Source organism: Phaethon aethereus, assembly GCF_964289735.1.
Source record: "Phaethon aethereus genome assembly, chromosome: 11".
Lineage (NCBI taxonomy): Eukaryota > Metazoa > Chordata > Aves > Phaethontiformes > Phaethontidae > Phaethon > Phaethon aethereus.
In genome coordinates this window covers 4968373-5105655 of record NC_138587.1, presented here as the reverse complement: position 1 = coordinate 5105655, position 137283 = coordinate 4968373, and the positions used below count along the sequence as shown (strand labels likewise).

General features: G+C 44.3%; 2 protein-coding genes across 2 annotated transcripts; one reads left to right on the top strand and one right to left on the bottom strand.

Moving 5' to 3' along the window:
* Positions 1–55688: 55688 nt before the first annotated feature.
* On the bottom strand, positions 55689–107137 carry SHQ1 (SHQ1, H/ACA ribonucleoprotein assembly factor; the record flags this gene model as incomplete). Its single annotated transcript, XM_082004395.1, has 11 exons — positions 55689–56337; positions 78286–78406; positions 86086–86209; positions 88820–88873; positions 90537–90691; positions 100591–100718; positions 102447–102559; positions 104179–104330; positions 105104–105226; positions 106101–106165; positions 106995–107137. The coding sequence occupies 11 exons, from the start codon at positions 107135–107137 to the stop codon at positions 55689–55691; spliced, it is 1827 nt and encodes a 608-aa protein (XP_081860521.1).
* An 8566-nt stretch (positions 107138–115703) lies between these two features.
* On the top strand, positions 115704–135942 carry GXYLT2 (glucoside xylosyltransferase 2; the record flags this gene model as incomplete). The annotated part of the gene is made up of 7 exons (XM_082004431.1): positions 115704–115912; positions 123404–123593; positions 123796–123927; positions 130244–130495; positions 131516–131639; positions 134847–135019; positions 135760–135942. The coding sequence occupies 7 exons, from the start codon at positions 115704–115706 to the stop codon at positions 135940–135942; spliced, it is 1263 nt and encodes a 420-aa protein (XP_081860557.1).
* Between the last annotated feature and the right edge of the window lie 1341 nt (positions 135943–137283).

Below are 137283 nucleotides of genomic sequence, written 5' to 3'. Positions count from 1 at the left end.
TTCAAAATCACGTGTTAAAAGCTTGGCAACCCAAGTATAGTGTGACTTCATTCAATCACATACATGCAACAGGAGGTGGTCATTCCCAGTTTGTTAAACACCCTTCAAGCCACAGCTGGGTGTCTCTGCCTTCCCAGACAGTTCCTGGAGGAGCGGCATGGCTGCTCATGGGCTCATGTGTTGATCCAGCCAGAGTTTTTGGGATGCTGCATCCTGTGGGCAGTACTTCCCTGTTGACCGCTCCAGACACCAATGCACCAAGGCAGGAACCTTTGGCAGATATCAGGGCTGAAAATACAGTCAACGACAACTGCCTTGGTGGGGTATTTCTTTCACACCGTGGTGTTAGCGGAGTGAGTTATCTTGCTGGCCTCAAAATTAACCTAGGTGGCATTGGCAGTGCACCCCACTGAGCATTTGGGGATTTGTAATGGAGTTTGGGCTCTAGTGTGCTCACAAGGCAGCCTTGGGCAAGTCATTTAGCACTTCTTCTCATTTACTCCAGCAGTCTGGAATTGAAAAGTGAATCTATGGCACATTTTCAAACCAAATTCATTCCGGCTAAATGTTTTGGACTCCAAAGTGCTGTTCAGTTGGTGGTAAATCCACCTGAAGAAATTCCCATCCTTGCCTCCAGAAGATGCTGCTTTCTCAGTGGTACCAGCTGTGTGTAACTGCTAGCTTGAGAGCATTCTCAAGCGCAAGAGAACCCTGTTAACCCACTTCTTTCCACCTCTCCCCTTTCCCCACCCATGAGTATTTCTGACAACAAAAACCTTGTAAAGAGACAGTGGTTGCAGATGCTTCCAGGGCATGACAAGAGACATGGCACTGGGGCAGGCACGCTCCCAGCGGCTGGGAGAGCAGGGCATGACGGTTGGACTCGACGATCTTAAGGGTCTTTTCCAACCTAAATGATTCTATGAACCTCTCAGGCCAACCTGGCTGCCATAGCCTCTGCTGGGAGCTCATGGGTGACTGGCTTCGCCCAGCGAAGCTTTGGCTGCGCATGCTTCGTGTAAGGTACAGAGATGTTGGGATGAGACAAGACGGAGCATGGTTACCCCTCGGCACTGGCTCAGCATCCCCATCCCCCCTGCCCAAACCACCCCTCACTGCAGCAGCGCCGCAGCTGCTCCTGCTCCTTTGCTCCAGCCTCAAATCAGGCGACGGTCCAAACCGACCGTCCGTACCCTCCATGGAGCAGCTGGCCAGGGATGCCCAGAGGCACACCCCCAAGCTAAGCACCCTGCTAATAGGCTCTTCAGCGCGGTGAGACCTCCAAAACCTAGGGTGCCAAAAGCGCAGGGATAATTCCCTGCACCTGGACTGTCGGTATAAATGGATTTAAAAATAAACTGGGACGCTACACGCGCAGCCAAAGTCAGTATTTGTGCATAGGGTTCAATGCCAAATATAAATATTAACTTGAGCTCCTCGGCCCCATTGGTCACTGTGGTAAAGACGCATTTTTGTAATTTTGCATCAGATGTGCATAACTTCTCAGAAGTGACTGCTATCCTGAACAGCCTGGAGTCTAACCACTGGTAAATTACTTTTCTGTGGATTTAATAAGGAATTTGTTACCCAGGAGTTGGAATCAGGCTCAGGACAAAGGTGTCTCTATTAGTTTAGCCAGAGGTAGAAGGATCAGAAGTGATGCTGCTGCTGCTCTCTGGGGCAGGGAAATTGCGTATCACCACACGATTAGCACCTTTTAGTAGAAGTGGGTGGAAAGGGAAATTAGCAATTGAGGGTAGAAATGGCGAACCAGCTACTCTAGGGCATCATAACAACCAGCATTCATTTCACTGTGTGCTGCTGAAGGGGATTACATGTGTTTGGCCTCCCCAGGTTTACAGGATGAGAAGACGTCAAGGGGTAGAAGAAAAAGGGGCTGTGTGAAAGTCAGCAACCTTTACACAAAGTAGCGTGTTTGTCATACCATGAGAGCATCCTTGGCAAGAGAAGCAGGAGCCTATGCTCAGAAGCCTGGAAGTCTTCACCACAAAACGAAATACCAAACCAGAAAGACTGCGTTGGCCAAGGACGCTGATGGCCAACTAGCCGCACCCTCTTTTGCTTTCAAAGCACAGCAACAATTGCCATCGACTTCAGGTGCTGATGCCAGCAAGAAGTCAGGAGGAAACTACTCTTGGAAGTCTCACTTAGCACTTGACAGCATCTTTAAAAATGTGGCCCAGGCTGAGTTTGTAAACTTTTGGGGAAAAGCATTGTGCTAGGGAATTGTATAAACACAGAACTCGCTGATGGATGGCCCTGGTGCACCACAGAGGTTTGTGTGTGCTCCAGCAGAACATACTGAATTAACAAGTGTCTCGGATTAACACAGGGACACTAAGAGACTTCACTGGTAATTGTGGGAGAGAAACAACTGATAAGGAAGAGTTACCACACAGTGTGCTGTTTTCCAGACTTCAGTGAAGACTCGGATGCATGTTCAGATGGGATATTTTTAGCTAAACTGGGAGCACAGGCATAGCAATGTAGACAAGGGATGAAGCAAGGTCATTGGTAGAGCTTCTCAAAAAACTGCCTTGGGATGAACATTACTGGTATTTTCCTTAGTGATCCCATGAGGAAGAGGGGGGATTGTGCTAATAAGCTGAGGATGAGAAGCCAAATGTCACACTGGAAGAAGAGAATAACTTTGAGAGAGTGCAAAATGGAAATGGGATGAAATACAGTGTTCCCAACTTAGGCATAGATGTACCCTCTGTATATCTAACGAAGAGAGACAAGGAAACATCTAACGGCACTGCACAGCACACCAGCAAGATCTTGTTGGAATTACCATTCTCCAGTTGAAGAAAAGAACGCATTCAAACTGGGGCAAGCATGGCAAAGAGATTCTAGGATGGTCAGAGGAATGGAAAGCCTATTTTATCAGAGAAGTCTCTACAAACTCAACTTGCTCAACCTAGGGAAACAAAAGCTGGGAGGGGATATGACCCCTCTAAAAGATACACTGGGGAAGGAGGCAGCGCATTGCAGCATTAAAAGAGCTAGCAGACAAGAAGGAAGAGCACAACCGATCTATGCTGGACATGTAGGCTGGACACGAAACATCTGTTTCTAACCTTCAGAGGAGCAAGGAACAGAAACAGCCTTGCAATGGGAGGAGCAAAGGCAGTCAATGTAAAGAGGGACCTTGATCGCTCACGGAAGGAACCGTGCAGCGGAGCAGCTCACGCAGTCCCTCCTGCCCCAGTGGTCCCGCTGAGGTCAGACCCTACTGCTGTCCATCAGCATCCTGTCTCCCCCATCCTCACCCACCCACACCAAATAAGCTTGTCTGACTCGTTTCCAGCCAGCAGATCTCAGAAGATGCTCTCTCAAGGGAGGGGGAGAGGTACAGGGAGAAGAAAACTCTCCATCCAGCTTTTGTGCCTGGAAATGGATTTCTCAAACACCCAGGGATTTCCAATTTGCTTCTACATTTGGTATGTGTGTTTTTCCTCACAGAAAACTTAAAACTTCCTCAATTCAGCAAATTAAGGGTATTTTTAAAGTTTTCTTTTTTTAAAATATATTCTATTTATAAATAGTCTTTCATGGGTTCTTTGGAAAATAGTTTTAGAACTGAATTAGCAAGTGATCAAATGCCGACTATCAGGAACTTCAAAAATCAAGCCAAAAACTTTCTATCAGAAACAGTCTGCCGGAGAACAACATAGTAGAAAAAGGATCTGAAAGATGAGGAGCAATATGCAAGCAACAGCCAGTGCCAAGAATCTCCAGGGTCTGCAAACCCATAAAATGCCAGACAGACAGGAGTAGAAAACAGCCTGGAAAGGTAGAGAGGCATAAAAAAACTCTACGTGCAACAACGTTAAATATAAAACTCTGGTGAGTAGAAAAAAAAAAACTACAAAAACTAGAAGCTCTAGCTAAGCATCCTGCACACTGTATTCTACAGATAGCAAAGGCTGTGCAGTTTAAATCTGTAATCCCTTCCCAAGCAAAGAGGCTTTTGCAATAGCGCAATCTGGATGTCACCAGCATATGAATAGGCATCTTGGGACTGCTCTGGAGAGCAGAGGTCAAAGTTTAGTGATGTATGTAGTTGTCTTCCTAATGGGTCTTATTGATTATTATCCATAGAAACAAGCAACGTCTCCAGATCTGCCTCCTCCTTTGTGCTAAATGCTGGCAACCAAGAAAAAGCACCTTGATCTTCTAGCTCCACGCAGTTTGTACAACATTGAAGCCTGCAAGAGGAAATACACAAAGTTGCTGAATAGACTAATGAAACAGGGCAAGTGGAAAACGGTAAAGAGATCTGTGTAACATCTGCATAGCAGTGTCAGAAATGTTGTTTAATAAAATGCCAAAAAAAAATTTAGGATAAAATGTTGGGGGGAAAGACAAAAGGACACCAACAAGTCAACATTGCAACTCCATCACCTAAGTAAATTATGTGTTGTGGAAGGGGCTGAAAAGCCCAGGACGGATAGAGCTAAATTCACACTTGTCCAACCATAGGTATCCCAGCAAGGTATCTTAAATATTGCAGTGAAATCGTCATATCTGTGATACAAAATGGCAGTAATAAGTTGGTATCTTCACGGCACAGGCACAATTCTGTTGTGGAAACTTCAACAGCAGAGCAAAAATAGCAAAAGCACCAGAAGGACTGGACCAAATGTACCAATGCTATTTTTTCCTATTCCAGCGAGCACTGCTGTGGCAGCCAGCCGGCACGGTCGTGTGAGCAGAGCCATTTCAGGTAGGGCACTGGGAACCCGCTTGGGGGGAGACTAAGCTGGTAAATAAGCAAGGGTAAAGGTGATTATCAGACCTCTTCAAACATCCCAAGTTTGCAAGGTAGAGCCAGAGAAAGCAGGCTCACTCTCAAGACTTTGGTACTTCTACTTCCGGCTGCTGCTGTTAGAAACTGGAAGTGTAAAAAAAGCCCAGAACAACCCTGTCTACAATATTGCAGCATCTCAGAAGAAATCCCATTGGGATTGGTTCAGGGTTAGGAACCATCTCAGGTGGCAGGGAGGTCCTGGATCTCTCTGGAGACGTTTGCCCACCTCTATATGGAGACACAAGGCCATTGAGGCTGGCCCTACCGATGTGCTGCCTGAGATCTGACTGTCTGCTCTGTCCATCCTCATCCTCACCCATCTCACAGCCTGCAGGCTGAAAAGGGGCAGAGGAGACTGGCAGTGCCACTGGGCTCCCCTGGGCAGCCAGGGACCCAGCACTGGCTGGCGATAGCCATTTCCCACCCGTGCCAGACACCCGTCCTGGGCTATTCCTCACACACCCACCCCAGCACACAGAAAGATGGGACGTGGAAGAGCCTCCCCACAAGAGCTCTGTGCACACACCCCTGCCGCCTCGTAGCAAGTCCTCCATGCGGGACAGAGATGAAGCAAGGCTTTCTGCCCATCAGAGGGCCACATAGGTGACTCCTGCTCCTGACTATGTGGGACTTCCAGCTTGCTAGCACAGGTTATATAAACCTAGTTATCTACCTGCACGTCCTCACATTGAAAAAGATGGGTCAACACACCTGAAAAAGAAGAAAAGCCTGTGAGTATAAAGCAAAGTATAGACTGTCATCAGTGTTGAGGCCACAGCACAAACCAGATGAGCAGTAACTGGGTTTACTCCGGTGGAACTGTAACAACACGATCCCAGCCCCTGCCAGGGATGTCGTTATTCAACACACAGCTAAGAAGTCATAGAACAACAACAAGCCTGCCACACACTCGGTTTTCTTATAGGTACAACAAATCTGGCTTGCCCTGGGGCAAGCACCAGCTCCAGGCAGTCGGCGATGCTGCGCCCTGTGCAGCTGGCATTAGGACCACCAGCATCTGGCGGGAGTGCAGCTATGCAGGACTCACCAAAACAACAATAACAACAAAAAAAGCTCTTTTCTTCTAGAGTACAGCTGAATTCCCTTCCTCCCATTCCCTTAACAGATGTCAGAAAAAAGCATGAATAGCTGCTGCTCTGTGCTTGACTCGCAGCTTTCACACTTGCTGCAGAGCTGGCCTAGTGCTTCTGAACCCAGTTCTGGAAGGTGTTGTTTTTTGAAAAGAAAAATAGAAAGAAAAAAAAAACCCTTAAGCATTTAATAGCAAATTCCTGCAAAAGAAAACTCGCTTCAAGCCAAAAAACATTTGCCAAGTTTCAACTAAATGTGAATTTTCATGATGCTGTAATAAACACCTCAATATGGGGGTTTCAAAATGAGAATGCTGAGATGACTTTACTCCAAGCAGTTCAAAAATATATATGTAATATATAACTTTTTCTTTTTTTAAAGAAAAATCAAACTACCTCAAGGAGACATTTATGGTCCTTCAGTTATATATATTTAAAAAAAAAAAAGAACCAAAACACGCAAAGAAAGCAAAATGAAAGGCCATGGATTCATCTGTTGCACATCATCCCAGTCGTGCAGGAGGATGTATGTGGGACCAGGACTCTCTCCCCAGAACCAGATCACAGGTCTGGATGCTATTGCAGCAGGTTAACCCGGGAGCACTACGGGAAGGAAGTGTTTCCAGGAGAGAGAAGCAGTCTACTGCAGAGATGCTCTTGCAGAACCTACCCAGCCGGTTTATCTCGTCCAGACTCCAGCGCCGATTTCTGAGTGCAGCGTCTCTTCCCCGCGCACCACGCCAAGTGGCGCGAGCCATCAAACGTCCCTTGGACTGGAAGAGTCTGAATTCTTGACTGTTCAGATGTTGAATGGCTTTCCTTGTGCTTAGGCTGGTGCGTAAGGTGGGATCCTGAGAATGCAGAGCTCCGGGCGCGAAGCGTGAGCACATCCATCTTTCCTCAGGGCCAAGTCTGGATGCCTGCTTTGCAGACAGCTGCTGATTTGTTTTGGAATGTACAAAAATGCCCTTAAATCCAATTTAGGTATTAAAGGAAAAAAAGCCTGAGTGCCGTATGGTAGCCTTGCGGCCCCAAAGGCCTCTACAGCTCCTGAGGGGACAGCGGCGCTGCCATCACCGGTCCAAAACCAGTGTCGTGGTGCTGCCAGCTGCAGCGGCCCGGAGAGAGAGCGGGGGGACCGTGCTGCCGGGGGACCGACGGCCTTAGGCCGGTTTTATCTCCGGCCAGCTCCATCACCCCGTCACACACAGGACGGATTGGGAAAGCTGCAGCAAGAGAACAACCTGCATTTCTGCAGGGGAAGAGACCGTGTTTGGGACCACAGCCATGAGTTAGCGAAATTTGTCCACATAAGGCGGGGGGGAAAAAAAGCTACTTACGTTGTTTCCCCAGCCTTGGAGCAATATGTTTCCCTAGGATCAATTCGAGCATAACAGGTTGCTGTGTTCAGAGCTAAAATTAATCTTACACCAGGAGAATGAAGAAAATAACAAAGAGCTTGCTGCATTCATTGCTAAAAAATTAATCTTGTACTGAGAGCTTCCTTTTCAGCTTTCCAACTGGCCACCTTGCTTTCATTCAAGGAAAGCCTGAGTAAAAATGTAAAACCATTTCCAGGTGGTTTTAGTTAAAGCAAACAAAGAGTCACGAATTGTGTCAGTGCCTGGTTTCAGGTATGGCAGAAGGTGGAGGGTTAGCCAGAAAGAGAGAACCGCTGCTACTGAGATACAACCACTGGCCTAATTAGGTGGAATAGCTATTAGCAATTCCACCTAATTAGATAATTAGATTAATTATCTAATTAACTGAGATTGTTGTTAGACAAAGGCAGGTAGAGCCTCAGAGGTGATAAGGAAGATATCAGGGCAAGGTTACTCTGTGATCTATATTGATTTCTTTAACAGTTCAAGAAGTCCCCTGGTTCCCACATTTATTTACCCGAGTCTCACTCCTCCAGGGTTGTTTTAAAGTGATTAAAGCAGGGAAGGGCTGGGGGGGCCTTTATTTAAAGAATGCGGGAGAGTGGGGGTGGAAGAACATTTCACTGCAAGTTCCCCCCATGCTATTGAAAAGTCAGGACTCGGTGGAGGGGAGCAACTGGACTGGGCAGGGCGATGCCTTGCAGACAAGGACCACCTGTGTTCCCCCAATTCTCATGCTTGGATTTTGTTGTGCACCCTCCCCGCAGACCTTTTTGGCTACCCAGCTTGTTTATCTTTGGGGAGAGAGACAACACCAAAGATAACGATGCACCAGCACTGAACAGGAGCTGTGGTCCTGGCAGATTTTTCTCCATCGCTCGTTCTTTGCTTGCAGTGCTGGTGGGAACCACAAGCCAATTAAGGAGGCCTCGTTGCGGTAGACGTGGCGTAAAAGTAGCATTAGAGCATCCTGCCCCAGAGACCCGGCAGTCCTAAATACCCGAGGGCTAGGGCAAGGAAGGCTTGCAAGTTTAATAAGCCAAGTCCTCCTCGCTCAGGCGTGAAGCTAATATTATGCCAGGCAGGTCCGGGTGGAGGAGGCGCAGTCGGAGTCTCTGGCTTCCACGATTTCAACTGCCTGCTTTGAATTTCACCACGATGGAGTCAGGCCCACAGTGGAGCCCAGATTTCGGGAGGCACAGGAGGGCGTGCAACTAGATCGACCCTGCCTTTCCCATCCTACATCTATTGTTAGATGCATCAAAGAATTTGACCCACTTTGGGAGTTTCCGGTGGTTTTTCACATTCCATTTGTCCTTTCTGACTAACGTTTCGTGCTTGTGTGTCAGCCCTGGCTCTGTTCCTGTGGTGGATGTTCAGATTGCTGGAAAAAGATCCAGCTGCTGTATCCCACTGCGTTTAGAGCTTCTAAGTTCTGAGCGGATCCAAGATGCTGCCCACACTGCGTTTTGAGTTGTCCTCTCCAGGTGCCAGCTCCACCTAGCACCCTCCCTTCTCGCCAAGCTTCCCTCCTCCAGCCAGCTGGTTGAATTTGGACCTTACAGGCGTTGCACACTCGCTCACAGCAAGTATACAAACTTTGCAGGCTACAACGTAGTATTTGCAGAGGCCCATAACAAGTGCAATCACAGCTGGGCTCTCCTCTGAGTTTTGGAGCTCGGCTGGTCTCTGCTCATGCCGCAGAGCACAACAGCATTTAGAGATCTGGTGAGCAGAACATCCTCAGCGCAAGGCCAACTCTCTTGCTCACCTCCCTGTAGGAATCTTCACAAGTCAGCCACATGGCAGAAGAAAATGGTTTACGCACCTTGTCAAGGACTCAAAGGTGACTTATGGTTTATCTTCTCTAGCTTTGGTTGGTCCCACAGCTAAACCAGCCCCTTCCCACTACACATGCCTCACCATGGCTTCCCCTAACTTCTCCTGTGCGCCTCTGAGGTTTCTCTTCCATACACCCTCGTAACACTCGACCTCTTCATTCAGCCTTAATACCTGTATATAATAATATCTCCAGTCTCTCTCCCGAGAGGTACAGAAATAAACCTGTCTTTCCTAGTTGCAGAGACTACGTTAACAGATCCATTACTGGTCAAACCAGAATCATTACAATTATTAGCAGTCATTGCCCCTGCTCCAGTGATCGTGCCTGGGCATCCTTTTCAGCAAGATGCTCCTCCCAGGCCTTAGAGCTGCGGAATGTAAATGTCACACCGGTACCTTGGGTACCGTGTGGGGCTGGCCAGGCTGTGCCCCACCAGGCACACAGCATCGGGCTCCCGCTCTCCTGCCTGCACCCCCATGCCCCAGAGCCACGGACGCCATCTCAGGCAGGAGAACTTGCTCTTTCCTGACAAAACGTTTATGTCTCCATGGGACCTAAAGGGTTGCAAGCGCAGACCAGCCACATCGCAGCGAGCAGCCGTCCATCTGTTAAGAGTATTGGAGCAAGTGACTTTCAAAGCCAACAGACACATTTTCGCAGAGTTTTTTCCACTGTGGAGAATATCACAAAAACTTCTATTTTGTTGTGTCATAATACTGGTAACTAAGAGAGATTTTTATCATTTTCAGCAAACTCTGAATCCCGTCCCAGGCCTTGGGGAGGGAGCTCTCTTCGGCCAGCCACAGGACACGCTGCCCTGGGAGGAGAAGACCGGTCCCCAGCAGCCCCGGAGAGTCGCCTCATCTCTGGAAAACTTCCCCCAGCCGTTTTGTCCGCCTTGGAAATCTGTCACCAGTGTGCCGAGGCTGTCCCCCATTAGCTAGCAGGAGGGAGGGAGACCACAGGCTGAGAGGAATGAATTTAAATCATGCCCAGCAGCAGACTTTTAATCCCTATCGCAAAATCTGGCTGTTCTGCTACTGTTTTCATCTGGTTCAACAAGTTCGCAGGAATCGGACTGCAAGAAATCAAGCGACAAAGCTGGAGGCTGATCATCCACAGGATCTAGTGGTGTTAATGTGCTGATCACATTTGGTGCTGAAGGGCCCGCGTGGGCAGTTATTTAATTTTCAGGGCTTGGAAATCAAGCAGCGCTTCTCACTTCAGCCCCAGAGACCAAACCCCAGCAGACACTAAATCAGGGAATGGTGCATAGGCAACGCATTGATACTCCTCAGCATAAATATCAATTTTCACACTGCGGTCGGGTCCTATGAGTGTGGGGAATTGGTGTGGCAACGGGATTTTAACGAAGTCTGGTTGCAATTAATCCCTTTCAAGGCAGTTCCTATAAACGACTCGATTCCTTGCGATCACTCAGTAATTAGGAGGCTAAACCCAACTGTAAGGGACTGCAATGAACAGTTGCATGAAACTATCCAAGCCTGGAAAATAAAGTCACTTGCTGGGAATTATTAAAACAGCACGAAAAACATGGAACTTACCTGAAATGGCAGGTATATTGGAACGGGTAAGAAATCTCATATTGCAATTAATGCCGTACAGGACAGCACAGCGGGACGGAGCCTACCTGTGAAAGAGCATTGCAATACCGGCGCAAAACCCACCGCTGAGGCTGGCCGCTGCGGAGCGGCTCGTGCTAGGCTGCTCCCGGCCACGCCGCCCTTCGGCCGGGGACACCCGCCCCGGCGGGGCGAGGTAGGAAGCAGCAGCAGCCCCGACAGGGCGAGATAAAGCAGAAGTCTACAAACAAACTGGAGCCGATCACTCGAGTTCCTGCTCTTACATCATCCATCCTCTTGCTTTCACCCCTGCGGCGGGAACGATTCCCTGCCCAGGCGGCAGCGCGGCCGCTGCCAGGCTTCGCCGGGGAAGCAAACGCCTTCCTCCAGCCAATCTCCATCGCTCTTTATCTGCCCACAGCTGCTCACAATCTGGCCCCGCAGATAAGGCAGGCAGCGCTCCCCATCCTTCCCGTCCCTCCAGCCGCCGAGCTCTGGCAGCTCCGTGTTTTCTGGAGCTGGGGACAGCAGCGCCGCGGCGGACGAGCGCGTGGCCGCGTCCCAGGGCTTTGGCCGGGAGGTCCTGTGGTGTGGCAGCCGGCCGCGGGCCCGGAGGGCACGGCACACACCGTCTCTGACCCCGCAGCCCTCCCCACGCCCCGGGAGGGTGGCAAGGGCAAGGGCTGGGCTGGGTCCCTCTGCTCCCTTCCGGATCCATCCCTCCTCTCCATCCTTTCTGCGCCGCCTCCACGGCTGTAGCAGTAACTCAGTACCTGCCTTTCTTCCAGCTTAGCAGTACAGCTCCGTCAAGTGCATCCACTGTAAAAGGGCCAAATTCATCCCAGGTGTCCGCACAGAGGCTTAACCGGAGGGACACTTGGGATGGATTTAGCCCATTACACAGCATGTTAATCATATTACTGCAGAAACCTGACGCAGTTCCCAAAGCACAAGCCGACGAATCCTCCCGGAGCCTGGCGGGCCTCGCAGCCTCGTTTCAGCGTGCCAGAGGTTCTTTTATTCATTAATCATATTTGCTTAATAACCTTGTATCTCTCCAGCGGAGGGAACTGCCAGGCTCACATAAGGTAATTGTGGGATGGCCCTTCTGGAGAGCTGGAAGTACCGGCATTGTCAGCCGGTGCGTGCGGCGCAGCTCCGGAGTCATTTGCTTCCCTGGCCTCAGCCGCAAGGGCGCGGGGAGGGACGCGAAGCCCTGCGGATGTCGGTACCCTTCTGACAGTGCTTCTCCCTCAATCTGGCAGCAAAATCTATGACAGTGAATTTATGATGTTCTGGGTCCCTTGATTGACAAGCCCGTGCGCAGCAGCGGCATGTTTAGTGCAGGTAATTACCGATGATGTCAAGGAAAAAATTGCAGAGAAGATCCTGTACGCAGCCTGTTTATTGTACCTGTTCCTCTCACTGGAAGTTTTGATAGGTGTAATCCATCAAATACGCTTCATGCAACTTTGCAGTGGTTGACGAAAGGCCAATGTTACAGCTTTAGAAATCAATGGGAGCAGCACCGTTGGGAGCAGAAGATCCCGTTGGCGTTTCCCATCTCCTGTATCAGCACATGGTGTGCCAGAGGAAGGTGCTGATTCCAGAGCCTGCTTCTCTCTGACGTGCTCTCGCTCCGTGTGGCATCTACGGTCGCTGTCCCAGGAGCATTTTTCGCTCTTGTACTCTACTAAAGCCTCTGAGATTGGGGCTCGTGTTGTTACAGCATGGGGTCTCACTTTGTAGCTGAGGTTCAGGAACTTCCCTTTGATTAGGCTCTTTGAGAATCAAGCTTTTTAAATATCCTGTGATTATATCACTGAAAATCTCTAACTGGCACACTTTCCAACTCTCTGCTGTTTGTGTGACGTTTATCAATCAGCCTGGGATTCTGGATCCCCCAGTACCACCGTTTCGGTACAACATCGCCCGCATGTTAGCCCCAGAGCCATTGCACCCCGCTGCAATCCCCAGCATGTTTTTTCCCCGCTGTTGACCGGGGAAGGGATTCCCAATTGGCAAATACTGTGGCCAGAGCATGGCGGAAGCGCCGCATTTGATTGCTCGTCCCCACTCAGTGCTGTCCACCCAACCCATGACTTGGTTGCACCCCTGCAGATGTTTCTCGGAGGGCTGGGGGGCTTGGAAGGGGCTGGGCAGCACCCATGGGGATGCGGGGAGCATCCGGCAGCCGCTGTTTGCTCTCTCTTCCTCCTCCTGGGCAAGGGGTGGTTTCACATCAGCAGCCTCACAGGCAGGTTAAACTGCAGCCTGGGCCGGTTTTAAATCAACCCCAGATGGGCCATCTCCTTCTTCCAGGGGCTGGTAAATCTGCTTCAGTCCCGCTGGCCTCGGAGGCGCTGGGTGAAGCCCCTCACACTGGCAAGACGCAGCTTCTACCTGGCGTTCTGTGCGCTGCAAGCCCTGCAAAGTGCTTGTTAACCCCCACAAGATGGATGGTGAACTGCATTCGTTGCCAGTTTATAGCCAGAAAAACGAGAGAGGGCAGGTACCCAGGGACACCCGGGGAGTGCAGGTGAGGGGTGTTGCAAAACGCTCCTCGGTTCCTCCACCTTGTCTCATCCCACCGGAGCAGCACATCCTGCTCCGATGCAAAGCAGAAATGACACAGATGGAGTACAACGGGAATGTGGATGCTCTTCCCATCAACGGCACACGGAGACCAGGGAAGGCATATGTGTCTAGAGCTGTGTCACTCTTCTTTCTGCAATGCACTACCAGAGTCCTCGTTCTGGAAGTAGAAAATCAGGGACCTGATGGCACATACGTGTAGTGGGGAAGAACTTAGGAAATTCAATTGAAATGCTTTTAAAAAGCAAAGGGAAAACAGACACCCTCCCAAGACAAGGAGACTAAAAAGTGCCTCAGCTATTTGGAACAGCTATAAATACAGCCAGGCTGGTTCCGGCAGAGTCATGATATTGTTTAATACCACTGCTGGAAGGCTAATTGCATAGTTTAAAAGCAAACTTAATAAGTAGTAACTATGAAAATGTTAGTTCTGAAGTTACAGGATTATAAGAAAGCAAACTAGTCTATGCTGTGTGTTAATGCCTGAATCAACGTATTAGAGCAATAATCTGCACTTGGTCTAGCTGTATAAACCTGCTCAATATTTCAGCAGCGAGATATTTTTGCCTTGGTTCTCACAGAGAAAAATACACTCATTTATTTCCCTGAAATAGCATATTATGATGGATGCAACTGCCAAGCTATAGCTAATGGATGTAACATGATGGAAAACATCATTATTTAGGTGTGGGAAATTGTTCTTTAGGAATCCAGTCTCTGTAGGAAACGTGCACTCCTTGAACCTCAATGCCACAATGCGTTTCAGATGTGGATTTTAAGTGACTGTTTCTAATTAGCATGTCACAGAGCCCTGTCAAAATACCTTTCGGTGAATGGCAATAATGTGTGTGCACAGGATTTTAAATCGGATCTAGAGAGCGGCTGTGGAACTTGACGCCTGGCCGAGCAGCGAGAAGACGAACACAGGGACCAGACCCAGCACTCGTGGGTGCTGCCGGTCCTGTGCCACTCGTGCCTCCGCACCCTCTTACAGCGAAGGCGCCTGGGCGGACGATGCAGCCGGCAGCGCAGATCAGGCCGGTATCGCTACATCTGCGAGAGGCTTCTCTCAAGGGCCGCGCATCTCCCGTCTACCGCAGCGCGGGTACCCCAGGGCCACGCTGAGAGGGCGAGGTGCCTGGCACCGCTCAGAGATGTTCCCTGCGCTCAGGGAAACCGTAAGCTCCCCGGTGACACGCGGCACGGGAGGAGGGCTTTTTCTGCTATTTCCTGCAGGAAAATGAGAAGGAGTGATCAAGGCATGTGAGCGCTGGGTACAGCGACGTGCCCAAGCAGCCCAGCTGCTACAGAGAAAATTCATTCTTGGTTTGGGATTTCTCTTGCTACCCAGACTAACGGAATCAGCCCGGTGTAACGCCTGTGGAGAGCTGCTCTCTGCCCGCGGGGGCTCAGGGACCAGCCTGCGCTGGGCTTCCCTTGGCCGTTCACGCGCAGTCCAGCACTGACTCGCCGTCATGCCCCATCACAGCGCCCAGCCCGAGCGCAGCAGCCCCGCTCCAAACGCACTTACTTACAGCTTACACAGCAGTTCCTCACAGTGGAGGAAACCTCTCTCTGCTCCCCCAGCAAGGGCACCAGTATAAATGTTTGCAGCTGGCTCCCATCAGCCGCACAGAGGCCTGTGCTTCAGGTGTTTGATAAACGTTCCTCGCTTTCTCTGAATGCTTCTGCTGTGTATCAAGAGGCGTTAAACCTGCCTCTCCAGCCTTAACAGGGGCACTCCCGACAGTTTCGGCTGTGCTAGAATAACACGCTTTGCTACTTGGGCGCTCGTTTATGCTCCTGGAGGTGTTCAACTGCCATTGAATCCCGTCTGCTCAAGGGGTGGCTTTCTGAGCACTTCATGGGTGCCTTAGCCAGTTTTGAGAGGTGCAAAGGCTGGGTGCTTCGGGGTGCTGCTAAATCATCCCTGCGCCCAAACCAGAGGGAAACTCCAGTGGTAGTTATGTGGGCTGAGCCCTCCTGGTCCCTCGGGCTCGGCTGGCATCAGAGTGACCACCAGACCTGGCTCTTACCAATGCTGCTAGCGTTGAAAGGGCACTGGCATCATTATCTCTCATTAGCTGATTGGGAAATTAGTGATAATCAACTTTTGTACAAGACCTCCAAATCTGGCAGCCGTGTGACTGTCACTGTCGTGTATCGAGTCCTCTCTTGCTTCTCCACATTGCCCCGAAAAGCCTGGTCCATGCATAGCCTCAATGACCACAGTGTGAAAGGCATAAAGCAACATATAATTATTATTTTAGAATCCCAATTTGTAGATCACTATCGCTATTTCTAGCACCCACTATATGTTTCTGAGACTTTAAGCACAGTCCTAACTGTCAGAGGAAAATAAACCATGCTGGATCTGACAGCCTGAGAGAGGGGAGGCTGCTGCAGCTCCATGCCCTCGGAAGGCACGTGCACAGTATACTGTACATATGTATTTATATACACACACACGTACATGGCTGGCCACACAGATTACAGGCACTCAGGCCACCCACACAAATGGAGCCAGCACAAATGGCCTCATCCTGCTCCCCTCTCTGGTTGGACAGGTTGGAAGTCCACTAGTGAGAATACGTGTGTACAGGGTGGGTCATGGACCCCTCCTCCTGCCAGCAGCAAACCCACGCCAGCCGTGCCAGGGAAGCCGTCACGCGGGAGCCGGCCAAATGCGAAGGCTCAGCCAGCTCACAAGCCACCGCACGTGGCCCCTCGAGTTATCCTCGCCAGAGCTGGTACCTGTTGCAGAGCCAGGCTGGAAGGGGAATTGCATTAAGCTGTTTAATGACGAGAGCGGAGCTGCCGGGAGGAGGCGAGCCACGCCGCAGCCGCCGCCCGCCGAGCAGGGAAAGCCGCCCCAGAGGCAGCGCTCCCAGCCCGGCAGCCGGGAGCCACGGCCACCTCCCATGGGCGCAGCACCCACGCAGAGCCAGGCCCTGCAACGGGCCCTCGGGGAGGGGTGTCCTGGGGCCAAACGAACGGGGACACCCTCACCGAGCGGTCGCAGCACACGGGTCGGGGCATTGCTCCTGCCATGCTTTTTGCCGGCCAGCGTGCGTGGGGAGGGCTTGCCTGCCCCGGCTGCTGAGCGGCTGCTGGGGGGGGGTGTTTGGCTTATTTTTTTTCCCCTCTCTCTCTCTTAGCTGGGAGCTTATTGTGCATTTCCAACAGCAACCGGGCGACCCAGGTGATAATTCAGCTGCCACTTGGCCTGGCACCAGCACAACTTGGACACGTTTCAGACACCTGGCATCACACGAGGAGCGAGGGAGACAAAGGGGATCGATACCCTCTGCCCCAAAGGCAAACAAACTGCATCGATTAACTCCAGCGGTCGTGAAGACTTGCAGAAATTATCTGGGTTTCAGCCGGTCTCATGGAGACAAACTTCTCCGCGTGTTTCTCTCCTTAGGGAGGTGGTTCAGCATCCCCCTGTGCCTCCTTCCCCAAGGAGGGCCACGGCGTGAGCCCCGTTTGCTCCACCTCTCAGATGTCCGAGGCCAAACCCTCCAGGAGCACACACGGGGGCAAGAGGACGCAGAAACCAACTGCTCCCCCCGGGGTCACTCCTCGGAGGAGACAAACTTTAAGTAGGAAACACATTACTTTGCTGCAACCTAAATATGAACAACGCAGTTACAAGGTTTGGAGACGGGTGTGCAGAGAAGCGAGCCGTGCCTGGAGCTGCCAACGCTTCGTTTCGGCTCCACAGCATCCTCTGCTTGAAGCGGCTGAGCGGCCGCTGGGATGCACGCGCAGCTCCCGCGGACGCGGGCCGGGTCCGCAGGCTGGGTCCTGCTTTCATGGAAATGGGTCTTGTTCCAGGGGGTCTTTACAGGCATGTTCTCCTCCTGGGGTTCAGCTCAGGCTCAGACTCCCCCCTGCTCCCTCCCCTTCCCCACAGCCCCTCCCAGCGCTTCCCGCAAGTCATGGCTCCACGCTTGATGGAAGTCAGGATTTAACCCTTTTCTCTAAACTGGTCACTCTGAACTGAATTCCCCTCTCAATTTTGGAGGTGCTGACATTCCCCTGGCATGGCTCGGTGGGACCCCCCGGCCAGGCAATGAGCAAAACTCCCCAAACCCTGCCTCAGCGCTTACCTGCAAAGAGGTCACAGCCCCCTGCGAGGGGGACAAACCCCGTCCTCGCCAGAACCGATGTACGCGCTGAGCCCGCGTGCGACACCGCCACGTAAAACGACGAGCAACCCTGACACAGAAACACCGTGCGGGTAAGGCGCCGCTCTCGCTGGGGCACCCCAAAATGGTGCTGGGCAGGAGGGTTTGGGGAAGAGGGCGGCTGCTAACCGTGGCTCCGAAGGGCCCGATGCGGGACAGCAGTGCTGCTGGCAGCCCGCTGCTGCTCTTGGGAGGTCCCAGGGGCTTTCCCGCAGAGCCGATGTGCTCCCGCTGCCTTTCCCTCTGCTCTCACTTCACCCTTACACTGTTCTTCTGGCTGCCCAGCTTGATGCTCAGCCAGCGAGGACATAAGCCACTGATAAAAGGAGAGAGGCTTTTATTTATTATTCAGCCATCTCCAGGGTTTCGGTGCCACAATGCATTATCCTACTTCCCATATACATTATTTATTTTCTGGTTCAACACAGGTAAAGCTAAAGTGAATGTGAAAGATGTTTGAAGCCCATACACAAAAGACTAATCCAGCGCAGCTTCCCCAAGCTGAAATCCCTGCCCTGCTCAAAACCCAGCCTAAAGATGAAATCCTGCTCCTGCTGAAGCCAAAGAGAGGTTTTAATAATGGATTTTGAGGGCTCAAAGCCTTAACAGATGTCTGAAGGAGGAGTGGCCCTGGATGCAGATGTCCCCTCCCCAGCAGCCCAAAGCAGGTCTGCCCAACCAGCCATCCGTTTCGGGGCAGGGCTGTCCCCACCGCCTCCAACACAAAAGATCATGAGCTCTCAAGCAGCAGTGACACCAGCGTCACGAAACAAAAACGTCTTGGGATCCTGCTACTTTTTTTTTTTTGGCATCGAGCGTTCGAAGGGAAGCAAATTCAGGAACCGGAGATGTTCCCGAGCCTTTGGGTCACGGCCTTACCACCATCTGCAAAGGAAGCAATCAAATTTCACCTCAACCCCGGTGAATCCCAGGCCGGTGCCAGTGCCCGTCCCCGCAGGCTGCCCGCTGCGGCAGGAAGGCGGCATGTGTCGAGCGGCCACCACGCTCCCAGCTCCGTGGCACGGGCACCAGCTCTGGTCCTTAGTGCCAAGTTCCCGTGGACACCATTTCTTTAGAGAATTCTTTGGACAAGCTGTGTTTCTGGGAAGGAGGGAGAGGAATTTGATCCTCCACACCTCGATCCCAAGAGGGGAGTGAAAAAAGATGAGCTGAGATTATTCAGGCATTTACGTTTTGATGAAAGCCGGCACATGCCGGGTGTTACCTTGCAGAGGAAATGCTCCTGTTTTGTCAACCCTGCTGCAAAGGATTGGCGAAGTCGGACAGGGTGGGTTTGCAGCCCTCAGCCTTCAGAAGAGTGCTGTGCCATCCCTAGGCGTTCAGGCGGGGATCCTGAAGGGGAGCTCCTCAGCGCAGGGACACGCTGGCTTCCTTCCTCACCTTCGCCCACCCCTCCCCACCTGCTGTCCCTGCTGGCACCCTGATGGGTAATTAGCAGAGCAAGTGCTATTAACGTGCTTAATAAAGTGTTTGAAGAACACTTAGCTAGCATTCCCAGGGGGTAAATGAGTCCCTTACCTGGGCCTGGGGGCTTGTCCCATGGGGTGGGGGCTTCCCAGGTGATGTCCTGTCAGGCTGGGCTCCAGGGACCCCACCTCCCCATGTCACCTCCATGCCTCACCCTGTCCCCCGCCTCCATGTTCCAGGACTGGCTTTTGACTTCAGACCAGCTTTTTAACCCAGGCTTCAGCTTCGTCCAGAGGCAGCAGGATCTGGGGAGATGGCCCACAGCTGCTTGCACTGGGCATGAGCATCACAGGACCCCCCAGTCCCATCCCGTCCCCAGCTCGGCAGAGAGATGCCCCTCAGACGGGCAGGACACTGCCAGTGCCTGGCGTCAGGCAGGGGTCAGCCACCCACTCCCAAAACCCGTGCCCCCCTCGATGCTTCTGTGGCTGCTCAGCCAGGGCTTGCTGAAGAAGCATGGTGGAGGATGGAGATTTGCTGGGCACCTCCATCCCCCACCCCTCCTTGCTCTGCAAGACCAGGGTCAGGAGGGGACACCTCCCTGTCCCTGCCACCCTGTCCCTGCCGCCCGCTTTGCCTGCCACAAAGCACGACCATGCCAAGACCGGTGGCCAAAAGGGAGGGGGCCGAAACCCTCCTCAGATAGGCAAGATCTCCCAGCCATGAGTGTTGATACAATGATTACCGTGTTTGTTATGTTAAATACCATTATTTAAACAAGCAGTGCCCTTAAGCACGGTGTTTGGGAGCCCATGTCAATATTAGCTTGTGAGCAGCAGCGAGCAGATAAGCTGGAGCGGGTGAGGACATCCTCTCCCATGTGCTGCGCAAGTAACGCCTGCGCCTTAACTTTCAAACCTTCTTTGATCACTTCCCACAATTGTCTTGTCATCAGAAAAGGAATGTGGCTCTTTATAAATAACATTTGCTTTGATGTAATATCTCTACATTTTCTGTTAATAAAATGGCCTTGATTCAGCCCAGTCCCAAGCAAAGCCCATAAATATTGTTTTTCCCTTCTTGAGAGCATGCGTAAGTCCCTCCGACAGCAAAGGAAGGTGCGCACATGCTGCGACGCTTTGCCGAACGTGGGGAGGTTCATCACACGCTGCAATTTAACCATGCACTTAAGTAATTTGCTGAACTGGAGCATTAAATGGAAATCAGTGATTTCTTTTAACTGCCTATAAATACCATAACTTCTTCTCATAGCTGGAGCTATTTTTTAATGACTGGTGCTTAGCTACATTGAAGTTTAAAACCCTGTGGAAAAAAAAAACCCTACTTCAGCACATGGCTAACACAAAAGCAACATTTCTTGTCCATATGGAGAACATATTGGCTGAACTCAGCTACGAAGCGACCTTTATCTTCGCTCGTGAGATGAGACCAATTAAGTCGGTGGTGGCAATGCTGCCGGTGAGTTATCGCTCTCCTTCCTCGGGCAGATAAAGGTCAGGTGCGAGGCGATGCTCACTGCGCAGCAGCTCGCTCTGCTACCTGTTGCCCTGAGATGACTGCCCACGGGCTGCTGCTCCTTGCATGTTGCAGAGGCTAATTTCCAGCTAATTGGAAGATTTTGGACCCCCCCACCTCAAGTGGGATGCTGGGGAGATGGTCTTCAGATACATGCATATATACATACATTTTTATATATACATATACAAACACATCCATCCTGGCACTGTGCCTGGCAGAGCTCCAGACTGAGCAGCCTGAACCAAACCCCTTCTGTTGTTCTCCCCCCACCGCCAGCCCCATCCCACTGTGGGGCACGGCCGGGGACTGCAGGGCACACGGTGGCCTTCGAGCCGTATATCACCGCAGCCGGGTATCACGGTCGGGGCGCAGGGCAGCTGCCTCCCCCGGGGGATGAATTACAGTGCAATAAACCACGCTGGTCTCAGCAGGAGGGCTTTATGCCCACCATCAATCAGGGCATAGAAACAGCTCCATTCCCAGCAGGACTGGCAGGAAGTGAGGCAGAAATGGGTGCACGGGGATCCTAGGGATTTATGGGGGGGTCCCAGCCAGGGCGGGAGAGCTGGGCACCTCAGCACCCCCCAGCCCCGGTGTGCCCGCAGTGTAAAGCATTGCGGCGCAGGGGATGCGGTACCATCTCCCTTCTTACCCGTCCAGCCTCGCCCGGCGCCTGCGGAGGGACCAGGCGCAGGTGATGGCTGTGGCCGCGGTGTCCTGGCTGCTGGGCTGCCGCCGGTCTTAATTAAGCCGCTTGCATTTAATCTGATGAAGTGCCAACAAGCCCAACAGCTCCAAGGCTGGGGGCTCCTGGCGCTCGTACCCATGTTCCCAACACTGCCTGGCTCAAAAATCACGGAGTAAAAGCCCAAACCTGCCCCAAGGAGCTGGGAAGGGTTCGGGAGCCGGGTCCGGGGATGGCCGGGGCGGTGGCTGGAGCAGCCTGCCCATAGCAGAGGCATTGCAGACGCCGTTTTGCAGGCAAACACCTGGCTTCCTGCTCATCTCTTTGATCTCTAATTGATAAAAGAGCATCATGTGAAGAAAAAAAAAAAACAACAACATCCTCCTTGTAGAGATTTTGGAGGAAAAGAGTTGAAGATGTGCGTTTGGGGCTTGCAAACCCTACAGTGGTAGTTAGATACCTAAGTGCCTTGCTGAATATGGCCCTAAACATCTGCTTTCCCATTACTTACAATTAGGAGAAAGAGCAAAATCCAAGCCAGCACACCCAAATGACTGTATCCTAAGCACAAACACCTGGACAGAGAGAATATCTCTCACCTGATACCTGCTCTCTGGTGAATTTGCATTTTCCTAATAGGCTTGTTTGACCAGCGAAGGGGAGCTGCTTTCCAAAGCATCCTGAGCAGCATGCTGACAGCTCTCTAGGGCAGTCAGCTACAAACCAGCCTTCTTGTCAAGACCTTAACCAAGATGAAAAGGCAATAAAACTACAGACTCTTCATTCTTCAAGAGAAAAGCTCAGATCCGAGCAGCAGAAAGACTGCAAACCTGTTTTGCTGGGGTGCAAAGGGTAAAAAGGAGCCACAGCAGTGCAGAGTCACATCTTAACCTCGACACCCCTTGGGATGTGGAGTCACCATCACTGGAGGTGTTCAAAAAACCTGTAGACGTGGCACTTCAGGACATGGTTCAGTGGGCATGGTGGTGTTGGGTTGATGGTTGGACTTGATATCTTAAAGGTCTTTTCCAACCCTAATGATTCTGTGATGTCCTTCCTACATTTCTTTGCGTAGATGAGCTGCCTCGCCCTCCCAGGCAAGCATCACGTCTCCTCCTGTAGCCCAGTCGGATGTTCAGGCCATCCTCCTGGCCAAAGCCCGCTCCCCCTGTGTCGGCAGCACAACTCCAACTCATCTCCGTGGGATCCCAACGTGCACTTTTTGTCTGCAGGAGATACGTCACGAATAATATGGGAATAATATACGTCATGAATAATATGGGATAACAACACAGCAAAGTGCCATTCATGTACTTACGTCCGGTCTTTTCCCTGGCTCCAGTTAGCTTCTATAAAGCCATCAATTTTAATGAGTGTTTTGTTGTTACTCTAAATGTCGCAGGATCTTGTATCTTTTCCTTGCTCCGCTATGAAAGTTTTCCTTGCTGTTGTATAGATGTTTTTCCAAGCTAAAAATAGGGTTATCTTTTTTACCAATCAAGCCTGTCTGGGATTATGTATTCAAAAAGCACGATATAGAGACGTGGAATAAAGGTTTAATGAATCACAAAATTGAATTCTTCAGGGCCTGGCAGCATTTTTCTGAATAAAACAACAACTTAATGTCCTATGTGTTGTATTTTACGAACCGGGACCTAAACTTATCCTGTACAAAGGAAATTACAGAGGCAATCATGGGAGGTCTTTTATTAGTATTTATTCTCTCCCCGGCACAGAGTAGAATATGAATTGATTGTCAAAGATTTTTTAAGTGCCTTTGATTGAAGAGATGATCTCTGATAAGCTGCTGGAGGAAAATAGAAGCCAACAGCTGCTCCATTTAACATCAGTTAGCCTCCAGTTCTGGCGGTTTGCTAAATAACTATTTTACATTCATAAACGCATCTCTGTGTCACAGCCATGCTTGCACACACCTCCCCGTTTCTGCGGAGCGCTGTGCGGTGCCAGCTATTCAGTGGTGCTGGAGGAGAAGTTAAGTTGTGATGCTGAAAACATATGGAGGTCCTTCTCCACCTTCCCAGCCTGGGCACTGGCCTTTTAAAATACCCCATAGCTTCTGACAGTGCTATAACCCTTCTAAAAGTGGGACAGAGAGCATCATCCGTGTTTTAGAGCTGAGGAGAGAAAACGAGCCATTTCTTGGCTACGGCATTTTGTCTAACAGACAATTAAGACATAAATACCAAACTTTTGCCGTTAATGAATTTTGCGGTGGTTGCTGATCCCTGGATAACTCGGCCACGCTTTCCCCCCAGCTTGCAGCGCATAACACCAAGTCATTGCTGGACACATTTCATAACTCTGGTGCCTACTTATTGCCATAAACCGCCTTCGCCCACACCATGCACGTCGCCTTTAGCACCGTCGCTGCCCACTCGCTTCCCCGGCTGCGCAGCGGCTCACAGCCCTGCGGCACCCAGCCCCAGCGGAGAGGACTGCCAGCCCCACGCCCGGCTTTCGCCTGCCCGGCCTGCCGCATCGCCACGGGCGTGGGCACGAGCTGCCCCAGCACGTGGGTGGGTGCCGGGCTGAGAGGGTTCTCCATTGCTGGTGCCACCGGGGCCAGGGAGCCCCGGCCGGGGTCTGCGCCCCACGGAGAGCATCCCCCAGGGAGACCCTTTCCTGCTGCCATCTCCAGGGCGCTGCAGCTATAAAATGCTTCTAAACGGCCTCCAGTTCATCAAACACCACCGAAGGCATGGGCGGACGTCTGCGATGCCTGCCTCTGCATGCAAGAGCAGCCCTACACGAGCACAGCTATAGGATGAAAAGCCCCCGTGCCCCGCAGCCGGCGCTTTCCCGCGGTGCCTCGCAGCCGACTCCCCGGACCAGCGCCCCGACATACAGCCGCCGCGGGCACGAGGCCACCCCGCAGCTGCAGGAGCGGGCCCGGAGCTGTGGCCCGGGGCCGCAGCCTGCCCCACACTCCCCCCCGACGGAGGAGTTTGTGTCCCACAGCTGCCCTGTGAGCAGTGCCCCGAGGCACCGAAAACAAAGCCCTCGGCACAGTTTTGCTACTCACTTCAAGGTGGAGTCGAAAGACACTGTCCAGCGCGGCTGTGCTTTCCTCCTCCTCCCTCCCTCCTTGTGAGGGAGAGGAGGAAAATGAAATTGCTGGCTGCCATCGGCACCGTCCCTGCCTGGGCACTCCCGTGGCAGGGCCGGCAGCCCTCCCACACGCGCCGCAGCCTGGTTTACCGGCAGCCGGCATTTGATGCTGTCCCGGGAAGGCTCTGAGAAGCTCACGGGCTCTGCGTTTAGCGCGAGCAAAGTCTTTTCCAAAGGAAGCACTTAAAGGGTTATGCAAAAACAAAGCTAAAAGGGCTTGTAGTTATTTAGAGTTGGGCAGGGGTTAAATTAGCCAAGTGGAGTCATTACCTACTTCAGATCTTCCCTGCGAGGCAGTGAGAGGATGCAGATCTCCCCGAGCTACAGAGCTGGCCGTTTGGGGGCTTTATTTAGCCCAGGAGACCTTCGGTCTCCCAAACCACGAGCCGCTGCAAGCCACTGGCCCTGCGGAGCGGCCACCTTTGCCCTCCTGCAGCGGAGAGGAGCTGACGCTAAGCAGCTAAACCCGGCTCCAACCCGCCCTGACCTGGCCTGGCCGCGTTTCGCAGAAGGTTTCGTGCCCTCTGATCCCTCTCGCAGCCGACCCACCTCGTCGGGGCGGAGGGGAGTGGGGCCACTGACAACTTTTGGGGTGCAGCAGCCCTGGGAGCGACTTTGCAAGCTGCCTCGCTCCTCTCGCCCCCGGGTGCTGCGGCTTGAAGAACCAGCGGGGAGAACAGCGGCTCTTGGCTGTCGCTCCTGACGAAGCCCTCGCTGAGGCAGAACCGACTTCTTCCTTCTGCCACAGAGCTCTTCCTGCTGGAAAACATGCCCGGGACTGTGCCTGGGACGGAGGGATGGGAGCAGGCCGCGCAAAGACGCCAGCTTGGGCCTGCGCCGGAGCATCATGATCAGACATCGCTGGGAGCGGCCATGGCAGGGACGGGCAGGGGTTTCCAGCATGTTCCAGGACTTCCAGGGGACAGAGCTGTCCCCTGAGGTCACGCCTGCTCTTACCTTGTCTTCCTCCCAGACAGGGAGAGGAGCCGTGTTTGTACCATGGCTAAGTGTGAGCTTATTGCAGAGGTGGAGGGGAAACTGAGGCAGCGGTTTCTGCAGCACAAATGGCTCTCAAGATGCTGGAGGCGGGTCGCTTCAGTGCCTTGGCCCAGACACGCATCCCCCTCGGTGACAGCCCCGGGGAATGAACCTGCCTGTTGCTGGAGGCCAGCCCTGCGGTCGGGGAGGCACCGCGCCGGGGCCCGGGGATACCAGCACGGTGGCTGCGGGACACCCTCCCCGCTCTGCCGCTGCCAGCCCGAACACGGAAGATCCAGTCTCTCCCGCGGCCTCCGAAACATGAAACAAACCCGGCAGAATGGGGTTTCGAGACACGATTTCACCATAATTGACATCATAAATATTAAACCCAAGCAACGCTCCTGCGCCCTGCCACGCTGGGAGCGCTGCCTGCAAGCCGCGCGTGTGGAAGCGCGGGCTGAATTTCTGAGCGCTGTAGTTATAGCAACAGGCGCTGCCGTTTCTCGGCAGCGGTTATGCAACTCTCGGCTGCACCCTGAAAAGTGCAACTCGCTGCACGAAGCCTCCGAGGCAACCAAAAACCCCCGGGGAGCGGGCGAAGGGGGTGGCTCTCGCACATGGCACGAGCCCCTTGCTGCAACACGCCTGCCTCGGGCACCCTGGGGGCTCCCCAGCCACCTTTGCACCGTCACCCGTGGGCGCAGACCCATAAAAAAGCAACCCCCTGCGCCTGCGCGGCTCGCGCAGCCCCCGGAGCGTTCGTCGCTGCTGTGCAGAAACAACACGGCCGCCGGCCGCTGCCCGTGCAAGTAAAGATCTCTTCAGCGGGGCCAGCGAGGCACGCCGGTGTTTTCAAACGACGCTTTGCTCGTTCTCTCTTCTTCACAACATGTGGCCAGGCTAAAGAGCGGTTCTCCTGCCTACAACTCAGATGCCCTGCTAGAAAATCAATAGTCATTTGGTGATATTCTGGCACTCTGCTCGCTGCATTGCAATGCCTTGGGAGGAGCAGCTCCGATTTGCCAGTCTCCAGGGTAAGCAAAAACCAGTAAGGGTTAGACTGGCCTTGGGCAGATACTCTCGGGCCGTTTGAGCAGCACAGCCTGACAAACGCATCCGAAACTTCAGGAGCTTCATTTCGTGCCCATCCAGGGGACCACCTCAGCCCGGGGAGCGGGATGGAAAGGTCCCGTGGGCTCCCCACGTCCTCCCCCCGGCAGTGCAGCTGCATCCTCGCTGCAGTCCTGAAAAACGGGGTGCACACCTGGCATCAGCCTCGCTAGAGCCTTGACATGTCGGATTTATATGAAACACATCCCAGCTTACACCAGCAACAGGTATCACCAGCTGGCCTCAGCGTGGAGCGTGGATCCTTCGAGCATCTGCGGCGGAGAGCTCCCCGGGGTCGGACCCGGCACACACAGCCCGGCTCCCAGGCTGCTCGGGAAAGGCTACAAGGCATGAGGGGCAGGTAGCAGCTTATTTGCCTTAGCTTAGCTTATTTACCTACAGAGACAGAGAGGACAGGCATTACAGAATTCAGTGCTAGGAACAGGATCGCTGCTTCAGATCTGGGAACCGACCCTGGGTTTCTGAGTCGGCACCGAACCTAAAGCAACGTGTTCCTGTTCACCGGCTTGAGCAGGGAGCCAGGGAGCAGTGAAAGGTGGGCATGCCAAGCACCAGCTACCGTTTAAAACAATCAGGAAGATTAAAATAGATTTGAGCAACTTTGAACCACAAAAATAAAAACCGATGGCATCTTTTTTTAATGAAGAACAGAAATTGCTCTTTTCTGTGAATTAAGGAGAGTACCAGCAGGACTGCGTTTCAGCACGTTTCAAAGGGCAGCGGACATAATATTTTTAAGTGAAAAACAAAATGTAATAGCCCGACCTCAGGAATACAGTTGCCTGCTTTCAATGCAGTCCAGTTTCTTTAATTCGTCTCCATCAGCGCAGATATATGAACTGCCACAAATCCCTGCCACCTCCCCATCTGCATGCATTGCAGCCTGGAGAACAAGACCTGCTCTGGGTTACAACCTGACCGGGAAGCAAATCCCTCCCGGAGAGCAGGAGGGGAAGGACATGACTCTTTCCCCTGGGTGCTGTCTGTGATAAGAGGAGAATTAAGACCTCCAATCTATTTCTAATGGAGAGGTTACAAGAGGGCATTTTGGAAGCAATTGAAAGGTTGGTAAAGGAGCCCGGCCAGGAAATGTATGGAGTCTCATTACCTTTTATCTTCTGAGTGCATAAAGTTTGCAGAATCTCTGTTTAGGTTAGCAGGAAATCTCTGCAAGAATTATATATGCTGCCCACATGCTTATCAAGGGAGAAAGAGCTGTGCTCCATCAGCCAGCTGCGGGGCTCGGCGGAGATAAAGATATCCCCCTGCCCAGCAGTGACTTGGGATAAATCATCCTGTCCTCGCGCTGCCATTACGCCTAACCTCTGCTTGGCCCTTCCAATCCTCACACAATTTAGCTGCAAGAGCCAGGCCGAGGGAGCGTGCCTGGGTCTTTTTCAAGCGTCCTAGTGCTCTCCCTGCAGCGTGGGAGAGAAGGGAGCACTTAATTTACAGGTCAGCTATAAAGGCCCTGTTCCAGATAGCCTGTCGAGACTGCAGCTTAAACACACGCCCAGCTGGGCACCAGGAAAAGCAGCGCTTGCATCCAGTTGGTTTTTAGGGTGGGTGCCACGGCTGGAGGCTGAGGGGCGGCCGGGGACCAGCGCCAGCTGGGCAATACCCCTTTTTCTGCAGACAAGCCTCAGCAGCTTCACGGGTGTCACCGTCCCTCCAACGCCGGCTGCCTGTCCGGTCCCACGGGAGGCCAGCGTGTGCTGCTGCCCCACAGCTCCACTGGCCACAAACCCCACGGAAACGGCTCTGCGACATGCATCTCCCCCGCACCCTCCGCGGGATGCAGAAAACCACGGGGGCTGAAGCTCAGGTCTGCCCTACGGCTGTTGCGAAGGGGGTTCGTACGGCCCAAAGCACATCGGCAGTGCCGGCAGGGTTGGGGTCGCAGCCTGCGCGGATGCAGCGCATCGGCTTCACGTGGGCAACTCCACCGCTGGCACTTAGGGACCATCTCAGCTGCGAAAGCAGCACCGAGATGTCCTCCGGTGCAAGAAGTTGGTGCAGATCTTGGGTTGTGCATAAAGAGAGAGACAGCCGGCGCCCGCAGCGCTTGTAAGTCCAGAGCGTGGGCCATGGATGGTGCAAGGGGACTAAGGACTGCCACAGACACCCAGGGAAATCTGTCCCTTCCGATTGATTCAGCAGTGACTACGAGGCACGCTGTATTCAGGAGACTGCCGAGGGAGCTGGCTGGCCATATAGTGTAAAGCCTGCGATATTTGCTGTTGGCCAATGCCACCAAGTCATGAAAAGTAGTGATGCACATAACCAAAATCCCAGAAGACTCATTGTTTTATGTAAGCACCATATATACACCTGGAAAATAAAACTGCGCGTGCGAAAAAGAACAAATTAAAATTCAATTTCATCTATACCAAATAAATGCTATCATCAGCGGGAGGATGTTAGAGATATATTGGTACTCGCATAATTCCTTGGTGAACTTTTATGGGCCAATTGATAAAAAATATTCTCATGAGAGCAATGCACATTATTTCTAGAGCTCCAGTATTTTACTAGCGAGTCTGCGTGATTTACACAACGAACACAGAGGGCTACCTCGACATGGGTAGTACAAGCACGAGTGCTCCGTGGGGAATTCTCCCCTGGAATCAATGCACGACATCTCTGTTTGGCCTGTGGAGAAATGACGATCTAAGCCAGGATTTACGTGGATCTCTCCTGCTAGAAAAGTGGCAGACGCTTTTAACAGCAATCTTCCCAAGCAAGACACAATCCAGTGCGATGCAAAAAATAAAATTTGCAGCTGTCCTGCATCTTTTCTTGCTATTGTCTTAAATGCCTTCAGCAGAGCGGAGCAATTTCCTCCAGCTCGCCATGTGTTCACAAAACTGAGCATGAAAATCTAGATAAAAAACATTAATCTGTGTTTTCTTTCCAGCTGCGTGGCACAGGGGCGAATTCTTGCAGAGAAGCAAACCGCTCCGATAAGGCCAGCGCTGTTTGCTAAGTGTGCTGTCCGTCCCTGCGCAGCGCAGAGCACGGCTAGCCGCTCCGTGCTGCACGCGGGGACAGTCACGTTCAAGGTTACTGACACCTGAGGATCTCAAAGCACTTTCTAAACAGCAGTGAAGCGTCAGCTCCTTGCCCTGATCTGACTGTAGCTCTCCTGGAAATCAATCGCAAAGGTTCTGCATGGGACAGAGGATGCTGGTTCAGAGGGCCCATAGACCATCGGTCAGGATTTGCTTATGGAAAACAGATGGAATTTGTGCTGTTCAAAATGAGAACTACGTTCACTAATTTGGTCTCGTGGAGTTGAGGGGCAAAATTCCAGCTGAGAAGCCTCTGGCTCTGCCTGTTGCAGCCGGGGTGGTATGCAGAGCTCACAAGTGATGCTCGTGCAGCCGAAAGACGCGGTCGCGGCTCTGCTGCACCTCCAGTGCTCTTGCTGTGTGCGCAAAGCCCTCCCTTGCTTCTGTGCTCAAAACTTCTGTGACCAAAAATGTAAATAAAAGAAAATGAACATCAGCCTTCTGAGCTTGCCAGGCAGGTGCGGGTTCTGATTTCTTTGAATTCACAAGTCCTGTCTGTGTGGAAGAGGGTTCATTTAGTTAATTAGTGTTATTTACAGAGAAAAGAGCATTCAAAACCAAACTTGAAGCAGCACAGGAAATTTACCCTGAAACTTGGAAATCAGGTGCTTAAATGATAACAGCACATGATAACCATGCTGCCTGCCCCTGCTCTGCTGACTTCGGCAAACCGGGAGGCCCACCACTCCAAGGATGCTCTTCTGCGTGATTCACCTCGCCGTTCACCGCAGCAGGAGCAGCCGAGCTCAAGCTCTTCACCTCGGGCACAAATTGGTCTGCGGGCAGAACCTCTCACCCCTTCCATTAGGAAGGAGGTAAGTCACTCGGCTCTTCGCACGGTGAAGGCTGCGAGGGGAGGATTGTGTCAGGAAACACTTACTGGGGCTCAACATTGACCTGATTTTTTTTATTTATTTATGCGTCTTTGCATTAACACATATCGCAGCTCAGCCACCTTTTTTTTTTTTTTTCCATAAATTGATAATAAAATAATCCAAGATAGTTAAAGACAAAAACTTGGGGTTTTTATTTCTTCCATCCCAAGAACCGGTATTTTCTTCGGTCATGGGGAGTTTCATGGGCTGCAGGAGGAGGCCAGTGAAGGCTGCGTGCCTAAGCCACGCGTTGCCAGTGCATTGCAAACACCCACCTCCGCGGTCGCGCTCTCGTCAGCCCGGCACGGATCCTGACGGCTTCGCTCCAGCGGGACAGGGGCACCCGGCCGGCGGTGCCACGAGAAAAAGGATCAGGATGAGTCTCTAAGGAAAAGAAATGCTGAACATAATGACTTTGTTACTTCTGGCTGGCACGGTACTAGCCACTGTAATCAGCGTGGCTGTGTTTTAGCCTATTCAGCAGTTTTGTCTCCATTCGTATGTCTGTACTAACATATGTAACTATTTCATTAAAATCTAATCCAACTACAGAATAAATAAAAATACAATAGTAATACCAAGGACTAATTAATGACAAAAACCTGTTGCCGTCTTTCTAGATTAAACTGTCTTCATTTGACTTCACAAATTTGTACCCATGTAAATCAGACCATCAGGCTTATTTAGGCACTTAAATGACTCCAAGGGAGGGATGGAGGCCCCAGCAAGACCCCCCAGCCCACCCAGGAGATATGACCCGAGCGCTGCTCAGGCAGGTAAAGACGGATTTGATTTTGCTGATTGCATCTTGGGTTGCATGGATCACAACTTACTTTCCAAAAGGCATTTCCCATGGCTGCTGATGACCTTACCCTTTCGCTTCATACTGGTCAGCCAGGTTTCCACCATGAGGGTTGATCCAGCAATGATCTTGGGTATTTCTTGGATTTTTTCAACAGCAGGAATAGCTGCTGCATGCCTCAGCCATAGATACCAAATTTAGCATCTCGTGGGAGGCAGCACCAGTTACAGCTTGCAGGACTTACTCAGGGACTTGCAGCCTCAGCAGACCCTACTGCGCTCTCCTAAAGCGCGTATTTTGCCTCTGCGTTCGTGATATAGATCAAAATGTTTGTGATTGGATACCATTTGGGTCCGTTAGAGCTGAACAAATATTGCAGGTCCGTGCACAAAGGTCGTACCAGGCGGACCAGACATAGAGGATTTCCAGGCTGACCATTTTGTTTGAAAAAAATACCATTGCTGAAATCAAATGCTCATATTCTCTTCTCTGACCTCCCATTCCTTCCTTTAAATGGCAAAAGTAGCTTCTTAGAGTGCCAAAACAAACCCGAACTGTGAGAAGACGCAAGGATCGGAGCCTCAGCTCGCCGCAGCGCTCACAATGGTAGCAGCACCAAAAGGATTTGCACCGGTTGCCTCCGACACCATGTGCCTGCGCTGTCTTGTGGGATTGGGGGATTTCTCTGGCTTCTCAAACTACAACAAACACACATAAAAATGTGTCCTCGTCAATAATTTATTATACTGAGATGGCAGCATAATTAAGTTACCAGAGGGCTTTGGGCAAATATCTGGTAGCATAAGGTGCTACGTGCTTTTGGCACGAGCTTTATTTAAACACATTGGATCAATTTGAATCAATCTGACATGTACACACTTCAGGGCATGGCTAGTTTCAAATCAATTAAACTCCTTATGGCTTTATGCTTAGAAACCTGAGGTTATAAAACATTAATATAAAATCACAGTTTATAAAGTGAAAAATAAAATCCCAGTGTAACATTTCATGAACATCACAGGAATCATCATATAAGCTTCATTAAACAAACAAGGTAAGGGTAATTAGGTTGTAAATTGAGTACAGTAGTTAAAAAAAGAGAAACTGTAATTAGGAGGTGATGGCCACTTAACCAAAAATAAGAGAGTAGGGAAAACTAGTTGCCTTCTGCGTGATGTCAAACAAAACCACAATTGATTTCTTCGGGAGACGATGTGTCCAACAAAACCTTCGGCCATAGAAGTTGGTTGTAGCAAATGGCTCTGGGACAAGCAAGGCAAAGAAATCGATTTGCAGTTTGCCTGGAAAGATAAAAAACCACACTGAGGAACACACTACGTAGAGGTCTTGTACAAAATAGCGAAAAGCCTAAATTGTATTACAGCCACGGTCATGCTCTGAAGACACGATGCAGCAGAGCGCCTGCGCGGGTGCTCGGGCACTTTCTTATGCAGGGAACACATATGCAGAGGCGTGAGAGATGAGTTACGCCGGGGACTTGAGACCATTTCTGGGGGAAGGTCTGCCCGTAGATTTTACCTTCTTGCGCATTTAGCGTAGGAACTGCCAAATTCAGGAGTGCCGCTCCCAGCTAAGCTGATTTTCATTCAGAAAAGTCCAAGGGGAACTGAACCCTTCCAGCGAGCGCTCGGTCTGCGGGAGGAGCATGATGGTCTTGCTGCTTCTCTGGCTCAGCACAAATTTCCCAAACAGCTCAAAATCATCCCCAGCACAACTGCATTTCTTGGGCAGATTCAGGCCAGCACGCTTTTTCAAATGCTGTGAAAGACCCTGTATAAGGGGTTCTCCTTCAGAAATACGGCTAACAATTTTGCGTGTGCTTTTATCTGACCCAATAAATACACGTTAATACAACGAAGTGTCCAGTACTAAAAAAAACCCCACGCTGTGGATGGGAAAATGCAAGGGGCTTCGCAGCAGTTCCCTCTCTCTCACGCGGGGCACTCATCGCTTCCCACAGCACTCGGACGCGCGTGCCAAAGGGCAGGGCCCAAAGTCCGCTAAACTAGCAGAAAAACTCATCGGCTTCAGCGGACTTTGCCCCGGGCCTGGCACACGCAGGAAATCTCCTTTGCTGCTTGTTTTAATGCGGTGGAAACACAGGATAGCCACGCACGGCTTCGCTGGCGTAATCTTTGCTCACACCCACGTAGGTGTTCGTTTAAAGATGCAGAGGGTCCGAAGGAAAACAGCGTACAACGTAGAATGGGACACTCACAACACAGGACGGCCCTTGGAGCAGGCAGCCTAGGTCAGGGTCGCCCGCCATGGTGGGCCTGCCGCGGGCAACGCGGGCAGGACAGCGTGCCCGGGCCGTCCCTCCCCTGGCCGCGCAGCCCGGCTGGGAAACGCCGGGCACTTCCCCGCAGCCCAGCTCCCGCGTCCCCCTCTCCCCGGCCTCCTCCCCGGCCAGCCCCCCGCCCGGCCGGGCTCGCGCAGCCCGCGTGGGATGCTGGTCTGTCGCCAGATGGTTTCACTTCGCACATGATGGCAGCCAGACCCTCCTCCCCTCTCCTCCGGGCTTGCCGGCGGGGCCGGGGGCTGCTGCACCAGGTTGGCCATCGGTACCCTGCGTTCGCTGGCCGGAGGGGCTCTGAAGCAAACACACGGCCTATTTCGAAGCCAAGCAGCCAGCCAGGCCGGGAGAGCCTTCCAAACCCCACAACAACATCCCGACGGCTCAGAAAATAAGGTATCAAGACTCTCATGAGGCTTGAAATAAAACCCAAATCTGGATCGCTTCAGCCTCGCGCCGCTACTTTGAACTTCTTGGCAACTGGTCCAGAGCCTTTGAAGCTGCATCCCGGTCCCACCTCCCTCCTGGTTCAAACGCGGCGCAGCCGGCATGCCTCCATCAGCTGGCCGGCACATTGGTGGCCGCACTCGGCCGGGCTGGATGGGTGGCCACGGCACCCCGGCAGACCTCAGCTGGGCACCGTGTCTCAAGGGAGACTCATGGAGAGGGTGTTGTGGGGAAGAAGCAGAAGGAGAGGATGAGCCTTTGTGGTGAGCCATCGGGAACCCCAGGATCGGACCCTAAAGGTTGAGGTATCTGAGTCAGGCCCCCAAAATCATGACCTTGGCTTGGAGCACGGGGAGGTTTAACTCACTGCCCAAGGCTCGGCTGGTTCCCCGGTGGGTTTTGGTTTGGTTTTCAAGGGTGGGATGAATCGCTTTTCCACGCTTTCCCTCCTCCCCAGAAAGGTGAGAAAGGGCTAAAACCAAGAGAAACCGCAGCAGTCGGCGGTGTTTCCCGTGGCTTTGCTGCAGATGCCAGAAACAGTCCAACCCCCGGGGAAAGGGCTCCGTGTGCGTGCAAACGCGGAGGAGAAAGGCTGGTTCTGTCACAAAAGCCGTGGGGACACGGTGGCCGGGTGACGCCGTCCAGCCCTCGCCACCTCCCCGCGGAGCAGGGGCAGCGAGTCCCGGGCCGGACTCGGGGGGGTCCCGGGGACCCCCCTGCCTGGCTGTGCCACTCCGTGGATCTCGAGCAGGGAGCGGGACGGGGCGGGGAGGTGGCGAGGGAGGGTTTTACAAGCTGGCGTACGGCAACTCGCCAGGGACGCCTGAGCGCTGGCGGGGAGCCAGCACGACGCTCCTGCATTTATTAGGGGACCCGCTGGCTTACCAGGAAATTACACAACAGTTAAATACTTTATACATTCAACTAGTTTATTAAGGAGCTGCTTGAGATTTTTTTCGTAGAGGGACCGACCGGTCTAGAAATCACGATGCTGTGAGTGGGAGCCAGCCCCGCGATGCGGCACGGCTCGGCGGCACGGTGCGTGGCTTGGTGGCATGGTGCGGCTGCATCACAGGCAACAGGAGCACAGCGTGCAGAAAAAAAGAGCCATAAAATGGGAGATTTCTCCCGGGAGCCTGCAAACAAACATAAAAGAGCAAACCCCAGCAGGCAAGCATGAGCTACGGCTGCACACCAGCAGTCACGGCTGCAGCACAGGCTGGCAAACCCCCGCGGGCTTTTCATCGGTGAGCGTGGGCACCGCTGGACAAAAACCATGGCAGGATAAATCCCACAGGGAATAAATTCTTGTCCCATGCCTGGGCCAGGCTGGGGAACAGACACATTCCCACCGGCGCTCGCCGCGCCAGCACCCCTGTCCCACCGGTCCCCCGGAGATGGGACCAGACCCCAGCACTGCTTCTTGGGTCACCTCCAGTTTCCCATGGAAGCAAACCCAGGTCTGGCTGAGCCTGGCCTGACGCACCAGGTGGGCTCTGAAGGCTGCCAGGATGGTAACTGCCGGCACAGCCACTTAATGAGGAATAATCCTTGCCAGGTAACAAGGGACTCGGGCGCATAACCCGGGCTAGCGGGTGCCGAAGCCGATGCAGGTAAAAGACAAACCACAAATCTTCAGACTATAAATAAAACAACGCGCTGAGTGGAAAGGCCACGATAGGGATTGACCAGAAAAGTCACCGAGGCTGTTGCAGATAAGAAAAGAAAGGAGGGAAAAAAAAATCCCCACGCTTTCTTGTGGCAGCGGGAGGCAGCCAAGGAGCACCAGGCTCCTGCCCGACACCCTCCCTGCCACGTGCTGGTGGCAGAGGGACTTGCAGTGGGACACGGCCGCGGCCGGGGGGTTGCGCGCTCACTCCTACAACCCACCCAGCCCCAGCGAGCAGCCGGTGTGTCCGCCAGCAGGCGCAGCCGCAGTCACCTGAGGGGACAAGGAGGGGAGGGCGGCTGTTCAGGTAGGAAACTTGGGGAGCTTGTAAACTGCCAGGATGGCTCTGACCTGCGAGCTCCCCAAAGGAGTGTGTTAAAATCGTCTCTACCAACACAAAAAGAAAAAGGTCGCCCGTGGCAGGAGGGCGTGCAGCCGTCAGCGGGTAACGGCAGCCGCTCTGCACGTCCCAGTGAGGAGCGGCAGAAAATGAGTTTTCCGAAGCAGGCATAACTGTCAACACAGCGTTTGCATCGCATCGATTATCTCTGGAGAAAACGGGGACGGCGAGTGTATTGACCTTTACAGGGAAAGCACCAAGTGTCGGCAGGCTTTCCTCCGCAGAGCAGGAGCGTGCTGCTTGTCTGTTGCCGTAAAAAAAAGGAGGTGACCCACTGGCCCCTGCCTCGAGGGCACAGGAATCATGTCCTTCCAGCACCCGTGGGCCCTTGGCTTTGCCCGGGAATCGCTATGCGGCTGCGACCCGGCCTCCCGCACTTAGCGGGGAAGGCAAAGATGTGATCGGCAGCCGTGGAGCTGAGCAGCCGCCCGCCGGGCGGTCGATCGGGTACTGCTGCTGGAGTGTCACCAGCGAGGACGTGGCAAGCGGTGGCTGCAGCCACTCACCCGTGAAACGTAAATTTGATGTCACTATTTGCAATGTAAAGTGCTTTGCACTTTGAAAAATATGCTATTATTTGTGCCTTTTATTGGAGAGAAGGGGGGAAAATATATTCAGAAACAGTCTCTTGTGCATGTTCACTTCTTTCTGCACACAGAGTTATGGAGTTTATATTGAAATTTAGCAGCTGTGGGATACGTGGACCAACAGAGCCATCACCACTAAATCATCTCATATTTAGCTAATGCCCTTCATCGCTCGCATTGTCCTGCAAAAGCTACGTATAGAATAGAAAATGATCTGCCAGGCTTGCAGCGCACTGGTCAAAAAAATTCCTCCTTCGTTCAGTTCCTCAAAAATGCACTGTGCCAATAATACCAACAACGTGTTCATAAATATTTCAGGACCAGTGGGTTTATTCTTCGGCAATAATAACATTTTCCCAAGAGTCTTGTTTGTTTGTTTGTTTTCAATCACTTTACCAAAAATGTCCACCTCAAAACAGTTAAATCAATTGCAAAAGAATATAGGTAAATGCATTAAGGAACATCTAATCCACTACAACAATATTTTGTTCTATTTAAAATTATGGTAAAGACTTCTTAACTTTCTAGTCTCACACTACATATTAAGGAGCTGTCTTTTTTTAACTGTGCATCTGTAGATATTGACAAAGAAAAAAAAAAGGCTCACAAAGAGAAGTATTTAAATTATTTCAAAGTAACGTGGGTTTGTGGCCATCTCTGGACTTTCAAACTCATCTTTCTCCCACTTCCAGGTCAACATTGTAAATTTTGAGTTTCACAGGCAATGAATTGGAGCCACTAAGAACACAGAAATTAATAGATGGGGGGGGGGGCAGTTGAAAAAAACACAATTGTTAGAAGCAGCACAAAGAAACTTCTTTATAAGCGTTACTCTGCATCCACAGACTCAAGAGGGAACAGCTCCAGCAAATCCCTGCAGAAGATGGTTCAAGCAGAGCTCTCACACCACATTGCTACGGGCTATTAATGCTCATGCAATCAATTAGTTGAGTGCAGGAGACAAGCGATAACTTCTTTGCTCCTCCAAGTCACTCACAAGCACCTGACCACCTCCTTGGTCTTCAACAAAAAGCAAAGCTGCAGAGCTTACCTGCTCTGAAGCGCTAACGTACAACCACGACGGGTGGTAGAGCTTCGGCCAGAAGAACTGGGCATGTCCATCCCACCTTGAGTAGGCAACGTGACATCCCTTGTTTCTGCTTAGTTAACTATTAGTTAACTTAGTTAACTTTCTGCAAGTTAACTATTGCAAGCTAGTTACGTCTTTATAAAGAAATAAAAAAAAAATATGTACTTTTGCCACTGAAGCCAAATTAGGAAAGACCACGTGGCGTGACTGCTCCCTCCCTTCCTCCCTCCCTCCCTCCCTTCCTCCCTTCCTTCCTCCCTCCCTTCCTCCCTTCCTTCCTCCCTCCCTTCCTCTCTTTTTTGTTTGGTTCAAAAGAAATTAGCTCTTTGTATTGTATTTTTTAAAATTGCAGGTCAAAGACTTGTTTTGCTCCAGAAAATGGGCGTGGCTGCCTGGCAGGGCTTAAACTGGTGACAAGATTAGTCAATGGAGGGGACGACAAGTACCTTAACAGCCTCAGTCACCTGGTAAGGAATGTCCCCACACCAAACCTTAATCTTTCCCTAAAAGTCGGGCGTGTTAAACAGCGCAGCAGAGTATCTGCCGTCCCGTATGAGAGAGGGCAGGCTTTAGCTCAGGGTGACACGTCCCTCAGCAGAAACTGCAGCAGGTGGCTGGAAGGGACGTCGCCCAAGGAGCCCTGCAGAGACACCCCCAGCCCCGTCCCTCAGCCAGGGCAGCTGGAGGGGCCACGGGCTGGGAGCCCCGTGTGGATACAGAAAGGCGAAGATTGATGATGGTGAACGAGGTTTTCACCATTCAGCGAGATAACAAGAGGCAGAGATAAATACTTCTGCGGGCTGCCGGGCTGGTAGGAGTGGTCTTACCTCGCAGTTCATTACGTTTCCGGAAAGCTTCGTCCGCCGTCGTTACGTGCTACGCTAACCGGGCTGGGTGGTTTTCCAGCGGCGGCTCCACGGGACACGGCAACTTTTACAAGGCCACCGCCTTAGTGACGTCTAATATCCAAAAGCTGGGGAAGGAGAGACGTGCCGGCCGATAAAAGCTGTCCGGGTGGTTCTGCCGCCAGCTGATTGCGCCGCGGCGCGCAGCCAGCGGCAGGCGGGCGGGCGGCCTGGAGCAGAGCAGTCCCAACGCCGTCTTGCGAAATCCGCCGCGCCTCTAGCGCGGGAAAACAAGCAGACATAGCACCGCGTGCGGCCGGAGCCATTACGGAAGACTTGATTGTTTTCTGACTTATGCCGGTGTAAACTGGGAGCGCCCACGGAGTTACTAAGGTAAAGCCTAAAGTAACACCTGAGCAACAGAAATATCCATCCCAGAAAGTCAGGTTGTGCTGAACTCGTCCCCAGCACGAGGACATTGGCCCCAGGACCCGCGGGGTGCAGAGAGGACACACTCGCATCTGCCAGCGGCTCGGGCGGAGCGGAGCGGAGCGGAGCGGGCTGGACGGGGGAGAGCCGGCTGATGGGCGGACCTGCACCCTCCGCTGAGCCAGCCGTGACCCTCACCCGCCCACCCTCACTCCCCCAGTACTGCTCCCAGTGCCTTCCAGCCGACCCGTCGTGTGCGGGGCTGGAGGAGTCCGACCTCCAGCGCTCAGGCGGGACCTCGCTGTCCCCGAGGGGGACCATGGGCAGGTAAGGCACGGGGCCGGGCTCGGCCTCGGCTCCCCTCGCCCCACGGACACAGCTGGCAGGAGACCTGGGGCCAGTGGGGTCCCACCGCATCAATCGTCGCCTTCGCAAGCTTCTGCCGCTTTTGTGTTCGGCTCTCCTCGTTTAGCGCACACAGCAAAACGGGTTAAAACCTAAAGCCATTTATAATAATTATTCTGAAGGTTGTCTACAGATAATGTAGAAAATAACACTGGATTTGGAAAAAAAGAATTCCTTTTAGCTTTAATAAAAGCATTTCAAAGCACTAGAAGGTTATTTATAGGGTGTGTAAATGTAACTGGAGGGGAGGCAGAGTAAAGGGAGTTCAAAGCATGTCTGTGAAAAGAAAAAACCCACTGTGTTATTGACACCGCTTCCTGCTTTCTCACACTCAACAACCTTCTTAAAACAAACTAGAGGAAACAACAGCAACAACAAAAAAAAAGCTACTGAGAGCTATTTGAGATTAAATAATACTTTTTGACAGCTGGTAGCAAAAGGACCGGTCCCACATTCATGCCCACAATAGCACACTGCTCCGAACCCTTACGTGCATTGTGAAGTGTCTGAAAGCCCGGAGGGAGCTGCGGGTCGGGGCTGGCAGGGGGTCGGGGACGGAAGGGGACAGGGACAGCAGGGAACGGGGACGGCAGGGGGTCTAGGATGGCAGGGGACAGGGACGGAAGGGGACAGGGACAGCAGGGGATGGGGACGGCAGGGGACGGGGACGGTGATGGCAGGGGGTCCGGGATGTCAGGGGACGCTGCCTGCGGGAAGAGCTGAGCCCTGACCTGCAGCATCGACGGGCTGGGGAGACAGCGAGGTGCTCCCGCGGGGTTTTCCCTTGCACCGTAATCCTCCGGCATCGCCTATGGCTGAAGCCTGGGGTAATTTTGTAGGTTTTCATTCCCTCAGACTGAGGGCACCAGACTCCATCTCCTGAGGACCCCAACTATTTTGGGACGCAGCTCTGGCCTCCCTGCCACAGTCGCTGCCACCGGACTTTGGTGGGAGACGGCACCAGCTGCTGGGTGCTGCCCACGCAGACTCAGATCAGGATGTGTGGGAGAAGTTTTCCTGGCAGAAACGTGGCTTTAGGCAAAAATAAAATCATGTAGTGCCTTTGTTTCCTCAGGGCTTTGGAGCATCCGTAGGCTGAACAGGGCTGAGCGGGAGGCTGAGGGCAGCCCTACCGCTCCCAGCTTCCCCAAGGAGCAACAGCACCTTCCAGCTCATGCTCCCTGGCCATGCCCGGCCCTCAGGAGAACCACCCCCATGCACCTACAGAAAACCTTCAGATGTTTCCTCCAGCAGGCTCACCCACAAATCCATCCGTAGCATTCTGCTTGCAGGTTGTTTCCAAACTCAACGTCTCGCCCCTTTCTTCTGGCCCGTCTGGGGAACGGCCGCTTTCTCCTGCACTGGCCCACGTAGACAGTCTTGCCCAGTCTTGGGTTTCCCATTCAACCCTCCTCAGCATCCCCACCTCACTGCTCCCAGCAAGTATTAGTCAGACATGAAGAGGTGCACATATTCTGACCCACTCGTTTCCCCATGAAAGAAGTTAACTCCTTCAGAACAACAAGCAGCACAGAAGTAAAACCTGCTAAACCAAGTCACACACAGCACCGTAGAGGAGAAGAATTGCCTGCCCTCCCCTCTCCCTGAAAATGCACTGAAGCGGGAATTAAGGACATGTAATTTTGCCATATGAATGCTGAGATTTCATGCATTACAGAAGCCATCAGCAAGGAGGAGGGACGACGAGCACCAGCTGGCTGGGCACCCCTTGCTCGGGGCGGCAGAAACGACAGCTTCTGGGGGTCTTTCCACATGCAGAGAAGCTGCTCTGCAGATAGTACCCCAGAACGGGAATAGCACTTCTGCCTCAGGACCTCGCCTGTAATTGCAGCTCATTAGATGTGCACTCAGTGGTCTTTAGTAGTTCAAAAATGTGATGGAAAAGAAAAAAAAAACCTGGCAGGTGGCTTGAAAACTGCTTGAGAGAACGTGCGCTAAGAAAAGGCTGCACATGCATGACCGTATTAGAGGTGTGTATCCGGCCGGCAGGAAGCCTGCGTGGGGTTGTAAGAAATGCTCTCCGTACTAGCAGTAAGAGAAAAACACCCCAAAAAGTGGTGGAGGAGGAAGACACAGTTACATTCCTTGCAAGAACCAGGGTGGGCACACTTGGATAAGGACCCAGGATTACATCCCTCCTGTTCACCCAGGTCTGAGAGGGAAGCGGAGGCAGGTGCCCCCGCCGTATCCCGAGGTGGAAACCTGCACCAGTCCTACACGGGTGACCTTTCTGCTTCCAACCATTATGCACCGAGTGTTGATGAAGCCGAGAGGATTTGAAGCACGGGACATGAAAGCTTCACAAACATATCCCCTTTAAAATGCCTTCTCTTCGTCATCTTTTGCTACTCCCATTAAAAAAAATCAAAATACATTACATATTAGATTACTAAACGAACAAAAAGCCCCGGGGCCTGGGGGCCCATATTCCAAACGAGGAAATTGCAGCCGCCGAGGCCGGCCAGGACCAGTCCGTTAGCCCCAGGCTTTCCTAATGAGCACTAACAACGCGGCCAGGGTATACAAACAGCAGCTGAGTTTTGGGGGCTGGATCTCAGCCCCCCATCTCGCACGATTTGGGTGAGCAGTGGGGGAGGAGAGTTTGCAATGCGCTTCGGTGAGCAGTGGGGCTCGGAGATGAGCAGTGGGGCTCGGAGATGAGTGATGCTGGTGAAAACAACAGGCTACAAAGGCGCTTTCCTATTTAAAAAAATCAGCATGCTGCAGGAAAGCCATCGGTTCAGCTGGCTGCTTCCCTTCTGTTCCATGAGAGCCAGCCAGTGTATCGGATATTCATTCATTTTGGGCTAACTATCTTTTCCATTTCTGAACAGCTTCAATTTTCTTGATGTCTCGGGGAATGGTTTATGAGGAAATAGAGCCTTGAGGGTGGACAGATGGAGAAAAATCTCCCTTCTCACCAAATTGATCACTATAATCTTTCATCTGCTCGGCGCAGACCCGAGCTGCTGGCATTCGGCGGTGCCGCAGCTCTACCTGCGGAGTAGCCGTCCTGCTGCGCGGTGCCTGCCGCTGCCGCTCGCGCCTTCCCCGGACTGAGGCCCGGGAGGAGGATGGATGGCACAAACCCAAACCATTTCACGTGACAGAAGGAAAGGAGATGGCAGGGTTCAGATTCGAGGTCCTGCTCCGCTGCTGAGCAGCCTCAGGGCTCGCCCACAGACAGGACTCGCACTGATTTAATTGCTGCCCTTGTCCTCTCCCTCTGCTTCTGCGGCATAAAGGAGCTTCACATCACTACTGCTAATGAGACGAAGAGAAACTCCCCGTCCTTGATATGAAGCACTAGTGTAACGATATATCTCTGCCATGTAACCAAATCTGTAATGGTGATGGCAATGAGACACGATGGGATCTCCAGTGTTGGCAGAGCTCAAGAATGGGTTAAATAAACAGCTGCTGGAAATGAGTTTGACACAGATCGACCTGCCTGAGGGCAGGAAAACAGACCTTGCAAGCTCTGTTCCCTTCCCATGTTCCCTGATGTAATGGCTTTACGGATACAGTTTTCCCTCCCCGGTCCTGGAAAGTTCTGGGGATGCTGCAAACGTGACCAGCTCAAGCTGGCCGCTGACGCGCCAGTGGTAGAAACCGTCTTCCCTCGAAGGGCAACCTTGCTTAGCCGGCACCGAATAAATATGTAGAAAAGAACACGCAAGGAACAACCATGACGCACAACATTTGACCAGGTCTGTAGGGGAGACGGCTCTGCTTACAGGCACCAGCCTACGCGTGACGTAATTCAAGTGCCCGCGCGGAGACACCCAAGGCGGAGCGTCTTGGTGACGTCTGACCGTCACCTTTCTGGTCCTGAGACAGTTCCTCAAGCCTCCTCCTGCCCCGGGGCTCGCTTTGCCCTCCCGGGCTGCCCGAGCCGAAGCCCGCGCGCTCGGCAGCCGGCGGCCAGCGTGGCAGGACGCTTGCCCAGCCATGGGGAGGTCTCTTGCCAGGGTCCTCATCAGCAGAAGTTAACGCAGACCCGGGGTGAACGTATTTGTAGGAGACCTGTCGGTGAAGCCTCTGAGCAAGCAGCCAGCAGCTCGCCCCGCCATGCCCTTCTCTGCTTTGGCTCCCGTCACTCCCGTGACTCTCAATTAACATTTAAGATTTCACTGAAGAGCTGGCTGATTTATTTTATTTCTCGGACGGTAATTTATGGAAATATATTCTTAAAAATCAAACAAAATGCACTTTACTAATAGACGGGCCATTCTCTGACATTTCACAGAGTAAATGAGCATTTGTGCCCAGTGGCATGTTGTCCCATGACTGAACCCCTATAAAGGGCTCCAAAAATACCTATTAGCCAAGCTCATTAGTTTAAATATCATTAAAATAAATTGTATTTCTCCACACAGGGCTTAGATAGGCCCCAAAGTGAGTACTACTCTCAGTAGTTACAGGGCAAACACTCCTTCCCTCTAAGGACTCTTCGCACTGAAAATAGAAAGGGCGTTAAAATTAGTTTACACAACTGCAGCGGTACAGAAGGGTCCTGGTACAGAAGTGGATCTGCCCACGCTTCATTGCTCAGCTTAAAAGCATAACATCGAATATGCAGAATTTATGACAGATTTTTCATTACCATAAGAATCAACTTTAAAGTTTCCTGCTGGTTCTACAAACATTAAAAACGGCTTTACCTTGACTGTACTGCTTTTTTAGATTTACTCACGTATCTACTTAACCTGTTTAGAGACCCATTTTAAGGGAATACTGTTAGGTGTGTTTGTTCTGGTGTAGCTCCATTTCTCACGTTCCTGGTTTCAGTTGGGGGCTGGGGGGTTGGTTTGTTTTTCCATTGATCGTGCCAAAAAAGTTAAACAAAAGTAGCACCAGCTCCATACAAACCGCACAACTCAGGCTGATTCAAACCACTCCCCATCACCAGGACTCATCCACTGCTCTCCGCTCAGCCGTCGTGCCGCCGCCGCACGTCCCGCTGTGCTTCGATGCTCCTCTCCCTCACCAACAAAACTGTTCCCAAAACTCTGAATAGTCGCATTTTTGTTGGAATATGGAAGTTAATAGGACGGAGCGGTGTCACTAACGACATACCTGCGGCGCGCGTGGTTGCAGAGAGGTCACACGACCCTTGCTGCGCTCTGCTCAACCCCTCTGCTATGGGTGATGTAAGAGAGAAGAAATCTAGGGTGGTTCCAACGTCCCCGGGCTGAATTTGCAGAACTAATAGTCGCCGATGAATAATATCGTCAAGGCATAGTGAACACGGCAACCCACAAAGTGATTTTCACAGCCCTGTCACAGCAGGCTCCTCGCAGCCTGAAGCAAGGAGAACCCTCGGCCAGGTGTTTTCTGCATCTCGAAAGAAGACCCTCCCGAAACGCCGCGCCGGCCGAAGCGGGCAGCTACACCTCCCGCAGGTATTTGCACGCCAGACCTGCAGCTGGGGTAACTGCAAACACCAGCGAGACAGCCGGTGGGTCTGAAGGCTGGCTCTCAGTCATCTCTGGAGTGAAAAGTGCATGTTATTACAAGAGCAATTTGTGTGTTGCTATTCTCAAAGCATCACATGAGTTGTACTTTCCCTGTTAGCAGCACCTCGAGAACATTACTGCCGGTGCAACAGAAATCCGGCGTTCAGGTCCCCGTTAGGGCTGTGACAGATTGCACGGAGAAACAATGCGGTGATTGAGGACCTGGACTAATCATGCCAATTGATATAAATTACCATGTCAGCTATACCGTTGCCGCAGTCTGCAGGTTTACACCTCATTAAGCTTCCAAGTGCCAAATGAATCAACAGGGTTCAGCAGAACCGTTCTTAATTAATTGTAGCAATAGGGAAAAAGTAACGGAAAAAGAGAATCAGAACTCGCAGCGAACACAGGCAGGTTTGCGCAAACTGAAACTGCTTCTCCCATGTAGCATTTGAGATTAAAGACGCCCACGTACTAATCTCAGCCAGCAAACAACTGCCAGGGGCTGGTTTTGGACTAGGGTGGAGTGAAAATCCAGGCTGGCGACTTGGAAAAGTTTTTCATTGAGTTTTTCAGTTTGTTTTGCATAGCTCTTCAGGCTTCAACTTTTTGTTGCCTGTGAAATCCCCAGGTTCCAATTTCCCACCCCACCTGCAGCGGGCAGCGGCCGCTGCCGGGCACCTCGGCATCTCTTGCAGCCGATTCAGCAATTCAGCAGCTTATTTTTACGTTTAAGCCGAATGTGTCCATTTTTTCCTGCCCGCGTTCCCCCAGAGCAAGGGGCAAACTCAGCCGGGAGGGCAGAGGCCGGGAGAGCTGCGGTCTCGCCTCCGGCAGAGCTCCCAGCCTCTCGCCCTACGGAACGTGCCCTGCCGGGCTGCTGCGGGGACACCGAGCCGGGTGCAGGGGACCGAACGGCAGCAGCCGCAGCGCAGCCCGAAAAGCAAAGGACTCTCCTGATGAGGCCAGTAAGTCTCGCCAAAGCCTGGAAGAGCCGGAGCTCGGGGCACGCTGCGGAAAACACGGGACCGCAGCGTCTCCCGCGGCCGGGCGTACAGCCAGCCCCCGCATGCACTGGGCTCCGACGCCTTTTCGCTGCATTTTTAGGACGGTTTAAACACAGCCCCCGTGCTCCACCCCAGGCAGCAAACCGCCCCGCCAGGCATGCGCTGGGTGCGGGCAGCGGGCAGGCAGCGGGGCAGCACCCGGCTCACCGGAGCCGAGTTACACCCTCACACCCGCACACTCGCGGACCGAATCCTGCTGGGGCCCCAGCGCGCGCGGCGGCTCCTGCTCCCCGGGGGAGTTCCGTGTATCTTCTCCCGCTTTACCTCCCGCCTGCTTTGCTCCAGCTTAAAATCTCCCCAGCGTTCACATCTGCTTACCACGCGCTGGGAATCGCCCGCGGAATGCGACGGCCAGCTGGGCGCCCAAACCGCACTTCCAGCGCTCAGCGTCTGCGGGTGCTCACGGTTTCCCCATCGCCGTCAGCCGTTCAGCCCGTTTTCCCTCATCTACAAAAGATCCATCTAATATTTGTATCGCAGCGGGGCTTTGACGGCTACAGCTTGTAGCTGTCACTGTTCTTCTCCAACGTTCAGGCCTCGTCACGCCGCATCGCCCAGTTACTCCTTAGCATCGATCTACCTGTAATCTAAGTAATTTGTAAGCAAAAGGTAAGTTTAAGATGAAAATAGAATATGAGCACAGATTCCACCTCTTTTGAACCGGGGAGGACCGCTGCACGGCAGGGAAGCGTTACGATTCCCATTTTAAGGGAAGCAGGGTGCCAGGAGCATAAGGGAGGTGCCCGTGGCCACTCAAGAAACCAGCAGCAGAGTAATGGGCCGGAATTACCCGTCCCCCATCCCGCATCCTCCTCCTCAACCCCTTTCTTCTTCTTCTGCACCTGAGGTTGGATCCAGCGGAAATACCTGGCCAATTCCGGGGAACTCGAGGCTGTATTAAAATAACGTTAGCAGCCAGGAAAACCCGATACTGCAACCCTAGACCTTTTTGCAGGGCCTGGTTAGGTCAGAGGCCCCCGGGAAGGCGGCCGCCGATCCCCGAACCGAGGCAGCAGGCAACGCGCCCGCGCCTCGGTGCCCCAGCACAGCGTCTCCGGCAGCCCCGTGCACGCAAACACGCGCGTCGGCGTCTGCGTAACATTGTCAACGACGACAGCTTCCCATGACTTGCCCAAATCCAACTGATTCTTTTAAAGGGCTGCTCTGGGACTCCACCTGCTTCCTCAGCTTAATTTTAATCATACCTCCTTCTGACCTAATACATCATTATTTGCTTGAGTTTCTCTTTTTCCCATATAAATCTATACTAAGTTAATAAAGCTGACAATTCATTAAGCAAAAGCAATCTTAAACCGTATTTCTAAGCCTCAGAACTCCTGTTCTATTAACTATCAGTATTAAAAAATATATTAATTGCAGTTTGGTTTTGATAAAGTCGGGGTAAAAAACATTTATTTACATCATAAATATTTTGATCTGTTACATTTATTACTGCAGTCGGTAGGATACCGTTTCCATGTTTGTTTCATTTTGAGGGATTTAAGGTGCAAATTGGAGGAGCAGCATTCTAAACGGAATACCAGGAATAGAACTAGGCTTCCAAGCCTGTTTACAAACAGCTAATTGCCAAGAGTTAACAGCGTTCTGCGGTGAGAAGAGTGAGGAGTCCAACCCTGGAGGGTAGGTTCTTGTGTGGAAAGTCACTTCACGCCTCAATCACAGCTTCTGCCAACCACTTCAGATCTGAAGTGTGATGTTTCTCCGGTGAGAGGGTGCCATTAGCGCAAGGAGCCCTAAACACCGAAGCTGAGAACTGAGCAGCACCCAGGGAAATCACCTCGCAGGGGGAACTCCTCAGGCTTTTGTTTTTAGCCACTTGGAAGAGCAAATTGATTGACACACGCGCTCGTGGGTGCGCGCACACGCGCACACGCACGCACGCGCTTCCTTTGCCTACTTCGATACTCATCGAGGCGCAATCAGCTTTGCAGTTAATAAGCAAAGCGTGATTTAGGACTTTGCATTAGGGTCATTAAGAGCATGGTATTAGGGTTCCACAAGCTTATTGTTTCGGCAACATAGAATAGGCTCAGGAAAGACGTATCACTGTAATTATTCATAACTCAAATCCCTAAGGATTTGAGAGCACGATCACGTTAGCATCGGGATCTTCTTGGAATAAAGATTTTTCCCAATTTTTGGACAGTACTATTCCGCTTACTCTCAGAGACCCTACATATCCTCCACTGCTGTGACCGATGAAGTTTGCTGTCGGACATCTGAAGACAAAAGGGAACTTTCCGCCGGCGCCCCACGCCAAAGCCTCGCCTAGTGCTGCAGACCACGGACGAGCGACTGGAGCGCTGCCCAGGCACCTCGGTTCAGTTTCATTGCTCTCGCCGGCGACCCTCACAGCTCCGACTTGGATGCAGCCCGGTGTGTCGCTGCGGACGAAGAGGTGATCCTTCCCTTCCCAGGCGGTGCCACGGCGAGCTCCCGGGCACGCCAACGTTTCCGCTTCTGCGCCTTCGCCCCTGCTGTTTCCCAAAGCAGCAGGCGCGGCGTTGCTGTGCAAGCCCGAGCAGGGTGCACGACCCGCAGAGTTAAGAAGAAAAGCACACGAAGTGCTGTAACTTAGAGCGGATCTCACGGAGCCGCAATTTCAGCTCACTCCTTTCCCCCAGCACAGGGACCAGGCACCGACAGACCGCTCGCTCGGGACAGTGGTGTGCAAGGTGATGGGAAGGATGGACCAAAAATCTCAACTTTCTATTGCACTCTGGTTATGTGGTCATTTCAGACAATCTAATTCCTAAATTAAAGACAGGACTAACGACTCCTGAGTAGCCTGCCAGGCACAGCAAAGTTAGGACATACCGCGTGGACACAATCAAACCCGCGCAGAGGCACGCAGCACATAACTCCTCGCAGCGTCGTTCCAAGGCGCAGAAGCACACACAAAAGCGCTAAGGCGATTTAAAACACAAAACGACACACACCACGACTTGAACTTTGACAGCCTTCCCCCTTCCAAGTGCATTATTCCCTGGACATTCCAGTCCCTGTGCATTACTCGTTACGATGGCACACAACACCTTCTGGCCATTTTTTGTTCCTCAGGTATTTTCCAGTCGGACTAACAGATCTGACGAGTGACCTGCTTCCAGTTAGCAGCCTAGCAGAAAGCAGCAGGAGAGCGAGCAACACGTTATCCTATTGCCACTATCGATCCGTCAGCGATCCTGAGAGCGCGAAAGGGAGAGGCAGCTGTGGAGGCATTAAGCTACTTGACGGCAATTACTGAAAAGCAACGACAGCTCGTCCCCGTGCTCTGCCTGGTACTCCCCACTCTGGCTCCGATAGTCCTGAGAAACTTCTTCCTAAATCTTCCTAAATCCACACTACGAAGTATTGCACTTGCTTTTTGGAGTATCATCACTGAAACAGGGATTCGCAGGCTCTGATGCTTTGACCTTGTCTGCTTTTACACTTCTACATTCAGATTTTAAAATTAATCATCTAATTCCAGGTAACTGCCTTTAAATTCGTCCGAATGGGACATGAATCTTGCTGAAGGAGAAATGCGGGTCTCTGTGGTGAAATAGATGAAGCACCGCTACACTTCCCATTTTGTTTCAAGACTTCGGTTGCAATTGCCTGCTCTAATTTAGGATGGGAAGCCTCCGCTATAGGGTAATTAAGCGCACGAGCGGCTCAGGAGAGCTGCCTGCCAGCACCTGGCAGTGGGATTCCCCTTCCAGAGGCACCTGCACTAAATGGTAATTCCTTCCCTCCATTTCCCACTTCACTCCCTGACGCTTCTCCCAGCAGCTCGGAGGAACAGATGGAGCAATCACCCTCCTCCTCTCCACAGCGCGGACCCCTGCTGCTACCCAGCGCCTTATGCAGTTGTAATACACATAATTAGGCAAATCAATGGACAATGCAGCATATTAGAGGAGGAGGAGTTATATCAAGGCAAAACACGAATCCCAATTTATTTACTGCAGGAAATGGGATCTTTCTGCATAATTGCCAAAAATTGTGGACACGAGACGAAAAGTAATTATAGCCCTGGCAGGTAGGGTGCCGCAATCAGGTCACTACCCAGGCTATTTGGAGTACAGCTGAGGGGAGTTTGTTCTCATCTTGATACGCAGTTGATTTATGCCTTAAACATCTCATTACCATTTATGAGTTACACTCCCAAATCTCTCACACATCCATAATTAGAGAGAACGATGTTTACTGCCATTCACCCTACCTGACTCCAGCCCGAAAATCACAACCGAAGGTTGAAAAATCCTTGTTGCCAGCAGCAGCCCTCCTCGCCCTTCACGGAAAGCCACAGCTTGCATGGCAGAGGCCACGCGCACACAGCTGCCGTCTCCTGACAAAACCGGCTGCTGAACTTTCCCCTCCCGCGGCTCCCCGGGCACGGCTTTGTTTAAGGTCAGCGCTGGCTCTGTGCTCCCTGCCCAGCCGCTTCCCTCCTCCTCCAGCAGCTCCCACCCCACGGACGGCGGCAGACGGTGCGGTCTCACCACGTCTGAGCGGCAGAATAGAGGCGCGAGAAGTAAAATATATCGACATAAAAGCGCAGGCGCGCTGCGGGCAAGCGCCCTGCGAGCAGGCGAGGTGACGAGGCGGTGATGCTCGGAGATGAGACCTCCAAGAGCAGCTTAGCACACGAGAAGAGAACAGGACCTTTCCAGAAGACAGCCATGGTTGTCTTCTGGAAAGAGAAGCGGTGATGAGGACGGTTCAAGCGGTGATGAGGTCTCGCAGATCCCCCTGGGCAGAGGGCCGAGACATCCATTTTACAGAGTGCCAAGCCTTCAGACATGTCTTTTCGTTATTGTGAGAGGTTTCTGGCATCTGATTTTGGCCAGGTTTGTCCAATTTTCAGGGGTTTAGAGAAGCGGTAACTCCAGCTGCCGCGGGTAAGAACCACAGCTCCCAAGGCACCAATGGCCTTGAGTCAGACACTCGGATATTGGTACACAGAAAGATATTTAAGAATACATCAGAAACTCTAGATTTTAGCCTCTTGCCCTTGCTCAGCACAAGTTAGTAGCAGAGAAAGAAGTCTCCGCTGTCAGATTTGAGCTTTATTCCTTTTTGCTGCATCTCTGTGTTCCCTTTGCAAAGTCTGGACCTTCCTGAGTCAGGCCCGGGGAAAATGATCTGCAAAGTGACTCAGAACATCAACAGCAAAGAGAGGGGCTGGCCACTGAGCTCCGGGGGTTACTGGTGAGTGAGGTTACCACCTGGCTGACCTTGCCAGTTTATAAACCTCAAACTTTCTGTTGTTTTCCATGCTAATCACAAAGCAGCACTACCCGACTAAAGGAAACCTCTCCCACAGAAATGACCGGCTGTTGGTCAGGGCTGTCCTCCTTCATGGAGCTCTGCCAACATCTTAGTCCTCACCTAAGAGACACAGCTTTTGTTCTTGTCCTTGAGCATCCTCCAAAATATTGCCAGCTGTGCTGAATTTTATTGCAGCTTTTGTGTATAAGAAAACTAATGAAATGCAAACCAACATTACCAACCCCATTTCAGGTACGACCTAATTCAGGTCTCCAAATGCAGCATCTGTGGAAATGGTGTTGTCACTTCTCCAAAACCTAAGAATATAAAAATAGTATGGTTTATGGGTACCACAATACTACAAACCCAAGTTTACTGCATCAATGCAAAATCATGCCTCATACATGCCCTCGTAGCCACAGACTGCAGCCCACTTACCCCTAAAAAGGAGAGAAAGAGATCCATGACAAGCTCAGAAGATACCTACAATTAGAGACTTGCTAAGACAACTGACACTAATGCCATTTGTTTGTATGCTGTAACGGTGTAAGTATCACCCACTGCTGAAATACTTAAGAAAACGAGTTTGCAAGTTCGCGACCTGACGTTTCCCTGGGTGCTGCACCCTGCTCCCTGTAGAGACCCCCGGGGCGGGGTATTTGCTCCGTGTGTAAACGACCGAGTACCACCACGGCAATTCCATATTCATTTTGTTCCCCCAGCTTATCTTCTCACAGCTCTGGAGTGCATTCTTCCCTATCTTGGAGACAAATGGCCTCCACCAAGAGCCCTGAACAGCGGAGCTATTTATCTGTTTGACATGTGTTTCCCTGTTTGTTTTCTCCAGCCTTGAGACAGTTGGCTCAGGCTTTGACAATATTCAGCTGTGTCAAGAGCAGAAGGTTGCCTGGCCCCTTCGCTCCAGTGCTGTGAATCAATTTCTTTGCCATATTCATCATTGACCGTAGTAAATCAAGCCCAATCGATGCTTTCTTCTTTTGATATACAGCAAACCCTTTACAAACTTTTCAGAAAGCTGGCTGGAATTTAAAAAAGCTGTCAAGAATTCAAAGAAATCAATTATTTAATCAATTCAGCACTGATTTTTTCTTTGGGGAAAGAAATGAAAAGGTGGCAAGGTTCTGTGGGTTGCAGTCCCTACCAAAAAAAAAAAAAGAGAGAAAAAAAAAAAAGGTTATCTACTGATTGTTTCCAGTATTTCACTTGTTGCTTTTAACACCTTATTTTTAAAGCACTACATGAACAAGCGTCTCCGTCTAACACAACGCATCTCCGTTCCCTCAGAGCCAACTCCGGGACGCAAGGGACGCCCTCCCTCTGCACGCAGGCATGGCGTTGCCCCCTCAGTCCCACCACGCGGCCCGAGAGCACTGGGGTTCCCTTGGTTCCCGTTTAGCAGGGCCGTCACACGCGGGCAGCTCGACAGCAGGGCTCGGCGAGTGCCACCGAGAGCACAAAGAGGGCCCGCAGGTCCCCTTCCTTGGCGGGAGCAGCGCCCCGGGCAGCAGCGCGGGCGGAGAACAGACTCCCCAGGGGCCTCGGGCACGAACCCAGGCTGCTGCCCTTCACCTACCCAGGGAGGTCAGCTTTCTGCACGGACAGCCAACACCTCTGCGGAGCTGTGGGGCTGGGAAGGAGCCCTTGCCTTCGCCTGCGTCTGGATTAGAAGGGAGGTCGGTGCTGTCCCAATGCCAGTCTGCGGCGGCAGGACAGTAACTGGAGCCATCTTCCCATGGCCACCTCAGTCGGCTTCAGGAGAGCTCTGCACCACTGCCACGGCGTCAAGTTGGGACAAAGATGCTCTGTTGAGACAGCCTAGATCTCTAATATAAAGTTAACTGATTAACAAGAAGACATTAAACAAGTTACATTTCCAACTCCATTTCATCTCTCCCCAGAGCACTTGTGTGCACCTCGGACAACCCGCTTTTCCCTCCTCCAGCGAAATCCCACAGCTCTTCCCCTCTCAGGCTTAGCTCCTATTCAAACTCATTTTCAGCAGGAATTTTGTCCAGATACTGCAGTTCTGTTCCCTTCGGACTGATTACGATGATGAACAACAAATGCCTTGAAGTATTGGCTGTGCTACAAACACGCTTGGGTGGGCAGGGTGGGGAAGGACCCTAGAAACCAGGAGAATTTTAAAACCAACAGAGTGCACTACACATGTACTGGGTTCCTCCTAGATCAACCGATTTCCAGCCCAGAAAACCTGCGTAAGTACAATTCCTATGGATTCATCCAAACAGCTCCTCTACATAAATTTGACACCTTACTGGAGTTCACTCCTTTCAGAACCCGCAGCAGTTTATGGGATTGAGGGGTCAGAGCTGGGGAGGGGTTGAGTCTTTTTTGTTTTTCTCAAGCGTTTGTGATTCATGGATTTGGGAAGCCTCAGTTTTGGCTAAACAAGTTCTAGAGCTCTGCTTTTAAAAGCATCTCTGTGTGTGCTTTTTAGAGAAGCAAGGCTTCTCTTTCATACAGACGTCACCCATCCGAGCGCTCTGTGTGTGCTGGATAATGCAGCCACACGTGAAATTCTTATCACCCGATATGGAAAAAACATCCCACCCCACCACTACAAAGGTCACATAAAATTGCTATCAATGAGTATATAAATCAACATTCATTATCAGCTCCACAACCACTAAACAGAGAGTTTTGGGAAAAGGCAACGATGAACATCAACATTGGACAAAAAGAGGAAGAAACCTGGGAAGGGGCCTCAGGGTACCACACAGCACAGCACGTTTCCGCAGGTGCGGACGTGCAGGGCAGAAGCAGAAGGAAAGACAGCACGCCGGAGTCCTGCGGGAAGCGAGCAGGCACCAGTACGCTTTCGGAGGCAGAAACAGCTCAACTACACAGCGTCTCAGAGGTGAGGACATCAATGACCTCCAAGTTATCTGTGTGCGTGCCATATTCTCATCTGGCATTTATTGTGGCATCCCATTGTATGGACACTGGAGATATTTACATCCAAACTGCAGAGACATGATGGAAAAGGTTCACAAATGGCATAAATAAATGATGCTTTTAGGCACGCAGAGGAAAGAACAAAAAGATGAACCAAAGATGTTATCCTCACTCCAGAAGAGGCAGCCAGCCCCTGAAAGTAAGCAGGTCTGCTGGAAAAAGAGGAACATTCTCCTCAGTCTGTCACAAAGTGGGGGGGGATAGCTGAAGACATGGGATATTACAAATACCTATCAATTTTCACAATATGTATTTCCTAACTTTTACTAATTTAGCTTTCTCCAGCCCATGTTCAGCTGAAGGAATTTTCAGAGTTCACACCTATAATTTGGGGAGAGCTGGAGGAGGGTTACTTTTTTTTTCCCCCTTAAGCACATTTTTTTCCCTCTCTGACATGTGCTGCATAATTGCAGCTGCAGTGTAGATTTTATTGCTGGCATTTAGAAGAGTAAATGCTCACTGACATGCAAGATGGGAAAGGTTCCTCCCCTGGGGAACAGAACAGAGGGACTGATTAAGTGACCGGTAGGTATTTAAGAACATAAAAAATATTGGCAGATCAGGGTTGCAGTTCTTGCTGAACAGGACTCAGCACAGGAACAGAGCTAGCCTGCTGCTTTCCAGCAGGGTGTAGCATTGGTGAAGAGTAAGTCTTTAAGCTTAGGCTTTTTAGACATCCTTAAAGAGGTTGAAAAGTAATCACGGCTTGCTCCTCCAGAGGCATGAATCAGGTGCTCTTGTTTTGTCAGACTGCTGAACCAAACCTGGTGGTCCATGTCCCATCCTGCCTCCCTCCCAAATGCTTTTGTAGAGACTGAATAGCAGCATATAATTTGCAGTAGCCACTTGATTTCAAGAACTTCTGTAAACAGAAATTAGCACAAAATATTTGACTGACTGGATTATTTCAACGTCATAATGACAAAAAGGAGCAAATGAGTTGATGAGAAAGACATTTCCTTTATTTTGAACAAAAATAGAAAATATTCATAAATTTAAAAATAATTTGTCAGCACTATTTAGACTTTAAAGTTATAACTATTATTTCTGAAGTGGTTAGCTATAAAACATTATAAAATTTAAAAAAATGCAGCAAAATGTCATAAACAAGTTTATATAAACTTAATGAGGACATTTGTCAAGTAAATGCCAACAGCTAAATGTAACTAAAACGATACTACAAGTCATTTCAGTTGTATTTGATTAGGACATCATTCTACTACCAAATAAGCTTAACGGAAACTGTTTCTAGAAGTTTACTGAAATTACACATTCCCACATGTAGAGACCAAATCTGAGACTGTTGAATCAGAGAAGAAAAATAAAAAATCTGACTATGAGGGTATCTATCATACAGTCATATCAATTCTTTTCAAAGCCGTCTTGTCCTCAAAACTGTCAACACAAAGAAGAAAAATACCAACTTCTTTCTGCAGCTCAGAATAGCCTTGGGAACACCTCATTATAGCAATAAGCTGTGTTGCTAGTGGGTCACACCGGGTTCCGAGATGGTGCTTTAGTCTTCATCTTCATTTGTGCTGCAAAGAAAAAGCAATGGGTTTCTCCTTGAAGACACCTCCAAGAAATTTCCCTTCCCAGTAGTATCTTTTGAAAGTCTGTCAGGTTCAGGTGCACAGTTTTCTTCTTGTTCCTGTAAAATGCAGCTTGCAGTAGCCAATCCTTCAGGCTGTTCTGAAAGTCTAATCGCAGTATGCATTTGCTTTTCTAATTCTTCTATCAATTTTCCAGGAACAGATGTAGATTGCAAAGAACCCTTTGATTCTTCATCACTAACCTCAAATGTCGAAGTGTTTGTGCCCTGCCGTAATCCATTACAGTCAATAAGTGGAGCTGTCCTCTCCTCTTGAAGCGTGCCTTGTAAAGAATTTATTTTCCCATCTTCACTGGTTGAGGACTCTCGCTCATCTGAATCAGAGCCTTCTGTCTCCGATGATGAAGTACTGCTTGATTCTTCAGAGTCACTTGTCTCCAACTCAGAGGAAGGCAGCTGTTGCTTGGAAACTGTGCCAGCAGCTTTTAACATGCTCTCTTCCTCTTGTACCAGCACTGCTGCTGCTTCCAGCTCTTCTAGTTCAAATCCTATGTGGGACTTCGTGAGTGTGGTTTTCTGCAAGGATTCAGAGAGTGCAGCCAACTTTTTTGACCTTTAACAAAGAACAAGATATATTATTTAACTTTACAAACAGAACTTTCCCATTTGGTAATGAGAACACAAATCTTAAGCATGTCTACTATTCACTTGGTTTGCAAACAACTTTCTTCAATTATGATTATAAAAGCAGATGCTACAGGGGAAAAAAAAAAATCAAAAAGTATTAATAATTACTATTATTTGGGGTAACTTTTCCAACAAGGCTTGACAGCATCCCACTGAAAGTCTTCAGTGACACTTTCAGAAAAGATACTGCTGCTTTGGTGTTTCAGCAGTGCATAGTAAGGGAAAACGGATTTCAGAATAAACCTTTTCAGGATTGCTGTCTTTAGCAGTGAACTCTGCAGTATGTGGCTTGCTGGATTAAGTTTATATGCAGCAAAATAATTTTGTTTTGCTACCCTTTCAGATATGTCTGTTAAATGCAGATGAACCAACAGAATATAGCTAATCAGGTCCATCTCAGTGATATATTCTCCTCCTTGCACTGCCAGTTTCGTGCACCCATGATAGCAGGAGGTCTTCGATGCTCTGTCTGTAGATATGCTTTACCTTTCACTTCCAGCTCAGCTGAAATATAATTAAACAGAAATATCAGGACCATTTAGATAAATGCCTCTAATAAAGCCGGCACGCTACGCCAGCTTCAAATCTTTGGTACAGCCATATCCATTTCCTCAAGTATTCTGAAGTCAGCGCACGCTTTAGCAGAAAAGTGGATTTATAAATAGAGAGAACAAAAAGTAAGAGAGTGCCTTGAAATGGAGGGTGGGGGGCAGAGGGGAAAAACGGGTATAAAATAACAAACATACATCCTGTTTTTTGTTGTAGAGTTTTGCCTCAGACTATCAATCAACTTTTCACCACTTCCTGCAACAGCAGGTCTACTATAAATCCTGCAGTAACTGACTGGGTTTCATTTCCTCTGCCAAACCTGCTAACCTGCAAGGCATGACACACTGACACTGGAGCAAGCAGCTGATAATGTAATACATGACTCCTGCGAGGCAAAAGTTAAAGTGCTTGTTCTCTCAGCTGAATGATTTTAAAGATCTTTATATTCTATTTCCCAGGGGGCATAATTACTCAGTATAACATAGACGCTTCCATTTTTTTTTCTCCTAAAGGAATTGTATTTAAAAGTGGGGGAAGGGATATTCAGTGCAGCTTCTTACATGTTTACAGAGACAGTGCAACATTTAAAAACTGAACTTGGAATAAAACATACTAAACTTCCTTAGTTTAACCCGTAGACTAGAATACTAAGAAATAAGTGTTTCCCAGAAGTAACTGAAGCAGAGAACAGTTTCTTCCCAGAAGTAACTGAAGCAGAGAACAATTTCTATGTCTAGGATTTTTTAAATCTAAAGCTAAGAATTAAGTCATAACATTATCCTAGCAGCCTCCAGTATAAACACACCAAAGTTTAAAAAGCTGCTTACTTAACACTATTCTAATTTTTTCTTTTTGGTGATATATTTCCATTTTATTTTTGTCAAGAATTTGGATTTTTCTTAAAAAGTTATGGAGGATTTGAGAAATTGCCAACCTAATTGGGAACAAAGAAAGCATTCTCCCTGCTTCATAGGTAAAAAGAAAGAAAAAAGCCAAGTGATACACAGAAAGGTTCATGAAGTCCTGCAGATTGGTTCTAAGGGAATAACTGGCTTGCAGGGAAATCTGCTTCCTGAACACATCGGTGAGAAGCTGGTTTATACCCTGAGTCACAAGAGTTTATATCACTTTCAGAAAACAGTTTGCTTTTGAAACTGTCTCTTTCCTTCCTTCTAACTATAGGTATGTGTATGGGTGTGCATATGCCCCCTTCCACTGTGGGAGTTGTTACTAACGTGAAAGTATGATCCTTTTTCCTGTCCTATTGCCTGGCTGTCTGCAAGAATACAAGGAGCTCCAAAAGCTAAACGTGACTCCTGACACAGAATGCTGTTTTGTACCCATTTTATATGTAGTTCCTTTTAATTTCACTGACAGGCATGAGCAACTAACTGTAGGTACAATTTCCTCTGGTGATATATCCTCAGCTCCAGCTACCTCAGTCTCACCTACCTGTTTTACTACTGCCATTATAGATAGAAAATCAAATTTGAAAGTCCTGTTTGTCCTCACATCTCTTCTATCTATCATGTCTGTCACATTGTTTCCTCAATTCTATATGTATTTTTTTGCTTTTCCCTATTTCTGCTCTTTTAATTTTTCATGCGTATTTTTCCTGCTAGATACTCCCAGTCCTTGAAATCACTCCCTTAAAATCCTCTCCTCCTCTTTTACTATTCTCTTATAATGCAGTTAACACATCAGATTTAGAAACATGTCACGTAACCAAATAAAGTATTAAGGTGATGTATGACATCATGGACTTTTTGACATTAATAAATAAACTTCACTCTGCTCCAGATTACTTAGTATGACAAGTGTTAAGGAAGAAAATACACGGTGATATACTCAAATATTAGCCTCTACACGCATTATGTTACTAACTTCGATGTGGTCCTACTGACAGATGAAAAAGTGGCCTCCCTAAAGCAGCAAGGCTTTGATCACTCTATACACAAATGCATTTTCATCAACAAGTTCAGAGAGAATGAATGAAAAGGCTGGTGCCTGATAGCTAGAGACAAACATCTGTCCAACTGGACAACTGTAAAGCTGCAAAAGGTATTCTTAGTCTGAAAACCTTGGGTTAATTCCTTCCAAGTGATCAAGATACACTACAAAATAATGACAATAACTGATTTCATAAACCAGCTGTGGCTTCAAGTTTCACATTTAGTGAAACCATTGATCATTTACAGAGCTCAACATTTCAATATAAGAAACATAAACTCAAACTGTCATGCTCTTGACAAATTTATACATAAAAGCAGAAAACCCCACTCTCCAACTTTCCAATCTTCTTTCCATGAAAAGAAAAAAAGAGCAGTTGAACAGCTTTTTTTTTTTACCACCTCCTCCTGCACAAGGGACTAACAGAACTACAATTAGCTATCAGTCCATCTTGTTTAAGGCAATTATCTAATTTCAAGGAGAACTGAGTTTCAGGAGTACATTTCACATCAGCCTTAAGAAAAGGTGGCAGCACTCCCTGGACAAAAAACAAGGCAAACAGCATAAAAATCAGAGCATGGAAATTCTTTCAACGGGAGGCTGTGGGTCTCTGAGCTAATGATTTCCCTAGCTGAAAGATAAGCAACAATTCCGGAAACAAAAATGAGACACCAGAAACAAGGTATTATGCATTAGAGACTCGCAGTAAACAGGTCCTGCTATTTCCAAAATTTTTTGAGTAGTGTAAATACTTTAATTTTTCAAGTATGATTAATGGAATCACATGATTAAGACATGCTCATTCAGTATGCACATTTGTGGTAATGATATCTTATTATTATGGTAATAGTGTTCTTACATAAACATGCATAATAGGCTTTAAAAGGTGCTACACATGATAATTATTAGTTATCAAGATGTCAGTTGCTTAAGGAAAATGTTTAATTACAGGTTAAACTGATCAGATGCATGTTTTGTTTAATGTATAGCTTTGAGGAACAGATAACAACAGAGGCATCTCGGGTCTTGTCCGTGTAGACTGGAATTAAAATTTCAAGACAGAACTACTATAATCCTTGTCTAGGCAGCTGGAGAGTTTCTCCATGTGCTAGAAGAAAAAAAATCTTGTTCCACAGATCTCAGATTATAAAAGAGTAAATCTGGGGTGAAAAGAACAAAGAATCAAAGGAGATTTAGCAAATATAGAGAGATGGATAAAATAAGGGGAAAAAAAAAAAAAAAGAGCATTATGGCAACAGGAAGGTGAAATCATTACAGGTTTACTGCAAAGCCCACCGGTAGCAGCACGAAAAGAAGTGACGGTGATGGGGACCAACTGTGGTGGGAGGGAAGCAGGACACAACTTCTCCAGTTAAAAGGCTAATGCTCCTACAAGCTCTGGTTCCACCTTCTGCTCCAAAGAGCAAAGAGGGCCTTAGGATCTGATGAATCAAGATAGCCGTTATCTCCAGAACACAGAGCTACTAGAAAAATGTCTCATAGAAGACATACCTTAGGGATTTGATTGTTTCCAAGGAAGATTTAACATAAGCTGGAAGGAAAGGCAAAAGACAACCTAGACACATAAACTAAAAAATAAACGTGGGAGTTGTGGGATACATCCAGCCATAAAAACCTCTAATTTTTCCCAAATGTGGAAATAAAAATAAGGAATTATGCTTTATAGAAAATGTCCATCAGTCAGAAATAGCACTAACAAAAGGAAGAGGTTTACAGAAAAAGTCTTAATGGGCCAGGCCTTTCCATCCTACATGAAACACAAAAGCAACAAAAAGCATGGGAACCTGTACATCAAAAACATTGACAACAGCTTTAGTTACCAGTCTGGTGTTTGAATGTGACCTAACTGGTCTTGGAACCAAGCTGGAACCTAACTAATCTTGGAACCAACTAAAGTCTTGTTATATTATGTGGTTAGGGCCTATTCACCGCATTACAATGGGAATGAGTCCTCCATGCTAGCAATGCTCTAACTTGGCTGTACAGGGCTGACAAGCCCTATTTTAAATGTAAAACACTTTAATTATCTTTAAGCCTTACAGGCAAGATAAACAAGTATCAAAGAAACAGTAGATACTTCAAGTGCAGACGTGCCTTCGCAGTGTCGTAGGTTCCACCAAATATGAAAATGAGCCTGTCTCATTGCCAAGCAGCCATACCCCGGTAGACCTACAACTTCTTGAAATACATTCAAATACAAACTAGCAGCATGCTGTGCCAGTCAGCAGGGCTGACAAATATAAAAAGGGCAGTTACTTAACTTATCTCCACTCAACAGGAGCTCTGGACACACAGGATCCATCTAATAGTAAAGCTGTTGCATTAAGCAAAAGGCTTGCTGTCTGCTGGATCACAAGGTATTCCTAACAGCCTTAATTGTATCCATTTACTATATGACAAGCTACAAGTTTAAGGAGAAAGCATCAGCCTATATTTAAACTACCTTCCTCAACAAGGCCTGGCAAACTCAGACTTATGAGAGAAAGTTTCACAGACACCCTCTTTCTTAGATAAAACAAGTAAGATAACATGCAATACAACCAGCCAAGAGTATAACCACTTTAAATGTGTTCCAAATCACACACCTGGCAGCATTGCTTACAATTTCCCACTATTATTCTTTTAGCCAGAGGCATTGTAAGTATTAAGACAATTCTAGAACTAATATCATCTCAGACATCAACAGATATTATCCCAAAGTAGAGCCTCAGCAGTTCAGATAGAGAGTATGGGTAAATTTAGTCTCTGCAGGACATTGACATGTCAGTTAAACTACAAGGGATAATGAAATCTTCTGCCTTGCCACAAGACTAGTTGAGAACAGGCTGCAATAGGACGTAACTGATGCTTCTGCATGGACCGTCACTGGTGAACAAAAGGGCACCTGCAAAAGGGCCAGACTCTCCAGACCCTTCAGATCATCTTATTTTTCCCCTGCCCAGAGCAAGAGAATCTTGCTAGATTCCATCCATCACTGTCTTCCAGCCCAAGCCTTATCAGTCCAGACACAAGGGGCATGAAGAGACATTGTTCAACATTCAGTCCCTCGATAATGCCAGTATTAACTTCCTACAGGAACTCTTGTCATGATCTTGATGAAAATTAATACCCCTACGGCAGTAAGTTTACTGCTTAAGCTCCCTTGTAGCAAAAGATTCAACAAGTTACAGCCAAACATGGTATCAAAAGATAAGAAAGTAAGCTCATACAAGAATGACACAGCTGACAAAGCATCTAACTATTCTTATATATACTTGAGAAGGAAATAAAGTGTTCTTCAATTTAAAATTCAGATGTCAGCTTCCATCTAGTCTGGCACAGCTGCCTGAGCAACCAAAGTGGCGACTTTTGGGCAAAGTCTCTTGAAGCAGACAATTGAGCTCATCCTGTTAGGCAACACCGTAAGTTACTGGAACAGCATATTCTGACACCCAGGGGTAGAGGATAAAGGGAGGGGAGACACACACATACTCTTGAGTAACTTAAACTTTGGGGCTTTAGACCAACAGTAGCATGCTTCCTTCAGAAAAGCAACTAACAAAGTCAAACAACCCTCCACACTTGACATACAATTTCAAACAGCTAGAAAGAAAAAAAAAAAATTTAATTCTTATGATACAGAATTGAAAGGCAATTTGATTTTAATAAAATATTCAAGACATGAAAGACCCTAGGTTTGATCAACCCCAACTGGTAAAACGTAGAATCAATAACGACGATGGCGCTGAATGCAAAAGCAGACTTCATTAATGTAGAAACATCTAAAGTCAACATGCACAGAAAAGCATAAAAGAGGTGAACAATGAGATTAGATAAAAAAAAAAATCTTCCAGTTCAGGAAAAGAACGCTTACAAATGGACACTTAGGTGCAATAATAAGAAACTCATCACACTAAACACACCATCCATTTGCTGAAACTACTCTTTAAAAAGTCATGGTTTACAAAAGAACATGAGCCTCAGAATCTGCCTGGAGATAAGAGGCTAAGACTCAGTTACACCTTTTAGCATGTGTTTTATATGAGATGCCACATTTCATCATTTTTTATTTCACTTTCAAGGTGAATGCTAATGAGCGCTTCAAGTTGTATACTATTCAATGAACTCAAATCATAGTGAAATTGTTTTGAAAAAGCAAGCTCAGAATCAGTGAACAAAAATACTCCAAATCAAGTTTTGAAAGAAATTCATAGCAGAAAGCCCATAGTCTTTGTAACTTTTAAGAGATGGTGACAACCACTTTGCCTATCTGTACACACACTGCTGTATTACAGACTATAACAGTGAACCTAACTTTACACTTGTTTTTGTTGCAAAGTACCTTACAAACCCCTTAACCCTAATTCCCCACATGCTTGGGGAAACTACACACAGATTATATTTCATCCACCTCTGGGTACATAACCATCCTCTAGAGTGAAACATGGCTAAAAGTTAAAGCATAACAATACTACCCTGAAGTTTGAGGCATGAAGCAGAGAAGAAAATACACACAGCAGCTGAACCAAAGGGTGACCCTTCCACGGAAACAAAAGGCACTCATTCAGAAGAACACAGATAATATTCTTTTATTCTGTCCTCATGCACAGAAAGTACCATAGGTTCACAATCAACAGTAAAGTCTAAAACCTATTTTACATCTCTTCTTCAAAAATGGCACCTCTGTCCACAACATTCTATATGGTATCAGTTAAACTGAAAGATGCAACGTTTACTAAAATCATGCTTTCCAGCCTTTATTAGCTAGAGATAAAGCTAATCATATATGATTATGAATATATCATCATAACCCTACCTGGCTTATGAGATCTGAAAGAATCACAGAATAGGTAGTACAATTAACAGCCAGTGACATAAACACAAATAGCACCATTCAACAGTTTCATTTGCTTACTTTATTATACTTTTTTATAGTAAGAGGCAGAACCAATAAATAACTCCATTAAAATCTCATTAGCTCTGATCAATGCATATGGAAGAATTTAATGTGTTAGTGAAGGAGAGAAAGGACCATTTTCTTCAGGATTCAGGTAAAAATTGACCTAAACTTTAAGTAATCTTCTACATTACCTGCAGCAAAAGAAAGACAGATGACTCCAAACACAACAGAAATAATGCAACATTTGTTCACATGATTTAGTACTAGATTAACCCTGTCTTCATAGGAAAGAAACAAACCATCTCCACAACACATCACTAAAGACTGCTTCATTTCTACACTTCCTTACGAAAAGCTAGTTGCTAAAACAAAATATGCTCAGTCTACTCAAGATATTTTATGCAGCTGCAGGTAAGAATTCATTCTTTCCATTTCTCAAGAGGATGGATTCTGCATTTTAGCCTAAATAACTTATGTTTGCACAGTTACACTGCCCGTGACTATACTTAATGTTAATTATTTCCTTTCCAACAACTCTTGGAAACACCAGGCAACTTCAATCAAATTTAAGAGCAACTAGAAGTTAAGAGAGACCTTTAAATTCCTACATATTTAATGAAAATAGCACAGGTAGATCCAAAATAACGGCCCTCATGAGAAAAGGATGTTAGAACACAGCTATCGTGTATTGGCTTGGTAGGAGGCCATGGCAAGCACATACCAACCAGTCGATAGTACTAAGACCAGCTACCGCATATGCTGCATCTTGCCTGGTGGAGGCACCAAAGGATGTGGTGAAGAGATTAAGGCACAAAGCTTGGGTTTGTAGGAAGTTTATAGAAACTTTTTTCCCTCCTTCCTCTGCAGACAAAGTGGAGACTGCAAAAACGTTCACTGCACACCAAATCTTTATCTTAAATATAGGAAAATCACACCATAAAAATGGCAGCAGAAGGTTAAGAAAGAATTCTGGAAAATACATCTCCCTTTAAGCAAGATGCCACCATTTTAAACTGACAGGATTAGAAGAGCAGAAATCCAGCACCAAGAGACTACTTTTGACACGAGAAACCCACCACTTTTCTACAGGTGACAGAAAGCAGTCCTGAACCATAAAACAATGGCTGATGTGGAAGAATCCAAGGGGTTTATGGGGAACATAAAATGCTTTTGTCTTGAAATTCTGGCTTTCAAAGGGCATTACATGAATTCTGAAGCTAAGAGTGATATACTTACACTACAATCCAACTTGCAGTCTTGTAAACATGAACTGCTATCTACATAGCTTAAAGTATTACAGTTTGTTAACCATAAATCAAATATAAAACACAGCCCCACCATTTCAATTTAAGTGACTTCTTTTATGTTAATAAGTTTGAGTATTTCAAGTGACTTTCCCTCCATATTTATTCTGAAATTCTACATTGCTGCTTTCATAATGAATCTAAATACTGCATGAGCTGAACTTCACATTTATAAATATTTTAAAAAAAGATGAAGCTTTCCAATATAACATCTTACTTTCATTACTCGGTCTTTTTGATAAGTTGAAACCAAACATATCATGGATTATGAAAGAAATCAAGTACAGCTTACTTATGTAGATGATACTATGAAAATATTCAGAAGAGAAAACAGAATTAATATTGGACTATAAAAAGAAACTGAACAGTATGTATGTTTTAAGAATACTTTAACTGAGCTTAGAAGCAGCTCAGTGTTGCCAAAACAGCTTCAGTAAGTTGCAGTCAGTCCAAACAACAGCATAGTTTCCAAAGTTATATTATGATAAATACAAATAATGAAAGATGAATAGATAACTCACCACAAAACAGACACAGAGAAAGGAACAAATTTTATAATGTGATAGTAAGTATTGGCTGCATTACAGAAATGGAATGCTAACAATTGTTCTACATTAGCCCCATCTCCCTCAAATTTCTTAACTGCCATTACCTAGAACTTGTTCTTCACCATCACCACTGGTGAGCTAGGAGATAGCACTCCTAACACTGTAAATGACACAATTTGTATTACAATATGGGAATGAAAGGTATTCATAGAAAGCAGTGCAGAAGATGTGAATTTTACTGTCAGGGTAATGCTAGTGAAGTCATGTGTTACAAAAATAACAAGAGCAACAGACGCAGAATCACCGATTCATTGAGGCTGGAAAAGACCTTTAAGATCATCAAGTCCAACCATCAACCCAACACCACCATGCCCACTAAACTATGTCCCGAAGTGCCACATCCACACGTTTTTTGAACACTTCCAGGGATGGTGACTCCACCATCTCCCTAGGCAGCCTGTCCCAATGCTTGACCACTCTCCCGGTGAAGAAATTTTTCCCAATATCTAATCTAAACCTCCCTTGGTGCAACTTGAGGCCATTTCCTCTCGTCCTATCGCTAGTTACATGGGAGAAGAGACCAACACCCACCTCACCACAACTCCCTTTCAGGTAGTTGTAGAGAGCGATAAGGTCTCCCCTCAGCCTCCTCTTCTCCAGACTGAACAACCCCAGTTCCCTCAGCCGCTCCTCATCAGATTTGTGCTCCACACCCCTCACCAGCTTCGTTGCCCTTCTCTGGACACGCTCCAGCACCTCAACATCCTTCTTGTAGTGAGGAGCCCAAAACTGAACACAGGATTCAAGGTGCAGCCTCACCAGTGCCGAGTACAGGGGCACTATCACTTCCCTACTCCTGCTGGCCACACTATTTCTGATACAGGCCAGGACGCTGTTGGCCTTCTTGGCCACCTGGGCACACTGCCGGCTCATGTTCAGCCGGCTGTCAACCAGCACCCCCAGGTCCCTTTCTGCTGGGCAGCTCTCCAGACACTCCTCCCCAAGCCTGTAGCGTTACATGGGGCTGTTGTGACCCAAGTGCAGGACCCAGCACTTGGCCTTATGACAATGGACATGCTTAAAGGCACAATTACAAACACTTTACTCCAACATGATCTTACCCCTTTATAATGGAATTTATTCATGAAAGTCCTAGTGAGGTCGATCAAAGTTTTAACTCTGACACTGCTCTGTTGCTTCTGACTGACGCCTGTAACACTAGAAGGGAAAACACCACCTATAGCCTTCCCACTCACAGTCCACTCTCAATTCACACAATCTAAACATAAAAAGACACCAAATCTGAACATCTCTCAAATTGCTGGCAGGAAAGCAGATTTTTGCAAGGGCTTAAACTGAACAGCCTGTTCCCATCTTCTCCCTCACCACCACCCTGCTGTGTTTGTAGGGCACTTAGTATCAGATGCTCTAGAGCATGATCATGCCTCTCATAAAGAATAATAATTAATAATAGTAATAAGGATACCATCACACCCCACTGAACTGGCTGCAGATTTGCCTTCCTGACTATGACAGGGAAACTTGCAGGCCACATGCTTGGGAAGATCATGGAACAGATCCTCCTAGAAATTATGCTAAGGCATGTGAAGGACAGGGAGAGGATTCGAGATAGTCAGCATGGCTTCACCAAGGGCAAATCCCGCCAGACCAACCTAGTGGCCTTCTACAATGGATTGACCAAATCAGTGCATAAGGGAAGAGCTACAGATGTTGTCTGTCTCGACTTCTGTAAGGTCTTTGACACAGTCCCCCACAACATCCTTCTCTCTACATTGGAGATACACGGATTTGTTGGGTGGACTGTTGGGTGGTTGAGGAATTCATTGGATGATTGCATCCCGAGGGTAGTGGTCAACGGCTTAATGTCCAGATGGAGATCGGTGATGAGTGGTGTCCCTCAGGGGTCCATATTGGGACCAGTACTTTTTATCTTCATCACTGACATAGTGGGAACAATGCACCCTCTGCAACTTTGCAGACAACGCCAAGCTGAGTGCAGTTGACACACCCTAGGGATGGGATGCCATCTGGAGGGACCTGGACAATCTCAAGGAAGGGGCCCGGGTGAGCCTCCTGAGGTTCCACAAGGCCAAGTGCAGGGTCTTGCACCTGGGTCGGGGCAACCCCTGCTATCAGTACAGGCTGGGAGATGAAGGGATTGAGAGCAGCCCTGCCAAGAAGGACTTGGGGGTACTGGTAGATGAAAAGCTGAACATGAGTCAGCAACGTGCACTAGCAGCCCAGAAAGCCAACTGTATCCTGAGCCGCATCAAAAGCAGCATGGCCAGCAGGGCGAGGGAGGGGATTCTGCCCCTCTGCTCTGGTGAGACCCCACCTGCAGTGCTGCATCCAGCTCTGGAGCTCTCAGCACAGGAGAGACATGGGCCTGTTGGAGTGGGTCCAGAGGAGGCCACAAAAATGATCAGAGGGATGGAACACCTCTCATGTGAGGACAGGCTGAGAGAGTTGGGGTTATTCATCCTTGAGAAGAGAAGGCTCTGGGGAGACTTTATTGCAGCCTGCCAGTACCTATAGGGGGCCTATAAGAAAGCTGGGGACAGACTTTTTAGCACGGCCTGTAGCGATAGGACAAGGGATGATGGTTTTAAACTAGAAGAGGATAGATTTCGACTAGCTCAAAGGAAGAAATTTTTGACAATGAGGGTGGTGAAAACACCGGCACAGGTTGCATAGAGAGGTGGTAGATGCCCCATCCCTGGAAACATTCCAGGTAAGGTTGGATGGGGCTCTGAGCAACCTGATCTAGTTGAAGATGTCCCTGCTCACCCCAGGGGGGTTGGACTAGGTGACCTTAAAAGGGCCCTTCCAATCCAAAGATTCTGTGATTCTATGATTCTGTGCATGCAGGGTCATGTAGGTGGCCCACTCTGTGCAGTTCTCACAGGAAGAAGTCCCCAGGGAATAGTGGGGAGTGGGCTTTAAACCACAGACTAAATTATCATCTCATTCAACATTTTTTCTCCCTCATTCTACCCCTGTTCTGTCTTCAGATTTATGGGGTAATCACTGCAAGGGGTAGAGGCAGGTAGAGGAGACCAAGCTAGCTACCAAAAGGTTGGAAACAGAACGGGAAGACATTATCAGCCTGCAGATCAGCTTCCCACTTTGATCACAGCTGCACACTCCACCTGCTTAGGCAACAACTACACAGGCTCATCCTTCCCCTACTCAAAACAGAAGGAGAGTCAGCTGAGATGTGCTGACTGAAAAGACATGACACAGATCGCTGACCCTTCTGTAGGCAGAGAGGAACAGCCTCCCAACAACTTTGGAAAATCAAAGCAGTAGCCTGAGGGGGGGAAAAAATGGCTTTCTTCTTTGCCTTCTCTACCCACAGCAAGGTGCATTCAGACACAGCCTGAAGGAATATGAGCTATAGAAAAGCAATGGAATAAATAGAAAAAAACAACAGAGGAAAAGGAGAGGAAAAACATCAAAGGAAACTGCAGCTAGCAGCTGGGAGGAAAGATTAAATCCCTTGTTAAAAATCCATGTTTTACAGGGCTTGCTAAAACATATATGAAGGGGAATTTCTGGTATTATATCCACCTGTCTGTCACATTTTTCAGCCTTCAGGGCAAACAGTGTTTTGCTTTAAGCCTCTTACGTCAGTATATTACATTACTTGGGTATTGTTATTTACAAAGTGCTCTGTGTGCACCTACCGCTTTACAGACAGCTGAAGTGACAGCTCAGGCCTTAAATAAGATGCAACATTTAATGAGAGGCATGGCAGCTCAAGATCACAGCAAGCAAAAAGAAACTGTATTAAAAACATGCATCAAAACAGTAAAAGAGAAGAACGTGTATATAATGTGCTTGCAAATTATTACTTACTATTTTTAAAAAGAACTGTGATCTAAGGATTAAGAGCAGATGACTTGGGATGAAAATAAATAAATCTGGGTTCTCTACTAAATTCAGGCACAAACAGTCAACGTACTCTTTGATGAACTGGTAAATCCTTAGCTAAGTTCTAAGAAAAATGATAGTATTTCCTCTTGTAAGTCTAGAAAAGGCTGTTTCAGTAGCATAATAAATTGCACAGAATCTCAAATACTTTCTGCACCAGATCCACAGCAACTGTTTGAACCACGAGGTATTTTTTGAGCTGTGCTATCTTGATGCAAACAAATAAGACAAGTACAGAATTACCCAACAACCTAGGGACTATGAGCCAACTCATAATTACTCCTCACTAGGAAAATGTGAAAACTTAATTGCTGTCTGAATTTTTCCTGTTTCTTATTCAACTAGATGGATTTTATTTGTAATTATTTTTTGTTATACTACATCATGGCTAAAAAACAAAATTACTGTCTCATCATACTTGCAGAAAAGTCCAAATCAGCCTTTAACTTTGCTAACAATGAACTGAGTTTTTTTGGTCTCTCGCCATAAGTCATTCAGACATGTACACTCATGGAACCTTTTTTCTCCTAACTCTCTCCATTTTTCATCATCTTTTTGAACAGACACTAGAATAAGTCTGTGTTTTAGCACTGAATCTCACAAATAATGTATTCTAAGGTCATGCCACTTCCTCCTCCTAAATGGTAACACTGCTCCTTCAGCTGAACATTGTACTCACCCTCTTACCTCCTCAGAGATAAACAGTGCTCAGGTTCAAACTTCTTCTCAAGCATGACCCAACCTATTTTTCTGGAGCTGCTGCCCTCAACTTTCTTGCATTCTCCAACCCATAACTATGATCTACAGTCTTTTATTGTGAACGTGCCATCTTATACTTGAATGTATTAAAATGCATGCTGTTCAAATAAGCACATGTTGCCAATCTGGGTCAGTCTGTGCAATTTGTTTTCTACCTTTAAATAAATAACATTTAATGTCACCAGAAATTTTTATTTAAAAAGACATACCCTGTGTTTTCTTAGATTGTTAAAGATACTGGACAGCAGTTAGGCAAAAACCCTGAAAACAATGGATAGTCTTAACTTTATAAAGCAACAAAAAACTATCGGTCTTTTCCCAGTTGGTTTTTTTTTTTTCATTATCCGGTATTTCCTAGAACACTGATATATTAGTAACTGCTATGGTTGGTGGTATGTAAACTGAAATATGCATAAAATGAACCTCAAAGAGCCTGCAAAGAGACTATTTGAAGTGGCCACTCCCATTATTGGTAAAAGCTTGAAAACCAGCTGGGAGATCTGAAAGTTAATACAGCACTACAGGCCACCAAAGAAGTGAATGAAAAGCAAACCTAATGCAGCATGATTACTCAAAGCAGCAAGCAAATACAGTGCTGCATGGTGAACTAGCTGCCAGCAGTAGTAATGCCAGCTTGTAAAGCCTGCTAAGAAGGAATTACAATAATTGGGGATTGTAGTCATGAGCTACTATAGCAAGTCATCACAGGACAATAAGGGTGAAGCCTGCGTAACCAGATAAAACACAGCTTTCTTACTGTGTTCATGGGAAAGGTATAATCACAAAAGCAGCACCAAGATTTTTTTGGTTTATACCTTGTACCTGTATGGCTCTTAAGCCAAAACAGTAAATGAAAGAATAGCCTTCCAACTAAAGATCTCCAAAATGCAACAAGTTATTTTGTTTTGTAGGGGGGTGGAGGGCAGGGAATTAAATGGCTTCAGTGCATCAAGACCATTAAAAAAGGACAGTGAAAAATATAATCCTCTAACTACAAGATAGATCAAAAGAAGGGATTTTGTGATGGTGGTAATGGGGTTGTTACACTATCTAATAAATAACGTTAACTGGCTACATAAGAACATATGCTAAAAGTATATGCTAATGGCAAGGCTGCTTTCAAAACAGCAACGTGAAAGCAATTTGGCTTTTCTCTGCACCGCCTACTTTGAATACTGGAGTTTTTAATCAAACCTGAAATTACCACAGCCTTCACTAAAATAAGGTTAACATGGGCAGCAATTAAAGTAAAACCTAAACTACAGCCGAAGTAGAGTACAGTTGACCATGAAATTGTAATGCATATAAAATACAATACTATGAGGTGTATTCTTCCCCAGGTACTAACTGTATGAAGTGCTTTAAACATGCTGTATGAATCAGTTTAATCCCACAGAGCCAAAAAGCAGGATTTTCATCCAGAATATAGTACTGTTTATGCCTTTGTTCTTCTGAATCACGGCTGCTGAATTCAAGAGGTTAACAGATGAAAATTAGCATATTCCTCTACCAGTTGAGAAGGCTTTAAAGTACTGATTAATTTTTCTTGTCTGTTAATACATTTCCTCCTCCCCCATTACAGATTGAAAATTTAATAAACATGTTAGCAGTACACCATTGGAAAACCTTTTAGCGTAGTTTTGGTCCTGAATCCTCCTGCCTGAACTTAGTATTTTCATAGTAGAGATGCACAGTCAACAAGAGTTACTCTGTTCACACCTCCTTTAGCAGTACAGTCCTGAGTTTCAGATGGTACAGTTGAGTCATTCCCAGGAACATGGCAATGCCACAGAATGAATAGGACTTCATGAATATAAACCCTACAAGCAGCAAAAAAGCAAAGACCAAAAGATTTTTAAAAGCCTGGTTTTCCTCTCGTCAAGTATTTTGAGCTTTACAAAGCCCTAAACCACTAAGAAAACAAAAATGCCAAGAAGAAACAGCTGCAGAAAGGGCACAATCAAAATAGTTTCTACATACTTTGAAACACTTTTCAAAGTCTTCCAGATCTTCCCAAATAATAACCGGGTCAGATTTCCTAAGTTTGCAGACAGATGATCAGTTGGAATGTATGTTAAAATTCTATTTACATTCATCTAAAGATCACAACATTTGACTACACAAGCTTACAGATATTATATGTTACAAAATATTTTCCCAAATCTAGAAAAAACTTAAGGTAATTCTTTCAGAAAGGTTGTCATACATGATCTGTACTCAAATGCTTTTTGCCCTACAAGCAAGCACAATATAAGAGATGGGGAGCTGGTATATGTAATAAGATACAAGGGAAAGAAATAAGATGCTCTATAGAGGAGAGAACTTCATGTAAATTAGTAACAGACCTACACAGCTATGCAAACACTTGTATGAACTGAAGAGAGGCTTTTGAAGATTGTTTGGTACAGTGTGTTTAAATGGGCACAACAGCAAGTCAGTATCAGCACTACTCCGATTATCAAATGTATGCTTTGCAAAAATGCTAGTAGGCTGTCTTACACATTCAAACCCACTCTTTATTTCAAATATAACTAGATGCTCACTTGCAAAATAAATATTTAAAGTCAGTTAAAGCCAAGAAAGAGGTCAGAATGAACATACAGAAATCCTCCCCCTACCAAACTTTAACCAATGCAATGGACTGAACCTATGACACTGACGGTTGATTTGCTTACTTCCTTGTGCACTTAAGATCTGATGTGACACAGGCAGTAAAAATCCTCAGTCTCTCAGATTTTTTTTTTTTCCTTCTTTTTGGAAAGACTTGGGCTCCTTAATGCCTTTGCAACATCCAGCCTTAACACTTTGGGCCCACATTACACTATATTGATTAAAACAGTAATTCAGAAAACCTAGGGAAAAGAAAAGGAGGGCTGAACAATCACAGCCAATCTCATCACCTCAATGACATGCTGTGAATGTAATTAATCCTACAGTTATTTAGAGAACTTCACACCCTACACATAAAGCAGCAACTCCCTGCTGTCTTCAGACTAGGTAATTATGTTGTAACAAGGACTTAGGTTTCCATTGTAACAAAGAGATGAAAAGGAAGAGAGATCTATGAAACTAGCCTATCTTTTAGGGTGTGTCTCACCTGCAAATCAAGAGAAGCAAATATAACATGCTTAGGAGTTTCTGAGTGAGCTTTAATTTAGTTAGTTTCAATACAGATTGCAGCTTCTACAGAGACTGCATCAATGCCGCCAGGAATCCTGGTTTTTACTCTAACACAAATAGTCCGTGCTTGAACAGGCATATTACACCTACAGTCACCAAAATTAGCACGATCACATTTATCTCAGGTTGCAGAGCACATATACGTGAAGGTGCAACTACAGAGCATGCATACTTTAATGTATGCTATATACTGGTATGACAATTTGAGTTGCAGATACAGTTCCACAGGGGACACAGCTCATCTTTCTTAACATACAGATCTCCTTCACTGCGTGAAGTTGAAGCTACTACAATACACAACACAAATAATGATTTTATAATTTTTTGCAATAGAATGGATCATGACTAAAATGTGAGATAAGTGAAAAAGTAGAAAAACAGTGATAATGAAAAATATAATACAAATTACATGGGATCAAACACTTTATTCTCCTCAGTCCTCATACCTGTAAAACTTTGAGAAGTATACAACTATACAACTGTGCATAAGTAAGTGTACTAACCCCTGGAAAACTGCCAGGAACACTAACAGCTTCACCTCCAATTCAGGAACATAGAAAATATACGTTTACTGATATTAAAGTGGTACATGTTTAAAACTAAACATATATTTAAATGTTAGGTAAAAATATTTTAAATCAGCACAGGCTCAATTGTTCTCTTATGTAGGGACACAGAACAGTATGCATTTAACTGCCTGCCTGGACAAGGACTCATAGAAGTCGTTCAGCCTTCCACCTAGCCACTCCTGTTATGGCCAGCAGGCACCACACAGCCAAGCAACCAGAAGGCACGTATGTACAACAGTGGGCAACAAAAAGCAATGTGAATAGAGACTGGCACAAAGGGAAATACAAAGACATGGAGAAAAACATCAGGCTACACAAAGGAACCTCAACACAGCAAGAGTCAGTGGGTAAACTACGCTGACTTCTATAAAGGACACAACTCCTGTGGGGTCACAGACATGTAACTCCCCTCTGGCAGAAGGGAAAAGTTATCTTGCATCAAACCCACACCTAGACTCCCCTGGTCTCTGTAGTTATCTGACAACCAGAGGTTTCCCCAAAGCTGCTTCTCCTCTCCCTCACCTCCTTCTGCTCAAAGTAAAGAGTGAAAGACGGAGAAAAGCTCAGATTTCTAATATAAATTCAGTTATAACTTCACCTTGGAGAGGCTGCCATATGTATCATAGTGGTTTGTAAATGCTCTGACCTAAAGAAAAAAAAAAAAGCATGCAAACCAGACAAATTAAATTTAATTTTATTATGGAAATGAAAGTAGTAACAGAAGTGACAGCAGGGTGGATGATAAGCTCACTTAGCAGGGGGATCAAATGAAGTGATGACATGTCATTATGACCTCAGGGGTTAAAGATGCAATTTTCCATCTGGCTGCATCTGGCTTTTCAACATAAATGTTGACACCACCTGCTGAGATTTACTACAAGCTGCCTCCATAGGTCTTTGTCTAGCTTCTGTTACCCAGGTTAACATTTACTTCTCCTTCTTTTCTGATAAGTTTTGCTGAGCAACATGCTCCCTTTCTTCAAAACCCAATGAACAGGTAAAAGGATTTTACATGCCACTCTATACAATAGATCAAGTTATTAACAGTAACTTCCCAAGCAGCTCAAAGAGGGATACTAGAAACCTAGAAAGCAGGTAAAACTAGCTCTAAGATTGCAAAGAGGAAGATGAAATTTTAGCTATACTTGCTAACATCTTACATCGTCTAAAACTTCTAGGAGTCTACTTTTCTCTCAGCAACAGGTACCCAAATAAAGAAAAAAAATTAAAAACCTTAGAATTAAACTAGCCTGTACTCCCCATACCCAATTGGCTATTAGCCACCTGCATGTGTTTTATTCAGCAGCTTAATCATTTCCAATTCCACATACATTGTGCTTAAAATAAATCATCTTTTGCAAGCCCAGTGAACATTCACTTATTCATCTCATTTAGCCACAGCCAAACTATGATCTCAACCCAAATTTGTAATCAGCTATTGACACACTGTTGGCTGTAAAGTTTTTGTTTCCACACTGAATATTTAAAAGTTACTAACTACCAGTGGTGTTCCTCTTCTGGAGGCTTAATCTGGAATAGGACTGTATGCTTGCTACCACTTGAGACATCCATTACATTTTTGCCTGTGCCAAACTTTTTTCCGAAACCTACAGCTCCCAAGCTTTTCTCTGCCAGTACAGGTGAGCTAAAAAGCTTGCTTCCCGCTGTTTTTAAAGTGCCCAGATTCTTCAGTAAAAAGAACCTAAAGAGGCCCCAACCTTCACTAGGGCTTGGTTAAATACCAGGGAAACAGGGGAAGAAAAGCCCTTCACAGATTTTGAGAGCACCCTGGGACTACAGCTATGAAAAGAGAAAATGGAGACAAAGTTAACGAAGCTTGCATGGAGCAAAGAGTAGCTAAGAAAGAAAACAGAGAAAGTATCCAGACTGATCGGACATGCAAATAACTTCACTGAAAGACCACCACAAAAATACCTATAAATACCTTCCCCTCCCAAAACTCTTTCGCCACAAAGGCAACTACCAGAGGGATGTCATAACCTTCATCCCTGGAATGGAAGATGTACCACCTCCCTCTCCAGATGCCTTACCTCGGGGAGCTGGGAGCCCTTGTATGTAAGACAAGTCACCACCTACTTCTAGATCTGCTAAGGTATTCTCTGAATGACAAGTGAACTTCGTTGTTCCCTTCAACGTAAGGAAGAAAAGCGTTCCTGTTTACTTCGCACATGCTTAACCTGAAGCACATGCTTCACTGCTAAACTGAACAGGAATGACTTCAGCATATGCTTAAATGCTTTCCTGATTAAGACCCTAAAAATTGGAATGGTTTCTACCATTTGCCTTTCTCTTGTTCTCTTAATGACAGGCAGCTATTGTGCCATGTCGTTGTGACGCGAAGATAGCTTAATTGTCCTCCTTCCAGAAGCTGTCAGTTCTGCTTAACTGGTACATAATGTATGCGTCTGGGAGTAAATGTGTTAATACATCAGTCACTTGTATCTACCATACATTTTCCTCTGCTGTATTTAAAGAAAGCCTTGGTTTTTATGACTGACTTGCTAGACACTATATTCATCGATATGGGCAGCAGTTATGTTATTGTCTCATGACTCATTTCTTTGTGAGGGATGCACGAAATAACTTTCTCCTTCTTCATTCACTGCACTTTTTCAACTTGACTTCAACCTGAATATGCATTTCCCCATAGTTATATTAAAGGTGTGGCCAAAAAAGGTGTCCTCAAAAATAACAGCGTAGAATGAACTGGCTGTTCCTGTAATTAATCAGGATTGATGAATCAAAATGTTTGGAAACACAGGTAGTTGCTTTAGAATATTTTGTGCATTGTTTTGCTGTAGTCGCATAGTCATTGAGAGCTTACAGAGAAGAATAATAATCAACAATATCTACAACATGTAATAAGCAGCTATGAACTTTAATTCTCTAAGAAGTACTGGTAAGGTCCCACCTAAATATACAGCCTATGCAAGCTGGCTCAACTCTCTTTCATATTCCCCTTCCTGATCATGATTATTACCAAGTGTCCTCTACATCCCCTCACTGCTTCTTCTGTCTTGTGCACTTAAGAAGGTTTTTTTTTTCCCCCTCACAGTCTCTTGTTAAGTTGTGAACTGCAATGCAAAGGCTATTTTTAACCATTGTTTTATGAGGCTGTATGTTGCTATATTAACAAATGTGACAGTGGCATTTTTTTGCGTTTATATTAGCAAGGCCTTCCTTTCCAGAGAAATATTATTTGCAACTCTCATACTTTTGTGGGCCTTCAGAGAAGGGTGTGAACACATAAAAAGTAAGGGAGAAAAAACAAAAGCTGTATGAAAAATAGAATCAATTTGACAAGAACGGTATCAAGCTTAGTAAGACCTGAGCATGCAGCTCACTTTGTTCATTTAATCTGTATATTACTCTTTTCCTACCAATACTTTGTTCCCAGTACCATGAATTCAAAGTTCCCAAGACTCTGGAAATAAGTAAAGCCATGCTGACTCCACTGAAAGAACACAGGTGAGACACAGAAATGCTGACATGTAGGGACTTGCCTAGAAGTGGCAGTCACTGTCTCCTCTCAAGTGAAGCCGAAGCATATTGCCAGGGGGAGTGAGCTGGCAAGCACCTACAGGGCCAAGAGTACACAGCGCACAGATTTGTGACACTTACTCTAGTGTTAATAATCAATTGGTACAACTGCTACAGCCCATAAATCAACTTTTTCATAGATATAAATGGTTTGCATGTGTGTCTGACTAGAATCGAAAGTTGTCAATTCTATTGGAAGTTACAAATTCAATCCTGAACTAGGAGTTGCTTCCAACCTTTTTCCTAATGTTACATAAGTGCTATATAAACATTTTTTTTCTAAGAAAGATCGCAATAGAATGAAAATTCCCCAGAAGCTGTTTTTTCCCCCAAACCATTAATATATTAATGAAAATTCACATTTATATTTAAAATGCAACTCCTCCACCTCTTCTCCAATGATGTCACTACATAATAAAATGCACTGAATGTCTTCATTTAGTAACCTTGGCTATCCAGCTATTCTTACCACATAAATGAAAAAGACTGATCACATTTCCATTTATAGAAGATAGCATTTCTTTTGATTTTACTGATACTTGTTCATAGGTGAAGTATGCTAAAAACATCTCCCACATCAATGACTGCCTAAGACCTTACTTGGTTTTTTGAATCCAGATGCAATAGTCGGTAATAAAGAGGTCATTAAGGATGTAGGCAGGGTCGTTCTCAATAAAAATCTTGTGAATGTCCAGCAGACACTTCAAAACGGCAGCCTTTCCTGAAAATAGATTTTTATTTTTGTAATTCACTCAAAATCATAATAGATAATCTTTACTATCTTCTCACTTTTGAGGCTTTAATAACCATGCTATCTACAACCACCTTGTAACTTTAAGTTGATTCACAGTCTCAGAATGGCAGTAATACGACTATGCCTTTCAGTATCCACATCTATGTGGATGTGGAGCCCCTGAATTCAGTAGGAATCTCTCTGCAAGACTAAAGCCTCAAGGCATAGTCATGCGTGTAATTCTCTACAGCTGAAGAAGTGCCCTCCCCCCGCTTTTCGACTTCTCTGAGCTGTGCTGACCCGCACTTCAGTGCAGTCATACAATGAACCATATTTAAAAAAACCCAAACAACAAAAGGGGTCAAGCTGAAAAGTAACTCACAAAAAACAAAAAGTTACTCCCCATCATTTATCTGAAGAAAGAGAAAACCTATTTCCCTGTATGCCTACACAAATACCTGTGTGGGAAAACAATAAGGTTGGGAACACGCAGACCACAGCAGGGTCAAGCACGCAGAAGCCACAGCAATTGTGTAAGCCAATGTAAGCGATACTGTCGCCCAAGATCTATCCAGTGCCTTAAATCAAGCAGAACTTTTCCTACTTCTGTAAGTTACAGAATAATTTGGCAAATTGAACCCTCAGAAAGAAAAACTCACTTCAGGCTCAAGAAGGTGCCATTTGACATAGAGTTGATAAATGTGGTAAAAGATTAAAACCTAGAATGTTTTCTCATTCCACAACCAGAAATCTTTCTGTAGTCAGTTTAATTTTCTTCATATGCAACGCTTGTTTATGAAGAAGAGACTTGATTAACGTAACCTCCTCCCTTAGTTTTCTGATGAAAGTTGCTAAAGGGTTAAGTGCTAGAACACACACAAAAAAATATTTTCACTGTTTAATTTAAAAAAATTCTTCTTTTTTTTTTTTCAAATGAAAACAGACACTACTGCAAATGGAATCTAACAACCCTCTCCCAAGAGGCTGGCTCCTCCTAGGCTATGAAACCTGAACACGGATGAAATTACATTTTAAAGATTTAAAAACAAAACCAAAAAACCACAGAACTCCCCCTGCTGTTCAAGCACAAAATTTGTTTGTTTGTTTTTAAGTAATTCTGTGCTGAAAAAAATATAGACAAAGAATGAAAGTCAAAGGATGTGGAAGATGGCAGTAAGGAGAAAGAACCTGGAGAGTAAAAAGCCATGGCCAACAGAACTGAAAAAACCCACTGGCTTGGAAGAGGGCAACTGAAGAAAAGTCAGGAAAGAATGCAAAATAAAACACAAAATCCCAAATATAACTGATGAACTTTTAGATTGCATCACCATTAATGCTTGACAAGCCAAACTTGTCAATCTTAGCTATTTTGACTAAAAAGAAGTGTGCTGTTTTAAAAAGAAATGATATGTGGAATTAAAATTTTGTTAATTTTTTTGGTTCTAGCTGTCAAGCTGCCAGCCAGAACCATTTACAACATCCACAACTGTTACTCATCTGCCAAGTAACAATGAATGTTATAGTCACTAATTTACATTCTCAATGAAAAGTTGTCTTTCTTCATAAATTAAAGTTTTATAGTACCTTAATGGGCCTCTATCAGAGAGGTTGCAAATCTCCCAGCCCTAATAATATAGCGAACCTTATACAGAGAACATAGCAAACTACCAAACTTCTGATTTCAGAATGCAGGTCTTAATAGATGCAGCTTATAAACAAGAAGTCCTTTATACAAAATTCCATTTAACTCCTTATCGCAAGAATAAAAAAATAAGAGCTGCAGAGCAAACACTATGTAAGCCTTACTGTAGGCTATTCCATGACATACAGATGATTCTTGGCCTATTTCTCTGAAATTCCACACCATAGGTTCTGTCTTTGGCTATCTACTTCAGTCTTCAGTAGACATCTGGTCTTAACTTTCAGGCTGTGGTTATATATTCAGTACTATTATTACTTACACTCGCTTAAGTACTCTTTGTTACACTCCTTTGCTTCTCTCTTTTCCACAGCTCTTTGTGATCTGCCAGTGCAAGTATTCGTGAAACCATACAGTGAGCTGGGTCGGAGAACTGACGAAGCCAAAAGACAAACAGGCTCAGGGTTTTTTTGGCAGTTATGTCAGTCCAACTCACTCAGAGGCTGTCTATCAAAGCAAACCTAAAATGTGCCAGTTTTAAAAGTCTTACTTCTTTTGTAGCCCTAGGATCATAATTTTTTTTTAAATTCACTGTATGCTGGAGTTAAGAAAGCTATGGAATAGAAGATGAAGACATGCCAAGGATAACCAATTTAATTTTCTTCACATAGCTTAAGGAGGCAAGCACTTTTAAGTTCAAGGGTGAAGAAGAAAAATCATTTGTTTGGAAAAACAGCAATAAATGTTTAAGAGCAGGCACAAGAAACTTTTATAATAATCTCAGGAAAATATTAAGTCAGTTTTTGCGTATCTTGTGTTAAAGTTACAGTTCTGCGTTATTCTGATGAATAAATACACCACTTTTTATGTACAGATACTGTTTCCTGATTATTCAAAAAGCCAACTAGTTATATTTAAAAGTACAAATAAAAAGATTCCAACTTCTGTAATAGAATCAAAAGTATTTGATCTTCTAAGCTATTAAAATTTAAGATGTAGAACTTAACACAGACTCTAATACCCTCGATTTTTTGGCATTAAGATCTGTGTTAGAGGTAAAGGAGGATAATAACCAACTTGAAATTGGGATATATTGCAAGATGGGATAGCAAATCTACATACTAACCCATTGTTTTTCTGAGACAAAGGTGGTTTTCTTTTCTTGCCATTAAAAAAAAAAATCACTACACTGCTGTTGGGGAGAGGATGAGTTGCAACTTCAGAGGAAAAGCAGCAGAGAGGCTGACCAGACAAGGCAAAAATCATAAAAGTCAGAGCATATGTCCACAGATCACAAGATTCTTCTGGAGTTCATTGCTATGACAGCCCACAACTTTAATCCTACAGTTTCAGAATTCCAGTCCTCTTTCCAGATAACTTCAAAAAAGGATATAATTTGACTCCAGCTCTGTATCTGCCACTTGATATAACCACCTACTGATTTTACACCATGATGAAATTCTACCAGCTTTCATACTTAGCATTTGGAAGCAAAGGACATTAATAGTCCCATCATTCTATTTTACATTATTTTTCCTGCATGCTTCTGTATGGTTTTCCACATTTTCAAGAAGGAGGGGCATTCATCTAAAAAGGTAAATTGAACTTTACTGTCTCATTAAAAAGACAGAAGAACAGCACTCTTAAAAACAAGAAAAGAACTCTTATGGACTTTAAAATTAAAACGTCCTGCTAATAACTTAACCCAGCTAGGCAACAGTGCTACCTATTTTTAATGGATAATTATATAATCCTATTAGTGTTAACTTCTGAACTGGAAGAAGCAAAGCGTATTTTATCCACAGAAAAGAGCACAAATTAGTTCTCTCTTCATTATTAGCTCATAGACGGCAACTTCCAAATCAGTATTACACAGTGGTAACACAGTGTCAGTAAATACTGACAGAACCAGCCCACACCACTTATTACTGGAAAGAAAAAGGGCTCCGTATGTTTACATTAAGAACACACCTAATAAATTTTTGTTAGTCAACTGTCAAATGCAGTATATACATTTTGTTGGAAATAACATTGTCGCTGGATGTACCACTGCATTTAATTCCCTTTTCTAATCCTATCCAAAGAACAAATATAGTAGATAACTACACTGAATTTTGAACAGTTTTGCTGAAGTATTTTATGTATTATAGATCACTAAAACAGCATATTAAAAAAAAAAAACCTGCTGAAGACCTCAACATTAATCAGCTTAATGCATTTGCCTTGCAGTTAAAACTTTGCCAGGAAGTCTTAATTCAAAATAAAGTGTTTCAACCACACGCAAGGATCCTTAATAGCTTAAAAATGCAGTATCCTGTACCCTGGAAGTGATCCACCAACACAGGACTAATATTTTTAAAGTCAAGTCACATAACTTGAAGCCTAACAATTCAGTCCCATCCAAATTCTTTACTATATTTAAATAAATGAATTTACTGTGCTAATTATTATTGAAAAATTGTATTACACTATGTCCCCATTTCTGTTACCAGCATCCTAAAAGAAACCTCAAGTCAGGATGAGGTCAAATCAAACCAATTCTTCCTTTAAGTTAAACACCAGTCCTCTCGCATCCACATGAAAAGGATTAGTTTTGTGGTACTATTTAGTTGAATTGATTATCTGTTACTTGATGGTCATTTTTACCTGCGTTCACCACACACAGATTGCAATACAGTGCCAAACCAGCGAGGCGTCATTTCCAGTAAACAAAGAGGGTAGTATTTAACGTTGTCTGTAACTACTAGGCTTTTGCACATTGCATAGCTTGTAAGTATGTTGCAAACCCAGAAATTCCCTAAAAGCATGGCTCAATTTCCACTGAAGTTTGAAGGAGGAAACATTTTGACTGAACAAATGTGCCTTGGCAGTACAAGCATTATCTGTAACTCCCATTTCTTTTAAGAATACTTTGACACACACTTTTTTTTTTCCCCTTGCTTCTGATTATAGACAGGTAATACATCCATCTTGTCTTTCCCGGTTTTTCGGTAGTTGGCTATTTAAAAAACTTGGCGCTTTTCACACTTTATATGCACCATAGTAGTAAATACTAATTCAATACACAAATCCCAGAACTTTCAGAAGTTAACATTAATCACCATTACTTTTATCACTACACTGCTAACTTGCTAATGTCGCTCCCAATAGATTTATGTCCACATGACAGAAGTAATATATTTGTGTCTGCTTCCAAGGCAACACCTGGAGGTTATCAGGGCTCATACTCAAGATAGTGTCCTCTTCTCCACTCTTAACAACTCCAGTTGAAATGGGCACACGTTCTCTTTTCTTGAGGCTAGCACGTGCCTTTTGCAGCATCTTGAGGGTCCATGGCCAGTGCTGCGGAGGCACCAATCGCCCCATCCTGCAGTCTCCCAGGCAACCAGCACAGCACAGACACGTGCAGAATGAAGCCAAGACCTGCTGCATTTCCTAACTTCTTCCAGTGCTCCTAAACCATTCTAACCAACAATTAAATAAAGTCAGATTTCTGTTAAAGCTATGGAAGTAATCTTTACACAGATCACCGAGGCCAGAAAAACTAAGGCTAGCCTAACTCCTGTGCCAGTAGAGAATGAGTTAGCATACCCAAACTACTCCTCCAGAGGACACGGGGACTTCGCTGTTGGAGCAAGGCTGTCACGGGCAACACAGGGAGACCGTGACCATCAGCACCACTGGGGCCACTGTGTTTTCAAAGCAGAGGGTAAGGTGGCAACAGCAGTCATGTGTCCAACGTACGAGGATGGAGTAGGAAACCAGACACAGCGTTAATTGTAGATGCCACCTCCCTTATCAAACTACTGAAAATATTTTGTTGGATCATTGAATGTTTGCTCCAATACCGTTCTCCATCATAATATTAAAAGAAAAGCTAATAGCTTACCTCTGATGTACTATCCTCTTTTAAAAAAAAAAAAAAAAAATCTAAAAGGCTGGCAGCACTCTGATTCAAGTTTTGTTACCAGAATTTTATTTTTTCCCACTTATGAAGAGCAGCATAAGCATGTGGAGATAAGAAAAGAGGACATCATACACCTTCCTCTTAAAACTTCACTACCTGACTGTTATAATGTAAATGGCTTTTTGAATCATCAATAGTTTTTGCCAGTAGCAGAGATTAATATTGCCATATGTGGGGGGGGTTTAATCCTGTAACTCACAAGCACTGAAAATAAATCAAATTGTTGCTTTTCTCAGTGATTTGACTATCAAAAAAAAAAAACCTAACACTGCTTTTTTTGAAAGTACTAACTCCAAATAAATAGAAAATTTGTAAGTAACTTTAATAACCCAAGATATAAATAGAGTTGTGTACAACTGCACAACTGAAGCTGGAATAACCATAGTTTTGAAAATTTGTACTGTGACAGGAAGGCTGTCCGAGATAACAGGGTATATATAAAAAGAATGTCACTGCTGAAAGAATAATTTACAGTCATTAAGATGATGACAGCTCCACTCCTGAATGTGAAACAAAACAAAGCTACAAATATGTAGTGTATAGTCAGTTTTTTATTCTTCAGTGTTAAGTGATTATTTTTTTAATTTTTATTTATTTATTTTTCAATAGAACAGTTTTCATGGTGTTCACTGCTTGGTTTTTTATGAACAGCCCTACCTGGCTATTATTTATAACTGTCTTATTTTACCAACAACGAGAGAACAAAGATTCAGAGATTTTGGCCTCCGCTCCTAACACAGAAAAATTATATAGGAAGTACTAAAAGAACAATGATGCAAAACAAGTTTTGATGCAGATACAAATTCAGGATTTCTGTTCTTCCCAGACGACCACTGGACTTACCACAGAGTCATCTCAATCATTTTCCCTTAATCCTACATAGAACTGTAACACTGAATACGAACCACAAAACTACCCCTTGCCCTCCAATGTGTGATTCTGTACAGCAATACTAAACTGGCACCCACAATGGAACAGTTTAGGAATTAAGATTGCTAGATGTCAAATACAGTTATTTTGAAAAATATATATAAAAAAATTAATGGACAGGCTCAATTAAAAACAAAACAAAACCCGCAAAAATAACAGATCTAATCTAGAAAAAGAAACTGGCTAGGAGAGCTGGAATTCAACATTAGAGTAAGTTTCTTTTCCGTCAAAATCCCAATATCACTGACAAGGGTTAAATTAAAACGATAGTTCTTCCAAACAGTCAATCATGCAGGGAAGCTGCCTAGATTTGCAACTACAAAACCACAATGAGCAGAACTTAATCAAACAGAACAGTTGGAACAATTGAAGAGGAGGATGCTTTAAAAACTTCCCTTAGACAGAGACAAATCATGGAGGTTATCAGAAATCTGTCCAATCTTTTTTAACAGGACTTCAGTCGGGTAATTAAAGAACACAAAGAACAACAGAAAACAACAGGACTCCTGCTACACTTGTAACAATAAATGATCCTGCTTTGAAATAAAAACTTACAACACCTTTAGAGTGGGATCTAACCCAATTATAGTATCTAACCTACCATAACAAAAGCTTCATTAATATGGTCTTTTCCAACAGAAAAATCTCTCTATAGACAGACAAATACAGTATAGAGAAAAATACTCGAAAAATCAACACCATGTGAACAATTACAACAAACTAAAATTTTCTCTGAAGACCTTTTCCCTAAAGCTTTACAAATCATGGTTGGACTATCCTGATTGATGAAGATACAAGATCTGATAAAAGATTTTTCTAAGGATGAGATGTTCGTAACATTTCTTCTGTGTGGATTTTCTGATGTGAATAATACAGCTGAATTTACACCACAACTGCATGTATTATCCACCGGCTAATGAATGAGTTGCTTCAGGGGCTTTTTCCTGGTAAGGACACTAATTTTGTTCTCTTCTCTCCCCAGCCTCATTTTCACGAAACCACAAGATGCCAAGGAGTGTCGATATCTATTAAGTTTGGGTGAAATTGGCCAAAAGATTCAAAAATTATTAAAAAAACAGATACAAACAATGTGGTTATATAGCCATCACTTCCAGGCCCTAAAAAACTTACCTAGTTGCAGTATCATGACTGTATCATTGAAGGCACGTGTCACTAATCCAAAATGTCTGTGTAGGGGATAGCACAGCACCCTTCTTCCAAAAGATACCAGGACGTCATGAATGCTAGTGAAACTCTGTGTGTATCAGTGAAAAATCTAAATTAGTCTGTGTGCTTTTCAATACAAAGGATTAGTTTTTTGTTTGTTTGTTTTCCCTTAAGGAAAAAAACTCATAGCAGCCTAGAAAAAAAAGCACATTTTTTTATATATTATGCATCTAAAAAAAAAATCTGTATTTTAATAGATATGGAAATCAATAGGATAAACAGAAACAAGACACTGCACATTTAGTTTGCATGGCAGGATAACAGAAGTTCTATACGTTTTAGTGGTTTTGAATTAAAAAAAGAACGTAGAGAGCATTAGAATAAAACATCTAACTCAAGACTTTGCCTTTAGATTAAAGCAATAAATTACATCTGTCCCACATTATTATAATATACTAAGGCGAAGCTATAAAAAGCTTTTTAAGAATGAAGAAAAATTAAAACCACATGATATTAACAAAATACATGTGTACATGTAAGATCTTTAAAAATGATACATGACTCTGCCTTTCACGAAAGTTATAGATATTCAAGACAGGGACAAATATATCTGCCAAGGGAAAGCAGTTCACCGTCCTCCTTTACCAGTGAGGAAGACCTCTAATTTACTCAGGCCAGAGGCATTAATGAGTTAAAGACTTTAAGAGAGTGATTTCTTTTCCAGTTTTCACTTTTCATGGCAAAATATTCCATTTATGTATTCAAATAAAAATATCTATTTCACCTTGAACTCGCAGTTTATTAAAATTAATGAAAACGCTTTGCTGACAGACAGCACTTTTTCGCATTATACGACTACCTCAACCCATTTTTCATTTTAATGGATGGCCAGTAAGCATTTAAATAATTTATGTTTTGTTATTTAATATTTAGAGTCTAAGGTGTGCACATGTCATGCACAGCAAAATGGCAGTCAGTTCAAACAAACCATAGCTGAGGCAATTTTATTTACAGATTGATGAAAATACCCACCTCTACATGGTTCGTGTAACAGACATAGTTATTAACAGCTTGGTGCCAGGAGACTGAATTTTCTGGGTGTGAAATATACTGTTGGCACAGGCTGCGCCAAGAACTGCTATATTATAGGATAAGCACGTGCGGAAAACTCCTTCACTACGTTAAGCTATGGATTGAAAATTTTGAGAGTTAAGGCAATCACTGCATTTTAACTGCACTCTTTTGTGACTTGCTACCACAGAACATTCGATTGGAAACGAATTAAAACTTACAGATCTATAAAACCAGTTGTCATAGAACAAGTTATTACTGAATACAACATTCACCACTACTAGAAGCATTTGAAGGACTGAACCCAAAAATCCTCTCAGAAATCTCATTTTTGATCCTGCAAACCGAGAGTTAGCTCAGCAGTTTCAGGAATGAGGATGGGACAGTCCTTTCTAGCTTGCTGCCATCATAAGAAATAATGGATTACAGGCCAGGTTAAGTCCCTTCCACTTTCAGCTCTGTAACAACTTAAATACACAGGCCTATGTTCTTTCAGTAAACAACTGAAAGTGCAAAGAACAGAATTCAGTTTGTTTCCTCTAGTCTATGTTGGTTTCAAAAGGCTAGCAGCAACAAAACCAATAGGGACGCGGCAATAATACTGAAGAGAAGGGAAAGCAACACATGTCCACTGACTGATTCTGCAGGAAACCTGAAATAAAAGTATTCAGCATTTGCCTGAAAGATCACACAATCATTAAAGTCTTAATGAGACAACAGTTTTACAACTACAGAACTGAGATCTTTATGCTACAAGAATATGGAATTCAGCTTCTCCAAGATAGGTAAAAAAAAAAAAAAAAAAACACACACCACCAAACATTTTGGTTGCGTTCTAAGAGCTTTTCCTATCATTGGGTTTGCATTTACTTCTGAGCTTCCCAGTTCCACTTTCCAACATACCCTGAAGCCACAGAGCAGAATGAAGAAGCCAGAAGCCACCTGATTTGCAGCCAACAAAAGGAGGAAGCTAGAAATGCCAAACGATAAACTAGGAAGGCTGAAGAAAAGCTCAGCAGTCAAAACCCCCAGAAGTGAACAAAAGCTGCTTTATTAAGGCCTGACATCTTCAAAAGTTAATAAAATATATATCTGAGGTAGGACTTAGAAGAACAGTAAGAAATTACATTCTCTGCTTTTTATGCCCTTTATATTTTAACAGCTTTAGCCAGTTAAATGGAAAGATATGTAGGAGTTCTGATCAAGGAGCTAGAAGGTTATTTTTTCTTGCCCTATGTATGGAGTTGCACATACACACTGTGGAAATATGTGAAGAATAATTACAGTTACTGCTTAAATAAAGGTTGGGACTTGTGAATCAAGCCCAGGAGCTAGGGACAGTGTGCAGATGAGCAGCTTTTTCATCGTGCCTATCCTTAGGTTTTCCAGAATGGACCAGAAGGCCCAGCACCCAGACAGACAAGAGGTCATTACTCCAGCCTCTTGAGGCTACTAGCAGCTGGGAGCCCAGAAGTCACAATCAGTTTCTCTCAATATTGATAAACAGATGACATACACTTAATTAATCTTCAATACTGGAAGAGTAAGCTTGCCACAAAAGCAACATATAATACCAAAACCAAATAATACAGCAAAATCATAATGCAAAACTTAAGTTTTAACTTACCTCCAGCCAGCACAATGTTGCACTCAGTTTCCTGACATTCCAAGATGATTCAACCTGATTTTAAGAGACCGTAAAACAAGTATTATCCAATTCAACATTCAAGACTGCTGGCAAACTATTTAAGATAACATTCTGGCAGCAATATAAGAACCTTAGTGAATACGAAGCAGTAATTATATTACGTGCATTGAAATGGCCACAGGACAGCATTAAAAACTGTATTGCAATGCAGATGTTAAATAACTGAATTGGTTTCCTTATTGGGAATATCTAGCCCATGCACAAAGCCTTTAAAATACAACAGCAATCACAGAAAAATGGTATTTTAGTGGCATTCTGGCCCTTTTCACCAAGCAACAGAAACTTGAATTAACAAAGCTCAAGCTAAAAAGCCTTGTTTCATGAAAACAGCTCAAGAGTTCTGGCTTTCAGAGAGGGTCCTAAAGCCAGCAGTACACGTAAAAAGTCATTATTCCTAAAATGTGACAGATTCATAGTATTTGTGCGGTAGTGTGGTCTAGTGGGATGATTAGGGCAAAAAGCCAGGAAGCCTTGATCTATAATCCTGGCTCTTGTAAAGATTTGTGTGGCCTGAATATCTTCATTTTCCTATTAAAAAGAGGGGTGGAAAGCAGGGCGGGGTGAGGGTGGAACGGAACACAGTGCGTTTTCCACATATACAATATGACTATTGCAAAAATCAATAAAGATTTGTACAATTGTTTTCCTCGCATATTTGCAAGTTTGTGCAACACTAACATGCAATACAACAACCACCTTAGATTATTCCGTTGAATAAGCAGGTCTGGACATTTCTGCCTGCCATTCTAAAACCCATGCCCTGCAATTCAGTCATTAAGACACAATGGTTTTGATTATATCTTCCAAAGCATTGAGAAAACATGTCATTGGTTAATATCAGCAGAGGAGACACTAGGCACAAAGTTGTATTTGAAATGGCCTTGCTTCCCAGAAAGGTAATCTTTCCACAGAACAGCATGGAATCCATTCTAAACTTCTGCTATTTCCTTCACTCTTTACATCCTGCAAAAAGCCTAGGACACAGAACACAAAATAAAGATGGCTGCTGCTTGTGTAAGAGATGGGCAAACATCATAATCCTGAAAATGGAAACATGCCATCCTACTTCCTTCCAGTGTTTGAGTACTAGAAAAAGAAAACGCTGCATTAGGACATTTTTTAAATGTGTGTCCATTTTAAAAGTTTTAAGTGCCTCACTCTAGTTTCTGTAATGCCTCAGCAAACACCTTCCATACTCTGCGCATAAGCTTAACACTAAACACATAGTTTCAGTCCTACAGACTTAATGGTTTCCCGTGCTTTTTCAGAACCTGAATCAGTAGTGGTATTATTACAGACAAACATACAATTATTTGTGAAATTTGCATTTACATAAATCAAGACACATCACACCACAAAACAAATCAGAAGCAGAATTGTCTGAAGTCTCCTGCATCTCCATTTCTCTCCTACAACTAAAATGCTGCTCCAGAGAACAGAAGTATTTAGAAATCATATTAAACTCTAAATACATCCCAACAGCTCAATCTAGAGATATAAAGTATTTCACTTTAACTTACTTGATTATATATTTCTAATGCTTGGAAGTAAGTTCACTTTAAAAGGCAAGATTCCTAAATGACAGTACAAGGTCCAGCGCTAAGTTCCTAAAACATACTAATTTTTTTTAACTTACATTTTTGTCTCCTTCATTGACACATATTTCATAGCAATACGCCAGAAGAATGTCAATTAAACCAAGATATACATGATGGCGGCTTCTTTTATCCAGAAGATAAGATTTATTTGTGAACTTTCTCAGCTGCTCTCTCTCTTCTTCAGAGAAGACAACTATAAAAAGTAAAAGGATAACTGATTATAAATTTAAAGCTGGCACATTCATTTTAATAGGCAGTAATACTACTTTGACAGTCTCTTTAAAAAGAAGTGTGTTACTAATCACACGTCACTCATCACTAATCACTCGTCACTCAAGAAAAAGTCTAACTCATTCTTACTTTTATTTTTAAGTCTTATTAAACTCTGATATAGTTCTTTCAAAATCAAGTTCCAACCCTGCAAAGTACTGCATGTACACACTAGCTATTTTGAACCCCTCTGAAAGTGCCAAGGATTTCTGTGGGTGCCTGGGTATCTTATACAGAGATAAATATACAATCAGGATCTGAGTAAATTGAAGTTTCTTAAGTTGTATGGGATAAAAATAAGAAAACAGGATAACAAAAACAAATATATTTTCTTATTGTAGAAAAGGGTAAGAACTAAAGAAACAGGAAAGGAAAAAAAGGAAAAGTATGATTCTGTATTTCTAAGCCTCATCAATTTTGACTTTTGACCTAGGCATGATTTAGGAGCTTTGTTTATGCTGTCTGATAACAACCTTCCAGTGGGTGAGGAAGATCAAAATCCTATCCTCACTGATGAAAGCTGCATTTCCTTCCAGAGAGTTATGGTATCCACTGTCGGTGACCATCAAATTTTGCTTACCTTCAATGTACCTCATTTAATTAAGAATGGCTATACTGAGCCAACCCAAAGAATCTTCTCGCCCAGTACTTTCTCTTTGGGATGCATAAGGAAGATGACAACAACATAGCAGGCATGCTGTGACAACGCATCAAAGCATTTCTCTAGGAAACAGTGGTATAGACATGGATAGCTAAGATTAAATATTGAGTAACCCTTCCGAGGAGTACTTAAAACACTTCAGAAAGGATGGCAGAATTGCCTTGAAATAACAGGAGAGATTAAGTAAATAACTGACTAGAAGTCATCTCTGTACAAATCCAAAATAAATCAAGAAGCCATTTACAATTAAAAAGCCAGAAGCTAGAGATAAGAGATTTTCATCCAGGCTGCATGGAATGCAGGCATTCCATGTCAACAGGCTCCGATTTACTGACTAGGACTGACGTAGTGAGCACATCCTGGTCAACACCACAGAAGAAAGTTACAGGCACAAGGTGACTTGACAGGAGAAAGCAGTGTTACTAGCTTGACAGCTGATGCTTTCTTGCATTGAGGAAGTCCCACTCCGTGATTTGTTCCAGCATCAGTAACACTGGAAGCAGCCTGAGTTTAAAATACCACTCATTCAAGGAGATTTCTCTGAGGACAGGAACAAGCCTAATGCAGCACTCTTGTTACACTTTCTAAACAAGCCCTAAGTGCCGAGGTTACCTCTTAACATACTGCACTGTAATTATTGGGGGGGGGGGGGGGGGGGGGGGGAGTAGGGAAACAGGAACAAAACCTTACAATTAATATTGAAATGTCTCTCCAATTATTCTTTTATCACCCCTTTTTTGAGTCACTATGTTCTGACATACTTAGCTGGGGACAGAGAAAAGCTGTAGGCAAGATGTACAAACTTGAAAGTGTGAGATGAGGCAGACACCTGGGAAGACTTTGTGGTTCCCTGAGACAGATCCTTGAATATTGCTGAGCCACCATCTTCCACCAGCTTCATCAGCACTGAGGACTTGACCTGACAACACAACAATTCCTGCCCCAACTTGATTCCCTGTTTTCCAGTTTAGGATTTTGTATCTTGACATTGGCATTTACTTCTGGAATCCTTGAGCTACTAATGACCCTGTCTTAATAATTCTACCTGGAACTTTACTGTTCTTATTCTTCTGCAGACTTTCTCACAGTTCTTCCTCAGCAGCATGAGCCAAGGTTATGCAGCTGGGAATAACCCATAATCCAGAGCCCTGGATCCTTGGGACACAGGCAGCTAAATTCCCAAGGGGACCTTACAGCACAGGTTACAGAAAGGAACGGTTACAACTCCTAGTAAACCAGGTTCCTTTTTACACACCTTGCCCATTTCTCTATCATAAGGATGATGATTGCAAATGTACTTATAGATGTTTCTCCTCAAACACTGCTCATCATCATTTTACACAATCCATATTCTCAGGGATACAGTCTGCCTTTAAGACATGTGGTCTTCTTTATCCCAGGAGGTTTCTACAAGCTTTCTAATTTTATGACATGTTTTGAAACAAATGTTTGTGATGCCAAAGGCACGTACATATGCACACACCTCATCTTGAGACATAAAATTACTAATTAGGAAAAACATTTCTGTTACTTCTTTATGAACTTTTTAATGTTTCTATCAGCTTCATAACCATGAAATACTTGATTTAAATTCCTATGGAAACTTGTTGATGAGCTAAACATTTCTCTGGAGTCAAGCCAGTCTCCATTTATTTACAAGCTCCCACAAAAGAAATCCCAGCTTTTATATCATCTTGAGAAAGCCAATCTCTTCCACTTGCTATGATCTAGTACAAAGTGACAATTTAGCAAGACTATGGCAGTTCTAACTCTGTTTTCCTGTTAATGTAATGCAGTTCAGTATTACTCCTTAAATTACAAGTATAGATGATGTATCTATATTCTATCAGCAAATTTCTTTGTAAGTTCTTGAACTGCATTGATTCTTCAGTAAGTCACCTCTATCATTCATATTAAAATTATCCATAAAAACATATGTGTAATGTTGTAGCACATTTGAAAAAAATTAGTTTCTGAAAAAATAGCATAAAACCACTTTGTAAGCTGCTACAGTAGGGTGGGTTTAACAAGGTATCACAACAGGGTGTTTACATTATAAGGTCCAACTGGAAAGAAAAAATTTCCAATTTCAGCTAGCTTTTGCTAGAAAACCCTCTCCTGAAGTACAACACAATTTATTATAAAATCATGTGCAAGTGGCACTTTCATCCTCAAGAGAAGCACAAAACAGGAGAGGTGAAACTGAAGCTAAACAAGAAAAAGAAATTCTGAAAAGCAAAGAGCCAAAAGTTTGTTAGTGAAGACTACTACAGCAGATCAGATTCATAAAGCTTAAAACCACTTCTGATGATTACAGTAATAAAGTTTGTAACAAAGAAGCTAAATAATTCCTTCAAAGCATGTGAGAATCTATCAGACAGAACACCAGTTAAACTGATATGCCAGCGCTCTCATACTTCTAGGCCCACCTCAATGGGCTTGCTATGGTTAGCAGTCAAGATGCACATATCAGGAATGCAACTGTTCTCCTTCAAAAACTCATTATATTGAGTACTGGATCCGCTACTGAGAATCCGCTCTTCTTAATCAGTGACTACAACCTGAAGTTTGTTTTCGTCTCATAACTGATCAGAATTAACCAATGAGCTACTTGTCATTGGAGGTAAGAAACAGTCCAACACTGAAAGCAAATGAATTGACTTTTTAAAATTTTACTAACAACTATTTGTTATATTCCCTAAAAATCCACGTTCTAGAGGAACATGTAAATGTGAACCATACTTCCCTTTTAAGTAGAAAGCAAAGAAAGTCCTAGTGAATTTCATGAAACATAGGAAATAAAGCTTTCTTCCTCTAAAATGCAAACTCTCTGAAGCATCAGAACATATACAACTGGACCACAAACACAAAAAATGCAAGTCTGCTAGACAACAGCAAACAAGACCTAGACTAGACAATTCCCAAAGGTAAATGTTACAAGATGTTCATTAACTCACTGCCAAGTGCCAGGTGTTCTAAATAAAATTCCTCTCTCTGGAGAAAATACTTCAATTTTATAAATAAATATCTATCCATTCCTTAAAGTTTTTGAATAATAAATCATCCAGGCCTGAAACTCATTATTAACATGTCAAAACCACCACCTACTTTGTTTTTTTAATTCAAAAATATGAGTACACAGTACAAGACTAACAGAACAAGTAAAATTGTAATTACATTTTCTGCTATATTAAGCCTGTATTTTGTACACTTGCATTACCAGTGTTTTACCTAACAATACCTGTACAACAATTAATATTAATATAATGCAAAGCAGCATCTGCTACTACTTATCAAGTACTAAACTTGCAAGTTTTCCTGAAGTTTGATTTTAAAATGTCAGTGTCAAAATCATGCTTCTTCCAGCCACAGCATAACCGTGTATTTATATTTATAGTCTAAAGGAATCAGAGGAATTAATCTCATATACAAAGTTACCGTTAGACACCACTACGGAGATTGCCCTTACTTTTTAATCATATCCTTTACTGCTTTTAATCTAGCCATTCCTCATATTAAAAAAAACATATTTCAAATTGCTCTTCAGTACCCAACTGTCAATGAAGTACAGTTTAACCTCTAACGGGGAGGATGAGATCTGACAGCTAGATGGTTCTTATTACAGTCTTACTGATATTTTACGCCACCGATCACATCACTTAAATCAAGCCAGTGTAAGATCTATATCTCTAGACTACTGTGATACTGTTTTAAATGTGTTAGGGGTACTTAGACAAAACGTGCTCTGTAGACAGATAGCCGACTCAGTGGTCAGACTCTGAGAATCACAGTGAAGTATAGCTCAGAAAAGACCTCTGATAATCAGCTGGTCTAGCATTCTGGCAAAAACAAAGCCTTGGCTTATGGGCCTGTCAAGTCAAGTCTTGAATTCCACAGCTATCTCGAAGCAAAACAACTCAGCAGAACTGACACTCCCTCCCCCCCGTTTTTTTTTATGTTAACTAAAATATTATGCTCCAGTATTAATTTTTTTAAATGTGTGCTTCTGTCGCTGTAAGTTAAGGAATCAGCAACACCAGGTAAAGGGGGAGATAAGTCAGCAGAAAGCAAATTTGTCAGAAACAAATCATAGAATAAAGTTAGCTATTGATTTAATCAGTAGCTAACAAGTCTCTTTCCTTTTCAAGTTCTAAGACATTAAAAGAGGAAAGGCAGCACTACTATGACTAGAAAGATGCCCAAAGCTTCCACCCTTCTAATTCTCAAATCAACATTTACAGCCCATTTCTTCCATATCACTTCTGACCTTCTTCCTCCAGGCATTCTCCATAAAGTCACTGGACTCAGTCTTTCCTGGGTCTCGCAATTTCCTTTATACTGATTTTTGTCATTATTCTTTAAGAAATTTGCGGTTCCTATAAATCATACCAAAACTATACATCATTCCTTTTTCCATGTCTTACTGTTCTTGCCTTTTGAAATCTGAGATACTTTAAAATAGAGACCTTTCATTTGTATATTAAGAATTTTGTATGAATAAACAGCAATCTTTCCTCACATAAGAAATACTTGCTCTGCAGCAGAACAGTGCCAGGAAGGTACACTTGCAGCAAAGGCCCGGAATACTGAGTAAAACAGGTACACAGAAAAATTGCAGAAATCTGATAAAAAAGAAAGTTATTCATCCTAAACTTATGAATCTACCAGTAACGGTATCTATTTGAGCAGAGACCTCCTGAAAGGTGGATCTTTAAAAAGAAATTGAAATTGCTTCTCATTCTGTAAAGAGATCAGAAAGAGAGAATGGTCACAGGTAAGCACAACAGGTTACCGTAAACAAAGTAAGTTATCCGTGGAGCGTATAAATGTTCTATTAAATGCAAATGTCAGCCTGAGCCCTTTGAAGATTATTGGGTTGCCTAAAAAGGAGTTTTTACAGTTGTGCAATTTGAAGTAGAATAAAAAGAAACTTTTAATTAAGTTGAATGTGATTGCTACAAAACACAAAACTTTTCGTCTGGAAACTGTAAAAGCAAAACTCTAATGTAAACTCAGCAGAAAGCAAGCTTTCCAAAAGTTTTATTCCCCCATGGGAAAGGCTGTGTAATTAGTTAGGCTTTATGGAGTACTACCTGACTTGCATTAGACATTGTAAGTGTGAACAAAATCTGGGCCTTTCAGCTTTAGAAAATGTCCACTTCAAAAATTATATTTTGCTACAAAACATGATTGTGAAACCTGCTCTCTAGTACTTCTTCTGGTTACTCAGCGGTACGGCAAAGGCAATAATCTTAGCTGCCTGGTGGCTAACAAACCTAGGGGGAAAATAAATAAAAAAACCACAAAGGGCAAGAAAAGAATCATTGCAATACATAGTAAAATGTAAAAAAGGACAAAAGAAGAAAAGGCACTTAGGACAATAAAAGAAGAAATTAAAAAAAGACAAAATACACATAACACACACAAGCTGGAGAAAAAGTAAAAAGGTTAAATAATAATAGATTCAAGGTAAGGACAGAAGAGAGCTGAAGACTTTAAACGCTAATGGGAAAAGCTGATCGAAAAAGAAAAAAAATCTGGTAATGAGACATTTAAAAAACCTGATGATGTAAAAATGGAAGAGAGAATAACCAAGGATGAAAATAAGAGCAGTAATCAGCCAAACAAAATCTTCAGTTAATTGTAATGCTGACTTTTTTTTTTCCCCCATGGCAATCCGTATTTCTAATTACTCCTAGAAGCCAAAGACATTATAAAGACAAAAGTAAACTAGTTTTTGGTTACCAGAAACCACTGAAGATAAAAAACAGAAGGACATTAATATATACCAGCAAAAGGAAGAAACAAAAAAATAATTCTCTTGGTTCAGTGTTTCTGAATAAGAAAATACACTTTTAAAGGACCTGCTAATTTTTATGTGACTTTCCCACACTAAACTCACTTTTCCACGTAGTAAGTTGAGGAGTCAGTTCCCAATGACATTCCTGATTGCACAGACACTCTGTAGGTGGGAACTGTCCTAATGGCAGCAATAACAGAGCACAAAATACAGGGATTCTAAAGGTACCAGGTGTCCAATTCTAGTGCCAATATCTCAATATTGTGGTAACCAGTACTGTAATCTACTGTCAATTTTAACATTACCATTCCTACCTTCTTGGCTTATCAGTCATTTACCTCCAATGAACAACCCTCTAAAAAGAAACACCATCTCACATTTGAGGGTAGTGGACTTCCCCAGTACGAGACGCTGCACATCTGACAGCATGCAATTTCCACCCCATCTCTCAGCTTCCATGTGCTTGGGTAACAGCTTTGGACAGCACATGTTCAATCAAGAACATAACCTTCCTTCACGCAGGAAACACAAATGTTTCTGCAAGCTAGCCATGGCAGTACACCTAAAAATGACTGGTACACGTTTTAAATACCCCAATATTTGGAAGCCTCTTTACAAGCTATATGCTTGGAAGTCCTCATCATGGAAGATGATGGAAACTACCCTATTTTAGATGCTTTCCTTAACACAAGACATGAATTTGGAACTCGGGAAGAGTAAGAAATCTGGGTACTCTTCATTTTATGCCTCTTTTCCATATACAATAAAAAGAAACTGCATGAAGGATTTCAATCCCTCCTCCTTTATGCCCTTAAACAGGTTCAAAAGTAAACAGGGGACTTTTGTATCTGATTTTTCTTAGAAAAAAGTTTGACCTCACACCTACCTGCAGGGGGATATATGCACACAAAGGCTCAAAGACTCACCACCCATCACTTCATAAAACACCTTAAAATGTACTGCAATACGTATAACATCTGTGCCCCTAGAGCTTCTGTGCTCAAGTACCATTTGGCTTTTTATAGCTAAGCACCAGTGTTCAAAGGCTTCTTACTACAAGCACACTCTAATACCAATGACAGCCTCCTTATCCTTCTAGCTGTAGAGCACACCTTGGCTTAATGCAGACAGACTTCTCCCCAGTTCTACCGGAAATAACCTAAAATTTCTCAAGTAATAAAGAAGGTCCTTCACTTAGCACAGTCCTTGTTTCTTTTATGTGCCTTTTCTATGTCACTTCCACTTACTAAGCATGCATACTGGACTACATATTAATGCAGATATGCAGTCAAATTGCATTCAGCTTGTGAGAATTCATGAATCTGTAACTCAGATTAGACCGACCATCCCTTTGACTGGAAAAAGCATAAAAGCAATACAAAACCATGGGGAACTCATCCTATTGATGATCAGATTCCAGGTCCAACAGCCTGGACCCACTTCCTCCCCTTTCCTATTTCCAGTCGTAAGAGACCTTCAAGTGGAACCTGTACTCCCTCTCATGGTGGTTTCTTTCACCACAGCTCACTCAGGTTTAGGAACCTCCAATGGTTTCAGATCCCGGCAGCCGCTTGCCATCCCCAGCTACTGTTGCTGTTCAAACAGCAGTAACACTGTTATCAAAAATGAGGTCTTTGAGGGAAAAGGTGGGTTGTTGTCATCATTAACATAGCCCAAAAACCAGATGGCCTCTTATGTTACTTAAATTTCCTCAAGATCCACAGAACTACAGGAGCCTCTTCACTCAGCCACAGGAAGATCAAATTTTTCTGATCATCCTTATTAAATATACATCTGTTATAACAAATGGTTTAGAGAAAAGATGATCTTTTATGTAGCCCCATTTTCTGCGTAACTTTCATTAGCACGCTTGACATGCTTTCACATAGTTTTTCTCTTGTTGTTGCCCCTAAAACCCAGCAACATGCATATGTGTTTTTCTTCAGAATCTCAGTTCAGAGTAAAAATATTCTTTAGCAATAAAATTATCCAGCAGATCTTCATTTTCATGATATTCCTTAACACAGGCAAATATTAGCAGTGTTTCATTTACTAAGGAGTGAATGGATAAAAACAAACAAAAGAACCCCTCATTATTCTATTTTCAAGCCTCTTGTACCTTTGTCCAATGCTTATGATGGATATAATTAACAATTCTGACTTCAGAGGCTGAAGAGAGACCAATAATGAAGATCAGATTACATTCACAGTAAAATACACAACATTTACCCAATTCCATTGCTCTTCTTCTGTAGAAAATGTGAAAGTGCAGATATTATTAGTGCACTAATATTTGTTAAGAACCTCTGGTGAAGGGATTATCATTATCTACTTTAGTAATATCGGATTTTCATACTACATAGGAAATGAACAAAGGACAATAAAAGAATATGCATAATAGTAACTTGTAATGCTCTCTACAATCGCTGTGTACAGAAAGGTAATCTCAGTCATCTGCTATCAGTACTGTTACAAGGTCATCTACTAAACTTTAAACCATCCCATTTAGTTTCTAGACACGAAGATTTTCCTTTGAAAAAAGTATCTGAGACCCATAAAAATAGCAACAGAATAATAAATACCATGAACTTCTGTCGTACTGTGTGAATAAAACAAAACACCCTACAGGAGACATGTCCATCAAACAGATTAATGGCTGATATTAGTACAATCTTGCACAGATGATTCTTGGAAAACTTTCGGTGAAGTGTATGCACCATATTTGGAATTGGGCACAAAAAACAGTTTGGCTATTTTTTCCACTGAAAATACAACTAGGAAAGGGAGAACAATTACTTGAAAAATCTGAAAAAAAAAGAGGAGATAAGCACCAGCAACAAAGGACCCACTTCCTAGCTATCACAATCACTACACAAAGACAGGTTTGATTTGATTTCAGATGCCATGACTTACTGACACTGGCAGCTCCTTTCAAATCTTAAAGATTACAGAATACCCTTAAAAGGGAACTTTTTCTTCATAGATACCTGAAATTCTAGAATGGCCTTTATGAACAGTTAACTCCAAAATTTGTTACGCAGACAAAAAAAGAGATCATGCACTACACTTCATAATAAATGGGTAAATGCTTCAGATGAAATAACCAGTTTATAATATACTGTCAACTGCTCTACACACAACTGTCTCAAAGATTTCAGTGTATAACTGTCCCTCAGTGAAAAAAATTTTTCTTTGAGCACAGGAGAAGCAACAGAATACTCCTCCAAGAAGAACAGTTAAGATTGAAAATTTTAGTGTAAAACCATACTTTTTCCTTTAAGAACAATAACGTAGAACATAATGTGGCATCACAGCAATTATCATTCAAGCAACAGGCGTGTGTGTGTATATATGTTCTCACCAAATGTATGAGTGTCATGTTCCTGATGACTTTCTCCCCGCAAGGCTATCATTTTTTTATGAGCATCAACCCACCATGGTTTGTACTTTAAGACATGCTGAATAGCTTCATCTTCAAAAAAATCAGCTCTAGGGGGAAAAAAAAAAGGTCATATGCTATTTATTTCAGTTTATAGTGTATGTGGGTATATTTTAATGCATACATAGAATAGCCTGGAGCCAAGTCAAGTGTATTTTCCATACATTAGAAATACAACAAACCTGAACAGTATCTGTTCTTTGCCTTAGAACCAGAAAATAATCATTATTAAAAGCATAAACAATATTCTCCTATCTTATAGTACCCCATCCTTTCTTTCTCCGTCTTTCCTGAGCCACCTACAAGCCTAGGAAATGGATGAGCTTGCAGCATGACATGAAGGTGAACAAACCCGATTTGTTCTGGATGAATCTGAAGAAAAACATTACAAAGGGAAGACTTCTCAGAGAATGTCACTGGCAGCAAACTTGATTTTACTGGGAAGTTCTCCCATTTTAAAACTGCGTATACTTTGGGGAGGAAAGGTATGCAGTTGAAGGGCAAAGATAAAGTAGGGTAGGGACGGACTTTTAGGTAAACAAAGGCATACTGTAGCAAGGTAAAAAGAAAGACTTGTACATGAATTCTGGAAAAGAATCCATCTCAGCACAAAGCCACTGTGGTAGAAATCTCAATATAGTAATTCTGGGAGAATTTATACTAAAGGATTCAAGTTCCAAGCCTCTTCTTAAAATTGTAGCTTTTTCTTCAAGCCACACAATAGTATAAATGCTGAGAACTGAAAAAAAAAATGCAGATTTCTTAATACCTTCTTAGTCATCATACAAAACCTGCCCAGTCTACTGAACACAGAATGTAATTTGCTTTACTCTCACACTGACAGATTATTTGATGCCTTCCTTCAGTGTCTTTATAAAGTAACTTAAATATATCAACCAGTGTACATTTTCCTCAAAGACAACAGAACACTTCTGTTTGCCACCATTTCTCTCAGAGCCGTCCTTCTCATCAGAGTACAACGGAAAGCAATTTTTGTTGGAGAAAGTTTGGTATCACCTGTTCTGAAGCATCCACAACACAGCCATTAAACTAAATGATTGTAGCTCATCTACCAGGCTAGAAAATAGGGTCTAAGATGGAAACTTAACAACTACTGTAATTTGCATCACATTCTAGGGTAGGAACTACTTCAGTTCTAGTGAAACTTGACTGAACCTAACTTGACCTGAAATACTCCAACTTGAAAGGTACAAAGAATTATTTCTACTTTCATCACATGGGATGAAGCACAAAGAAGCACAAAGTCTTGGTTTGGAACTCTTCCTCATTCTGCTGCAAAAAAGGTTTCACGTGAAGGTGGCAAAAACCAAAATGGCCTAGACAAAATCTTCATACCTGCAAAACTCAAATTTACCTCCTCATAGACCGGGATGGTTCAGTAATCCTTGCTTCACAAGGGGAAAACAAAGTTCTGACATTTACAACCCAAAATGCTGGCAGGGATTGGTTGCTCATCTGCTGAAGAGCTGAACTATGAAACAACCTTCTGCAACAGTTCACAGCTGCCCCTGCTTGAATACAGGCTTAAGCAGTAATTAAACAGTAGAGTAATCCCAAAACAGATAAGCAAGGTCTTGTGTCAGTGTCACAGTTAAGAATCCCCTCTAAGGCCTGCTGTGATGAGACAAAGAAACAAATAAAAAGTAAAACTATTGTTTCCAAAAGTGATCTTAAAACAAATTGTTTATGAAAAGAAAAAGTTAATGTATTTCAACTGAGGTATTTTTACTTGACAAGGTAAAGTAAACAATACTCACAGGTAATGATCAGGCTCAAACTTGGCAGCCTCAGCTGCCAGGCGTTTCCTCCTGCGTTCATCTACAGGAGTTTGATCTGGATCCTTAATGTCAATAACATCACTGAGTTCATCCTGCAAGTAGACCAAAAATTATAGGACCGAGCCACAGTTATGATATGCAAGATTTATTTAGTAAGAGTTTACGAAGAATGCTTATCAGCATTACACTGAAATCCCTAGTTGCTCTTCAACCTCCTTTTCAAACCTTCCAAATTCAGGCTCCGTTCTGCAAACAGAACATCAAAATTCCAAGAAAATCCAATTATTTGAAGCTCCTTAGAATTCATGATATTATGAAGTCTATTCAGGCTGTTTTATCATAAGGCAGGCAGGTTATTTTGCATGATGATGAAATTTGCAATATTTAACAAAAGCACACAATCACAAGAAGATAAAAATTCTAGATACCGGTCTTGTGACTTTTGAAATTACTCTCACACTCAGAAGTGGCCATACATTAATTAGCCAGCAATTGCAGTGCCCATGCCTTAATTGGTGGGCAACTGTAGTGCCCTTTTGAGCATCATTAAGTAGTAGTACATTAATGCTGATGGGAAATGTACTACTTCACGATTTTCATGGTAATAAACCAGTGTATACATCCTAACAGAATGTAAGTACTTTCTCCATAAATAGCAATCCTTATGCTCCAAACACTGAAAATACTACAATTCATGCAATAACGAGATACAGAGTTACATAATCAAGTTGCTTTAAACAGCTACAACTTAAATTGCTTAGAGTAAGGCCACTACAAAAAAAAAGTTATCATCTACCATTTTAATAAAAGCTCTGTATACTATGAACATTATTATACTACCTAGCATACTACAGGTTGTAGATTAGCTTCAATCTATTAATGAATTAAACTGCTGAATGCACCAGAGCAAATTAATTGCATTTTAAAGCTCTAATCCTACCAATTAATCCACAAAAGCAAATTTCAGTGCATCAGCATAACCCTAGTAAATCCCACAGATACCAGGTGGGCAGACACCTTGAAGACTGCACACTTCAGAAGTTTTTGTCTTGTGAGAAAATCAAGTCTAAACCAAAAAGTACAAAGAGAAAATTACCATGAATCTGACAAAGAAAAAAATTTTAATGCCACAACCATAACATTAGCTGGCTTTATTTTGTGCTTTTTGTTAATTGAGTAATTGCTTTTTAATTTAAATATAAAATTCATGACATCTGAAATATGCTATACATTGATGTTAAATATGTTTGAAGTCAGAACAATACCCAAGACAAAGCAAAAGTGTTAACAGCCTGCAGACAGTTTGCAGCCTGCCAGAACCATTCACCTGGCACGTGGCCTACTCCATACAGGCCTTTTTCTCCCTGCCTTCACAGGCTAGCTGAACCATGCTGGTGACAGTAGCTCACCTCCAGAGGACGTTTTTACCAAGGACTCCATTCAGCCCTGTCCTCTAACACTGAAATTATTGCAGAAACAGATTGGCCTGTTGACTTTGCTACACAATTAACTCAGTTTTGACCACCGCTACTTCTGCAGGAACAAGGATTTGTCTGTACATGCAAAAGCAGAATATTCTCAGTCACTGGATGGGATAATGGAGAACAGTTACCTAATGATCCCCTCCTGACTATGGGATGAGCCAGGAAGCCAACCGAACAAGAAAGTTACCCAGAACTTTTATGATAGGAAAAGACAAAAATGCATTTACCTGCAGCCTCTGGAACACCCCTGACCGCAAATTCCCAAAACCATAACGGTACTGTGGTGGTAGAGTGCTTTCTGCACTTTCTTCATAAGGGCTCTGCTCTATTTCCCAGTCAAACTCTTCTTCCTCCTCCTCCTCCAACTCAGCAGAAGCAGCTGTATGTATTGCATGGTCAGAGAAAGAAAATTATTACATAGAAGATATATATGATCTAATAGAAAGACAAACGCCGATAACACAATAAGCCTTTCATTTTACTACATCTTCTAACAAATGTTATACAACACTGGGTCATACAGGCAGATGCTTGTGTCAGTAATCCACAGGTCCTGCTCCAAATTCTCCAGCTTTCAAAAATGAGGCCCAGGAACACTAAAGATTTTAAGTACACTCACTCAAAGACTGAAACAACTGTTCCACTGATTTCAATAAGATCAGAATTGGATGCTATGAGAACCCTGACAGGAGTAAAATGATGTCATCAGTAATTCAAGATAGATATCAAAAAATTAAACACAGGCAGTCACCCCTTCTTGTCTGTTAAATACTGATGTTAAGCAAGTCATCCACTAGAACCATTTGAGCTAAAAGTCCAGTTGTGCTAGCTTGTAGGAAGGAGATTACTCAAATGTGTGTGTATTATAGAGCCACTAGAGGGGTACAAAGATCTACACGGGCTTAGCATACCTTAAACACGTTTTGAAAAAATGTAAACATAACTAAGCCTATAAAGATGACATACATATCACCTACAACACATTTATTTCTATGCTTATCCATACTTTCAGATTCATTCACATCCTTCTCATACCTTGGACTAGGCAATAACAGAAATACTCTATTGTTCTACATATATCACCATGTAGATCTATAACTACTTCATTATGTACCTCAATCACTACTATAAGTAAGATTTTTTTGGTCATACCTATCTCTTCTACTAAAGGTTTTGCTGATCGTGATTTCTTTGGTGCTAAAAGAGATGTCAGCATGTCCAATCCCTCAAAATATTGGCCAGGAACCTCCTTAGGTAACCGAACTGTCAAAGTTCCTTAAAGGAAAGGCATAGTATAGTTATTGCATTAAAATATTCAAGACAAACAAAAATGTGCATTTTTCCTCTAATGAAAAAGGCTCACAGAAAGAGACACATGCAGGTAACACTTTATTATGCATCAACCTCTGTGTGTGTTTTTAAAGTTACTTCACAGGTTTCACAAAAATCAAAGATTTTAATGATAACGCATGAAAGAATATTTAACCAGTTGTGGTCTCTTTATAAACACAAATCAATAGAATACAAGCTTCATTTTAATTTGAATCCTTCCACCAATCAAGCAATCGACAGAAGATCATACGAAACCAGATTCAGCAATCTGATTATTGTCTTAAGTCAAGCATGTAAAAAAGACTTTGCAAGCAGCAAATTATAGGGTTTACTGCTGGGTTTTTTTAAATTAATACATTAATTCAAAAATGTACATATTTTATTGCAGAAATACTTTCCACCTGAAGGTGTGGAGAAAGGCAAATGTCTTCTCTCTTAAGACATAGCTAAGAGACTGCCTTGGGATTATTTCATTTCTACTCAGGACTACCTAACTTCTTTGCAGATTTACTAGACTAATGATCTTGGTACAGTAACATGTCTAGTCCCCACAGGGTTTGAAGAAGACTCATACATAATTTTTTCATTATTAGGACAGCTCTGAATACGTCCGTTGTGTTTAAGGATGGCCTAAAAAAGTAAAATAAATCCCGAGCAAGATTTTTTTATACTACATAAGATGTGAGAAACTTCACATTTATTTACAGTATTGTATACTTCACTAAAGTTCTATGCAATTCCAGTGCTGCAAAGTATAAGTTATTGGAGAGTTAATAGCATTTTTAATGACACATATACTAAGAACATTAACTAATACCTTTGTCTGTATTATAAGATGCTTTTTCTCTGCCATCTTCAACAACTCTTCCAGGAAGTGTCAACCTGCAGGCAAAAACTGAGATGCCTCACTGAGTGCCTAATTCTGCAACTTAACATCTCAGCCTATAAAAATGTAAGGCACATTCCAAAGGCAGTACAAAGGACTCCACAATTTAAAAAACTCTAAGCTAACCCACAATGACAGGATATGAGAACTCATCCAGACTTCTTGTAGCGCTTATTCAGAATAACTACTTCACTGCATCTTACCAGTCCACTAAAATACCTGAGGTCTACTAATGTATAACGGGGAAGCATGCGCAAGAATACAGAAAACAGAAAATAAGAAAGGTTAATAGCTTGTCAGCTCTTACATGCCACAGGTTCTCTTTAACACTTTGATACTGAGATTGCTTCTTGTTCTTCTCCTATAGAGTAGTGGGGAACTCGCTATCTAGAGAAAAGATACAGCCTGGAACCTCACTTCCTACTGCCTCCACTCACAGGACTTTTCTCCCCTTATGTGCATCAAAATCCATTCTTCACCAGATATACTGTACCTGTCTCTCAGCAGGAAAAAGGCACACTTATTCTACACAACTTACATACACCCAGAGAATTGTCTTGCCATTTTTCCAATTAAAAATCTATGGTAAATTCAATTTAGAAAAGCATTTCTTTAAACTCCCTTTAACGTGATTTAATGCCTAGAAGCAAAGAGGCTGGATCCATAAAAACAATTATTTGCACACAAAATGGACTGTCTGCAGTCTACAGTGTAAGAGCTGCAGATGAAGAATATGTTGAAGGGACCAAAATGAAGTTCATTCTCTACTGACTTTTATTTATTTTATGAAGTTCAATTTTTTTTTTAAATCCTTCCAGTACTTGCCTGAGAAAGTACGGCTTAGCATAAAATTTAAAATCTTCCCCTTCAAAATACACATCGAACTCTGAAGCTCTGGCATAAGGTACTTTGATTACTATTGTAAGAAAATCCGGATCCTGGGTCAGCTCAAAAGCTGGAGTTAGCATGATGAATCCAGCAGGAAAAGCAACCACTGGCTCTGTGACCCTACCAAAACAGGAAAACAAGAAAAGATTATTGTATTTTCCAATTTATGACAGCAAATAGTGTCTCTTCAAAATTCAACAAGATGACCATTTCAGATTCTCACAGAATTACATTCGACATACTGGTGACAACTACAAAAAAGCGTTATCAAGAATTTGAAGGTATCATCTCTCTGCACCTCCATGAAACAACTCAATGTAAATGAACGCAAACATCTGGAGCACAGGAAAGCACCCACTATATTCTGCATAAAAAGCACACCAAGTTCAGTCCTAGAACTTGGCAGCTTTTTGTACCTTGTTTATAATTTCACACATAGCAGATGTTAGATCTGTACAGTTCATTAGTGAACTGATCACAAACCACCATTAGAAAATACTGAAAAACAGTAATACTTTCAAAAAATTAGATCTATATTTTATAATCCATACACACATTAGCCAGAACACAAGCAACAGATTCAGTATACCCCAAACAGATTTTCTGAGCGTACACAGTAAGCATGCTGCTCTTCATGTGAAATTTAATGCACAAGCCATTGAGTTAGTACACGCACAGTAACTCAAAGATGCTCCTTCGCGGTGGGCTCATGACACAAGAGCTGTCTGAACAGTTTAAACACGAGCAGTTGACACACTCAGGACATCCAGTGCAAACATGCTTACTGTTTTGATCAGTTTGCAGGGTTTTTCACAAGTCTTGAAGCCCCATCCTAAAAACGTCACATTCCTCCTGAAGATTCGGTCAAAGAAAACATAAATAATACAGTAGGTGTAACAGAATTAAATTATCTAGAGGATATTTGGGATCTCCTTCACCAAGGACAGTTTAGATGGACATCCATCAGAACCATAGGTATGTATGTACATGGGCTTGTGTATGTATTTAGCATGAGAGAAGGAATTTACATAGTACCATTCACCCGATATACAACTTGTCTGACCCTTCAATAGCTTCCAAATGCAAGATAATTCCTCAGGTTTAACTCAGAATTCGGGAGGGGGGGAGGTGGTGGGTTTTTTCAGGGGGGTAGAGGAATGATCACACACTTTTGAAAATTAACTTTTAAAGACAAAAGTATTTTTACCAAAAAAATGCAAAAGTTAACTATTATCCGGGAAAAAGCTACTTTTCACTGATTTTCACAGGTATTAAACATATCCCCATTCTTACAACTTCATGAGCAAACAGAGAGCATTAACCATTAATAGGGCTAAATTTAACAGATTACTCATTTTTTTCATATGGGTAATTTATATAGATAATCTACCTCACATGGCAGAAATGAAAGAAGTAGAACTTCCCATTTCACTGTATCACTTGATTCCAGGGCATCATTCCCAACCTTCCCAGACTGAGCAGCTGCTGTGTGCTTAGCAAGTTGTAAATAGGTAAGAAATACCTGGCTTGAGGAACACCTGCAAACCAATGTACATTTCTGTGCACTTTCTTCTTCCCTATTTAAACACCACACACTGTCTAACAACATGGGATAAGAGGTAACAAAAACCCAGTAGCTCATTTAGATGCTTCAAGGGCGATATGCCAGCCTGCATTTTTATTTTCCCGAATCAGAGGTTCATGACGTTTAACAGCAGCCCCAAAGCCAGGCCCAGCTGTTCCCACTCTCAGCGCTGCTGCCCTTTTGGCATCCCTGACCCAAATTAACTAAACTAACGTGGAGGTTCCCACACAAATCCCAGGTATTTCACACATCACAACCTAGGAACCGCCGATATCCATCCCACAACAATGCAATACTCAATCCCCAGCAGCGCTTGTTCCAATCGAAAATCAGGTATCCCAAAATAATTAAGCTTCCCAGCCTTTTCTGTAAAAAGACCGCTAGAGAAAAAACCCACCACAGCTAGCAGAACTAAGGGGCAGGCAGGAAAAGAGACAAACGCTGTGCTCTGCTTTCCCTCAGAGGGACTACAGTAGGACATCATTTCCCTCCGCTGCTCGTTGAAGCGGGCCAAAGGCCGACTTTCAAGCCGTACCGCGGGACACGCAGGAAGACGCCCGCCGGCCGTGCCCCTGACGACGGCGGGACAAGCGGTGAGGGAAGGGACGAGCTGGGCTCCCACCAGCAGAGCCACACCACGGCCGAAGGCCGCGAACCACCGCCGCCACCCCCGAGGCCTCTGAGAGGAGCGAGCCCTCGGAGGAAGCAGCTACCAGCAGGCAGAACCCCGCGCCGCTCCCTCGGGTCGCTCCCTCAGGCCGCGGCCCACCCAGCATCACACCGCCACTCACCGCGCCCGCGCCGCCGTCCCGCTGCCCACGGCCGCCCGCTCTCTCTCACCGCGCGCGCGCGCGGCTCTGAGGCGATCAGCGCGCATGCGCAGGCAGCCCCGGCCGGGCGGGAGCCAGCGCAGGCCCGGCCCGGCTCGGCCTCCTCCCTGCCGGGCTGCCCCTGTCGCCGCTGCCCGCTTTCGGCGGAGAACGAAAACGGAAGAGGCGTGAGAGCGTAGTACCGACAAGTGAGCGGTCTCCCTCGCGCCTGGCCGTCTCTTACGTTCCCTCACGCTCTGGGGGTGGTCGGGGTGCTCCGGGCCTCGCCGGTGAGGGTGCCCTTCCCCCAGGTTCCACGGGCCTTATTTTTTAACAAAAGCGATGATATGGGGGGCCAGACGTCCTGGTTCAAGGGAGGTTTAACGATCTCAAGAGATGAAAGCAGTATTTGATAAGATCCTAACCCCCAACAACTGCCATCCTGATAAATTATAGAAATGCTGGTCAGAGGATGGGGTGGCTGCAGTGTGAAGATTGCCTACGTAACCTCAGCTCTCCCCTCCTTTGTGATAGCTGCTGCCTAAAACTGCAGGCATCTGACATGGTCATATGCTGTTTCTTAAAATAACAGGCTACTCAGTAAATTGTGTGTCTCACAGCTCAGAATATAAGCAATGCTTGTATGTGTAAGTAAAGCATGCAGCAAGAACAAGTACCTCTGGAGAGGAGAGGATGAAGCTAAGAACTGAGTAAGTAGGAGTGGAAGGTTTGGACCTAGTGTGATTTAAATTGAGGTGGTAAGGATAAAATGATTTCAAGAACTGAAATACATCGCAGCGGAGGGCTGCAGAAATAGAGTAAAGAGTGACCCCATAAGTGCTGTCAGAACAGGAATTCTCAATTACATAAACCTCTTCTAAGACAGAGGATAAATGCGAACAAGATTGACAATGTGAACAGAGGCAGATCCTGATGAATCAAAAGAAATACAGCATTAAGGAGAAAATGCAACAAGCAGCTCAAAAAACTGCTAAAAGCAGAAAAATTGGTTGAAAAGCCACAATTCATTTATCTTTAAATATAACACCTAATGTAGAATTGATCTGATTTTTCTGTCATTAGACCATGAAAGTTATTCTGGTTCCAGATAATTCTCTACATTTTTAAATGCTACTGACTCTCTTCCTCTCCTTGCCCCCTCTGAAATGCATTCAAATGTTTTTCCTGGAGGGAAAAAACCCATAATTACACAACTTCTGCTAATGAAGTTGTTTTTAAAAAGAACAGACAGACAATATTCCAGGCTGATAAAGACTGATTTTTCTTGCTGGAAATCCACTGGATATGACATGTCTTCATGAGAAAACATCTTCACTCTTGTACAGAACTGAACTGCACAAAAAATAAATACTTGCTTCAAACGAGATCATTCTTCCCATTGATCTAAAATTGATGGATAGCTTTAATAGTCAGCCTAAACTTTCTTGTGTCCCAGATTTTTACATGCAGAAATTGAAGATGCATGGCATATAAAAATGCATTTTTTTATATTAAGAAGTTAATCACATCTAATTTCAGATGTTGATTTGGCTTGGACTAAAGCCTCGATCAAGTCGTCAGAAACTTGATGCATTTCTAGAGAACTTCAGCACTAATTAACTTTTGGACCTTGCTGATGTAATCTATGGTAAGAATGTTGGACAGGAAGCTGAATTATGAACCAGCAGTCACCATCTTCTCTGGATAAGCTCAAATTTGCATAAGACAAGTCTATGAAAGATAAGGAAAAAGTTTCATCAGAGAGTTTATTCTTGTCTATATGGCACTTTCCAAAACTGCCTCAGAATTATTTTTTTTTAGAGCCTAATAACTCCCAGCCTTTTTTGTCTAGTAATTTTTTCCTTGCAAAAGAAATATGTGTATGCTGATTTTAGTGAAGAAACTGGTGCGTCAGCCATTCTGCTTTTCCATCCAACTAAAGTATGAAGGAGCACCTCTAAGAAATTTGTATTGCTTTCTCCTGTAAAAAGCACACTGATTTTTTTTTTTAGAACTAATGAAAAAGTTTTATTTAGAAATGTAGAAACACTACTTTACATCTTTTGGTGCATCTTTCTGATTAAGAAGTGAATTTGGCTGCTGTATGGTGAATGGAGCACTGAAGAATGAAAATGCATTATCTACAATGTTTTGGGCAAGTAATCAGTAAAACTTGCCAATCCCTTGAAAAACAAAACCATGAAGCTCAGCAATTTATGAGCACAATTGACTCTACATTGCTAATAATAACAGGTAAATCTGGCACAATCCCACAGATATGATACATGCTATATTCTAGATATATAATTGGCATGTACGTACCAATGGTAATCAGATACAAAATATACATTTAGTTTAACAAATAAAAAGAGGAAACAAGTGGAAATAAAGTAGGTATATGTTTCAATCAGAAACATATTTCTCTATGAAACACATTATGAAATACAATATAATACGTAACTATTTCCGTTATTTAAATTATCAGTGCTATAATTTTTATAAACAACTAGAAGTAGTTCTGCAATTGTCAGATTTACACTTTGCAAAAATTCAGTGTAAATGAACAACATAAATGATGATTAAGGGCTTTTCCTGAGATGGAAATAGATACTATTGCACATCTGAGCAAAACTCATATTATTCTTCCCTTTAACTTTGAAAACAAGTAAAAACCAAATATGTAGACTTCTTTTGTCTAAGTGGCCTGAAGCATTCCTCCAAATCTGATGCATTTTAATCTGAGTTTGCTTTCTTCATAGATTTGATTTTCTAGGAGTTTATCATCCTTAACAGTTTCACTTACGGTGATATCTTCATAGCTTTACTTTTGCTCTTTCCTCTTGCAGTTTCCATTATCCAAAGATAATGAAGCTTCTCCCAGAGGAGGGGAGGTTCCTGGATCACAAAGACCTTCGGTGCTTTTTCAGGTAAGGATAACAATGTGGGTCTCCAGAGGCAGGATGGTGGTCTTCATAAAGTCAGGATCAAACTCCCAGTAGTCTTCCCAAGTCCAACATCTGTAACAGTTGGGGATGTAAATACGTAATGCATTTCTTGGTGTTACATTTTGTGGCGTTACCTGCTAGACAGATGCCAGGCTTGCTTTGAAGTAGGTGTACGTAAAGTCTGCGTATGAGCGATCAACTTATAGCGTAGCTGTTTAGTAACTGAAGGACATAAACCGTAATATTAGTAACCGTAACACAGAGGCCCTAATGAATCTCTATGAGAGCCTGAGCTGCCACTGCTAAGCAAGAGAGTTCTTAGATCAACAGCCCATGGAGTAGAGCAGAGGCACGCACATCAGGTATGGCCCATATCTGTGGCAAATGTTTTGTGCTGAAGCAACTTTTAGGTTTTTAAACAGCTGTTTAGAGATCTCTTGTGGTCTCTTTTGTGTTAAGAGCCCTTGGAGTTGTTCAACTGACACTCCAGAAGTAGTATATAAACACCTTTATTTGCCTGTCTGGATTTTAGTTGTAGGACAGGGAATTTTTTAAATTTATATTACTCACTGGGTAGTGTGAGGCCCATTTTCTTTCTAAGCCTGATCTGTAGGGCGTGTATTTCTGTTACAGCCCTGTTCACTGGAGCCCGGCTCTTTGAACACAGCCATTTACGCTCGCATTGAGTTGCTTGAATCTTTGGCTGCTGTGGAAAATAGCACTGTTACACAACCTTAAAAGACCAAGAAGGCTTCATTTTTAAGCTTTTCTCAAAATATAACTATGCTTTAAATTAGTTCCTTACAGAGCTATGTAAAAAAATCTTATAGTACAGGCCTTTGAATGATTTGCCTTTTAGTATATATGATGATGCCGTGATACCATGTCTGCAATAAAAAATATGCCAAACACACTTAGTATTAATAATTTTTGTTCAAGTCTAAAATATGTGAAGTTTTACTTAAGCTGGCTCTCACTGTTGTTTTAGATCTAAGCCACCAGTTTGACCTGAATATCTCAATAGCCACTGTCATGTGTGAAGACCGCACATTGTGGCCAGTCCATTCCTCTGCTGCCAAAGTGGAACACTTCGGAGAGTGCGGTGGATTCAGCGGCACTGATCTGAAGCTGTGCAATATAATTCCGTTTCAGTCCAGCAGTGGAACTGATTTCAAGCATGCATGCTGGTGGTGCAGAAGAGTTGATATTCGCACCACTTAATTTGAAAGAAAATGGTGCAAGTAGGCAGGTAAGTGGTACCCTACCACATGTCACAGAAACAAGGGGAAAAGTCTCTAAAAATCCCTTAGAATGTTTTTCAGATTTTATGTTTACCTTGGTATTTTTATACAGACAGTGCTAATGCATCTCCTATATGTGAAAGAGATGTTATTGATAGTATAAAATTACATATTTGTACAGGTTGAGGATTTCAGGGGGTTGCTACTGGTACTAATTTTTTTATTAAGTATGAAGTTTGGTAGGGTTTTACTGTAGTAGGTATATTCTCAGAAAAGAGCATATGTTTATGCATGGTGGTTTTTCTGTACTTTCTCATTTAGGATTGCTATTTTCTCTTAGCATGAAGTAATTTATATTTTTACATCTGCTCAGAATCTGAGTCAGATGAAATGCTGTAAGTTGTTCATTGCATTTGCATTTATACTAAGGTAAAATACATTTTGGGCTACCATTAGTGAAGGCTTCTTGTGATAGCAGTATAAAATGGACAGGCCGCATAATTTCACTGCCGAGCGAATGCCATTTAAGCAGCGAAGGACCAACTCTTAGGATGTTGATCCTAAGAGTTGATGATGACCAAATGACCAAATCTTAGGAAGATTTACCCTAAAAGTAAACACGACTTTGCAGAATAGGGCTGTGCAGCAGGAGGTTCACCCTTTTGCGGGAGATGCATCATTTACAATATGCTGACCCCTTACCTTGGCAAGGTCCGGATCTGCAAGTTCAAGAGACGTTGTCCTCGCAGCCTGCGTGGTTACCTGCCCGAAGTGCAATACTTCCCGTCAGGTAGCATGTTTGGGTTTTTTCCCCCCCTCTTATTGTCTTTCCTTGCAACGTGCTGTACACTTACCCAGGGAAGTGGTTGAGGCACTATCCTTGGAGGTATTTAAAAGAACTGTAGACGTGGTGCTTAGGGACATGGTTTAGTGGCAGACTTGGTAGTGATAGGTCTACAGTTGGACTCGATGATCTTCCAGGACTTTTCCAACCTAAATGACTCTGTGAATTTGTATCGGACACCCGTGGCATCAAACAGTTGTATTGTAGCATGGTCATGTCAGTGGTGGTCTTCGCAGGACAGTTGTAGCGCTGAGCATTTATTTGAAAACTAACAGATCAAACGGCCCCGCAGAGAGCACACCTCCACAGAGGTGAGAAACCTGATGGGAGCTATGCTGGGTGCCAGCCCTGCGGCCCGAACCCAGCACAGTTTGGCAGCCCATGGCCCCTACGCTGCACAGCAGTCCCCGGAGCAGAAACCCGCCATGCCCGCTTCACTCAAGCTCAGCTCCGGTTCACTTCCAGCGCGAGCACTGCAAGGGATGAGCGAGGCTCTCGTTTCCCTGCTGTCCCCAGTCTGAGCTTGGTGTCTCCATTCTCTGCACAGCTCCATGGGGCAGCAAGAACACTTGTACTTCTGTCATACTCTACATTTAGAGGTCAGAAATCGGGTTATGAACCTAAGTGGGATTTATTTCCGTGAAATTCAGTGTTGCAGTCTCTGTTGATGTTGCACGGAAGACCTGCTAAGGTCAGTCATAGGAGGACAAGTTCAAAGCCACCTAAAAGTAAGCGAACGCTAATATTCCTTCACTGTTCTACAAGTATTGCAGTTTATCGCGACACAACCTGCCTTCGTAGCAGGTGGGACGAGAACAGTGTAGGGAGGCGATAAACGGGGGCGCCAGGGTGGAGAGCGACGCGGCACCGGTTTGCCCGTTAACACAGGCGGGGGAACCGCGCCGTCCTCGCTCACCCTTTTCCCCTGCCCGTCCTTCTGTGCGCGCTGCCGCTCCTCCAGCACCGCACCTGGCGCGGGCAGAGGCGGTTGCGGGGCGTGGGCGTCAGCGGTACCTTGCAGCGGCGCAAGTGCCGGCAGCCGGGACCCCGCAGTCCTGCCGGCCGCGGGGCCGGGGCGGCTACTCCAGAGAGTACGGTAGGGCGCGCCCCGCCCCCGCTGCCGGCAGCCGGGCCGGGGCTCGGCGGCCACGTCCCCGCGCGCGGCGGGCGATGCCGGCGGCGGGCGGGCGCGCGGCGCGCCCCGCGCCCTGAGCTCCGCGCCATGCGGCTCTCCTGCAAGGTGGCGGCGGCGCTGCTCTGCCTCGGCAGCCTGCTGCTGCTCTACCTGCTGGCGGGCAGCGCCGCCGCGCCCCCGCGCCCGCCGCCCTCCGCGCCCGCCCGCGCCGCCGCGCCGCCCGCCCGCCGGCAGCCGCGGCTCGGCCGGAGCCCGCCGCGGAGGAGCCCCGCCGGGGGCAGGCTCGCCGGCGCCAGGTAACGGCGGGCGCGGGCTCCGCCTCCGCGCTCCCTATCCACGCGTGACCTTGCGGCGCCTCCCGCGCGGCCGCCGCCGGTCCCTGCCCTCGGCGGGGACCCCGCCTGGCGCCTCCTGCCCAGCGCCCGCCCGGCCGCTGGAGCGCGCCCCCACCCCACCCCACGCTTTCAGGCGTTCCCAGCGCCACGCGTGCCTGGGCTCTCCCGTCCCGCGGGCGCTCCCCCCGCCTCTGCGGGTGGCGGCGATTAGAAGCCCCTGTGCGGGCTGCCCCGGCTGCGGGAGACCAAACTTCTCCCTGTGTGCTCTCCCTTGGTTGCCAGAGATGCCACGAGCGTGCGTGGAGGTGTGACCTCCGCCTCTGGCCGCTGCTTCCGAGCGGGGCCGTACCTTCTCTGCCTGCCCGCGCCAGAGCGGCCTTTGAAATAGCTGCTTTTCCGTTAGTTTTGGCCTTGTTTTGGAGGCTGACGTGGGGAACGCGGTACTGTGGGTGAGGAGCCACCGTCCGCTTCGGGAGCCACGCTTCTGCGAACTTCCCACTAATGCTGGCTATTTCTGTGTGGTGCCACTGGATTGCAAACTGCGAGGCGCGGAGGGATTTTAAGCTTTGGGCTTTTTGTTTTGAACGCTTTTTATATGTAAATTAATTTAGCAGAACTTTAAAAAAGAGTTTGAAATCGTGTGTTGTGTTCCCTCTTTCAGCACCGTACAGGCAGAGTATTTTTTAAAAAACTGTAATTGCGTCAGAAAAAGATACAGGCAGTGTGCTTTCGGTGGGTGGAGGACTGTTTTCCCCTTTGCATTCCAACGATACTATGGTCAGTGTGACCTCATATATCTAATTAACTTGGTATGTCTTTGTGTCTTTAATTCATGATTTCACAGAGATGTTCTGAATGAAAGACTGTTCCTGGTTTGGTTTTTTTGAGCTCTCATTTCTTACCTTATTAAAGCAGTTGGTTTCTTACAAGCATTGTTACCCTGCTGAATGCAGGAGATGTTTACTGTGGCTGAGAATGGATCATGGACAGAATTCAAATGCATGTATTAAAGCAGGATTATTTCCACTAGCAACTGTACCTCCTGAAGTCATTTTTCTTTAAGGCATATCTCTGCGATTATCATGGAAATCAAGAAGAACACTGACGGAGGAAGCCCAGAAAGTATGAAACTGCTAGAGAGTGTAAACAACTGTTTCATTTCAATGAGCTTTTCAGTGAGCATCTTCGTGTTCCAAAATCTGACATTATCTAACTTTTCTATTATTTATTGGCTTTCCAAGTACTTTTAACAAGGTCTGCAACACAACAACAAAAAAAAGAGAGGAGAGAGAGGAATACTGTATTTAAACCATGCCTTTTCTTCAAGTTTGGGTTTTGTTGTTGGTGGTTTTTTTTTGGTGGGGTTTGGTGGTTGTTCTTTCCCCTCACATCTGCTGGCTGGGCATGATCTTGAACCATTGGCACCAATATGAGTTTGTATAACTGAGAAGCACAATTCTGTGGGTCCAGTTCTGCCCCTTGCTGGAATATTCTGTACTGTGTTAGTAACTACTAAAATAAAATTCATTTAAGTGAGGGTTATCCATAAAAAAAAAAAAAGGGGGTTTTGGGGGGTGACATAACGTGGTCCAAGTCAAGGAGATGCCTGCTTTCTTGGACCACCAGCGGGTGCCATTCTGGAACAGGTTGCATCCCCACTCGCACGGTGAAGGCATCAGGTGGTGGGATCTGTTTGGTGTAAAAAGCCTGATCCAAGATACACTGAAAGCAGTGTGAGGCTGTTTCCAAGGGGACTTGAATTTGCAGTGGAAGAAACAGACAATGATTTAACTAGTTATTAATTTCAGGAGCGAGTATTCACTTTGATTTAATAGGCACTGCTTATGCCTGTGCTTATAGTAAAGCACATCCGATGTCACATGCTGAATTGGGGTTGTAACTGCCGTAGTGTTATTTTAGTAGCTCCTATGAGCAAAGGGAGATTATTTTTTCTTCAACTGATGTGGAAGATCATGTGTAATCTAACTGATTCCCTCAGGATAATAAAAAATCTGATCATGACTGGGTAAGATCTTGTGATCTGATCATGGTGTACATGTTCATATGTAGACTGCATGATTGATTAAATAACCTTAGCAAAGTTTTGTCTATGTCAATGTAAAAAGTTGTTTTAATTAGTTTTGCCAAGTTGATTTGGGTAGTTTCATCAGAAGGATGCAGGTTTTGGTTTGAACTCAGAAATAATCAAAGGCGTTATCAAGGATGTGCATTTGCTTTATAAGAATCAGTCATGTTGCAGGCAAGGTGAATTGTAGTTTAACTGGGATTTGGTAATACTGGTTTCATAGTCACATGACACTAATAGAAGATGTTCGTTTTTAAGTTTTAAAAAGTGCACATTTCTTCTAACTTAAGTAGTCATACATGATAAAAGCTTAACTTTGTCACATATCATTAGCTGGCTGGTACCTAGCAAATGTTGGTAAATCCGTTCACGTGTCCTGCTTGGGTCATTAGGTAATTTTGGCAAACCCAGATGAGCATTGCATTTAAGTTTCTGGTTAGCTATGAAAACTGATTTTTGATGGTGGTTTTACTGGTCCTTCCTCTTGGAAGTAGCAAGTCCTATGCCTTCAGTGTGATTTTTTTTCATATGAAGAATTATAAGTATGTGCCAAACCAATGTGTGCAAACTATCAAAAAGCAAAAGGGTTATTTTACATTTGAAGGGCAGATGTGACCGCATTTTCTATTAGACCAGCATGGCGAGGCTTGGTAAGTGAACCTTTGCCAGCACTTACAGTTCCCTGGACTAACTTTTCCAAAGCAAAACATTTATTACATGGCAATCTGTGAAGATACTTTATCTTTCTTTGCAGCCTGTGTGCACACACATGCAAGTTTGGCTTGAGTTTGAGTAACATGCTGAAGGCCCAAATACCTCATACTTGTCTAGCACACTTGATAAAAGAAGAAGATCTAAACATCCATTCTGGTTTTGAGTGGTTTCCTCCCCTTTCTCTGAGTGGTAGAAGGAGGTTGAAACTTCAATAACTTTTTGATTGTCAGCAGCTACAGTCAGTTTTGTGCAACTGCGTGAAAGTGAGAAAACTTTATTTTAAAACATTTGGATCTTTCTATTTTATATTTTCAAGTGTGTGAGAGAATGTGTTTCATGTAGTGGAGCCACTGTTGGGATGTTGACTCAGTGTTGACTGTCAGGAAACAAGCCTATTTAGTGAATCACCAGTTTTGATACAATGCCTAAATCTAACCTTGTTTGTGCTGCAAAAGTAAATGAGATCATAATATGAAGAAGGTTTCAAAAACTAACAACTGTATTGCATTTTGTAAGAATCTGCATGCATTATCTTTCTCTCAGGAATAAATTTGAAAGCTTGAATACATTAGCACGCTCTGTAATGAGATGGGAATGCATTATTTTGAATGGATCTGGATTGATTTAGACAGGTTTTGGGCTAATTACGTTTGAGACACTTTGGCTGTGACTAATAAGAAAATTGCATGTAATCTAAACTTTAAGACCTAGAAATGTACACTATCGTACTTGAGCACTCGGGCTTCTTCTGCTATGTCAATACCCATGCCTGTCAGGAAAAAAATGTATGCAGTAAATAAAATACCATCGGGCAACTGGATGGAAGTTGGTCTGTGTGGTTGGAAGGTCTTTGCTATACACATTTTATCGTGCTACATCTTATCAAGTCTGTCTTCAGCTGTTTCACAGGGATGTATTCTGCAAGTATTTTGTGATGCTTTGTGTAGTGCTTAATCTTAGGCAATGGCGCTTAATCTTAAAGCCATATAATGATAAGAGAACAGCAAGTAAGGGAGGGCAGGAAGCCATTTTCTCTGAACAGATGGGTAAAACGGGGAACAAAACAAAGTTTGATGTCTTATATAAGTTAGATCTATAATCTATCAGCACGCTACAGTTATGTACTGGAATTAGAAGAAGGATATCAAGGCAACAAAGACCGTGTGTATGTAGTTGCTTTATTTGTTCTTGTCGAACACATTAAACTTTAAGACCTAGGTCACTGTATTGTTTTAGGTGCATTTAAACATTTAATTTAGGTTATAAAATCCAATTATAGACTCCATCCATAACCAATAAGTTGGACTATAAGTGATTGAACGCGCTGATAAATGTTAGGAAGAATTGGCTAATAAGAATAATTGTAGTACTCTGTGGATCTATATGCTTTTTAATGTGCTTGGAAGTCTCTTGAGGTAGGTAACTATTACTACTGTAACAGCTGTTCCCATTTTACAGGTAGGACAACTAAAGCATAAAGAATTAATGACTCATCCAAAGCTTTGTAGGGGCTGACTTACTGAAATAGAGCCAAAAATGGAGCTCGCTTATCCTTCAACCACTACCCGAGTACTTCTGTATGTCAAAAGCCTATTAATGTCTTAGGTTGATAACCTAGCAATGTATTCTTTCTTGCTTGCCAGCTGTTTTTCATTCTAGGTAACAAATTTTATCCTTTGTACAATTTACCACAGTATTAACGTACTCTGTCCTCGAAAACAAAGAATGCATCTTTCATCTGTTCCATTTGTTGTATTGTCTAGTAACAACTGAGCAGGTAGTGTTTCAGAAAACTCTTAGCTTCCCAGTATGTCTGCATCAACCACTGGTCAGTACATGATAAACAAACATTTGCAGTTAGAGGAGATATACTGCATTGAATCAGGATTCAGTGTGTACCTTACATGAAACCTCCGCTTAAAGAAGCAGTAAGTCTGTCTGAACGAGAAGGCTCCTGGTGCCCAGCCTGACCTACCCCTGGTAGAAAAGAAGTACCTGCTCCACCAGTATGAACTAAGTTCTAACCTCCAGTTTCTTTCTTGACAACACGTGGTGGAGGCCCTCTTACCTTCAAGAGGGGATCCAGATAAGCCAGCATAGCCATTTATTCTGTGTAAGGCAGAAACATCCTAGATGTCATTGGTCAAACTGGAACTGTTTTTGTTTGAAGACATTGGCCGTGTCCTGCAGATGTTAAAGGAATATCCTTTCATCCAGATGTTATTTCTCCCCCTCCCTTCCCTTCCTCCCTGCATTGTATGTACGTGCATGTATAAACAGAAGAGAGAAGGGGACTTGTGATGTTCCTTGCTCTAATCTGCTTGTTTACCTTCCTAGCAGTTTGATTTTGCCTGTGTACCTTGTCTCTTTTCAGACTTCTGGATAGTAAGAGTAGTTTTGTAAAGGCTAAGCTAAAATTGTTGTGAAGTGCATCCTGCTATGGCACTCTTCCTATCTTCCTTTCCAGCTCACCTTTGTTTTCACAGTCCTCTTGGTTTCCTTATACACTTACAAAAAAGATGAAAAATGTTGTGTCCCAACGTTCTTCTGTACCTCGTTGCTACTTTCCTCACTAACTGTTGCCGTGAGTGTCCCACACGACTACTGAGGTAGTTCAAATACCACCTCGCGCTCCTTTTCTTGGGCATTTTTATTTGACTTAGGCCATTCACAGGCTCCTAAACCTCTTCAGCCAGGGCCTTCGGGACTCATCATTGCTCTTCTCAAGGCTCAGCTTTCTCCTCCACTCTCTGGGACTGGGAGGGTGTCTGTGTTGGCAGGCAGGATGTCTCTTGTTCATTGTAGCTCCCATGGGTTTACGGGGCATTCTGCTTTCATCGAGGGTTGCTTCTGCCGAGTCTGTTTGTTGGATGTACTGGTCTGCATATACTGGATTTTTCACTACAAAATAGCTGCATAATGGAGAGTTCACTGTGGCTAAAATTTGCAAAGAAAATCTTAGAGCTTTGATGTTTTGAAATGTTGCAATAAAAGCTTAGAGTTTTGTCTCTCTCCTAGTGAATTCTGTTGCCACAAGCTGTATCAAAGCAGTTCTCATCCTGCATATGGCTTGATTTAGAGACTCAATTAAGAGGAAACATTAAAGAGATAGGGAGAAGGGGGGAAAAGTGGATCTGTGTGAGCAGCTAATTATTCACTTCAATAATTCAGTGGTTTTTACACTAATAGGTTGGAAAGTAAATACCACTTCACATAGATGTAGTATTCCATTATTTATGCACTGATGAAATTGGGGTTTAATTAAGACTAAAGCCTAAGACTTTAAACCCTTGATGAAACATGTTGCTTTGTATAGGCAGTAAAGTACCATTGACTGGTATTCCTTAACACAGAAGGAGATTACTCTGTAGTATAGAATGCTGCTCTTATACAGAGCAGCACTTTAATGTCTGGAAAAAGATAATGACAGCTTTATTAACTGTCATTTTTCTCTTTATTTAGAACTTTTGTTTCTAGTGTTAGCTTTACTGATTAATTATATGTAATTGTGTATGCTGAGAAGAGGCAGGGATTGATGTCCTCTGTTCAGTGATATGTCAAGAACTGGTAGTGATCGATGATCAGCCTTTTGAACTCTCCTATAATGATTACGATGCTTCTGATTTAGTTGCTTTGTCAGCAGACATCCGTCTACTGGAGTATAAATGTGATCCATGTTGGAATGTGAATACAATGCGGTAGAAGCATTCCTGGAGGATGTGATTTTTACCTCCATGCTGATGCGCTGGGGGTGGGGGACACACAAAACTAAAAGGCTGTATTTTCAAAACTTCTTCAACTCCCCAAAAGAACCCTGATTTTTCTGTCTAGCCAGTGGCTTCAGTGTGCCTTTTACATGCAGGTTCCCCTGTAGTGTGGCTAAAATTTATTTAAAGCCCACACAGATGAGTGCTAAGTGAAAAATCCATAGTTTGGCCCTTGACTGCTTGTGGAATATGGTCTGATTCATCTGGGACAAGTGAATATGTTTGTTTTTCAAAATCTCTGTTTTAGCAAAATCTTGGGGATTCCATCGGGTGAAATGGAGAGCAGTCCTTTGAAACTATGCCGGTATCTTCAGGCTGGGATTAAGGCATGCATTTTTAACAGCAAAATTAACTAACTGTTAGAGTAATTTACATATGTCTGGAGTGGAGTTTTGTAAAGTATGGATGTCTTCTTCCAGTCTAGCCAGAAGTTATGGGCCTGATAATGAAATTACTGGGTGTAGTTCTGTAATTTGCATTGTGTTAGAAGGTTGGCTGGGTAGTAATAAGTCCATTCTGGCTTCATAACCTTGAAACTGGAGAAAAAAAAAAGCTATCATTTGCACAGAACAAGTTGTTGTCTGGTTTGATGTGCTATTGAATTAGTTTCATGTGTGTATGTAGTGCAATCATTTATGCAAATCCGGAAATGTAGGAATAAGCAGAAAAATTCTGAAAATAGTGTATTTCTTTGTGTTGGAATTTTAAGTCTTGACTTGTACCATTGACAAAAGGGGCATGCCACTTGCATCTTCTGTGGATAGCTAATCAGAAAAAAACCCCTGCATAATGAAGGGGAAGAGAAAAATACTGATATCTATTAACGTGGAATTCTCTTCGTGTTTCCCTCAGTATTTTTTATATGCCCTGTTTATAATTTTTCAGGAAGCCTGGAGAACAGAAACATTCCAAAGAGCCTTCATCTTTGCAATGCATGCATCTGGCCGTTGTGGCATGTGGGGACCGGCTGGAAGAGACGCTAATCATGCTGAAATCAGCAGTTCTCTTTAGCAACAGGAGGCTCTGTTTTCACATTTTTGCTGAGGATTCCCTTAAGCCTGAATTTGAGAAGAAGGTGAGTTTCTTTGTCATTTGGTAAAGAAATAAATGAGTTAGTTATAAGCCGCAAATCTCTGAGCAAAGTTACATTGAAATCAACAAGTAGCAACTAAGCCCTTTTTTACTGTACGCGGTTTATAAATTCCTTATGCATGCATATTTTTTTCAAAAAATCTACATAACGTGTAGTGTCTAATTCCTCCCCCCATGTCTTTCAGCTAAAGGAATGGCCTTCCTCATATACAAAGAAGTTTGAATACAACATTTACCCAATAACCTTCTCAGTAGGAAATGCTCAGGAATGGAAAAAGTTATTCAAACCATGTGCTGCCCAGCGCCTTTTTCTTCCGGTAAGACACCTGGATTTCTGAGTCGGTCACTTCAGGAAAAGGTTAATTCCACAGAAAGGAAGCTTTGTTGGTGTAACATTAAAACCATTTTCAGCTTGAAACGTCTGCTTAAGGATATTTTAATCTGTGCTTTAGCCACTTAAAAAAAAAAAAACAAACACCCAGAAATCCAGCCTCACTGTTTCTCCTGCTAACAAAGAATGTGTGTTTCTTATTTGTCTCTAGTTCCATTAGCCTCTCAGACTCTTAAGACTCAGTGCGGGAGCTCTTTCAGGGCAGATCCTTTCAGGGTAGATGCTACATGCCTTCCATAAGTAACATTCTTTTCAGCATGCAGTCGTCATATCCTCTTTACCCACTATCTCCCTTTCCATATGTTAGCCCTTTGACTGATGGTTTCAGCAATCCCTTTTCCTAGAGTTTTATTTCTTTTTCCAAGGCTGTCAGATTTGCCCTTAAGGTAATAATTCCAGTGTGCTCAAAGACAGGTTTCATGAAGAAGCCCTGTGTATCCTGGGATCTTTAGGTTCACCGAAAATTTGTATTCTTTATTGTATAATACTTAGTGTCATAAACTTGGAAAATATTTAAGGTTGCTGGAGAGAAAGAAGGTGTTGATAACAATTTTGCAAATGCAGAAATACCAGAAATCTAAAGAACTTTTGCATGCAGCGATTTCTGTGGAATTGAGAACATCTATCAAAAATATCTTGTGCATTGCTGTTGATTAGGGTGATTCCAATAAAGTGACATGCTATTCACATGATCCAGATTTCTTCATTGCTGTCTTATGAGAAATGGGGGGGGGGCAAAGAAATCTTTACTCTCTCAGATGGAAACAATCAGGAGACAGCTGCATGTCCAGATACGTAGACTATGAATACATATGTGAGAAAATATGTGCTGTCAGCAGTTCTGTTTATCTGCCATTTAGGGGCAGACTATCAAATGCACAAAGGCCAGATGGGCTGAAAGTAACTCCAACTTCAGCAGAGGTCCTCTCTTCCCTGAGTAAATATTTATATCACCTGGAAAATAATCCCTGAGCGTTAGCTTGTTCATACATATTGTTTGTAAGGATGTACTCAAATGGGGTTGTTTTCACTGGGAAAACACAATCTCTGTTCTTCCAATTTCTGTGGTATTTTTTGTCATTTTGGTAGACTCTCATCACAGAAACGGTTTCACTTTTATTTGTCATCACTCATCTGATGACAGAAGAGAGTTACGTATTCATGCTGATTCCTTTAGGCTGGGCAGTGCTTTTTTGGTTCCTTTTTTTGTCACTCACATGTTGCCAAAGTTCTCCGGTAGCTTCTTGTAAGGAATATTTGACTTGTTGCATGTTGTCTTAGCAAAACCAGGAGGCAGCCTGAACTGTAAATGTTTGTTTCTCTTGGGGCAATTGCAAAATGTTGTGTGTGGTCAGGCTGAGGTTTATGGCTTTGAATATGAGGGGTTGTCTGAGAGTAGTTGTAGCTGACACTGAGTTGATATGGATATAGAAAGAAAACAAGTTGTAGTAATGGCTGAGGTGGCAAGTGTCCAATTGGACTTTTGGTACCCAAGTTTGCAGGCTGACAGAACCTTGGGCTGTTTTGGGGTAATTTCATTGTCAGCTTTTTTTTGGGAGTACTTGATAACTAGGTTCTGATATCCCCTTTGAATGAGACAATGCTGTAGAAACGCAGTCTGCACACAGTGGGAGTGGAGGGTTTCTAGTGTTATTGTTTAGAGAAATATTTTGACTTGTATTTTAAATAAATACTAGAAGCATGTCAGTATCCTCTTTTTCTTATCCTTTCTTGTCCTAAGCATTTTCCCCTGCAGTGGCATAAAATGTGACTAGATTTAGGGAGGACCCCAGGAGAGCAGTGGTTGAGTTTATCAGCTGTTTGGCTCTCAGTCGTGCAAATTGCCTTGCTCCTGATAATGCTAAACCCGAGTGGAATGCGAGTCTTTGATTCACAAGTGCCTCTCCTGCCAAAGAAATCTCTCTCCTGCAGCACCAGCAGCCATGTGAAGGTGGACAGGAGGGTATGAGGAATGTGTTAAGGGAAAATTGTGTAAGAATCTTCAAATGGTTTTACTCACTGATAACACTAGAGCTATGGGATGCAATCCTGCAGTTTGTAGTAATGAACTGTTTTGTCCTGGGTAACAGGCTGACGTACACATTGAATCTTGGGTTACTAAAATATTAAGGAAGATCATATGGCTTCCTACATTTTACAGAGGCATTCTCTGACACCTGATCACGTTTGCTACTTATGTGCAGGGAAAGTAGACTGAGCCTCCATGTAATCTCACAATTCTAAATCTCTTGCTGCAGTCTACTCCAGTAACTCCATCAATGGGATCTGCAAAGACAGATTAAGGAAGACGTGGATCTTAACATGAGCACAAAATGAAACTTTAAAAATAAACTAGGAGGCTAATGCTCTCAGCAATCACTTGAAACTCTTTTGCAATGCTAACATGGATGTTAACACACCAGGTGAAAAACTGTCTTCTGGTCTCACGAATGTTGCATACCAGAGAGCTGGCTTGCAGCTGTCTCTGCCAAAACAACCAGCTGAAGTATCATGAAATGCCTAAGGGATTTTTGGATGATTTTAGTTGTAATAGTAACTAACGTTTAGAACCCTTCTCAAAACACTTAATCTGCTTAAGAGCTTTTAAGGTAGATTATCAATTATCAGATAGAGCAATATCCCTGTATTATAGGTGTCCTCTTGAGTACGCTGGAGTATCCAACCCGGTGGATCAGTGGCAGCACTGGAAATAAATGCTGGGACCTGATCTAGACAAAAGTCTCTGTCTCTGTTGTAACTTGAGTTAATTGCTTACTACAATTAAATTTAGTAACTCAGCTTCGTGGTACGGCTACGTTAGAATCAAGATTTGTGATTTTTCCCTAATTTTGGATAAAGCTCTGATAAACTGCCATGCTAGCCATTGCAAACATTAGGTAGCACAGCTTCAAAACACACCAATATGTGTTTACACAGTAGTGTGTTATTACTTGCCAACCTTGCTAACACAGGGAGAATCTATGGAGACAGAAGCTGTGAAATCAAATTACAGATAATTGAGTATTTAAGTGAAGCATCAGGCTAAATATAGCCAGTTCTGTGCGGAACTTTTTGACAGTTTTACTAGGAATACTCTATATAGCTTCTGTATAAAAAAATCACACTTCTTTTAAGCTGTAAGCGCCTGTAGAGCGAGGAGGATGACAAGCACAGTCAAGACATGTTCCTAACCATTCGTTTCAAAAATCACAGTCTGTCGGGTATGGCTGCAGGGTTTGTGCTGAATAGACCAGTTGCAGTCTTGCGTTGCTTATGCTCCAGATTAGATGCATATCATTTTTAACCTGCAGTCATGTCCTTCTGGGTAGCCCTCCCAGCAGGCTCAGTGTGCTGCCAGCCCTGGCTGTGCAGCATCTGGTTCAGGCAGAGCAAGGTGGAGCGAGGTCTCTTGTACCACAGGCTTGCCTTGTGGCACTCAACTGCTTTTGATGTTGAAAATCAGCAGTCAAAAATACATCATCTCCTCTTACATACTTTTGAATAAGTAAAAGCTAAAAAATGTTTTAAGGGCTGTGTATAGCCTAAAATATGTTTTTTGAAAACTCTTATTTAGTTTGGGATCAGAGCTACCCAAAAGCTATGGGAAGTTGGGAATACAGGAGTTACTTAAATGAAGTTTATCCCCAGCGTAACTCCACTGAAATCCCAGGAGCTATGCAAGGAACTCCTACAGCCGCAATTTCTGAAATTAAATTCCTCTACCCGAGGCGAAGTTAAATGCAAAGCCAGAAGGGGATGTGATCAATTTGAACTGACGTGTAGGTTTTAAATAAGCCTTAACACTTCACACGTGAAAAAGAAAAGTGTGAAGGGCTTAAAGGAAGTTGCACAGCTTTTAGCCTGTTGGGTGTCGCTGCAGGGCAACACCTTGGTCACAGGAGAGCGGAGAATCTTTTGACAAGCCAGAAAGGAGAGCATGTGAATCCTGAGTGGAGGAATATGAGGCGGAAAGTGTGGGGTCAAATGCTGGTAGGCACTCACTTCACAAAGAACTGAAATAACGGCTAGAATCCATTTATATATAGGAGAATTATTACAGTCCATTGATATCCACAGACATACATCTGTGTATGTTAAGGTTGCCGAAAGAACAGTTCTCTGCTGGTCACTTAAGCTTGGGAGGAGTGTCTATATGCACCTGTTAAACTTCCTCCTTAACCCTCTGCTGGAAAAAGCCTGGTCCCTCTACCAGGGCACCCTTAGAAAAAATCTTACATGGGATACAGCGTGCTGTGGATCCCTCAGGCAAAATCTGATAGCTTCTGCTCTCTCTGTATTCATGTGTTATCTCCTGTCTCAGACTGAATTTTGGCATGATTTTTTTTTAATAGATTTTGATTTTATATTACTTCATATAGTAAGTCCCTATGAATCAGGGCTTCTAGGTGCTGCAGAATAATACAAAATATGCAGGAAATCCTTAAGCTGAAAAACCCTTTCTTTTCTGTCTGTCTTCTATTGATTTACTCTTAGAGTAGCTTTCTTTTTTTACTTGTTTTTTTTAGTATTGGACTCCAGGACACTTAATGTTTGCAAGTATTTACCTCTGAGCTCTTAGTGTGTTATTGAACTATTTGTATCACTCATTCATTGGTACCTCCACATGCTGTTTTGTATTTTTTTGTGGAAAAATGGTATATTGCTATAACCTTCCATCCAGCAGAGCGGTCTGGATTGTGTGGGACTTAGTTAGCTGGAGTTTCTTGTAAGCATAGCTTTTGTTTAAAATATAGAGACACTTGCGTTCTCCTGCTTGTCCTGCCATGTAGGAAGAACATGTAGTTATCGTGTCAGAAATACAGGTCAGGGATTTGTTAAACTTGGCTAAATGTCAGTCTGAATCCCGAAGTGTTCAATCAGGTGAAATTTAAGTCCATCCTCATGGATTTGGCATCTTAGTGAATGCCTGTTGAGTGTGCTTAAAGGTAATTATTCCCCCCCACTTGTTCAAAATCTTAATAATGTTCACTCTATTTCACAGGTAATCTTCAGTCACAATACATTTCTATTTATGTAAAATTCAATTTCCTTAGTAGAATTTATTAAGTTACCTGCATAAATAGGAGCATTTGTCATTAGTATCATTGCAGTTGTATGAGAGTGTGATTGTTCTGTTCCACAACATGGTGAAAAGCAATAGCCTTTTGGATCCGCTTTTCAAAGAAAGAAAGAAAGAGAGAGAGAGAAATTGGGCTTTTGGCTGAGACCAAAGTAAGAAAATTTCAGTCCTTCAGGAATTTTTTGACAGTTCTAGCACATATTGAAGAAGAGCAACAAAAGTGCAGTTGGAACTGATGGTCAACTTTAGCTAATGATATTTATTACTTAGCAAACAACCTTACAAATAGCTGGTGCAAACATCAAGGGAGTCTTCTTGGACTGTTGAAGCACTATATAATTTGCCCTACTAAAATTAATGAATGAGCATGTAAGGATTTGGATAGCCACAAGGGGGAACATTGTCAACAAGAATAGATTAAATATCCTGGATCTAATTTACAGTTTACACCGACTTTACTGTGGTTATTCCTGATACAGAGTCTGAGAACAGAGATCAGAATCTGACATGATAAGTTTTAGTGTGACATTTCTATTGATCAAGCAAATTTTGTTCTTCAGGAGGATATATATATGTTTTTGTGATCCATAGGGATCACAAATTAATTAATGTGAAACATTTGTATATATTAATACTGAATATAAGTCTCCTAGGAGCACAAGGTTATAATAGGAGAAACAGTCATTAGAAAGGCATAAGGAAATATGATACCAGATGGAGATGAAAAGTATCCTGTTATACTACCTTACCCTTTCTGCCTATGAAGGAAGCTATATGTTTCATGACTTACAGATCTTGAAAAGAACTAACAAAGCTATGTAAATATATATTCTTAGCATCTTATTTCTGAACTGATACTAAATAGTCCATGCAGGTATTTTTGAGAGCTCAATGGATTACTGTTTCATATGAAGGTTAGAATCCAGCTTCTGTGGTCTGGTAGCTGTTTTGCTGTGCAGTTCAAAAAAAAAAAAAAAAAAACAACAAGCCAATAACCTGATAACTGTTGTTCCTGTGTATAATTACATTTAGCTGATAAATCAATAACCTCTTTCAAATTACTGGTTTAAAATAAAAGTACCTTTTGCCAATAATCTTCCTTTTTGTTGTCTATTTGTTTTCTTTTTCAACTCCTCCTCCCCTCGCTGTGCAAACCCAAAAGGTCATTTTAAAGGATGTGGATTCTCTCCTTTATGTGGACACTGATGTTCTCTTCCTGAGGCCCATCGATGACATCTGGCACATCCTGAAAGAGTTCAACTCAACACAGCTAGCTGCTATGGCCCCAGAACACGAAATACCAAAGATTGGCTGGTATAGTCGATTTGCGCGTCACCCTTATTATGGGACAACTGGCGTCAATTCTGGAGTGATGCTAATGAATTTAACACGGATACGCAACACTCAGTTCAAGGTGAGAAGAAACACAGCTGTTGCAGAAACTAATGATTTATATACTTTTCACCTCTGGTAAAACTTAGTGTAAAATTATATAAAGTTTGTAATATAAAGAATCTGAACAATATAGAATATATATGGGTACAAAAAGCAATTACAGTGAAAATTATTCTGAAAACACGTGAAACTTCCTTATGAGGTGGGAGCACTGAGAACTTGCAGAGGAAGCAGCCTGTTAGCAGTAGTAAAAAAGGCTTCTTCAACATTTCATTTTCTCTTGAAAGGTACATGAAAGAATAAACTTAAGGACCTTCAGTGCAGTCACTGTATTGTTTTTAAAATGGAGAAGCTTGACGTAAATATCCAGAGAACTTAGTAATTTTTTGCATCTGCTGTAAATAGAATTTTGTGTCCCACTGCAGATCAAGTGACTCCATGGATTGATGAGAAGGGAACACTTTCTCTGACATCTGACATCTCTCCTCTTTTGTGAAAGGCCTGACTTGTAAAATCTCCATTTGTTTTGTTGAGCACGTATTCTCCAGCCTCTTTCAAAACTTTATTTACCCCAAGTAGTCTTGCTCCTCAGTTAAGGCCAGGGGTTTCCTATACCGTTACTGGAACAGCTTGAGTAAAAAAAAAGCCCTTGCTCTTAATAGCATAATTCCCCGGGAAGATCATTTTAACCCTGCATTTTTCCTCACTTTTATACCTCAGTTTTCACCTTGTCACTGTATTTTTCCACTTTTTCACTTTTTCTCTCTCCTGTTGCTCAGAATAGGAAGATTGTGAATAGCAGGAGCTGACATCACAGCTAGACCCAGGAGACCTTGCTTTCCTGTTCAGATAACAAGAGCACAGTCAGCTCTGCTGCTCCAACTCTATTAGACCAACAGGTCTAATGTTTCCTGGCAGTTCTTCATTTTTCATCTAGGTTACATTAGACATGGCTTAGCAGACATACAAATATGCAGGCGCCACGCTTTCATCACTGTTCACGGTATTAACCCATCACTTCTGTTTTTCTGCCCTGCAGAACAGCATGATACCCAGTGGTTTGACTTGGGAGGAAATGTTATATCCATTATACCAAAAGTACAAAAATTACATTACATGGGGAGACCAGGATTTACTAAATATAATTTTTTACTTTAACCCAGGTAAGTAATGATTCTTGGAGTTATGATTATCTATGTTAAGAAAATTTCTTGACCTTGAAAATAAAAAAAAAACGGTGCTATTTGTTATTTATGGTATGCAAAATGTATTCTGGCATGAAGTTAATGTTTAACTGCACCTTGGATTTACAACCTATGAAAATACGTCTGAAAGTGATGCAGGTGGTAGGACTCGGACTTAGTTCCACTGAATATGTAAATTTGTTTTCTGGAGATTCTGAGCAAATAAGGAAGTATAACATTAATGATCAAATACAAGAATGAAGTTCAATTTGTATGTGTGCTTAAGAGCTTCACTGGACCAGGACCTAGCTGAAAAATGTTTTTGTTTCACATACTTATCTGAATGTGAAATTGCCAAACTTTCTCCAAAGCGGTCTCTCTTTTTCTGAAATTCAGATGAATTCTGATATTTATGCAAATGAGTAACAAAGCCAATATAAAAAGAAGACTGACACAGCCATTGAAGTATCTCCTCTGAAAATGTCAGCCTCCCTACTTTCACTCCTTCGCTGAAAGTTACTTTTTGAGAAACATGCTTCCAGCCTCTCAGCAGGATGATCCAGCCTCATCAGACACCAGGACAGTGTCATCTATGTTCTGCTGCTTCGATTTCTGCATTTTCTACTCTTCTGTATTCTGCTTGCTCTGGGACTATGAAGGGGTATGGAGGACTTCAAGTCTCTCAAAACCTTTTTTTCTCAGACGGCATAACCCACCTGTCCTGGTGTGGACCAGCATGACCAATATGCGTGTGTTTGTCAGCCCACCAAAAATTCCTGCCTGATTCCTGTCTGTCTCTCTTGCACAAGGCCTCTGTAAACAACTTGTAACATTTTTGATTTGTCCTTCATTTCCTCTTGAATTGGAGTCTTACTCACATGAGTGTGTATTTCCAAGGAACTGGTGAGTTTAGGCATCCTTATTTTAAAAGGGTGTGACTTTTTCCACAAGTGCTGAGGTAGTTTCTGGAAATTCATCCCCTTGTAAGTATTTTGCACTGATCACACAGAAATTACTTCAGGCACTTCCAAAAACAGTAACATATGAGAAATGCAAGGATTTCAAAATTGTAGCATAGTACGTGCTTCCCAAAGAAGCCGAGAACCTTATTTCATGCTTCTGAATATGCTGAGTATCTGTTCTTATTTGCTTTTCCTTGTTTCCTATGTGACCTTGTATTCCCTCAAGTGGTCTTAAGAACAGAATATGTTTGGATTTATTTTTATTTATCCTGTTCCCCTCTCTTTTTCTCTGAGGAGTCATAGGGTAGGTAATTGGATATACCCAGATCCAGGCAAATAAAAGGAGAGAGCAAAAGCAAAGCAATAAGCTAACATCTGTTTACAGCAGACAGATGTCAAACATCAGTCCTGGTACACCATGTATTACCCTCAATCCTAGGGAAAAAATAAAGTGGAAGAAATCTGCAGTATGAAATCGTAGATTAATTTCCAAAAAGAAATGCATGTTATGGTAATAGGGTCTACTGCAGTAAGAAAAAGATGAAGCCAGGTTAGTTGTGGACTTGAACCTGAACTGTTAAGTGTGGAGGAAAAACCCAAAGATTGCAAAAATATTTTAATTTTGTGATGAGAGTGTTCTCTATCAAACCCACATGTTGAGACTTTTCTGCACCATAGTCTTTTCCTTGTAACTGGTAAATAATTTTTTATGAATTACGTAACATCAGACTGCACAAGAAAAGAAAACAAAAGAACTGGATACAATTAAAACAGAAAACTAGCCGAGGTTTTAAACTGCTGGATTGCTGAGGCTAGCCTTGGAAGGAATAGGTCAAGGCTGCTGCAAGTGGCTTTTTATACATGCAGGGCATTGGCTTAAAAGGACACAGAACTGTGTTACCTGGGGCCTGAAAAGATGACCCTTTTTCCCATCTCCGGAGGCTGTTCTGATGATTAATGGATCTGAAGGCTCGCCGAGCAGCTAGAGTTTGAGTCCAGCTGTGACTGCAAAAAATGCACAAAAGTGTCATGGAGAGGAGACAATCAAGAATACTCAAGTGACATCTACAAAAGCTAATAAGCACCTGATGACATCCTCTGCCTGTAGTGACCTACTTGCAAACATCTGTTCAGGGTTGCCAAAAGGATCCCCATTAACTGTAACAGGGTTTGGATCGGGTGTTACTGCTCTTCCTGCCCTTTCAGCAACACCGGGGAGCAATTCTGAATGGGTGATAGGTCAGACTGAATGGAAACCACTTAAAACCTACCCTTTATCTCCTGCTGGTGAGGCCTTAAAGGAAGAAATGTGTCAGAAACTGTTTCTCCTACCTCTTCAAGAACCACACAGGACCAGCTGCAGACTTCCTGGAAAGCTAAGAGAGGCCAAGTGAAGAATTCAGTGTTCGGTACTTCTGACATGACCTGCTGGCATAGTGCACTGATTCATTGTACTCCCTTTCTGAAACAAAAAGGTCACTGGGACTGGCGTGATTTATTATAAGCATGTTGCAAATACTGTGGGTGCATGGAGAAAGTTTAAAAAAAAAAATCAGTAGAAAAGAGGTTATAAGACCTTTTGAGAAATTAGGCTCATCTTTATATAACCTAGACCTGTGAAATTAATGGATGACAACTCTTAGAAGGACTGTGGATAAAATAACACTACCTCTTATGCTCTGCTGTATCTCAGTGTAACAAATTGTCATAGCCTCAGTGAAAGCTTCAGCAGGAAACATCGGATATACTTTGCAAGCTTTCCCATGCTGTCTCCAGCAGGATTCAGGATTTTGCATAACCCTCGCTGCTGCGTGTGCTTCCCTAATAATTTCTGTAACTCCGGAAACTTCTTACTGAGGCAGAGGACCCTGGATACTGCCATCTGGTGCATACTCTCTGAGTTTGAGTGTGTCACTTTTAGCTTTGTAGAATGCTGTCTTGGTTTATGTTTGCACCCAGTCTTTGTGCTGCCCTCTCTTTCTGTTAATTCAGGTCTAACAGTGCTGAGATATGTATAGTCATCCCCTGAGGAAAGGAAGCTTCTGTGTCTAGCTGCTGTTTGGGATATTTGCAAAAGAAGCAACTGAAATTTTACTGATCATCAGTCCCAGCTTTTTCACGGAAACATTGTTTAATTTGTTGTAACTCTTGTTTGATGTGCCGGTCTTCTTTTTTTTTTTTTTTCCCCCACTCCGCCTCCGTCTCCCTCGACCAACATTGGCAGAGTGTCTTTATGTGTTTCCATGTCAGTGGAACTACCGACCTGATCACTGTATGTATGGAAGCAACTGTAAAGGTGCAGAAGAAGAAGGTGTCTCTATTCTGCACGGAAATAGAGGTGTCTACCATGATGACAAACAGCCTACATTCAAGGCTCTCTATGAAGTGATACGTGATGTAAGTCGTCTATCTCGATAGAGGCAGTCCTTTTATTTCAATGGAGATTATTGCTTTAACCGGGTCACTCGGATTGCTGTTCTGGCAGGTCAGGCTGAGCATAGTTGTGCTTTGTGTATACCCATCAGACACAAAATAACAGGTTGCTTTGGCCTCTCCTGTCTTACGGCATGCGTGGATTTGAGATTATTTAAATGGTCCTCCATATTATAGTAGGCTTCTAATCAAAAAGGCAGATAAATTGCTTTTCTGTAAACCTGGAGGTGGAAAAAAAGTATTTGAATGGAGTTTTTCCTGCTGGTACTGCAGCTCTGGTCCATAAACACCCAATGAAATCTTGTCCTCCCTGAGCACCTAGCACCTCTGGGCATGTGGAAGGCAGAAGCTTGCATACAGACACAGGTCCATATTTCCACACTGAACATTGTACGTGTACACCTCGGCTCTCTAAAATAGCTGTTCTACTACAGTACCGCTATGTTAGTAAACCTCCTTTAAATACAGGCTCTAGAAATAGAGTTTCTGGAAAGCTGGCTATTCAGGTAATACGACCAGGCAAACTTTTCTGAAAGCGAGTGCCCTCAAGCAGAGCAGTGTTTGAAGTTGATAGGCTTTGGTGACACACTGGGAAGGTGAGGGACAAGTCAGTGCCTACCTATATAAGGTTTTGTCTGACAGAACTTCTGCAATGCCATTTTGTAACTAGTGAAAACTAATAATTCTTTTTTTCTTTTCTTTAGTTTCCATTTGAAGACAATCTCTTCCAGTCTTTGTACTACCCTCTGCAGTCTAAGTTTCTGGATACAGTGCACACTTTATGTGGGAGAATTCCGCAAGTGTTTTTGAAGCAAATTGAGAAAACCATGAAGAAGGTGTATGAAAATCGTGTCATCGTCTACTTGGGGGCCAACCACAGATACTAAATGTAGCTATATTTTTACACAGAGCTTTTCATTCTTGCACTTCCACCTCATGAAGCATATAAATGAAGAGTGTGACCTCTTTTACTGAAACTCAGACTTAAAATATTTTCCTTATCCAATTTCCTAACCATCCTTGAAATTACAAAAACAGAAGAAATCCTAGAAGTCTACCTAAACTGTCCTTTCTTAGGCCTTTTGTTCTCTTCCTATGTTTCTCTTGGTTGCAAGAGAGAGAGTTGACGATTCTCACTTTTATTTGATGAGTTTAATTTGGTTATTTGTTGTAAGAACAGTTGTATGCACTGCAGCTTTTTTTGAAGTTGTGCAAAAGCTTGTACTGACCTTAGGCTTAACAAAGAATATGTTAAGGTATGAGCTATGTAACATATAGGGAATATAACTCTTGAAAAGATAGGGCAAATATTCTTGACTGTAATGAGAATGCTGAATTACAGAAAAGATCACTCTTGTGATAGGATGAATTAAAATTTACTATAGTAAAGGGAAAGCATTTGCTTAAAATTGCACTTCTGTCTGAAGGTATATTACCTGCTATTCTTCACATGTAGCACCTAACATTTCCCTTACTTAAAACGGTTAGGGGAATAGAAGTGCCTGTTTACTTTCTATTTTACAGCACTTTTTGTCTAGTGATTGTCATTTTTCCTCTCTGCTCTTCAGTGTTTTTGTGAGGGTTTCTCATGAAGGAATTAGAAGGAAAATAATTACAGCATGAAGAGGAAAACAGTGTGCAAGAAATGGAAGGGGGATGCAGTGGAAGCTGTGGCACCTGCACAGCTAATGGAGAACAGAAGGAGAATCCTTTCTTGTGTGGAGTGCAGTCCTGTTTTCCCCCCCCATCTCTTACAGTTTTAAGAATGTATTCCCTAACTTGGTAATACTAATTACATTAGACACAGTCCAAGAATATTGTGAATGAAGAGTACAAAATCAGGTACTATTGATCTGTTTTCCTCTTTAATTAATCCTCTTTAATTGGTGTTTACTGCACAGTAACAATGGTGTGCCGAGAACCGTTCTTCCCTCCCTGTGTTGGGAGGCTGAGAACGCTGCCTCTGACCTGCCCCCTCCGCCGCCTCTGCTTCCCCAGAAGCCTGGGGCACAGCAATGTATTTCTGCCCAGCACTTTCATTCCTGGAAGTAGAGAGTTTTATGGTGGAATCATAATGAATAGCCTCAAAGTGAAAGAGGATACAAGATGGCTTTGATGTTGAAATACTTCATTTAGTTTAGATTTGGAAGGTATGATGGTCTTCTCAGGATACGCACAGACGAGAGCTTATTAAAACTCCCAGTAGCTGAAAGGTGCTTGGGACAAGT